The sequence below is a fragment of the Lontra canadensis genome, unplaced genomic scaffold, assembly GCF_010015895.1.
Source record: "Lontra canadensis isolate GAN:19392208 unplaced genomic scaffold, GSC_riverotter_1.0 scaffold35, whole genome shotgun sequence".
In the NCBI taxonomy this organism is placed as follows: Eukaryota; Metazoa; Chordata; class Mammalia; order Carnivora; family Mustelidae; genus Lontra; species Lontra canadensis.
This window is the reverse complement of record NW_022631029.1, coordinates 3,433,238-3,573,768: the sequence shown is the minus strand read 5'-3', so window position 1 is coordinate 3,573,768 and position 140,531 is coordinate 3,433,238. Positions and strand designations below refer to the sequence as shown.

Here is a 140,531-nt window from a genome sequence, read left to right as displayed (position 1 = left end):
GCCATTCCTGAACAGTTTCATTAAACACCTCAGTCTCGCTCTGTGGTGAAAGAATATGGACACACGGGCCAGAAAGCCTGGTCTGGCCTGAGGGAGTAAAGTTTAAGTTAGGGTAAGTAGGGGTCAGCCTGGTAAAGAGGAGGAGGAAGAGTGCTCCAGGCAGAGGGCAGCCTGTGCAAAGGTCCTGAGATGGGGAGGAGCTGAAAGGTAAGAGGCCCAGAGAGGCAGCCAGTGAAGCTGCAGTGAGGGCCTAACTATTCACCTCCCTTTGTCTCAGGCAGGGCAAAGGGGACAGAGAATGGGCAAAAAACAACCACCGTGTGCCTCAATTTCATTTTCTCATTGACTCCGTATAGTGATCTCTGAATGGGGTTCCCACCTCGCCAGAGAGGCTCCCAGGGGGTCCAACCAACCAGCCAGCCACCCACCCACCCACCTATCCACTCACTCATCCATTCATCTGCCCAACCACCCCACTGTCCATCCATCCACCTACCCAGCCATCCCATCTGTCTGCCTATCCATCATTTATCCATCCATCCACCCATCCATCCATCCGTGACCCATCCATCTAGCCATTCATCCCCAAACCATCCAAAACCATCCAGCAATACAAACATCCATCATCCACCTACCCATCCAGTCACCCATCCACTCATCATCCTTCCCATCTGTCCACCCAGCCAGCCAGCCATCCATCTACTCACCTGCGGAGCCCAAACACGGCTCATGGCTCTGTCCCTGCACAGGGCTCCTATCACCACACCCCGCTCTGGGTTCCGGCCCTCCTCCCTGCTCCAGTGCTCCCTCACCTCTCTGCTCCAGCCACACCTGCCTTCTCAGTGAACCCCCCAGTGTATCAGACACCTCCCACTTCTGGGCTCTTGCCTTTGTCATGCCCTCTGCCTGGGCTGCTCATCAGCCAGAACCCATTCACCTTCGCTGGTCTTGGCACCAATTTCCCCCCACAGTGGCCTCCCTGACCCCTGGGCTTCGTTTCCTACAGACCAGCCCGCTCCTCCTTCTGAGTGACAAGCACTCCATGCCACCGCGTGCACCTGCCCACCTTTGAGACCACCCACCTCGGGGCTGAGAAGCCAAGACCACCTCCTTCCTGTGGGCCACAAGGCAAGGGGTCTGTATGGTGGATGAAATGGTCTGATTTCATCCCACTGATCAATAATTGTTTCTTTGGCACCCATTGTATGCCAGTCCTCCTACATTGGGGCTGCGGTTCCTCCCTGCCCAGTACCCTCCCTCCCCTAACTGGCCCATGCCCTGGTCTGGGCCTCTGCCTGCCAGGCCGCCGGTGGGTAAACACACCCCGCCCTCGGCCTCCCGCGCCATCCATCCCTGGCCTGAACAAGGGCCTCCTGTTAATGAGCTGGGATGGGGACTGGAGAGGGGCAGGAGGAGGGAAGATGAGGAATCAGGGTTGGGGCCCTGGTTCCTGTGCTCTCTGCTGCCCACCCACCCATCCTCCGGACAGCTGCAGAAGTCTGGATGGGAGACCCTCTCCCTATGGCCCTCGTGGGGAGGGGAATGGGTGACTTCCTTCTCTGAGCGTCCAGTGCCAAAACCGAGGCAACAGGCTGAACCTGCCTCTCCAAGCCTCAGTTTTCCCATCTGTAGAGTGGGGATGTTCATGAGTGCCCCCATGGAAAAGTGCTCAGCGCACTTCTCATGGACTAACTTATTCCATTCTCCTGACACCCCTATGATGTGGGGGCTCTTGTCCCCATTTCATCTGTTAATGTGCCCCAAACTTTAGCCATTTCTGTGTTTCACTTTGTTTAACAGAGAGAGAACAAAACTTGTGTAGTTAGCCCCATAGACTGTCTGTCCCCCTGTAACACAGACACAGGCTGGTTTTCCTATTACCCCAAAAAACTCTCCTTCAGTGTGAGAGGCAAGGAGAGAGAACCAGGGTGCTCATTCGCCCTGCCACAGTAATCTCTGGAAAATTCTAACTTTTTTCTCCCAAATCAGTTCCTGCTGAATGTCACATAGGACTGGGTCAATTCCAGTACTTTCTCCCTGGCAGGACTCTTCAGTACAACTCACAAATGTTGGGAATTAGAAATTTCCATGATAATAAACTTTTGAAGGTGCCTCTGCTCCTCCCCCCAAAAAAGAAAAAAGAAGAAACCAAGGCACAGAGAAGTTAAGCAACCTGCCTCCAGCCCCACAGCAGAGCTGGGCTACGTGACCCAGGGCCCCCATGTTGGAAAACAAGACCTTCATCCTTGTGCCCTGCTCCCCCCGCCATGATAAGGGGTTCCTGCCTCCTGGGGCGGGGGTTGGGGGAGCAGAAAGGGGAAAGCCACACATGCGGTACGGCAAGGTTTTGAACACTTGGCACTTGCCCAATAAAATTGTAGCCACTATATTTATTGTTATCTTCTTTCTTTATCAGCACCTACCTAGGAGCGGACTGGGACAGGGTTGGGGCAGATGGAAAATGGGAGTGTGGGAGGGTCTTCCTGAAGTTCACAGTGTAAGTCACGGTGGGTGTGCCTGACTCCAGTATCTGGGTAGCACCCTGGCACCTGCTCCCATACCCTCAGCTACTTGGTCCTTCTGAAAGATGGGTCCAGTGGGGCCGTTTGAGGCAGGCTGGGTCGGGATCTCAGCTTCGGATGCAGCCATGGCCAAGTGGCCTCCCTCATGGCCCTGATGAATTCCCCAGACCCGGGGCCTGTGGCCGGGCCCGCCCAGGGCAGGGCAGCTGCCTTCCCGACATACTTTCCCTCTGGATTCACGAGGAGAGGCGGCTGGCTAAGCTGGGGGCGCCCACATGTCTCCTGGCCCGGCAAACCCCTGCCAGGAAGGGCCCCGGGGCCCCATCATCACACAGGCACCAGCCCCTCTGCCCCAGCCTGGCCGGGGTCCCAGAACCACTGGGTCTGGCGTGATGGGAAGGGGAGCTGGCTGGGGCGGCCAGCCAAAGGCTCAGGCCAGGCAGTCCTGGGCAGCAGAATCTTCACAGCTAATGAGGGGCTTGGGCCAGCATTTCTTCTGTCTGGATTCTGGGGCCAATGGCAATGAGGGGGAGTGTGAAGGCCTTAGGCGTCCCGCCTTCCCCAGTTCTAATTCCTGCTGTGTGACCTTGAGCTGTCTTGTCTCCTCTCTAAGGAAAATGTGAATAAGGACAATCGGAGGTATAAGTGACACAGTATATACGTTCCATATGGCAAAACAAGGCTAACACAGGAGCCAGACATCCAGTACAGGTTAGCTCCTTCAATTCTCTCCACCATGGTCTCTCAACCCCCATTTTACAAGTGAGGCAACTGAGGCACAGAGAGGTCATGCAACTTGCCCGAAGTCACACAGCAAGACTATGCCCCGCCAACATTTGAACCTAGACCATGTGGCCCCCAAGTCCGTTGTAAAGTACAGTGGGGGCAGGTATTACTATTAGTAATAATAATGATGTCCCAGCAATGATAAGGAATAAGAAGTGATCTGCTAATCCCAGTAGGTAACCTCACAGTTCACCAGCCTCCTCTCTCTGCACCGAGGGATCCCCAGGCTGTGAGAGACAGAACCAAACAAACAATCCCAGTTCCCTGAGTCAGGCCATCCCAACCTTTTCTGCCAAGAATATTCTGCCAGGGGTCCCAGAAGGCTGTCATACAGGCACCAGCCCCTGAGCCTGGCCCAGGATGAGCATGGAGGGCTTCATGGAAGAGGAGGCATCGGATCCTGGACTTGAAGGATGGAAGAAGGTGTTCGGGGTGATGGGGAACAGTATCTGCAAAGACCGGGGAGGACACTTATTCTGTAATGTGAGAGCAGTGTGGTATGCTTGAGAGAAGTCACTGGCTGGAAGGTCAGTGAGATCCAGGAGGCAGGATCCTGAAACCAGACTTCTCGTCTGGGCCTCTGTTGTCTGATCTGCAAACTGGGACATCCTCAGGAATTCTGTCTTTGCCATTCCCCCTGCTTGGAATGCACTTCCCTGCATCTCCCCATGGCCTGGCCTTGTACAAGGCCACGTGCATCCAAGTCCCAGCCTCGTGTCCAGCCTGTGGCAGAGGCTGGCTTCCATGCACCCTTGTTTCAGCTGCATGAGGCACACGCAAGCCCACAGGCCCTGCTGGAGTTTGTGGTTTTCCCAAGAATTCCAGTGCTAGCCGGGAGCGGCCCCCAGGTGTGCTGGACGCCAAGGAAAACAGGAGGTGAGCTCATGGCCCAGCCACAGGCAGCAGGCAAGGTGGGCACTGTCAGGGCACAGGCTTCACTAGAAATGCCCAGGTTGGGGCTGACTGCTCCCACTCAGTCTCCTTGCCAGACCCATCCCCTCCTACTTACCCTCTGTGGCTCCCTATTGCTCTAGAAGACAGCCCCAGCTCCACACCACTGGTACTGCATCTCCTGAGCCCCAACATCTTTCCACCCTAAGATCGTTCCTTCTAATGGACCATGCTCATTTCTGTCACAGGGCCTTTGCATATTCTGTTCCTCTACCTGAATGCCTACCACCATTTTTTAAATTTTTATTTATTTAATTTTTTTTGCCTGGCCATGTCCTCCTCACCTTCCTGCTCCTGGTTTCATGTTCCCTCCTCCTCTGAAAAGCCTACCCAGATCCCCCCCACCCCACCCCACCCCAGGCTACAGTCAGGCACCTCATCTGAGCTCCCACTGCTGCCTGTGTATTCCCATCACAGCTCCACCCTCTTTGGGGGATAATGCAGCTGCCTCCCTACCAACCTGGGCTCCCCCAGAGGGAGGGGCCCTATCTGTCTTGTTCAATCTGTGTCAAGAGTCCAGCCTAGGACATGACACATAGTAGGTGCTCAGTGTGTGTTTGTGGAAGAAATAAATGTGTCTGAAATTTCTTTACCTCCAAGCCATAGGTGCTTCCTCTGATGGAGCTGTCCTCACCTTCCCTCTGTTGATCTGAGTCCTTCTTTTCCTTCGGGTTTCCTTTCCACCTCCGGGAAGCCCTCAGTGACTTCTCTGAAGCCTTCCAGAAGAACTGATCTGGATATGACCCTACTTCATCCTTGCCCCTTGCAGGGGCCTTAGGCTAGCCGCTTCCCCTTCCCGGCCTCTGTTTCCTGATCTATACAATAGAGGCTTCGAGCAGTTGGAGGGTGGGGTGGAGAGGGTTAATCCAGAAAGTCGAAGTGTTTTGTAGCTCAGGAGCTGGGAGGGACGATTTTCCTGATTAGCAGTAATTCTTATTTTTATTACAGGCTGTTCCCACAGCAGCTGGAGCGGAGCTCGGAAGGTATGGCAAAGTCTCCACAAACAGAAGCCCTGGCCACCCCTCCACAGACCTCCTCCAGCTGGAGCCCTTGAATTTGTGCACTCCCCTGCTGAGGATGGACCTGCACACAGCCCATTACACAGATTGGGAAACAGAGTGGGCTCACCGCCAGGCTGTCTCCCAGTACTCACCAGCCAGAGAACCACAGACAGAGAAGACCATAAAGCTGATCGGGAACCCACTTGCAACTCTCTAGACCTGGGCAGGGAACCTAAGAGTCCCCACTCTCACTTGACCCCCCCCCATTTTCCTGTTATAATGATAATCATCAACAATGAAACTTATTACCTCCATCCTACAGGGGAGGAAACTGAAGCACAGAGAGACGTCATTGGCCGCATTTTGAAGCAAGTGAGGAAGGAGTGGAGGGCCAGTCAGCCTGACTTAAAGCAGAGTCGGGGGTGCAGGCCCTAGTCTTTAGCCTCTCTTGGCTCTGTTTCCCCAAGTGTGAGCTGAGGGGAGCAGCCATAGGAATCGCCTGGTACTCAGCAATGTCCCAATCTTAGCATACAGCAGGCACTCAGTAAATAAGTGAAAGAAGGCTGGAGGGTGGTCCCACCTGACGACCCGCGCCACTGATCTCTACATTCAGTTTCCCCCGTGACTCAGTTTCCCTGTCATGTCCAGGTTCAGTAACACCGGGCGGGGCCTTGAACGCTGAGACTAGCGCCATCTGTTTACCTTGCGGCTGGACGCTGGGCAGGGCCGCGGGTGGGCCGTCCCGGGAGCCGGTTGCGCCGCCGGGATAAATAGGCCCCGCGGGCCTCGTGGGCAGCAGAGAGCGAGCTGCAGTCCAGCTCCCCGCCACCGCCATGGTTCCTGCCGCCGCCTGCGTTCTCCTTCTCTCCCTGGCCGCCCTCGGCGCGTCGGGTCAGCGCCAGATACCACTAGGTAAGCCGCCCCCTCCCCCACGCGTGGCCTCGACCCCCAACCATACCGGAGGACCCAGGAGGCCTGGGGTCGCGGCTCCTAGGGGCTCGGGGACTGTTCATCGGGACGTGCAGGACGGAGAAAGCAGGCAGAAGAGCGGACTTCAAGGAATGAGGGCGTCCCGGGTCCCTGACGCGTTGCGGTGAGGATTGCTGGTGGGGGGTCCCCAAACCCCCATGCCCCATCAGCGCCTCCTGTCGGCGCAGGTGGAGATCTGGGCCCGCAGATGCTTCGGGAACTTCAGGAGACCAACGCGGCGTTGCAGGACGTGCGGGAGCTGTTGCGGCAGCAGGTGCGGGCCAGGGTGGGGACACAGGGAGCGCGGAGGAGGGGAGAGAGGCTTGAAAGAGGAGGGTGGGGAGGATGATAGGAGAAGCAGGTCCCGGTGGAGAGGGAGAGGGTTCTGGGTACCAAGATCGGGGAGGAAGTTGTAGAAAGGGGGGAAAGGGGAGTCCCAGGGGTAGAAGTTTCCCCGGGAGAAGACAGGGGTTCATGAGAGGTTAAAGGAAGTCCCTGGGAAAGAGGGGAGGAGCGGGGAGGATAGGGAGTACGGAGCGGGGGCGGGGGGATGCAGGGGAGAGGGAGGATCCGAGGGTAGTGAGTGGGCCTGTGGAAAGGGAGTCTGGGGGAGGGGGAGGGGAGACCCAAGGGAGGAAGAGAAGGATGGGGCCCCGCTGACTACACTCCATCCCCCTGCACCGCAGGTCAAGGAGATCACGTTTCTGAAAAACACAGTGATGGAGTGTGATGCGTGCGGTGAGCGCCGCTGGGGCGGCAGAGACGTGGCAGGCGGGAGATGGAGAAGAGATGGGGAGACAAAGGCAGAGACAGCGAAGGAAAGACCGGGAGGAAAAGAGACAGGAAGAGACAGAGATGGAGAGACTGGACGAGGGATGGAGAGAGGCGAACAAGGAGGGGAGACAGAGATTATGGGAAGGGACACACGAAAAGAAGCAGAGGCCGTGCGAGAGATGCAGGGAGATGCAGAGACGCTGAGGGAGAAGCCGAAAACGGACGGGCGCGGAGATACAGTGACTGAGAAAACCTGGCGGGCAGGGAGCGTGGTCCGGGGCGGGGTCGCAGAGGGCTTGGGATCTCGCCACGCCCCCAGGACGGGGCGTGGTCACATAGACTCCGCCCCGGGGCGTGGCCCTGACCTGCCCCGTCCTGCAGGGATGCAGCCCGCGCACACACCGGGTCTGAGCGTGCGGCCTCTATCCCAGTGCGCGCCCGGCTTCTGCTACCCCGGCGTGGTCTGCACTCAGACCTCAAGCGGCGCGCGCTGTGGACCTTGTCCCGCGGGATTCACTGGCAATGGCTCGCACTGCGTGGACGTCAACGAGGTGCGCTCGCTCCCCCCCCCACCGCCCGGACGATCCCCCTAACGCCTGCCTCCGCAACTACCCACCTCCCCAGCAATCTCCTCCCCAGCTGAGGGTTCTCACCCAGAGGACCCCTTCACCTCTGGGGGCGCACGTCCAGACGACCTTGCCGGCAGGGGGCCCTCACACCGACCAGTTCCCTCACCACCAGTGACGCCGGTCCCGCCAAACCCCTCTGTGGCCAGTGACGCCCGCCCCGAGCACTCTCCTACCCCCGAGAGTGGTCCGCCCCAACGACCCCCCTCACCTCCGGGGCTCACAAGCCCCAACGGCCCTTGCACCACCGCGAGGCCCCCGCCGGGACGACGCTTCCACCGCCGGGCACGCACGCCCCGACGACCACTTCCCCCTTCTGCTGGGGACGCCCGCCCTCGAAATTCCTTCCCCCACCCTTCAACACCCAGCTCATCGGCTCCCGGGAACAGCCCCCTCCAGGCACTCCCCTCTCCCTGCCAGGTCGCTCCCCTGGCCCCATCAAGGCAAAGTCGTGTCTGACCCCTGGGACGATGGCCTCTGCCCCACAGGGCACCCCCGTCACCAAGTGCTGGCTGATGGTCCCTGAATTTTCTAAGCTTAAGCCCAAAAGATCCTGAGGCTCCGCTCTCGAGGGGGCCCACCTCCTGCATCCTCTGACCCTCCGTGGTTCTTCCTCCCCCAGTGCAACGCCCATCCCTGCTTCCCCCGCGTCCGCTGCATCAACACGAGCCCGGGCTTCCGCTGCGAGGCTTGCCCGCCGGGGTACAGCGGCCCGGCTCACGAGGGCGTGGGTCTGGCCTTTGCCAAGGCCAACAAGCAGGTGAGGGCCATGGAGGGGTGGGCTCCAGGAGGGAATGGGGGATTCATTTTGTTTAATAAACTGGTCCTGCAATCTTGTGGCCATTTTCTTGCTTCCCTTCATCGGGAAGGGGTGGGGGACCGGGGCCTGGGGGACTGATGGGGGAAGGGTCCTCATCAGGATGGTTGAGGTTGGGGGAGGAATGAAGGGGAGACGTAGGATGCAGAGGAGACATGAACTGGAAGGGAGGTCTGGGTTTTGTGCGTGTGGGCCGTGACCTCTGCGCTCCCTGCCATCCAGGTTTGCACGGACATTAACGAGTGTGAGACCGGGCAGCATAACTGTGTCCCCAACTCCGTGTGCGTCAACACCCGGGTAAGGCCCGGGAGGAGTGGGATAGGATCGAGACACTGGGGGTGGGTGCGAAGTGGCAGGCAGCCCAAGCTCACTGCCCGCCGTCCGGGCCCAGGGCTCCTTCCAGTGCGGCCCTTGCCAGCCTGGCTTCGTGGGCGACCAGACATCTGGCTGCAAGCGGCGCTCAGAACGCTTCTGCCCCGACGGCACGCCCAGCCCGTGCCACGAGAAAGCCGACTGCATTCTGGAACGCGATGGCTCGCGATCGTGCGTGGTGAGTGCGGGGGGCGGGCAGGGAGGGGCGTGGCATGGGTATGCAGGGGTGAGGCGGGGTGGCCATCACGCCAGGGCACCTACTCATTATTCCACCCGCAGTGCGTCGTTGGCTGGGCGGGCAACGGGCTCCTCTGCGGCCGAGACACCGATTTGGACGGCTTCCCAGACGAGAAGCTTCGCTGCTCAGAACCCCAGTGCCGTAAGGTGGGCGGGGTCTGAAAGGAGTGAAATGGACGGTGGTGGGCGGGATTCCCCGACCACATCCCTCATGCCGGCTGTGCCCGCCCCTAGGACAACTGTGTGACGGTGCCCAACTCAGGGCAAGAGGACGTGGATCGCGACGGCATTGGAGACGCCTGCGATCCGGATGCCGATGGGGATGGGGTCCTCAACGAGCAGGTGGGGCCAACGTCGGGTCCTACGCAAGGCTGTGTGTGGGGGGAGTGTGTCTTGGGTGAGGGAAGCGGCCTCGGAAGATGTGGCCACGGGGGCCCGGGAGGGATGGGGCGTCTCTGCGGAGGAGGGGGGTCCTCGGAGATGGGCTGGACAGGGGAGTGACATTTGCCCCTCCAGGCCTATCCCCCCCTCCTTAACCGGTCCTGTCCCCCAGGACAACTGTAAGCTGGTGCGGAACCCAGACCAGCGCAATGCGGACGGCGACAAGTGGGGTGATGCGTGCGACAACTGCCGGTCCCAGAAGAACGACGACCAAAAAGACACAGATCAGGACGGCAAAGGCGACGCCTGCGACGACGACATCGACGGCGACCGTGAGCGCTGCAGCAGGGGGAGGGGAGAGGGAAGGGCTGGCACCGAGGGCGGGCAGGGTTTGCCTGAGGGCGGGGCTCGGCTACTTTTGGAAGCCGGGTGAGTCCTGGGGTCCAGGGGCGGTGGACTGTGCTCTGGTGGGCAGAGAAAATGCAACCCGGGACACGACGCAGAGGGTGAAAGGCAGGAACATTTGGAGGAGGGGGAGGTGGGCCCTTTGTCAGATGCTGCAAGGAATAAGTAGAAGAACAGAGACGCGAACTTGGGGTTTAGGGCCAGGGACATGCCAGTTTTACACCTGGTGCCCTGAGTGTCTCAGGGTGGTGCATTCACAGTACCAGCGGAGGGTGCCCCTGAGCTTCCCCTGTGAGAGCCTGTCCCCTCACCCGCTGTCCGTCATTAAGTCTCTGAGACGTGGGTCTGTGCAGGAGCACTTGATTTAACGTTGTATCTACTGGAGAGGCGTGGTTTGCATCTGCCTTCCTCGTCAGCCTGGCCCCGTCCCCATCTTGGGATCCTGTGCTGTACGGCCCCCCCCACACACACCCCGCTTCTCGCAGGGATCCGAAATACTGTGGACAACTGCCCAAGGGTGCCCAACTCAGACCAGAAGGACAGAGATGGTGATGGTGTAGGGGATGCCTGTGACAACTGTCCCCAGAAAAGCAACCCAGACCAGGTGAGCACAGGCCACACCCTGGAGGGGTCAGATCCCTGAGATGAGCTCCACACTAGTTAAGGAGACTGAACCCTAGTCTAAGCATGGTGGTGGTGGGGTGTTCCGTGGGGTCAGGATGACTTTGGCTCTGGAACTGGGGGTGGGTGGGAGGCTTCTGAATTTTCCTGCCCTGATTTTGGACTCCTGCATTCTTCCTCCCCAGAGGGATGTAGACCACGACTTTGTGGGAGACGCTTGTGACAGCGACCAAGACCAGTAAGGAGACCATCTGGGGGTGGGAGCGGGACCGACGGTGGGCGGCCCTGACCCAGCACTCTGGGAAATCTCACTTTGTGTCCCACTCACCAATTTTAGGGATGGGGATGGGCACCAGGACTCACGGGACAACTGCCCTACAGTACCAAATAGTGCCCAGCAGGACTCAGACCACGATGGCCAGGGTGACGCCTGTGACGAGGATGACGACAACGACGGAGTCCCTGACAGTCGGGACAACTGTCGCCTGGTGCCCAACCCAAACCAGGAAGACGTAGACCGTAAGGCAGAGGGCGGGGCCTGTGGTGGGATTGCGGCTGGTGTGGGGACCTTGGCATGTGTGGGCGTGGCTAGGTCTTGGGCGGGGCTGGCGCTGACCCCACCGCCCGGGTCTCTCAGGGGACGGAGTGGGCGACGCGTGCCAGGGCGACTTCGACGCGGACAAGGTGGTGGACAAGATCGATGTGTGTCCGGAGAACGCCGAGGTCACCCTCACCGACTTCCGGGCCTTCCAGACCGTCGTACTGGATCCCGAGGGCGACGCGCAGATAGATCCCAACTGGGTGGTGCTCAACCAGGTTGGGACCTGACCCTGGCAGAAGGCGATGGGAGAGGGTCCTAAGCTGGGGGCGGGGGAACCGAGGGCCCCCGCGGCCAGCCTAAGGCCCTTCTGCCTTTGACCCCTTCAGGGTATGGAGATCGTGCAGACGATGAACAGCGACCCTGGCCTGGCTGTGGGTGAGACACCGAGAAGGGCAAGGCGGTGCGGCCAGCGGAGTAGAGGGCGGGGTCAGAGGAGGGCGGTGCGGGGGCGGGGCTGAACTCAGGAAAGGCGGAGCCAGGTTGGGACTGGGCTCAGGTGACGGACAGCTCTGGACTCTGAACGACCATGGTCCTTGGTGGTTAGGGCAGGCTCAGGGGAGTGGTCATGGCTGGTCTTGGGGAGTGGGGACCCGGGCCTAGGAGGCAAGTGGGAATCCAGGGTCGGGGGTGGGGGTGGTCCAGGGTCCTCAGCTCCGGTAGAGGTAGGGCTAGGTGGGGGCAGGGCTAGCGTCCCGGAGGCCCACCGCTCCCCTCTCTTTGCCCAGGTTACACGGCCTTCAATGGCGTGGACTTTGAAGGCACGTTCCACGTGAACACGGTCACGGATGACGACTACGCAGGCTTCATCTTTGGCTACCAGGACAGCTCCAGCTTTTATGTGGTTATGTGGAAGCAGATGGAGCAGACATACTGGCAGGCCAATCCCTTCCGTGCGGTGGCTGAACCTGGCATTCAGCTTAAGGTCTCTGTGGCCCTACCTGACCTCTAGGTCCCTGTGGTCCTTCCTTAGGAGGCCCCAAGTCCTTCGCTGGACTCCCAAAGCCTTTACAGCCCCCCAGCATCATTCTATGGATCTCAGAGTCCTCCCAGACCTCCTCTGGATTCCCACAGGCTACTCACACACTCCCTCAGGTCCCCCAGTCTGCCTTTAGGCCCCCAAACCTACTCATGGAACCTAAACTTGCCCTCAGATTCCAAATCCTCCTGCAGAACCTCTAGACGCCAGTATATCACAAAACCCTGCAGTAAATCCCCCAAATCCTCCAGCTCCCAGTTTATCCCATGGACACCCAAGACTTTCTGTAGGTCACTAAATCCTCTTGCAGACCCTTCCAAATCCTCTCAGACTCCAAACCTGTCCATGGACTCCCACATCCTCTCATGAGATCCTGGACCATTCCTGCCCCCGTATCCCACCTATGAATCTCCATGTGACCCTCAAGAAAGCTTTCTTGCTGGTCTCCCATCCAGGAACCCTAAGCCCCCACCCCACTGCCAAGACTTGCAGCTCCCCACCTGTCCCGGCAGGCACGGTTCTGGGGGTCTCCAGTAGCCAGTGCAGTCTCTGACTCTGTCCCCCCGTCGCTGGGCTCCGCAGGCCGTGAAGTCCTCCACAGGCCCCGGGGAGCAGCTGCGGAATGCACTCTGGCACACTGGGGACACAGCATCCCAGGTGCGGCTGCTGTGGAAGGACCCCCGCAACGTGGGCTGGAAGGACAAGACATCCTACCGCTGGTTCCTGCAGCACCGGCCCCAAGTGGGCTACATCAGGTGGGGCCCCCATCCCTTGCTGGTGGACCAGGAGTCCCTTGCTCTGTCCTGGCTCCTGGAGGTTCAGGGGGCCTCAATCCCCTGATCTGTAAAATGGGAATGATACATGCCATTAGATTCACTGTGTCTGGCTCGGGGACATGGCACACCTCCTAAGACCCAGGGCACAGCAGGTCCTCAGACAGAAGATGGGGTCCCACTCACTCTGTTCTTGGTCCCCACTTGGTACGGCCAGCAAGTCCAGGTGTTCTGCTTTAGCAGGTGCTATATCCATCCTCTCACACCGAGAAACTGAGGCTCAGCTCAGCAGCCCCACCTGCCCTAAATGTGGCCCAGGCACGGGGGAGGCACAAGGCCCCCCACTCTGAGATAGGAGGGGACCCATCTTCCAAGGCAGATGCCAAGGCCTCAGAAGGGAGGGCCTAGCCCAGGGCCCTGACTCACCCACCCGTCCTCCTCACAGGGTGCGGTTCTACGAGGGCCCTGAGCTGGTGGCCGACAGCAACGTGGTCCTGGACACAACCATGAGGGGTGGCCGCCTGGGGGTCTTTTGCTTCTCCCAAGAGAACATCATCTGGGCCAATCTGCGCTACCGATGCAACGGTGAGGGGCGCATCCTGCCAGGGAGGGTGCGGTGCTCACCCTGCCCAAGCTCATCTCTTCTCACTTGCTTGCCCTTTCTCTGCAGACACCATCCCAGAGGACTACGAGACTCAGAGGCTGCTGCAGGCCTAGGGATGGGGGGTGGCAACCCACTGCTGGAAGATGGCCACCATCGTGGCTGCCCTCGCTGCGATAAGCAGGGAACTCGACACCCGGCTCCAAGGGGTGGCTGTCCTAGAGGGGCTCAGGGAGGACAGAATAAAGTGTGGGCGGTGGAGTGGCTGGCTGCTGTGTCAGCTGTGGGGAGATGGTGGGGTGGGGCCTCGGAGGGAGTGCTGGGACAGGGACCCCCAAACCCAGGCCTGTGGCTGACTCCCTTCCTGACTAGTTAGGGCCCGACGGCCCGACTAGGAGTGTCCAACCCTGACAGGGGAGGACACAGGCCTGCTGTGGCATCCCACCCACTTGAAGTCATGGGCTTCCATCTCCACCGTGGAGTGACTGCCCCAGGATGATGGGGTGGGGGTGGGGGTCCTTTCCCTTTCAGACATTAGCCCTGACTAGCTGGCTAGGGGTGGGGATGAGGCCCTCATGCCTGTGTGTCCATATTCATGTGTGTGTTTTGTGTGTGCGGGGGTACCTGTGTGTGGCTCCCAACCCGGCCTGTCTGATTGGGCCCAGGTTCTGTCCCTGGTGTGGGGAGGAAGAGCAGGAAAAAAGGGGAGGAGGCAGAGACGAAAACATTGGATTTTTATTATGTTTCATTACAAAGGATGCAAAGGTACAAAGACAAAAGCGTCCACGCCAGAAGGGATGGGCAGGGGCCGGCCGAGTGCGCCCTGAGCCGCCCGCCCCCACCCGCCGTGGGCACCCAACCCACGGCCCATGGGACATCCACAGCAGAGTGTACATGCTGGGGGCGGGGGAGAGCCAGCCTGCGGACAGAGGAACAGAGGCGGAGCAGGGCTCAGAGGGCGGTTTGCATATATCAGTGGGCCCGCCCGGCCCCCTGGGGGGCACTCTCCTAAAGTGGGGCACAGTGGGGCAGGTGGACCTTGGCTGCCAAAGCCCTCCTCTCAGGGCCTGGTGGCATAGGCCACGGCTATGTCCACCTGTCCCGAGTGGGCAAGAGGTCAGAAGTGGTGGGCTAGGATGGGCTGGGCATTGAGGGCCCCCGAGCTCCAGAACCCTGCTAAACAGGGGCGACGCCACTCCCCTACAAGTACCGCCTGTCACTGGCATCCTGGGGACAGGATGTGGAGGGCTGGCCAAGAGACGGAAGGCAGAGGGAACTGTCTGGAGCCAGCAATGCTCTCATGTCTAGCCCCTAATCCCTGACCCTGCCAGGGAGGAGCCAGAGGCCCTAAGACCCATGGGTCTGAGCCAGTGACAGGAGGGAAGCTGAGGCCTGGGTCACAAGGGTCTTTTTCCCATTACCCGTGGCCCACCCCAATACCTCTGAGGATACTCCAGTGCCCAGGCCTGGGGGTTCAGGTCACCCCACCTCCCTCCTGGGGAGTGGCCACTTCAGAGAGAATGGTTCTGTGGCCAGTTGCCTGCAGCACAGGAAGGGTAACGAGAGGTGCCTGGGCCCCACCCAACCAGGAATCCTGGAGGCCAAAGATCAAGAGAAACCAAGGACAGAGTCAGCTCCAGCCAGGCAGGGCCTGATGGGGGAGTGATTCAGGAACCCCCAGGAGGTGGGGTAGCAACAGACCCCGCTGCCTACTCACCCTAGGCAGGCCTCCGGCAGTGGGGGAAGCACACAGTACACCCCTCCCCCGCCCCGCAACAGCTCTTCAAGCCAAGTGGGACTGGCTCTGATGGCCAGAGCTCCCTTACCTGCAGTGGCACCTGCAGGAGCGATGGGCCAAGACCAGGGTACAAGGTACCCTTGACCTTGCAGCTCCCACACTCTACCCCCACACTGAGAACCTCTGTGGCCTCTGACCTAGGGCTCCATCAGATGCCAGGGAAGGTGATGGGTGCTGCTGCTGCTTTGTCAGGACCCGGGTAGGGGGTGGAAGGCCTCCCAATACCAACAGGCCTTACCACACCCAGCCTGTACCCAGGAGTGGGGATGCCTTCTTTGGAAATGCAGAAAACCCAGAATCCAGCTGGGGGTGGGAGTCTGGAAGGATGTTTGGTTATGAACCAGCTCAGGCTTGGCTGAGATGTGGAGGCCTGGGGAGGGGGGCACATTCCCATGTGTCCTCAGCTCCACTGAGGGCCCCTCTAAGGACAGTCCCTCACGGGGGCTCACCAGGCCCAGGATGCTGGATGGGGGTAGGCAACCCAGCTCCCCACAGCCCGGGCACTGGCTCCCATCCTGCATGACCAGGCCGCAGCTAGCACCTGGCACACAGCCCACAAACCAGACCGCCACTCCAGGACATCTGGATGGATGTGGAGCCTTCTCACCCTCCAGTTGGGGGTCTCCTCATGCTGGACACCCACCCTTGCCTGCCCCACTATGACACATGGGCCTCGCAACAGAGCCCACCCGGCTAGGCACTCTCTGGGGAGCTCAGCCACCCAAAGAAATCAGTCCAAACACAGACATCAGAACCCCTTTGCCCAGCCCCCCAAGCCCCAAAAGAGACAAGAAAAGGCCTGCAAAGGCAGGACTCCTGCCCTCAAGGCACAAGCCCGGGGCAGGCAGGTGGCTCAGAAGCCCAAAGGGAGATCTGCATGGAGGTGTGTCTGGGGAAAGGGCCAAAACACACATGGATGCCCTTCCCTTAGGCCTAGCTGCTCCCAGGGAGTCCTCTGGAGCGCAGTTGCAGAGGGGACTGGACTTACCCCATTTAGGGCACCTTCCGCTCTGGTTTGTCCCCCAGAGGAGAGCATACACAGTTCTTGAATCTGTCAGCTGGGGGGCCCCTAAATTTTGTGGAAGGGTCAACCTGCCTCCTGAGCTTTCCACTGAGGGTCTCAGGGCTCCTTGCCCCAAGGGGTTGGCACCCCCCAACCCTTCCTGCCCAAAAGAGCGTCGGGAAGAAGCTGGGGGGGGGGGATGAGGAGAACAAGGAGGGGGCCACAGTACGTCCTGAAGAGCACCGCCTGTCTTCCCCCGGAAAGGACTCAGTGGGGATGGAGGTTGGCATGGGTACCTGTCACAGGGAATATGGTCCCAACAAGACCCCTTCTCCTCCCCCACATGAGTCCTGGACACTGTGGGGGGTGACTCTGATGGGTGTTGAGGGGACAGGGGCAGAAACCCTCTTCTCTGGAGGACACAGAGGAGCTGATCCCGGGCTCTACTTTGGCCCACAAGCCTCCCTGGGGGTAAACAACTCACTGTCCTGCGGGCTTTGGGGACAGAGGGTAAACTGAGGCAGGTGGGAACACACTGTTCAGCTTGTTCCCAGGGCAGAAGGTCGCACAGCTGAAGGGACTGAAATTGGGAGCACTCAGGGCGCGGGGGGGGGGGGGCGGGCAGCAGCAGGGGGACAGACTGGCTTGGCCTCTGACTTCACGCGGGCTGAGCATCCAGGCCTGTCCCGAGCGCACGAGCGAGGACACAGGCGGCGGGTCTATGTACAATATTCAGGGGCCCCGGCCCACCCCTCACGGCGCAGCTCGCCTGAAATCACAGTATTTCACATCACAAGTCAAAGGGCTGGTTCCCTTAGGCTGTCCTGTTTCAGGAAATCTTGGCAATTCAAGAATACTTAGTAGAGAAGCAATATTTACGAAATAAGCAAAATCCCCCACTACGACCTCAGGAGGCCTGCCCAGGCCCAGGCAGGGGTGTGAACCCTTTTGAGGACACAGGGACGCCTGGCCACTGGCTCCTGGCTGGGACCCCCTCCCTCGGAAAACTGCACCTATGCCCCTCCTGGGCGAAAGTGGCCACGTAAATACAATGTCTCCTGTGCCCCCCCCCAAGCCAAGGGGCTGCCAGACACGGGCCGCAGGGGTGGACGTCCACCCTCTCCTGCCCACCTGCACTGAGAGCCAGGCGCCGAGCAGGCGGGAAGTACGGGCAGACGAGGCTCCCTCATGGGGGTCCCCAAAGCCTTGTTTTGAAAATTGCATCCAGGAAGGTTGCTTGTAGTTTTATTAAGGCCATTTTTTAAAAAGTTCTACACACAAGTCTAATGGTAATCAAACTCTTCTATGTACATGTAGTTTTTTCTTTAAAAAAAAGAAGAAGAAGAAGAAGAAGTCTCATTCTTTGCTCCCAGCCCCTGCCTTGGTAAGAGGCTGGGCCCCCGACCTGGACAGACTGACCCTGTGTCCCCCAGCCCAGACACGGGTAGCAGGGGTCAACTGACTGAGGACGGGGCCTTCTCACGCCTGGGGCTGCCCAGTCGCTTGGCCAGATGCTAATGGCCTGGTCCGGGGAAGAGAGGGAGGGATGTGACTAGGATGGAATCTGGCTCCCACGCGGACAGAGCCGAGGGCTTGAAAGACCTAGAGACAGTGGCTGGGACACCACAGAGAAACGCACCGAGCAGAGGGTGCCAGCCCGGCCTGCAGGCTGCAGAGCCAGCCAGCAATCAAGGTGCAGCTTTGGAGGGACTGAGACAGCAGTCCCAATCCCAGAGCAGCTGACAGAAAATAAAGACAGCCCTGTCACCCCCTCCCAGGCCCAGGGATAGCCCCCAGCACGGTGGCCGTGCCCCAAGGGTCACCTCAGCCTCCTGGAAGGCTGCCCCTACAACACACACTGCTCTTGGCCTCCGAAGCCAGACCTGATGGGAGGAGCCGTGACAGGGGCGGCTGGAGGGGAAGAATGTCAGCCAGTTCTCGGGGCAGGGCGGGGCGAGAGGGCAGCCTCATCCCTGGTGGTGGTGAGGGGAGGCAGAGGGGCTGCTGCTGCTGCCAGCCTCAGAGTCTGGGCCTAGTCCTTCGTGAGGAGCAGCAGGCACCTTGAGGACGACCAGGCAGGGGTGGGCCTTCGAGGGACCCTTAATAAAAGCCGTGGCTCCTTCCTGGAAGTCTGCCACGTGGCTGGAGGAGAGGTACCCCTCGGCCACCTGGAGCTTCTAACAGGGACCACAGCAGGCCCCAGCTGCCCTCACTCAGCCTTAGCTAAAGAGGCCAGAGACTCAGCTCAGGCCCGGCAGGCCGCAGGCCGTGTCCAGTTAGCTTAAAAAATATGTAACATGGGATTTCCGGAATAAAAACATGCTCTCAGGAAAGTACTGGATTGAAGGAGTCAGCTACTCGTCTACAACCAAAGTGTAAATACAAACCGAAAGAAACAAACAAAAACACAACAAAACCCGCCCTGGCAGTCCCCACCCCACCCCGCTCTTTAAACAACAGTAACAGTGACCACGGTACAGAGAAGAAAAGATGAGAACGAGTTGAGAGATGAAAACAACCCCCAGAAACACGCGCGGTCTCCACATGCACCTCCCAGCTTGCCCCTCCATCCCGGCCAGGGGCTTCATTTTTGGGGCAAAGGTGGCCGCAGAAGGACCTGGCTGGGGGAGGGCAAAGCGGGAGCGCGGGTCCCAGGAAGATTTAGCTGCTTGCCATGCTCTGTTCACACCTTTGATATTCTACCTCCGAGGGAGGGAGCATAGCATTCTCTGAATGTGCTCGGAAATATAAAAGACAGCAGTCAAAATAGTGTTTATTTCACTTTGTGTCTGCCCCTCTCTCTGGCACCTTCTCCCTTTGGCAGGGTGGGGCTGGCTCGCTACCTAACCTCGGGCTGGGGGTGGCGGGCGGGTTGGGATGGGGGGACCAGGAACGAAGGAAGGCAGTGAGAGCTGGACAAACAGTCGGAAAATGCACCTCAGCCCACCGCCGCCGTGGACCACAGCGCCCCCTCCAGGCCGGCGGCCCTGCCCAACACGTTTTCCGCATCTTACAGGGGGACGGCTCATGGCCCAGGGTGGGGGGCGAGAGAGCACGCGAAGGGAGGGCCCGCGGGGGTGACACGCGGCCTCCCGAGGGAGGTGGACAGCTGGGGGGGACGGGCGGGTGGGCAGGGGGCGCTTGGCGGCATTGCAAGCTCAGAATCACAAGCTCGGCCGTTTGCGAAGGGCGGAGCGCGGCCGTCCCTGGGCTCAGGGAGACGCCGTCGGGACCACTGACCGGCGGGGTGATGGAGCCGGGGGCTGGGCGGCGACGTGCCGGGTGTGCAGCTCACAGACGGTCCATCCGGAAGGTGTCCTCGGTGGCCGGGTCGGCCAGGACCATGTCGGGGTCATTGAGCATGTGCAGTCCGTCCAGGGTCAGGGGGTCAATCTTGAGTTCATCCAGGGGGAACTGGTTGTCGGAGTCGAAGCTGACGTCACCGACCCCAGCCAGTGTGCTGGTCAGTTCTTTAGACAGGCTGGGAGGGGACTCTCCCGTCACTGGGGGGTGGGTGGGTGGGGCACAGGACAAAAGTCTCAGCACAGCCCTGACTCTCTGTTCCCACACCCTGTGCCTCCATGGCCCCCTGTCAATGTTCAGGGAAGAGGGGCTTGGGCCACCCCAGGGTACTTACATGGGGGTTGGCCCTCTGGGGGTTATACTGGTGACAACTAGGGGCATTTTGTGTTGTCATGAGTGGGGAGGAGGGATGCTGCTCAGCACCTCGGAATGCACGGTGAGCCCCACCACCCCCAGAGAAAGATCCAGCCCCACATATTAGCAGTGCCAAGGCTGCGAAGCCCTGGGCTGGGACCTCTCCCACTCTGCCAGGCTCTGCCAGGACATCGCCTTCGCGTGTATCCCTGACAAGTAGGCTGGGGTGTGTGTGAATTCCCGCCCACTCCCCAAAGAGCCAGTCAACCCTGGGCTCTCTCCTTTACTTACAGTGCCACCTTAGGCCTTAGTTTCCCAATCTGAGACATGGGTATGAAAATCCTAGTCTTTCTGGGCCACTGGGGCAATCACAGGGGCCTATGCCTTCTCACGCATCGGAAGCTACTGTTCCCAGAGCACCTGCTGCGGACTGCTGCCCGCACCCCCGAGGTAGGCAGGAAGCACCATGGCGTGGGGTGGGGTGGGGGTGGCTCTGGCATGGACTCCTCCATCTTGGAGATGTCAGTGGGACCACCAGGGGGTGTCACTCTCAATCCTCAGACAGTGCTGGCTTATAAGAAAATGCTTCTTTCGGTAAAACCCAGAACCCACAGGGTGGGGCGGGGGCAGCAAAGGGTCTGGGTTCTCTGCTGCACGGAGCAGGGACCTGCTTACACATACTGTGCTCAGGCTGCTCGGGGATGCTCATCGCAGTGTCGGGGCGGTTGCATGTACGTTGGCTGCATGGCAAGAGCCCTGCCAGGCAGGGCCCACCCCCGTTATCTGTGACCCCAGTATACTCAGCTAATGGGGCGGAGGGACACGGGCAGAGGACGCAGGGCTGGGTGAGTGACTGGCTCTGTACTGTTCTTGCTCTGAGCACGGGACACAGGAAGCCTGGTCCAGGGTGCAGTGTGTTCCCCAGGGCCCATTCCACACAGCCCAGCAACAGGCCAAGGTCAGTGAGGTCTGACCTCCTTTGGCCTGGTCTTGGCATGGCTCATCCTGCAGGGCAGGGACATCTTTTCTGGGGATGAGGCCCTTTGCAGCTGCCAGGCCTAATTGAGGCACTGTGCCCAAGAGTAGCCCTCCCCAGCCCCAGGATGCCACGGCCAGGGGCGCCTCACCTGTGAGGATGATGTTGGGGATGCTGCTGTGGCTGGGGTAGCCAAGCTGCTGCGTGTCCGGCAGGCTCCCATGGCTGCCCGTGAGGCCCATCATGGCCGCCTGCGAGTAGTTGAGCGTCGAGCCCGGGCTGTACAGGCTGCTGGAGCTGATGGCATTTTCCATCATGTTGAACTGCTCCAGCTGGGGGGCGGAAGCACACAGGCATGAGGCCGGCCCTGCTGAGCCCCTGCCTGCTGCTGGCTGGCCCGTCCTGCAGCCGCTGGGACCAGCTCCTCAGGGGGATGCCCAGTGCCTATGCCCAGAGGGCTTGCTGACTAGGAGACCGTATCACCTAGGGTCTCCCCCTCCTCCATCTCTGACCCTCCCGGGGTCTGTCCACACACTGCCCCTTCAGGGCTTGCTGGATGGATGGATTGATGGAAGGATGGATGGGTGAGTGACCTGCTCCAGTTAGCGGCCAACCCTTCTCATGCCCACATGCCCTTGACCCTGACCTCTACGCAAAGCCAGCTCTGCCTCCCCGGCAAACCCACATGCACGGCCCATGCTGAGGCGCCGATGCTACAGCCGCTGCCTGTCCCTGTGTTTGCTGCCCACCCTCCACCCCCCTGCTGTTGGTCTCATCCTGTGGGCGCGGCACAAGCGCCCGGGGAGGCGAAGCCAAGCCACCCCCTCCAAGGCCTGGAGACAGGAGGGAGCCTTAGGAGCGAAGCTCACGCCCGAGGGGCGGGCGGGGTCCGGGTGAGCGTCTGCTGTGGGCGCTGTGACCCGGGCACCCGCTCACCTGGTGGGACAGAGCATTGGCCTGCCTGGCCGCCATCTGCTGCTCATAGTACGAGTCCCCAAACACGCCGCCCAAGGTGGAGGAATGCTGCAGACAGAAGAAAGGCCTGCTGTCATCATGGTCCCCAAGACCAGGTTGTGGGCTGCCGGGGCGGGGGACCTCCCACAGGCTGCTTGTGCCCATAGGGAAGCCCCTGGAACCTCCTGGAGGGTGCTCAGGAAAAAGGAGGCTGAGCACCTTAGGCCTCCTGGGAGAGAGCCCACACCTTCCAGGATGGAGAGGTGCCTCCCATCTCAGGATGCCTCTTTCCACCGCCTGCTCCTGGAGGGCCTCTCTACCCCAAGAGCCAAGACACCATCCCCATCTCCTCTGCTTGAGCCCAAGTACAGGTGACCCTGGTTCCATCGGATAGAAGACAGGGGGCCCACAGGGATCAGGAACCCCCCCCCCCAACAAGTTCCAGAGGAAAACACGTGGGGGGGCCAAGGAGGGAGGTGTTTTGAATTTCAGGATGGGCAGTGCACTTGGTGACCCCTGTCAGGCCCCCAGGGAGACATGGGACATGGTGGCAGGCCATATACACGTGGACAGGACGGGTGCACAGAGCCAGATGCCAGCTTAGCGAGCACAGGACAGTCACACGGAAAGCCCCCTGCCTGGCTATCTCCCCCTTACTGCCTGCCTGGGGGACCCCAGGACCCATAGGTGGGCAGGGAGCCCACCTCCTGCTCTTCCAAGGCCAGCCGGGGGCCAGGTCTGCTGCTGGGAGAAGAGCAGGGGACTGGGGACCCTCAGAGGCAGTAGAGACAACAGGACAGGAGCTTGGAGCCCCTGCCTACTCCCATGATGCCAGACAGAGATGGCAGGATAGAGCCTGGTGGAATGTGCAATGGAGGAGGGACAGTGTGGCCAGACCTCACCCGCGGCACCAGGCCTCAGGAAACACATCCGCAGCCCAGACCCAACTCTGCTTCCTCCTTGGTGAGTGAGCTGAGAGCAGAAAGAAAAACAGCCCATGTGGCCAAAAAGCCCCCCTTTGCCCTAAATACAGCCAGCGTCAGGTCTGGAAAAGGGAGCTGCAAGGTTGTGGATGGTTTCCCCGTAAAGGGGGGCTGCTTCCTGTCCTGGCTTATCTGGGTCTATGGGTTATCTCTGTGTATCTCCATGGCCTTGGACTCAAAGGGGCCGGTCACAAGCAGGGCACCCAGGCTAAGGTTTATTTTGTGAGGTTGCCATTAGACTTTGCCAGAAAGGTCCACTCAGAGTGGAAGGGAGGAACACAGTACCAAAGGCCAGCTGCCTAAGGGCCAGGGTATGGTCAGACAGATACAACGTGTACCCGAGAGGCTGGGGAAGTTGGGGATGGGAGGTCCTGGCCCATAGGGCCACCGAAGGCAACCTAGAGCCCCAGCTGCAGTGCGAAGCCAGGCCTGGCCTCCACCCAGCACAGTCTGCCCCCAAGCAAGCCTCTGGGCCATCTTAAACCCAGGTCTGGTTGAGACCGGACAACCTGAAAGCCCTCACAGCCTCTTAAGTGGCCCACCGCCCTCGCCAGCACCCAGTGAATGGATGGACAGACTGACGGACACACAGACGTGGGCTTGACGAGATGACAACACACTTCCTGCCTAGGATAGACGAACCCACTTTGGTCTATGCAAACCTCTCCCAAGAGATCGGCTCCACCCCTGAATTCCTGTCCTGCTTCCTATGTAAAAAGGGACATGAGTCAAGGTCCAGCCCCAGGAACAGGCGGCACCTGCCCCTTCCCCTGCCTGGACTTACTTCTCCCTTCCCTCAGCATCCTGTGACACCACGTGACCCGACTGGACACTTTTCAGGAGCCACAGAGCTGGGAGCCCACATGGATGGATCTAGAGCTGGCAGACACCAGGCTGACCTCCGGCTTCTCTGAGCTCACTAATACCCTGCCCAACTGCCTGTGGAGCAAGAAGCTGCACACGGATGCCCCAGCAGGACCCCTCCTACGGCAGATGGGACTATAAGGGCAGCCTTCCTGAACAGGACACCCACAATCTCAACACAGGGCCCAATTTGGGTGTACTTCTGGGAACTGGGGAGATGGGGACAGAAGGGCAAGTGCCCTGGGACACGGGAGCCCGATATTGTTCTTGCATGGTTCTGCCTGGCAGGACAGCTCCTCTCCCTTCTTTAGCAGGGAAGGAAAGTCCTATCGCCCTCTGGGCCAAGAATGAGGCTTCAGAGCCTGGGGCACTGCCCTATGGCAGCGGCTCTTGGGAGGCTCTCAGCTTGGTGACATTTTGCAGATGGAGTGGCGGGGTCCTGAGGAGGCTCTGCAGCATGGAAATTTCGAGCCCAGATGTAGTTCTGTGGGCACCTCTTCTCCTCTGGTGGAATGTTCCAGATGGAATTCGGCCATGGGTTGAGGGCGGCACCAAGGCAAACTCTGAGGAACCCGGAGGGGGGTATGTGTGTATGTACATGCATCAGAAACTGGGGTCCAATGGTGTTGGGGGGAAAGCCAAGTCTGATGGATGTGGTCAAGCCTTTCCACTGCCTGAGAAAGCCTCAGTCTCCTCATCTGTTGAGATGGGGACAGAGGGCCCTGAGAGGCTGCACTACCACTCAGAGAAGCTTCCTGTGAGGACCTGCCTTCCAGCGAGGCAGACGGGAGAAGAACCTGAGGAGTCGGGGCCCCAACCACAGGCCAGCTGTCACCTCAGCTATGCCCCCAAAGTGGGAGAACATCCCCCCGCACCCCGCTGAGAGCCTCGTGCGGGCAGGTGCGGGGGACGAGGACATGGGTGCACGGGCTGTGGAACACATGCTCTGAGCCACACGTGGAGGTGTCCCTGCCTGCCAGGCAAGGGACCGGGGTGGGGCCAATACTAACATCACTAATTTGAGTGAGGAGCCTGCCACCTCCAGGCAGGGGGCTCCGCAGAGGCCACAGAGACACAGTGGGAATGTGGCAGTTCCTGGGCTGGGCCGGGGAGGCGGGCAGGGCCTTCTGCTCCCCGCCGCACCGGAGTGGACGAGATGGGATGGAATGAGGCGCGCGCAGCACAGACGGCGGGGGGATCGGTGCTGGGGCTGGAGTGCAGGCTGCCGGGAGAGGGGAGGCGGCGTCCCTTACTTGCGGGGAGCTCCCCGGGGAGAAGCCTTGATTGGAGACAGGCGAGGTGGGAGACTGGTTGGCCGGGGAGCCGGCGCTAGCGCGGTACTGCTGCAGGGCCGGTGCCTGTGATGACAGACAGGTCAGGACGCGCGAGGGGCCCCAGGCCTGGCGTCCTAGGACTGGCCGCTCCCCACTGTCCACCTCCCAAAGACGCCCCCTCTCCACCTGGCAGGGGAGCACCTGCCAGAAGTGTGGGTCCCTGAACCCTGAGCCTGGCACCTTTTGGGGCTCCAGGGGTGTGGTGTCAAGAGAATCCAGCTTCCTGGAATCACACTGGAGGGCTATGGGAAGGGCACGGTGGGCTCCAGAGCACCCACATGAATGCAACCCACACCCACATACTTGTGCACACTGCCACACGTGTGCACAAACACACCCACACACAGCAGGGCACAGGAGGCCCAGGGCAGGGCAGGGAGGTGCTGCCTTCCCTGACGACTCCGGGCAGCACCCTCGGCTCTCTGAGCTCCAGCCCTGGGTGTGGGCACGTCCTGCCCACCTTGAGGGCTGGTGGAACCGACAGCAAAGGCCATCCGGGGCATGCTGCAGGACAGCCAGCACTGGGCAGTCTCGATCAGCAGCGTCACTGGAGACAAGCCTGATGGGTATGCTGTTCTGAGACCTCCACAGGGTAGCAACCTCCTCACCTGAAGGAGTGGGGGTGGTGGTGGGGGGGGTGGCTTGGCTTCTCCCCAGGGACAGGATGGGCTGCATCGGGAACCTGGATTTAGATCCTGCTCTGTTCCCAGTCCAGCCAGGACCTGCTGTGTGCCTTTGGACAGGCTGCCTGACTTCTCCGGGCCTGTTGTCCACTGAGGCCCAGAGGACCAGCCCAGGGCCCCATAAGCGCTAGGTCTCCCCCATTTCCTCAGTGGCCCATTCCAAGTAGTCCGGGACAGGGGTGGAGCCTGGGGGGGGGGTGCACGGGGGCTCAGTTAACAGGGTATCAGTGCTGGAAGCACTAGCATGGTCACTTGGCAATGACGGGCCCGGGCCTTCTCAGGGTTGAAAAGAGGAAAATGTCCAGAGGGACATTCTCCTTATTTGGCTGAGTCAGCACAAACCCAAGGAAGTGGCCACCAGAGCCCCTGCTCCAAGGAAGTCAGGAAGTCCCTGGTGAAGGTGCCTGGGTGCAGACGCGCTGGCCTGCAAGCCTGGGGTGGTGATGTCTGTGCCCCTGGCCTGGACTCCCATGCCTCCCTTGTCTGCCCAGCTCAGAAGTGAGGTACCACTCAGGGAATGAGGTGCCCCAGGCAGGCTCCACCATCAGGACTGCTCCCACACCAGCTGTGCGTCTGACAAGGAAAAGGCTCGCACACTTTCCTGGCCGGGGACCCCTGAGGGTCAGAGCAGCTTGGAAACAGGTCTCCATTCAACCAGGCTGCCCAGCCTAGGGGGGCGGGTCTAGTCTTTACAGAGCACAGGATATTCTGAAGACATTTATCTTGGGGTTGACAGCCAAGGGCCTGAGTGGAGAGGGCCTGCTGTACCCCAAACGGGGTCCCTGTTCCTTGGATATGGCCAAAGGTAGCTATGATCAGCCCCTTGCCACCAGGGCAAAAACCAGAACAAGAAGCTTTGGGGGTGCAGAGGTCAAAACCTAGCACCCATTTCCCTGAGCCCAGACCCAGGCCCAGGCCCGTGGGCTACCTTGCACCTCTGGGCCCCTGCACCATGCTGCCTGAACCACAGGGGAGCTTTATCCCTTCTCCTCCAAGTTCCCCCTGTGCCTCCGGCTCCCAGAATCTATCCCCAGGTCCCAAGAGCTCTGCGTCCTCCCCGCCTCCAAGAAACCATTTCAGGTGGGAAAGGTTGAAGCACTGGGCGTCAAGGACCATGGGGGAGCCTTGGCAGCCAGACACAGGTGGCCCATCTCGAGTGAAGTTTGGGTCAAATGTTCCCTGCTCATATCTCAGCCTCCCCATCTATACACATGAGATGATAACCTCAGCCCAGCAGTATTTGCTTCAGCCCTGACCTCTGGCCAAGCTGGTCTTGAAGTGGAACCTCAAGGAAGCTTCAGCCAGATGCCTGAGTGTCTCTGGGTCTTGGGAGCCCAGTGGGGGCCTCCCACAGCCTCTGGGACACTCCTGCATGAGCCCCCCCCACCGCCCCAGCCAGGCCCCTCAAAACCCCATCCTGGGCTTACCGAGGTAATGTCGATCCCCATTGGCGGCTGGCCTGGGTTCTCTGGGGGGGACTGGGGGAGAGAGGACGGTACCGTGACCGCAAGCGGGGGCAGCTGGGGCCCCCGTGTCAAGCTGGCACTTGGCATCAGGGGGCCACCTGGGGGGAGGCCCACGGGCACCTGCGGGGGTGGCGGGGGCGGCTGCTGCTGGGACGCGGGTGGCGGCGGTGGAGGGGGCTGGGGCTGCGGCGGTGGCGGCTGCTGGGAGCCTGCTTGGGTGAAGAAGGTGTAGGGCAGCTGCTGCTCCAGAGACAGGGCATCCATGGCCACAGCCTGGGGGAAGAGGAGGGCATCAGGGGGGAAGCCACGAGACAGGAGGGGCCAGGCTGGGAGTACCTGGTCCCTGGGAACACCCCATGTTTGACATGCTCACCAAAGATGTCACAGGTAAACAAAGGGACATCCAGAGCCTGGACTGGGAAAGCACAGGCCGAGAAAGGGAAGGCCTTGCCCAGGGCCACAGAGGGTTAGACTGCAGCTAGATGGGGCCTGGACTTCTAATCCAGCTGGAAGTGCTCTGCTCCCAACGAGTCTTTCCTCCTGCTGTGCCCCACACAGAGAGGTGGGCACCCCCTTCTGTACCTACTCAGGCTCAGAAGGTCCCTGGTGGGTGACCCTGTTGGGACCCCTCTCACTCTGGAGAGCTTTTTCTGTATCTTTGCTTAACAAACTTCTATCGCTTTACTCAATCAAAAAACAAAACAAAACAAAAACACCAAAAATATTATCTTTTAGGGATAAAAAAAATGGACAAATTCCTAGAAACACACAAACTATCAAACTGATTCAAGAAAAAATGGAAAATCTGAATAGACCTACACCAAGAAAGGAGACTGAATCAGTAATTGAAAACCTCCCAGGGGAAGATATTTGCAAATGACATATCTGATAAAGGGTTAGTTTCCAAAACACAGGAAGAATTTACAAAACTCAACACCCAAGAAATGAATAATCTCATTAAAAAATGGGCGGAAGACATGAATAGACATTTTTCCAAAAAAGACATAGAGATGACAACAGACACATTAAAAGACGCTCAACATCACTCACCATCAGGGAAATGCAAATCACGGCTACAGTGAGATATCACCTCACCCCTTACCCCTGTGACAATGGCTAAAGTCAACGACACAAGCAGCAACAGGTGTTGGTGAGGACGTGGAGAGGGGACCCTCCTGCACTGTTGGTGGGGATGCAAACTGGGGCAGCCACCATGGAAAACAGTATGGAGGTTTCTCAGGAAGTTCAAAACGGGGATACCCTACGATCCAGCAACTGCACTACTAGGGATTTACCCAAAGATACATAAAAATACTTATTCAAAGGGATACATGCACTCCAATGCTTATGGCAGCATTACCTACAAGAGCCGAATTATGGAAGCAGCTCGAGTGTCCACTGATTGATAAATGGGTAAAGGAGGTGTGGTATATAAACAATGAAATATTATTCGGCCATTAAAAAAAGATGAAATCTTGCCATTTGCAACAACACGGGTGGACCTAGAGACTGTAACGCTAAGTGAAATTAGTCAATCAGAGAAAGACAAATACCACATGATCTCACTCATATGTGTAATTTAAGAAACAGAACAAGCAAGCGAACGGGAAAAAGAGAGAGGCAGACAGACAAACCAAGAAAACAGACTCCACTACAGACAATAAACTACTGGTTACCAGAGGTGGGGGTAGGTGGGGGATGGGGGAAACAGGTGATAGGGATTAAGGAGGCACGTGTTGTGATGGGCACGGGGTGATGTGTGGAAGTGACAAATCACTATACTGCACACTTGAAACTACTACAACACAGTATGCTACCTAACTGGAATTTAAATGAAAACTTAAAAAAAAAAAAAAAACCCTCCCCATAAAGATAAGCTCAGACCAGTGGCTTTGCTGGCGAATTCTACCAAATATTTAAAGAGTTTACAACACCAGTGCTTCTCAAACACCTCCCCCCACCCCAAAAAGAAAACAACAGACGAAGAGGGAACACTTCCTAACTTGTTTTGTGGGCATAAACTAAGTAAAAAAGAATCAAATTGCTGAAATCAAAAATGAAAGTGGGAATATTACTATAGACTTAAGAAAAATGATTATGAGTGCTATGAATGATTGTATGCCAGCACAACGGCTCACCTAGATGAAAGAGAGCAATTCCTGAACACACATGACCTACCAAAAAAGCAAATGAAACAAAATTATGGTAAACTAAAACAAACAAAAAGCTCTCTAGGGGTGCCTGGGTGGCTCAGTTGGTTAAGCGTCTGCTTTCGGCTAGGGTCGTGATCCTGGAAGTTCTGGGATCAAGTCCTGCATCGAGCTCCTTCCTTGACAGGGAGCCTGCTTCTCCCTCTGCCTGCCGCTCCCCACCACTTGTGTGTGCTCCCTCTGACAAATACATAAATAAAATCTTTAAAAAAAATGTTTAACAAAATAACTCTAAACTTTTATTTCAGAGAATTTCAACTAGATCCTCAAGGGAAAGTAACACAACGAAGAATGCTCAGTCACACAAATCCGCCCATGACAGGTATGGGAGATTCCAGGCCAAGAAAACACACAGAAAATACACAGGCCAGAAAACACTCCATTTCCGTGTGTTTGAAAATTTGACAAACAGCCAAAAGCGTTGGGAACCTTTTTCTTCAGGAGTCTGTGACCCCCAGGGAGGAGGGGGAGGTCTCCCAGAGAGGTAGAGCTGGCCACACCTCCCCCACCCCACCAGGCCCTCACACCTGAGTGATGGGTGACAGCTGGGAGAGGGTGGATGACACCTGCTGGGCCTGCTGCCTCCTCGCTTCTGTGCTCAGGGACAACGGGCTGACGCCAGCCGGGCGGTGCTGTGGTGAGGAGCCTGGTGTGCTCATCCCTGAAAGGGAGGACAGGAGAGAAGGGTGGGCGTGACTCTAGCCTCCAGAGGGCCGCTCACACACCACGATCACTGCTGAGAACAGCCCAATCAATCAGACAGAATCCACTGTGTCCTGATCACCAAACCCAGGGTGCCCCCTCCAAGGCCCCAGTACTTACGTGGGCTCTGTTCTCCTTCCTGACCTATCCCCATGTTGGTCGACACTCTCCCACTGAACCTATCATCCCTCTAAGAGGGGTGTGACCCACAGGCCCTGCCAATCAGCACTTCCCTGCCTCTGGACCACCACATGATTGGCTCCCCGATGGACATGTTACCAGACTGGTCCAATGAGAGCCTGCCCTGGGAATTTTGATGAACTCCAAGGAGGGACATCTGGAGCTGTGTAGGAAGGGGCATCACATGGCTACAAGTGGAAGAACCAGCTGGAGAATCAGGGGCTGAGGGGTAGAGGAGGCACCTGAGCCCTGCATCCGGCCACACTGGAGCTTCCTGGTTTGGGGAGATAATCAGTGCCCTTTTTTGCCTACACCAGCTTGGGGATGGGTTAGCTTCAAGAAAGCTGCTCCTGGGTGCGCCTGGGTGGTTCGGTCATTTAAGCGTCTGCCTTTGGCTCAGGTCATGATCCCAGGATCCTAGGATCTGGCCCAAGTCATGCTCCCTGCCCGGCTGGGAGTCTGCTTCTCCCTCTGCCCCCGCTTCCCTCCCTGGCTAGTGTGTGCGTGCTTACTCTCAAATAAATAAATAAAATAAAATACTTAGAAAGAAAAAGAAAAAAGAAAGCTGGTCCTATCCAAAGGCTGCAGTTTCTCTAAAGCCTCATGCTCTCCTTATGCTCCTTCCTATAACTGTTCCTTTGGCCCCTCCCCCCCCACCTCTCCACCTCCTGTGCTCTCCATGCTGGACCACCAGTCCTGCTGGAAACTCAATTACTCTCTACCTTCTTACAATACCTATGTTCCTGATTGAGCTCCGTCAGGAAGGCTCCGTGTTGCCCTTTCCCTCACCCTGAGCCTCTCCCCCAGCAATCCTATCCCTGGATGTGTCTGTCATGAGGGAGCTGCGTGAGGTCAAGTTCAGTGTGGTAGCAGTTGGGGCCTGCCCCATCCTGGGGCGCTGTGCCAGGGAGGCAACAGGCCTCCCGATGATGCCTAGGAGAGCCCTGGGGGCTTGGCTTGATCTCCCAGACTTGGTGTCCTTATCCTTGAGATGGAGAGTAACAGCCACCCTCAAGAGTTCACTGTGAGGCCCCTGGTGAGGCTGGGAGCAGGCTCAGAAGACAGTCCGGCCTGCAGTTAAGGCCAATGCAGGAGCCTGACTCACCCAGGGGAGCTGGCCCATCCTGCCCAGGGCATCAGATCAACCTGGTTCCAGCAGGTGAGACAGCGGGCTCCCAGGTCAGTGGGAGCACACCCAGCACGCACCGAGGGGAGAGGATGGGCAGCCTTCTCTCTACTCCAGGCAGCTGCTCACCGTGCGAGGCAAGCCTGGTCACGCCTGCACTTCCCCTCAGTCGCCCTGGCAGCTCCACTCAGCCGTGCACTGCAGGAGGGCCTGGCACCGCGGAGGGCTCCCGAGGCAGAGCCCCAGTTTCCAGGTTATGCACAGACCTTGGGCCCCAGAACCATGCTGCTGCAAGCACAGCATGGACAGGAAGCCTGAGCAGGCAGAGTCCAGGAGATGCCTGGTAGGAGGACGCTCAGAGTCAGGCCCACGGGCTGCTCCCTCCCCTTCTCTGAGCACCCACGGCCTCTTATGTCCCCAGGCTGAGAACACACTACACCCAGGGAGCAGTGATGTCAGGTCTCAGTAGCAGCAAAGGCAAAGGCCAGGAGAGACAGGGTCAGGCGGGTAACAGGGGCTGGGGGCAAACCAGACCATCTCAAGGCACAGAACCTCGACCCACCACTGGTGGGCCTTTCAATTCTTCATGAGAAGCCAGAAATCCCGAGTCTTAACATGTACTTAGTCCTGATTTTTAAATGTTGATTCAGACATCACGCACGCAACCACGGGCCAGACAAAATACACCGGCAGGCTGCATCTGCGCTTGCACTGCCAGCCTCTGTCTATCCGGAATACAAGGGGGTTTTTAATCCTCTGCTGGACTGCAGGGTGAGCTCCTGGTCTCACACTGGGCGGGCCACCACCCCGGGAGAGGCCAGTTGGGCCAGGAGAGCGGACAGACGCCTTGCTGTTGAATTCCTTTTGGCAACCTGGATCACCTTTGGGAAAAGGAGTGAGGCCAGCTGGAAGGGAAGTCTGGGGCGGGCAGGGAGAGCTGCCAGGGGAGGGCAAGCCAGGTGGCAGGGGCCCAGCCTCAGGCACGCAAGCCTTGTGTGCGGGGCCGGCAGGCCTCGGAGCTGTGCCAGGAAGGAGGACCCGGGCCTGCCCTCCTCCGGGTTCTGGCTGACGACCAGGAAAACGACCTCAGCAAATATTCAAGAGGACGAGAGGGGCCGCTGTCTCCCTGGCGGCGGACGCCTCCCATTCTTCTTCGAGGGGGCTCACGTTCTGACTGGCGGGTGGGCTGGAGGGGGGAGTGGTGATCTCCATGTGTGCCAGGGGCCGGCGGCTCGGCCTGATTTAAAATGCGCCCAGAAAGCGAAGCCCCGGCCAGGCGAGCTGCTCGAGCGGCAGGTTCGCAAACAACCGAACACATGTCAGACATTACTGGGCTGACGCTCCCAGCCAGGCGGGCCAGGGTCTGGGCCCCACACTCGGGGTCTGCGCTTGTTCCCGCGTCTATGGCTTTCACATGTGTTGTGTTTTCCTGTGCTTGTTTAGACTCAGCGTGGGCCGGAGGTGCACAGCTCCCGGGCGGGTGCTGGGGGGCTGCCAAGGACCCTCTGGAGGAGGGGGTAGTGCTCTGGAGGCCACGGCGAGACGTGAGGAGAAAGACAGGGGGCCAGGAAACAGCAGTATCTGCACAAGGGGCCCCCCACCGGCATCCCCAGAGCCAACCTTCCGATTTCTTGCTTCATGCAGGCCCGTGTGGATGCTGCCTGCCCACCCACCTCTCAGGAGGCCGTCGGTCCCAGACAAAGACAAAATTTGCTCATTTTGTCTTCTAGGCCCTCCTGGGACTGGGGGGGAGTACAGCGGGGGCTGGCGCCCTGTGCCTGGTGGCTGAGCCTGGGTGGGCACGGGGCCAGGGGTGCACAAGCAGGAACAGAGCCTCAGTGTTAGGCCAGGGTCTTGCTCCCCTTTGTACTGTGCTGGCTTCTATGTCCTTGTCTAGAATCCTAGGAACACCTACATTATTCTCAGCACCCCTGCCCTGCCTCTCGCCCTGTCAGCACCAAAGCCAGGAACGACTCTGGGCTCCTCAAGTCCTCTGCTCCCCACACTGACCCAGCTCTCAAGCCAGCCAACTTCACCTGGAAGTCTCTCTAGAGTGTCTGATGGGGCCCTGCCCTGGCGCTGCCGCCCCTCCCGATAGCCCGCTCTCCCTGCGGAGCCAGAAAGGCTGTGGCAGATGTGAACTGGAGCACGTGGTTCTCCCTGACGAAACCCCGAATGGTGCTGCCCATCACACCTGGGGCAGAGGTGTGACACGAAGATGGATGGGATGAGCGCTGGCTCCCGGGCGGGACGGAGGGCACAGCAAGGTTGTGCTCGCACTGGCCGCCAAGTCCTGACATGTGCAGACTCACAGAGGGGTCCCCCCATAGCCCTCCCTGGATGCAAACCCACACATCCCACAGTCCACATGGGTGCAGAATGACAGCGGGGACTTGGGGACAGTGGGGTCGTAGTGGGGACACAGGAGAGCTCAGCCTGAACAAAGGAGTGACTCAAGAGCAGCAGGGTGAGTGCAGAAAAGCAGTGCAGAGTGAGACCGGGGATGAGGCTGTGTAGGCAGGAGACCAAGATGGCTCACCGAGAAGAGGAGGTATAAGTGGGGATGGAGTGGGTGAGGGGCCCTGCGGCCACCTGGAGGAAGAGGAGGACTGTGGGAGAGGGGCAGCATGTGCCAAGGCCCTGCTTGGCTGGACAGAAGATGGTGTAGGGAGCAGAGGTAGGGGTGGGGGCGGAGACCAAGTTGAAGGGTGAACTGGACCTCCCAGGCCCCAGGGGTCTCGGGTTTTCATTGGGAGGGAGATGAGGACCTGTGCAAGGTGCTGAGCAGACAAGAGTCACGAGGTGATTCTGGGTGAGAAGAGGCTAGGGGTCGGGTGGAGGGCAGACAGGTGGAGGCCATGCAAGGTGGAGGGGGTCCAGGTTGGGCTGGGTCCTAATGGTGGGGCTGAGGGGATGCATCCACGGGTCAGGGCAGGCAAGAGAAAAGGGTAAGCAACTGGGAAACAGAGCTGCTCACCCCCAGGGGAATAGGACTGGGGCAGCACCGGAAGGTATGAGGAAGGCGATGGGCCCATGGGATGTCCCCATGGACATGGCCTGGGCTGGAGTGTCCCAAGCAGGGGACACCATCAGCTACTGGGCATGAGGGAGTGTGGACGGAGCAGGTCAGGCCTGGTCCCATCCCTCCATGAAGAGCTGAGAACAAGGAGAGGCAGGGGAAAAGCCTGGTATACCCCACAAGTGAAACCCTTGGGGGCTCCCCTCCTAGAATGTTCTGGACTCACCCAGTTCCCCCTCAGAACCACTGTCTGATCCCTGGGGACACTGTGAGTTTTCCCACCTCCAGGCCTTTGCCTAGGCTGTGTGCCCTCCACCTGGGATGCCTTTCCAGGCAGTACTGGGAAATGCCCAGCCCCTGGGAAAGGTTCTGGCTCCCACTTGGTACCCGGCATTCTGGAGGGCACCTTGCCAAATCATCATTCAAAGCCATGTGTCGTCTTCGCTAGACGTTGCACTCTGCCGGGGAAGGCAGTTCTGCCCCCGCCTGGCCTGGCCTTACCCTGGCTGGCGCCGCCGATGCCCAGATGAGTCAGGTTGGCTGCGAGGTTGCCGGTGCTGCTGGAGCTGCTGAGCGCGGGGAAGGTGGGCTCCTCAGGGTCCAGCGGGGTCGGGAGGGGGGAGGGGAAGTGTATGTTGGTCAGGTCGGGCAGGGAGCCCCCTGTGTTGTGGGTGGCAGGGATCAGGGCTGTAGTGTTTTCCTGGTCAGCGGATGGAAAGATGCTGGGGGGAAGGCCAGACAGAGGGGGGGAGGTGAGCTCTCGCCCCGGCCCATTCTCCCCCAAGAGCTGTGGTGGGGGGTGAGGGGGTGGGGGGAGACTGGCCCAAAAACATCAGGAGGCAGAGAATGGTACCCTGGGATCAGGTGCTGCCATGTTCAGCCTGCACCTCCAGCGGGACCTTGGGAAACAGCCTATTTACACAGGAGAGGGGGCTGGGGTGAGGGTCCTCCTGGCCCCGGGACAGGCTGGGGCTGACGAGCGCGCCAGCTGGGGCTAAGTGGAGGCGAGAGGGGGCTCAGTCCCTGCATGCAGGGACGGGTAGGAGGGCTCCTTCTTCCCCCACCCGGTGAGGGTTGTTAGACAGCCGCCAGCACGGGGCAGCCCTCTTATCAGGACTTGTACCCTCCTGAGCGGACGGGAAGCCCGGGGGTCATCGGAGCAGCCCCACCAGCCCTGGGCATGCAGGGCGGGCCCTGCTGACACTTACTTGATCCCGGGGACCTCGCAGGACTTGGGCCTGGACCCCGTCTGAAAGAAAAGACAACAGAGGCTGAGCGGGCTTCCTCACGCATCGTGGCTCCTTGGGGCGCAGCTGACCATGCCAACAAGAGGGGAAGTTTATCAGGCCCCACGATATCTCACAAACCAGAACCAGGCATCCTCAAAGACCAAGGGGCCTGTCCTGGACGTGTGCAGGGGCAAAAGCAAGAGTCACACGCAGAGGAGTCTCTACCGCTCCCACCACCAGCACCTGCCCTTGGGGGCGACGGGCACATCCTAGCCTAGCTCTGCCTGCCCCTAAGGTGGGGGCGCAGCAGACAGGGGTGACGAGGTCCCTTGTCAGAACAGACATCTGAGGGAGAATGTGCCTTGTCTACTCTACACCTGAAAACCCCAGGGCCATGCCACAGGGGTCAGACACCGGCTCAGCGATGGCGCCACTGGCCCAGGCACCCAAGGCTGGTCCCCCATTCCATTCCTAGATCAGAGCGGTGGAGCTCCTGGGGAAGGAGCTCAGCATGCTTGTACCTCGTGCGGGACAGCGCAACAAACACACAGAGGGTGCTGCCCACGCCCCTGATGGACTCCCCTACCAGTGGTCCCCCAGCTCTGGCTCTCACAGGGACCCATGGAGCCCATGTCCCCACCACCTGAGGACGAAGGTCGAAGACTCTGGCTGCCCTGTGGGCTGGGGAGGGGTCCCAGGGAAAGCCCGCTGGCAGCAAGGCCCTGGTTTCCTCCCCTCGAGCTGGGGCCACTAGGTCACCTGAGAACTATAGGCTCTAGGCAGAGCCCCTAGACTCTCATTCAAGGACAAAGGAGAGAACTCTTCAGACAGCAGCAGACGTGACTGGACAGAGCCCCGCGTGCTGACGGGAGGGCTCCAGCTGTGTCACACTCCCTAATTCCCCATCCGCCTCACAGGCCCTCAGGCTGATGTGTTCTTTGGGGATTATCAGCTAGAAGAAGGTGGATGCACTGGTGGGGGGCTGGGCTGGCAGCCTCTAGGTGCAGGCCCAGTGTGTATGGGGTGGGGGGAGGCCGGGGGCAGGTGGCGGGGCTGTGCCAGCAGTGACTGTGGAACCTGAGGGGTGGTGTGCGACCAGCGGGGTTAAGCCTCTGCAGAGCATGCCAGAGGAACGGGTTTCTACTTGGCCATGGGCTCCTTAATTCTGTGAGTAAACACTAGCTTCATTACCGGATTTTTGCAAAGCATGAAGACAATGACTTTCTAAAGAATCTTTTCAAAAGCATTCCCATGAACATTATGGAGATAACAGCAGATTTCTAAACAGTATTAAAAACTCACCCATCATTGCCTGTCCCCCCAACGCCACCCCACTCCCAATGAATCCAACGGAATCCCTTTGCCAACATCCTTTAGAACGCATCTCGCGCGCACGGCAGTTACAAACTGAGCCATGATGTTGAGGTCTGCTACCCTTTCCTCGCTCCCAGGATGTCAAGTGTGTTTCCACTGACACTCGCCGCTTTCGCTTGAGGGCTCAGTGGCACACTGACCACTTGGAAGGATCCTGATGTCCGTCCTTACCCACCTTTCTGCAACCACAATTGTCGAGGTTGGTAGAATTCTTTTTGAGTTATTTTCTTCCCTGAACATGTCAAAAATCACAAGTGTTCTCTATCTAAAACTGGAAGATGTAGACAGGGATAAGGGCTGCCAGTGGCACCCACACCTGCCACTCGAGAGGACACCGCACCCCCCCTCCCCGCGCACATCTCCCCAGGCATCTGTGTGTAGATGGTGTATCTGGGAGATACGTTGGTTCTGTTCCAGACCCACCCCAATAAGATAAATATCACAGCGAAGTAAGTCAAGTGAATTTTTTGGTTTCCTGGTGCATATAAAAGTTATGTTTACCCTCTCCTGCAGTGGTTAAGTATGCGACAGCACTATGTCTGAAAAAACTTATGAAAAAAAAAAAAAACTTATGTACCTTAATTAAATATGCTGATCCTTTATCTGAGCTTTCAGCGAGTTGTAATCATGGATCAAACTTCACACAACAAATACAGTAATGAGAACAGGGGTACCCGGGGGGCTCAGTTGGTTAAAACGCACCTGCCTTTAGCTCAGATCCGGCATCCTGCTCAGCACAGAGTCTGCTTTTCTTTCTCCCTCTCCCTCTGCCCCTCCCCACCACTCATTCCCTCTCTCTCTCTCTCTAATAGATTAAAAAAAATCTGGGATGCCTGGGTGGCTCAGTCAGCTAAGCCGCCGCCTTTGGCTCAGGTCATGATCCCAGGGTCCTAGGATCCAGTCCTGCATCGGACTCCTTCCTCAGTGGGGAGCCTGCTTCTCTCTCTGCCTCTGCCTGCCACTCTGCCTGCTTGTGTTCTCCCTCTCTTTGACAAATAAATAAAATCTCTTTTTAAAACATCTTAAAAAAAAAAAATGAAAACATATGAACTACCATGAGAATTACCAGAATGTGACCCAGAGACACAAAGTGAGAAAATTGCTGTTGGAAAAATGGCACCGATGTTCTTGTTCGACACAGGGTTGCTGCAAACCTTCCACTGGTAAAAAAAACACAGCACAGTAAAGAAAAGTGCAATAAAATGAGGTGTGCCTGTCCATTTCTAAGTGTTGTATGCCTTTCTAAATAGCTTTATCCTGTTCTTTCCACACAACAGTATTTTAAGAAGCGTCACTCATGCCTTCAAAATTCCATCAGAAATCCTAACTCCAGGGGAGAATGGGTGGCTCAGTCGGTTAAACGTCCTATTCTTTCCTTTTTTAAGATTTATTTATTTATTTTTAAGAGATGGGGGGCCTGGGTTGCTCAGTGGGTTAAGCCTCTGCCTTCGGCTCAGGTCATAATCCCAAGGTCCTGGAATCAAGCCCCGCATCGGGCTCCCTGCTCAGTGGGAAGACTGATTCTCCCTCTCCCACTCACCCTGCTCTCACTGTCATTCTCTCTCTGTCAAATAAATAGATAAAATCTTTAAAAAAGAAAAAGAAAGAAAGAAAGAAAAAAAAAAAGAGAGAGAGAGAGAGAGAGGGAAAGAGAACATGAGCAGGGAGATGAGAGGGAGAAGCAGACTCCCCAGCTAAGCAGGGAGCCTGACACGGGGCTCAATCCCCGGACCCTGGTATCAAGACCTAAGCCAAAGGCAGTCACTTAACAGACTGAGCCACCCAGGCGTCCCTAAATGTCTGACTCCAGGTTTTGATCTCAGGGTCATGAGTTCAAGTCCTGCACTGGGCTCCATGCTGGGTGGGGAGCCTACTTAAAAAACAAAATCCCTACTCCACATATGTGGAACTTTCCACAAGGGACCAAGGATAATTTCATTATAAGTCCCCTACTGTTGAACATTCAGGTTGTTTCCAGTTTATTCCAAAAGCTCTAACACACACCTTTGAGGAATACATCGGTTTGCTCATTTGTCACCTCCCTAGGATTCCCTGAAGGGGATGAGCAATTCATGTTGCTGCCCCATTCACCACAACTTGACCAGCAATGCGTTTTAGTTCTTTTTTTTTTTTTAATATTCAAAATAGCTCTGGTTTTAAGTGTATCTTCTTCTATGCAAATTCTTTGAAATCTGTATTCATGGCACAAATTCTATCTTACCGCTAGACATTTTATAGGTTGAACTTCAGAAATTTGTTTCTGGACCTGGAAATAATACAGAAATCCCAACTTAATTGGAAATTCCAAGTAGATTTTGTAGTCTAATAAACGTTGTAGTTACTGTGCAGATGAATAAAAGTTTTAAGGATGACGATCAACATTTATAAACATTGACGATGACCCAATACTAGGGGTTAGTAGGAAGATCACAGGCTCAGAATTAGGAGGTACAGGTTCTAAACCCTGAGTATCTTCATAGCCTTGGACAAGTCATTTAACCTCCATAGCTTCGACTTCTTTTTTTTTTTTTTTTTTTGAGCTATAGCAGACCTATTACATTGTATTAGTTTCAGGTCACACAATGGTTCGCTATCTGTATGTACTGTGAAGTGGTCACCACAGTAAGTCTAGTTCACAGCCAATACCATACACAGAAATCCAGAATGCTTCATGAATTTGCACATCATTCTTGGGCACTCTGGGCATTCTTGGGGAGCGGCCACGCTGAGCTCTGAACCGCTGCACTTCTAGTATACGCACCGCCATGGCAAACATGGGTTTTCATTTTTTACCGCTTCTGCCCCCCTGACAGGTTTGCCGTTCATGTTAAAAAGGCCTATACGACTGGTCAAATCTGTGTGAAGGTTACACTTGAGGGAAGGCAAAACTCCCCCAATAAGCTAATTCTCCACCATGGGCCAGGCTACACTTAAAAAAAAGATCAAGAAGGAAAATCATTTCTAAAAGCCCTTAGGACTCTCTTACCTTCTTGGTGTCCCATGCTTGCTTAGAAAGATTCTTATCTGTCTCCGACGTGGTCTCCTCCATTCCTGGAACTGTTAATAGTAAGACTGGGGGTGGGGGAGAGAAGGATGATCACAACCTTTTCACTCTGAAGCTATGTGGTACCAAGGGGGGAGCTGCCCCGACATACAAGCGACACCAGTCTAACTGCCCCAACAGTAACTTCTGGGGACTGCACTCAAGTACAAAGAATGGTTTCATGTAAAGCAAGAGGAAGGACAGTTAAAAAAATAAATAAGTGGGGGCGCCTGGGTGGCTCAGTCAGGTGAGGGTCCGGCTCTTGGTTTCGGCTCAGGTCACGATCTCATGATCTCAGTCATGGGATCCAGCCCCACATCTGGCTCCGTACTCAGTGGGGAGTCTGCTTGGGATTCTCTATCCCCCTCTCCTTCTGCCCCGCCCCCTGCTTAAGCATGAGCATGCTCTCTCTCTCTCAAATAGGTAAATCTAATAAATAAATAAATAAATAAATAAACTAGAGACCCTGTGACTTAAAAAGAAATGAAAATAGGAGCTCTGGAGCTGAGGACATGTATTACTTCTGCCTCCCATGGGACCGATTCAGGCTTTGGAGGTCTCAGGCTGCAGAGAACAGCAGAGAAATTCTTCCAGACTCTTGCCCCACCTGCCACCTTGTGGTCACCTGCCTCCCAGCCCCTGATGCTCAGTGTCAGCCGGGGGTTGACTGATCTACTCATTGTAGCTGCGGCCTCACGAAGTAGTTGCAATGCCAGCCAACCCCACAGGAGGAGAGGAGGGGAGGAAAGGTCTGAGGGACTGGATGGGCATCATTTAAGGCCCTGGAACCAGCTATGCCTGAAGGCCCCTTTCTTTGGACCTTTTGGTTAAGGTGAGATTAAACATTTTCTTTATGAGACCCAGTTTCTTTATGCCTCTTGGAAGTTCAGTATTTCGCTTGCAATAGAGCTACACTGAACACAGCCAGATGGGTCACCTCCTCCTCCTTAAAACCCCGAGAGAGCAGCTGTGATGGGTGGGAGGGCAGCCAGGCTAACTCCTCACTCTGTCACTGCTTGGGTCCCTCCCAGAGAAAGGGGAGCAGGTGACATGTCTCCCCTCTCTCCACCCCAAGGACAGCTGGACTCTGCACTATCAAGGGCCCCTGCATTGCAGCTCCCTTCCATGGTCACAGAGTCCCAAGGGATAATGACATTTGCCTTGGAAAGCCTACCTTGAAAGTCTCACTTTCCTGGGGAGCCCACCAAGGAGACGGCCCCCTCAGAATGGCTCCTAACACTGGGAACAGGAGGGCAGCCTCTGGCGCCCTGTTCTCTTCACCCCCAGGGCACCTGGAATTCCTGCTTTTAGTATGGAGCCCATTCTTTCTGCAATCTCACCTTCACTGTCTGATGAGCAGGGATCTCGGGATGATGGCACATGCACAGCCCCCCGCCCCTCAAGGGGTGAAGATCTGCTTGATAATCCTCATTCTACCAGCAGAATCTCCCTGGTATGTTCACACATTCACACAGTGCAATGCTACTCAAAAAACTGGAAAGTGTTCGGACCTTAACTGCATGTGATTAACTCTCTGGCTTCTGTGTCTCTGGGCAGATCAAGCCTGAGTGGGGTTTCTTGCAGCCTCACAGCACTGTGCTCCCCTCTCTGGGCGACACTGCCCCAGTTTTTAAGATGGCATGCACCCTCCCAGAAGGTCCCAGGGATACTGTCCCTGCACCCAGCTCTGGGGAGAGGCTGAGGGCCTGGGTACAGATCTGCCCTAGCTACTGGTACGCAGAGCCCAGAAAGGAGAGTAGGGAAGAGGTGGGAAAGGACTGGCCCCATTTCCACCCACAGGAGGCAGAATGGGCCCAGAGACTGTGAACCAGGAGGGTTCTGAGCTGCAGAGCCAGGAAGTGGTACAGCATAAAGCCCTGATTTGAACTGCACCTAAAACAGACATCTAGGTCTAGACTGCTTGGTCATGAGCTGATAAATGCCTCCTTTTGGTGGGGCTGGCTGTCCTCTACAACCCAAAGAACTGGCAAGGCCCGCATACTGTGTGGCCATGCCCTGAATCCATGAATGGAAGCCAATGTGTCTTTGCAGGGGCGGTTTTCTCTGCCCAGAAAACTCCTATGCACTCCTCAAAACCCAACTCAAGCAGCACCATTTCTGAACATGTTCAAGCCTCTCTCCTTGTCCCATACCACCCACTGACTCTCCCCTGGCAGGTCTCTCCACCTATGAGCTTGTGACCTCTGGGAGCACAGGAGCCACCCACTGGCCTTGCCTCACCCGAGGAAAGAAGCCCACGTGCCCTGCCAATACCTCTTTTCTGGTGTGCATCCTGGGACCCGCCTGTGAAGGGCTCTGGTTGGGTGGGTGTCATTGTGCTCTGATGCAGGGCAGAGTCAGAATTGGTCCTGAGAAGGAGAGAGAGACAGTGAGGCTTGGCCCTAACGGGGATGAAGGGACAGTCCTGGTCCCACTCTATCCAGGATATATGCTCAATGGGACAGGGTGGGAATGGTGAGTGGTATTTGGGAGCTGTTAGACCTGCATAAAACCACAGGCACTCTTTTCTCAAAAGAACCACAGCAGTGACCCTGACTTTCATCTGCAAAGCCCGCTGAAGACAAAAAGCTTTAGTAGAAATGCCCTCTATTCCCACCAGCCCCTCCCCGCTACCACCCTGTCCGTGGGCTTCTCAGCTTTGAGGGAAAGAATGGTGCCTTCCTCCTGAAACTCTCTGGAGAAGGGGCCCCATGGTCCCACAGTGGCCCAGCCCTGGGAGTACAAGGCCCAGCCCATCACTGTGTCCCCTTCTGGTGACAAACACCAGTGGGCAACTGTGCCACCCCAGGATGCTCAGTTGCAAACCAGGTGTAATAAGCAAAAATGAGAGGCAGCGATAAGAGGCTCAGAGAACAACCCAGAAAGAATGCAGCCCTGGGGAGGGGGTGTGGCATGAGAGCTGCTAGGAGCTCTGCCTTCTGCACCAGGGATGGGGTAACTCAGTGTACTCCCAGCTGCACATGCCTGGAGGGATGGTCCCCAGAAGAGCCCCTTGTGTACCCAGAAAACTGTGGGCAACCAAGGGGAGCTGGGCAGGTCCAGCCACACGGCTGGCAATCTGGGGATGAAAGAGCAGCATGAATCCAAAAGGGACATCCTAGCTACGGAGAGTGACATGGAGGAAACTCAGTTCAAGGAGAAGAGCAGTTTACAAAGGATTGGGCCAGCTGACCTCTGACCGTGGGGCCATACAAGCAGTAAGAAGCTGGTCCGGATCCCAGCATCCCCCCCATCAGCTGTGTGTCCTTGAGTAAGTCTCCTGACCTCTCTGTGCTCACTTTCCTTATATCTAAAACGTGGAGAATAAAAGCGCCGACTCCACAAATCTCCACAAAGCTCCGTGCATTTTGTATCAGTTAATAACTATGATGGTTAAAACTGATATATGATACATGCCCAGGAGTTTAATTACATTACTGAATGATACATCATATACTTATATTTAATACATACATATGGTTTTTTTTAACAACTAACTTTCAGTCTTCAGTGAAATCACCTACATATTTTCTTTTTTTTATGTGTGGTAAAATAAATGTAACATAAAATTTACCATTTTAACCATTTTTAAGTATATACTTCCATGATATAAGCATATTCACACTGGTGCACAATCATCCCACTATTTGCTGTGGGCATTAACATTAACTGTATTATTGTTATTCTAAATCTTTGTAGATGATGGCACTATTGACTTTTTTCCCCTTCTAAGTACACTTATGTGTATTCCTAACCTTCTGCTAATAAATATATAATACTTGTATAATCACATTTTCAGTGACTGTTCAGCAATATGAGAAGGCAAGTTACAAGACTAAATATCCAACCTAATCCCAACTCTGTCTATAAAAGGAAAAAAAAAGTCATGGAAAGAGAAAAAAAATCCCTGGAAGGCTCCAAAGCTATGACCTTGGTGTTATAAGGATAGAGCTGATTTCTAGAAACTTCTGAAGACTTCTTAGCTTTGTCATTTTAAAGTGACTGCATATTGGTTTTCCAAGCACAAGCATGATGTAAGTTTGTTTTTGTTTCCAACAAGAGGGCTGAGGGCCGGTTCTGGGTCACTGACCTTCTCCAGCTGGTGTCCGCGGGCGGCGAGAGGTACACGGTGCCGTACGGGCAGCTGTCCGCTTGAGTGTGAGTTAAGGGGACAGCACTGTTGGTTCAGGCCCCACCCCGAGCCCCAGGAACCTCGTGGCCAGGCTGCTGGGAGCCTGAAAACAGCTGGGGCTGTAGGGCGGGGGCCTTTCCTGCCTGGCTGCAAGTAGCCCCCGGGGTTCGGCCCTGTCCACCTAGCACTCAGCACTCACCCCCTGCAAGCACACGTGCGGGCTGCGCCCCTTCCAAGAGGGGCCTCAGCTGAGAAACTGGGGCCCGTGGGGGGCAGTGGGGAGTTTCATTCAGCTGACCTGGGTCTTGACTCTTAATTCTAGGCTGACAGGGTGGCTCCCGGGGCCCGAGGGCTCTGTCTGGGGCCCAGCTGGTCGGGCTCCCCCAGCCACAGAAATGAGAAGCGGGAAATGACAGGCTTCTCTGTTCTCAAATGTTTGGGGTGGGGGGTGCGTGTCCCAAGAGCAGCCGCTCAGACTCTGGTGATGGGGGGGGGGGCGCATGCTGGCTGGCCAAGCACCAAGGGGCGGCCAAGTCTTGGGGGCGGGGGAGAAACTCTTGATGATCTCTGCTTGGCCAAAGTGCAGAGGAGAATTTTGTGTCTTCAGATGGAGCCTCCCTTGGATCTGTCTGGGTCTTGCTCAGACCCCCCCTCAGCCCGGCTGCCTTGGCTGGGCTGCCCTCTGCATAGCCCCAACATGTGGACACCCTGCTCACAGTCTTTCTGGGTTCCACTGCCCAGCCAGGCGTCCAACACAGTGTGGGTCTGACCTTAAACCTACCCAACCCTCCCTCTCCCTGCAGCCTACACGCCCCAGCAGCCTGGGGCCTCAGTCCCGTGGGCCCCGGCCCCAGCCCAAGGCCCTTCCACTAGCCACAACGCTTCTGCCAGGGTTGCCCCACAAGTGCACCCTCCCCAGGGCTGCCCGGGAGCCCCGGAGCACGGGGGGAGCCCTTATTCAGCTCAGTGAGCTAGACTCTGGGTCCTGCAGTCACCAGTAGCCCCCCTCCCGTCCTCAGGGTAAAAGATATCTGCCGTCCGTGTTTGTCCACTGACAAGGGCCGGCGATGTGGCGAGCCCAGCCGGCCACGCTCTCGGTATACTCTGTCCACCAGCCCGTGGTGCCGGGTGGTTCGGCTGGTGTCCAGGCCCGAGGACTGGAAGGGTGTCTGGGCAAGGCGGGGTGGGGAGGTGGGGAGAAGGAGACCAGAAAAGAGAGAGAAACCCAAACAGTTATCAGCCATGGCCTGAGACCCAACCCAGCTCTGCCCCCAGAATCTGACCACAGGGCCCCCCAGTCCTGAGATACCCTTTGTCACCATTCTGCAGCCCAGACAGGCTTCCTCCTACAGCCAGGGCCCTCAGCCTCTGAGTGCTGCTGGGTTGGGGGCGAGCCGGGGATCCTGGGCGCCGGGCGGCAGGCGTGCAGTGCGGCTGGCATGCACGGGCCAGGCAGGGCAGCGCAAGCTTGGGGCCCGGTGCCGGCTGGGGTGCCAGGGGTGCAGACGGCCCAAGCGCCCCCCAGCCTCGCCAGGTGCAGACAGGCCTCTGCCTTCTCTCTCTGGGCCTGGCTGGCCTCCTCTCCCCACCTACGTCATCCCTGGAGGGGCCTGCCAAAAGACAGCCCCCAGGGCTTCCAGCTGAGGACGTCAAGGGGCCCACCTGGCCAAGTGCTGACTCCCCAGAGGCTCCTTACTGAGCCCTGGCCGGTCTTGATTGAGATGAGCCCCCCACACCCTCCCCCACCACCTCATCCCTCCACCACGGGAACCAAGTGCAAGTGCTTTCCGGAGCCCTGGCCCGAGGTTGGGCCAGAAGGGGCTTCTTTCCAGCACCTGGGGCTGGCACGAGGCCTCCAGCCAGACCTTGCTCCCTCTCCTAGCTCCATGCCCCTGGGGCCCCTGGGAGTCTGCTCCCTGCCTGCCCTCGGGCTCTGGACCCCTCAGGCCCCTTGCCATCTGACTGGGGGTGAGACTGGCAACCTTAGCCAGCTCTGGAGGCAGCCAGTACCCCCACCCCGCCATCTGGCCCTCGGGCCCTTCTGCCTTCTCTGGGCAGCCAGGCAAAAGCAATTTCCTTCCGGAAGACTGTCACTGGCGGGAAACACTGCTCTTCCCTACCCGTCCGAACGCCTGGGCCAGTGTTCAGGGCTGACAGCTCTCCCTGGAGTCTGGGGCCCCCTGTTTCTCCCTGACCCAGAAAGAATCCTGCCAGCTTGGGTCTTTCTGCACTTTTGCCTCCGAAAGGCCTTAGGCCTGGAGACTTCAGAGACTGAGGGAAGGTGCGAACCTTGCCATCCAGGCACAAACAACGGAGGGCAGGGGCTGCTCATCTCCTTCCAGAGACGCCTAGAAGGCCGGGGGGAAAACCAAGGCAGCTGAAGCAGAGCCAGAGGCAGAGAGAAGCTCGGGCCCGGCCACAGCCCAGTTCACCAGGCCGCACCTGGGACCCACACACACACATGTGCATGTGTCACAGGGACGAACCATGCAGCATTGACGCCCATGCTCAGATCCTCCAGGCGGGGGCCTCGCCCTCGTGATGCAACCACGCACGCTCCCCCACACAGGACAGAGGAAGGTGCAGCGTGGGTCCACTTCTGTTTGGCAGACAAGACACTTCCCGCCAGGCCACTGGGGTGGCCACACAGGGATACCCAGCACCCGCACACGTGCCAGGGACGCCGAGGCCTCAGCCCAGGGGCTCATTTACCAGAGAGACAGGAGCCGCCGCCAGGGCCTCCCCCAGATATCCGCTGGGCTGAAAATGCAAAGAACCGAGACTTTGAGACACTCCTGCCTCGTCCGGCCCCCCAGCGGGATGCCCAACAGGCCCCAGTGCACCCTTGGCCCAAGGAGGCCCTATGCCAGCACTAGCCATGGCCATACTCGGGGGCTGCCCAGAGAGATGCTCCCCTTGAGGGAGAGGGAGATGGGGGAAACAGAGGAAGGGGAGAGGCAGGAAGAGGGGAGAAAAACGCAAACTAGGAAGGGCCTTGACAAAGAGGTCAGGCTCTTGGAGCACATCCAGGATCGGCACAACGGCCCCATGTTTCTGCTCCTGCAAGGGGGCCATCTGAGGAGGGCCATGCTCCGAGAAGCCCAGGGGACACAGGGCTGAGCCAGGTGTACCCTGAGCCAGCCTAGGGGACCCCAGGCCAGTGTCCTGCTGCATTCCAGCAGTAGTGTGGGAGGAGGAGAAACTGGGGAGTGACTCAGGTGGGTGGGGGACTGAGCTCCATGCAGGACAGGCTGGGCTCCACCTGGCCTGTCAACACATGGATAGACATGGCTATTTCTGAGGCCCTGTCCCAACAAAGGGGCAGGTGTGTGGCCGTCTGGTGGACCCGTCCCTACAGAGCCCAGAGAAGCTAGGGGTGGCCCCAGCTCCCGGCCCCGCTCCCAGGCCCACCTCACCCCTGCTTCCATCTGCAGACCAGGGTCAGGGCACAGTCTGGGGTAAGAGGCCAGCCCTGCACCCAGGCGGTGGGCCTTATCTCTCATTATTTATGATAAGGACGTGCACAGCGGCTGTGTGGCCTGCGGGAGCCGTGTTGTGTGCGTCCCTGCCAAGAAACGTTTGCAGACAAGTGGGGTCAGGCCACAGGGCCTCCTTCTGAGAATTGCTGGGCTTGCGGATTAGTGAGGCAGGATGGAGCCAAGCCCCAGAGGCCCCGAGCGGTTCCCGATGCCGCACAGCCGGCCAACAGGTGTAGCGGCTGCCGAAACGGTCTTGGCCAGACCACAGCCTCGCTGCGGGCTCTGCTGACAGAGGACAGGCAGAGGGATCCAGGCAAGGCCTGGCCAAGCTGTCCCAGGGACAGGAAAAGAGTAGGTGGGGGCAGGGGAGGCGAGCTGCGCCAATTATTTGGTGACCCCAGCTCTCCGAAGTGGCCGACACACAGGCTCGCTCGCTCCCTCTGTGGCCAGGGTGGGGCCCGGATACAACGTGCGCCAAGAGGGCGGGGGGTGGGGGGAGGGTGTAGGGGGGAGGGCGGGGGCTCACCTGGAAGGGCAGATCCACGGTGCCACTCCCGATCTGGTTCACGTTGGGCAAGGACCCACCGTAGTATTGGCCCCGGCTTGGGCCCAGCTGCAGGTACTGAGACTTCTGGAGCTGGAGCTGTAAGAGAAGCTGGCAGCTGCAACGCGGGCCCGATGCCTTCCTGAGCACATCATGAAGAGTGCCACCCCAGGGGGGCGCCCAGAAAGGTACCAAGCGATGGGGTTGATGGCACCAGTCACAGAGGGTGTGGGACCCTGTGACTCACATACTCAAAGGAGCCCCATGGCACTCCACCCGAAAGAGCAGAACCGGAAGCCCACGGTGCCCCTGGCAGCTCTCCCCAGGCAAGGCAGCGGGCCCTGAGGGGGCTGCCTCCATGAACTCGGGGGAGCCTTGCTGGTTCCCGTGCATCGTTTGTGAACGAGCAAGACAGTATCAGAAAGACCTGGAGCCCAGAGCCTGTAGAGAAGGCCCCGCACCCACGCAGGGGAGCCATTTCTTTTCACAGCTAAAGACTGTATTCCCGGGGCAGAGGCCAGACACCAGGAGCCGACACCAGGACACACGAGGAATTGTCTTTTCAATGGCCTGAAGCAGAGGGGCTGGCTCAGAAGCCCAGTGTTACCTTTCAAAGCACAGGGTGTATGATCCCGCCGGCCGTACACATGGGGCAAGCAGGGCGGCCAGATCCCGCCCGAGTGGTAAGGGGTCCTGCCCAAGTCCCCAGACTCATTCTGCCTCTCTTGCTGGCCTCCCTGGAGCTGGGCGCAGCGGAGGACCTTCATCTGGGATGGCTGGATGCCTGCATGGGCCTCCCCCTGTCACTCACATAGGGATCTGTCCCACTGGGCCACACCTCAGACCCAGGAGCCCAGCTCCCTGACTGGCCGTGGCTGCCTTGAGGTGAGGCTGGGACCTGGCCTCCTCTCCTTCCAATAGCAGATTCCACTTTCCTGGGTCCCCGGTGTGGTCAGCACCACTCGTGACCTGCAGGGCTGATGGTCCACGACACCTGTCCTGCTCCCTTGGGAGGCAGGCGTCGTGTCCAAGCACTCAGGGAGGGTGGGCGTCCGCTCTGGCCCTGGCCAGGGCGGTTGCTAGGGTCGATACTGTGTACACAACAAGGCCGGCTCACGTTCCCTCACAAACAGCTCCTGGCAGCGCTCCGTGAGCTGGCTGCCCGCGCCGCCCCACTCTCCCACGCCGGCCCCTGCTTCCTGGGGGGGCCCAGGATCCTGGAGGGGGAAGTGAGACTCGGGAACTGGCCGCCTGCCCAGGAGAGTACCTCACCCAGGTAAACAGCTGTTTCCTGTGAGCGACCCTGGAGTCAGGAAGGAGGCTGACCCCATTCCATCCTTCGCGGGTGGTTCTTGGGGTCTGCGGGGCCCAGCCCAGGATCCATCTCCGATGGCTGGAGACCTCACTGTAAATACCCCACTGTGTCCCTCCCACCCTACAGTCATGAGAGATGAAGTAGGCCAGCGTCCGGCCACAGGAAGGGGGAGACCAAGCAGGGTAGAGCCCCCACCCCTGCCTGGGCACAAGTCACCTCAGACCCAAGACACCCACAGGCTTGTGTCTGAGCCTTGTGACAGAAGCCTGCATTACAGCCAACCCTCAAGAACCATGTGCCCCCCCCCCACCGCCCTTCATGGCCTCCGTTTCCCCCTCCCATTAGTCCAGGAGTGGGTAAGGACGCCTGGCATGTGACACAGGAAGTGCTTAGAAAACAAGTATTTTTGTCAGAGGCTGAACTGCCAGCTCAGGGAGCCCCAGCATCCTGCCCAAGCACTCCACAGAGCCGCTGTGTTCCAGGCCAGAGAGAGCCTGGTGGTGGGGATGATCTACAGGACGGGGGACTGACAGGAAGCCCACGCTCGCATGCTGCTGAGACACCAGCCCTCCCAGGCCCCACCTCTGCGCCCTTCTTTCTAGAAACGGCTTCCCACCCGCCTCCCTGCTTTGCTACAGGACTGTCAGGCTTTGGAGCACAGTCTCTGGGTTTGGAGTGGGAGGTGTGTGGGGCCCTGCACTTCTTTGGGGCACCCTGTGCCTATCCCCGGGTGCATACTGGCAGCACAAGAAAGTATCCACCTGGCCTGGAGATGTCTGGCCTTTGTCCCCAGTGCCTGAGAGGTGGAAGCCCTTTGAACATCCTGCCTGACAAGACTATCTTTGTTTGCCTGCGCTCTCAGGCCACACTGAGTGGTCTATGCCAACAGTGTGATTTAGGGGAGGGGTATTGGGCCACATGGAATCAGCTCGCCCCCTGTAGGGCTAGAGAGGCAGTCAGCCAGGTCCGTGTAAGCCCCAGTAAAAAGCTGGGACCCTGAGGCTCAGGGAACATCCCTGGACGGCAATACACCATGTGTGTGGCCACACGGGGCACTGGGAGAAGTAAAAGCTGTCCACACGACTCCACAGACGGGGGACACCCGGAAGCTCATGCACAGAACTCTCCGGGATGCCACCCAGACACCCCTTCCCTTTGCCGTTGAAACCTGTGTCCTTTCGCTTATAATAAACCCTAACTGTGAGCATTTAACAGCTTCCGCGAATCCTGTGTCCCTCAAGTGACCTGCTGACCTGAGTGTGGTCTTGGGGCTCCCCTGCAATGTTGCAGGAGCTGACTGCCCTCCCAGGCCTGGCCAGGAACCCCCAGGAGCCGGGAAATGAGGTGAGAAGATGCCAGCCTGGGGCCCTGCCCAAGAACCTGCTGCCTGGGAAGGAAGGACAGCAGAGTGACATCACCAGGCAGGACCTGATGAGCTAAAGGTTGAAGCTCGAGCCTCTTGCTATTGCCAAGCCACAGCCCCTCGTGCATTCTTCCAGCCAGCAGTCCTCACTCTGTGACCCCCCCAAATGGCACTTGCTCCTAGCCTCGCCAACAGAGCTCCATAAACACAGCATCCAAGCCAGGGCATGTCACTCAGCAGCACCCGCTCGTGGAACGAATACACGTGTGGACACGTGAGTAAGGGAATGACTGAATACTGCTGTTCCTGCTCTCGAAGGCCAACATACACAAGCCAGGTGACAGGCCCATTTGGAGGCCGCACAAGCGCCTATCAGAAGGCCCACATCGCTCCCAAGACAATTAGAGGTTCAAGGTCAAACAGGGCTTGGATGCCTCCCCCGACACACAACCCCCGCACCCACATGGCTGTTGGAAAGGGCAGTGCAGATGGGGAAGTGAGGCCCACATGAGGCCATCACGTGCTGGAGGCCAGGTGCTAGAAGAGGAGACCAGCATCTCTCAGGGCTCCCCCTTGCTTGCGGCCTGTGGTCCGATAGCCTGGGGCAGGAGTCTGCGCCTCCCGACTATGAGAGTGGCCTCCACTCCAGATTCAGAGGGCCTGGGCTGAGGGTGGGTGGGCACCTCATTACCCATGCTTGTACCTAAACTTCCTGCCTTCTGCTCTCTCCACCCCTTGGCCCCAAAGCACCCTGAGTCTGTGCACCCCCAGGGCCTTGGCCTATGACAGCCCCCGCTTCCATGCCCATCCCACAGGGGCCTCCCTGACACCCCACCCAGGGAGCAGCCCCTCCAAGTCACTATCACATCAGCCTCCAGCTTGGTTTGTGTTTTTTTTTTTGTTTGTTTGTTTGTTTTTAAAGATTTTATTTATTTATTGGACAGAGAGAGAGATCACAAGTAGGCAGAGAGGCAGGCAGAGAGAGAGGAGGAAGCAGGCTCCCTGCCGAGCAGAGAGCCCGATGCGGGGCTCGATCCCAGCACCCTGGGATCATGACCTGAGCCGAAGGCAGAGGCTTAACCCACTGAGCCACACAGGCACCCCGGTTTGTGTTGTTTTTAATAAAGTTTTCATCGCAGAGGTTTTAGATTTACAGAAAAACTGCAAAGACAGTACACTGTTCTGCAACACCCCTCACTCAACTTCCCCTAAAGCCACCCTCCTGCCTTACTGGGACAAAATTAGGAAAGTGGAGGTGGGCTGGCATCCCTGGCTGACCCAGACCCACTTGCGTGAAGCCTCCAGTGGGTCTCATCAGGTTTGCTGCACTGAAAACTCCCTTGCTCCAGGACCCTGTCCACCATCCCCATCTGGGCCCCACCAAATAGTGGGGACTCAAGACTCACAGTTTGCTGGTCACACTGTGTCCAGCACCAGGACTGTGCGTGGTCACAGATCCCCCATAAGTAGTACCACACGACTGCCTTACCTCTCACAAGCCTGCCGCAGCCTCAGATCTTTCCAGAACAACATGCGCAGTCCCTGCCTCTCAGACCCCCTTGCTCTCAGGTCTGAACTGACTTGGCAAGCGGCAGTAGGCCCTGGGGTCAGAGGTATCTGATCCACAATGGATGGCCTAGAAGCACAGCGCAGACCCTGGCCACCCTGCGCTCAACGACTCCCCACCCCAAGCATTACAGATGGCACCCCGGGTGTCCCTGAGTCCCCGCCACGGGTCCTTCTCAGCAGATTTAAGGTATCACAATAGTCTTACCACCTTCAGCATCCCAGGGCTACCGTAACAAATGACCACAAACAGCATGGCTTAAAACAGTAAGAATTTACTCTCTCATGGTTCAGGAGATGGAAGTTCAAAATCAAGGTGTGGGCAGGGTTGGTTCCTTCTTGAAACTCTGAGAGAGAGACTGTCCCAGGCCTGTCCCAGCTCCTGGTGGCTCAAGGGTTCCTGGGGTTGTGGCCATATCCCTTTAGTCTCTGCTTCCATCCCCATGTGACCTTCCCCCCTTGTGTGCCTCAAATCTCCCTCTCCTTTCTCTTATAATACCTGTCACTAGATTCAGGACCGCCCCCCCGCCATCAAGAATGATCTCATCCTGAGCCGTCTACCTACATCTACAAAGACCCACCTGCCAATAAGGGCACATTCCCAGGTTCTGGGGTAAACACATGGACAGAGGTTTTGGAGGGATACAATTCAACCAAGACAGGCCTTTCTTTCTTTCTTTTTTTTTTTTTTCAAAGATTTTATTTATTTATTTGACAGAGAGAGAGAGAGATCACAAATAGGCAGAGAGGCAGGCAGAGAGAGCAGGGAAGCAGGCTCTCCGCCTAGCAGAGAGCCTGATGTGGGACTCGATCCCTGGACCCTGAGATCATGACCCGAGCTGAAGGCAGAGGCTCCAATCCTCTGAGCCACCCAGGCGCCCAAGACAGGCCTTTTGAGAGCAGCACCAGCACATGCCACTTTCCAGATGGGAAAAGCGAGACCTGCCGGGCAAGGGAACTGCGTAAGGCTGTTAGCCACCCAGCTTGGGAGTGGCTGAGCAGGGCACAGACTTCACTTCTGGAACTTGACCCCTGAGTGACCCCTGCGTGACCCCACAGACTAGGAGGCAGCTGGACCAGAGAGTGTCAGAGGCCATGTGGCATTAAGGATAAGAGCACACCTGCTCCCCGGGGAGCCTCCTGTCAGAGCATCGCTCTGATGACAAGTCTACCACGCTGACGCCATCAACACAAGTCTCTCCCTACAAAGCTACTTGGGTTCCTGCCTTAGCCCGAGGACCCTTGTTTCCGGACAGGGCATCCCCACTTCTTGACACAGCCCAGGCCTATTCCACCTCTCTCCACTACCCCACACAAAGTTCTCTCCCCTGTCCCAACCTGACACCAGCCTTACGTAAACGGCAGGTTCTCCAGCCTCTCCCAGCCCCACCTTGCTGATCCTCTAGCACAGTGCACATCCCCCACCTCTGTCCATGCCCACACCCTCTGCTGACCCACTGGACACATCCCCCACCCGCTGGTATCTCCAGCGAGGCAGAGGGGAAGCCACAAGGCTGGGGAATGGGGGCTGGTGGCCCTGGAAAGGCCTGGCATGACAAACACCCACACTTCACCAGGGCAGCCCTCCAGTCCTCCAGGACCCTGCACAGGGTGCAGCAACACCCCCGCCCAGTCCTCACTCTCCAGATGAAGCTGCCCTTGGCTCTCCCCATTCCCCCCCACCCCCGGCCCAGCAATCACCATGGCAACTGGCTGGCCTTCTAATGAGATTAAGGGGAACAGACCTGCTGAAGGCTGAGCTCTGTCCTCCGCAAAGCCAAGGCCAGCGTGGGGGCCATGCTGCAGAGGCCCGGGGAGGAGCTGTGTGCTCCAAATGGACCTTGATTCCACCCCCACCACCACCAAAAAAGGCATGTATGGTCTGGCCTTCTGCTCTCCACCACTAGAGCAAGTTGCTGCCTCAGGGTGCTCACACTGGCACCCCCTCCCCCACTGGGTCACCCCAATGCCATGCACCTACATGGGATCCCCTCCTCCACAGCTCAGTGTCCAAACCCACCGGACTGAGGTCCTTCTCCTCTCATTTGTCAGCCCCACAAGGACCCTGGCACAATGGAGGGGCTTGGCATCCACAGGGGGAACCTCTGTCAGGACAAACACGTGAGTGTAGGATGTACTGAGGTGTACTGTGAGTCCCAAGCAGGGACCACTTTTCTCCCACAACTACACAGGACTACCTGGACGCCCTCCCCACGACTGGTAAAATAAGGCCCAAGGGAGAAGGGCCATTGCCCAAGTGCAGAGGCAAAGATCCACCTGGGAGAGGGAGGCAGAGTAAACACTCTCTGGAGAGCATCGGGCACCTGGGGCTCTGAGGGAGACAGCTGGGCATGCACGGGTGCCCGACCAAGAAGGTCCATGATGGCTTTTTCTGTCCTTCTCAACTTACTCATCGAAGTAAGAGTCACATAACAGAAAAGTGCACCCTCCTTTCCACACGAACGGTTCAGTGGCACATAGTACACATGTAGTGTTAGTTGCAATCATCCCCTCCGTCCAGGTCCAAAACATTTCCAGCACCCCAAAAGGAGACCCCATTCCCATCAATAGCCACTCCCGATTCCCCTGTCCCTGGCGACCACCACCCTGCCTTCAGTCTCTACAGATCTGCCTGTTCTGGACGTGTCACCTAAATGGAATCACATGTGACCTTTTATGACAGGCTTCTCTCACTCAGCATGACTTTTTTTGTCTGTTTTCTTAAAGTAATCTCCACACCCAACATGGGGCTCGAACTCATTACCCCAAGATCAAGAGTCACGTGCTCTACCGCCTGAGCCAACCAGGTGCTCCTCTCTCAGATCCACGTTTTTAAGGTTAATCCACATTGTAACATGTGTCTGGGATCTGTTCCTTTTTGTGGCTGAGTAATACTCCATCATAGGGCTGGACCACATTTTACTTACCAGTTCAGCTGCTGATGGACATTTGGGCTGGTTCTGCCCTTTGGCAATTGTGACCAGTGCTGCTGCGACGGAACAGGCAAGTACCAGTATCCGTTTGAGTCCCTGCCCTCAAATCTCTGGGTAAACGGCTAGGAGTGAATGAGGGAATGAACTGCCCAGCACGGAGCCCAATGCAGGGCTCGAACTCACCACCCTAAGACCAACACCAGAACTGAGATCAAGAGTTGGATGCTTCACCAACTGAGCCACCCAGGCGCCCCTGTTATTGTTCTACCATCATATCTAAAAACCCATCACCTTGGGGAGCCTGGGAGGCTCAGTTGGTGAAGCCTCTGCCTTCTGCTCAGGTCATTAACCCCGGGGTCCTGGGATCGAGCCCCGCACTGGGCTCCCTGCTCAGCAGGGAGCCTGCTTCTCCCTCTGCCTGCTCCCGCTGCTTGTGCTCTCTCTCTCTCCGACAAGTAAGTAAAATCTTAAAAAAATAAAAACCCATCTCCTCAGCTAAGTCTGGGCTGATTCACACCTATGCTTCCTTCCAGGAGCTTTCTAGATCTCAGAGTCAGCTCTTTGGTACACTGTGAGTTAATTCTGAAGTCCCTCGCTGCCCCAGTCCCCCCTCGCTGCCCCAGTCCCCCCTCGCTGGCGGTCCCCCCTCGCTGGCGGCCCGCTGGCGGCCCGAGAGGGGTCTGCAGGGAGGAGCACCCAGCTGACCCCGCGGAAGCGTGCTGGTACGCTGGAGAGGTTCATCTAGCGTCCGCTGAGCGCGGGAGGGAATACTGAATGAATGAGGGAATGAATGAAAGCGTCACAGGCGTGTGGCCGAGCGTGGATTCCAGGCTGAGTCACCCCTGCCCCCGGCCCCCCGGCCGACTGAGACACTCCCCAGCTGCCTCCTCACTCATTCCCAAAGTGTAAATACAGAACCAGATACACAAACACCGAGTGCGCCTCGGAATGCCTTTAATCAGGCTCCGTTGCCGCTGCCAAACTCCCAGCCCCGGCTGAATCAGAGGGTCCTCTGTGAGCACGTTCTGCTTCCCTTGTTGGTGGCGGCTGTTGAGCACAGACGTTCCGGCTGGGATGTGTGAAGGGTCCCTCGGGGCCTGAGCATAGCACAGCTGGCTCACGGGGGCCTCTTTCCCTGTGAACGAGACCCCGGCCCCGCCAGCCGGCTGCGAGCCAAACCTGGGTGGGGACTTGCCGCAGCTCTGGGACGGGGAGACACAGCTTCACCTCCATTTTACAAGGGGGGAAACCGAAACACTGAGGGACAACAGGCTTGCCCTGAGGTCACTCGGTGACAGGAGGGAGCCTCAGTTACAATCCAGGGACTTTCTCCAGCAAGGCCCACAAGGTCCTTTCAAATGCTCTGCTTTCTGCCTCTGGGCCCCTGCACCCAACTCATTCTTTTCTGGAAACTTCCATGGAGCTCCTTCTCATGATTTAGGTTTCGGCTCAAACATCACCTCCTTAAGAAGCTCTCCTCAACCCCCTCCTTCTAAAATAACCCTCTGTATTCACTCCGGCCGCCCTAACTAAATGCCACAGACTGGGCAGCTTGAACGACACTTATTTCTCCAGTTCCGGAAGCTAGAAGTCCGAGAGCAGGGTGCCGTCCCTGTAAGAGCCCTCCTGCTGGCTTGCAGAAAGCCACCTTCTCCGTGTCCTCATGTGGCCTTTCTGGGTGGTGTGTGTGGGTGGAGAGGATGCTCTCTCCTCGCTCTCCCTCTTCTCATAAGGATGCCTGTCCTAGCAGATCAGGACCCCCCCCTTATGACCCCAATGCACCCTAGTCACCTCCTCCGCACAGACCCTGTCTCCACACACTGGCACGCTGGTGATTAAGGCTTCCACGTAGGAATCTGGGGGACATGCTTCAGTGCACGACACCCTCTCACAGATATGCTGCCTGCCAGTGTCTGTCTGGCAGGCCGGCTGGTCCTCACAGGCCCCTGTGATCACCTCAGGGACCAGAGCCTACCTCCAGGTAGTGACCCCTGGAATGGGAAATCTCAGGCTGAGTCCTCTGGGAACACCCCCTGCTAGCCAGTCCCAGACAAAGCCCGGGGACCCCAGAAGCGTCCCAGCAGGAGCCCCCAGGATGCAGGGTGCAGCGGCCTATGAGGTGCCCGGGGCCTGGCCCTGGAGAGCCCCAGGGTCAGTGAGGTGAGAGTGACAAACAGTGCATGCTCTCCTGGGGCTGCCGGGCTAGCGAGCCATGATGGTGGGAAATCAGGGGCACCACTGCCCCAGTATAAAATGACGCGGCTACTCGCCTGGGCTATGGGCTGGCGCAGGGGGGAGAGTACCCAGAGAGCAGCTCAGGCGGCTGCGAGGGTGTGTGACAGAGCAGAAACAGCTGAGGTGGATCAGCTCAGCCCCTGCACTGGGCTGACCAGTGCCCCCCAGATTCACACCCAACTGGAACCTCAGAATGGGACCTTGTCCGGAAAGAGAGTTTTTGCAAATGAAATTAGTTAAGACTCTTGAGATGAAATCATCCTGGTTTTAAAGAGGTTCCTAAACCCTAATTACCGCTGTCCTTATAAGAAGGGGACACAGAGGGGCACCAGGCTGGCTCAGTCAGTAGAGCACGCCACTCAGACTTGGGGTGGTAAGTTTGAGCCCCACATTGGGTGTGAAGATTACTTAGAAAAAACACTCTTTAAAAGATAAGAGGACACAGACACACGAAAAAGGCCACGTGAAGATGGAGGCAGAGATCAGGGTGATGTAGCCACAAGACAAGAAACCCCAAAGGTTACTGGAAGCCTCAAGAAACTGGGAGAGAGGCCTGGGACAGATCCCCCTGCAGGAACCCCAGAAGGATCCAATGCTGCCCACACGCCGATCTCTGACTTCTACTCTCTGGAACTGTGAGAGAACAGATTTCTGTCATTTTAGTCCTCCCAGCTGACGGTTCTTTGCTGTGGCAGCCCCAGGAAATGAACCGCTGCAGAGCAGAGTCCATGGAGGTCCAGGGGTAGGCAGGGCCACTCAGAGCCAAGCTTGGGGCAAGAGGGGACCCGAAAATTAAACAGTTGGGGAGAGCCGACCATGGGGACCCTCAAAGAATGAGCTAGGAAGGGACCAGGCAGAGGGAATAGCAGGGGGGAGAAGTGAAGGCCCAGGGAGAGAGGGAGGACGGACAAGGCCAGGCCAGCTCTGATGGGCATGCACTGCAGAGGGGCAGGCTGGGCAGTACTGGGGCCCAGACCAGGGCAGCATGAGGGATAGTGACTCGGGGGCTGGTAACACCACAGTGGGCTCACCAGCCAAGGGAGTCTCGGCACATCAGCAGCTGCAGGAGGGCCCATCCCTAAAACACACCTCCCTGTTAGGTCATAGGAGCCTCCATCCATGACCTCATGCCAACCCCAGCCCCAGGTCCTGGGGACTGCAAGAGGTGGAATGAGGAGAACGTGGGGTCTCATAGAAAACCCAGCTCAGCCCTGGCTCATGTGCCTCCCTCTGGCCTGCGTGAGGGAACCGCAGCCTACAGGCCTGGGGTGGGATCTGGTGAGCTGGGGCCTGGGCGGCACGACCCCTCCCATTCCCTCACCCACATACTGATTGCAGGGTCGAAGCACGTCGTTGTTGGACCCCCAGGGGGCTACGCACAGCAGGCCGGGGGGGTCTAGCATTCACTCACCCGCCTCTGCACTGTATAAGCCCAGGCAGGCCCGGAGGAGGAGTGAGGGCCCCAAGTGGGAGTCGGGGCAGTACTTGACAGGGTCCATACTCAAAAGCAAAGCCCAGCGCCACCAGCACAGCCAACAACAGACGGAGGCCGCCTTCTGCTGTCATCTGCTGGAGGCCACGGACAACCCACACTGCTCTGACGACTTTTTACATTCCCCAATCTGCTCCCCCTAGTTCCACGTCACGGTGGCCACGGAAGAGGAAGCCAACTGGCCCACAAGGGGACAGGATGACTGACACCCGAGAGGCACCCCACCCCCCATCCGTCTGAATGCCGGGTTCCCACAGCACAGCTGAGCATGTTTGCTGCTGGCCAGCGTCCCCTGAGACAGGCAGCCGGCCCCGGCACACATCAAGGTCCCGTCCAAAGGGCCAGGGGCAGCTGGCTTCACCTGTGACTTCTGGAAGCTCTCCCAGCCTCTGCGAGAGGCTCTGGGGAGGCCACAGGGCTGGAGGACTCATGGCCAGGGGGCCTCAAGAAGGAGGCAAATGGCATCAAGTCAACTTCTAAAGACCAGGTTTAAACAAGTCACTTGGAGCTGCTGGTTATGACTACGTCCTAGTGTGACGCGCTTTCGGGAGCCGATAAGATCTAGATCGCTGATATTTTTAAGTCCAAACCATTTGGACCCTGCAGCTCTTTCCGGGTTTTGCTCCCCCACCGCCCATTCTGCACAGCTAATCAAGCTGAAAAAGCCTGGGAATAAAGTGCGGGACAAAGTCAATAAAGTTCCTTGCCTCATAACAAAAACAAAGAGCCAGAAAGAGGGAGAGGGGTGAGGACAGGGTGGGCGGCAGGGCACTGGGAAAGGGCAGCTTCTCCAAGGGCAGGGATCCTGACCCCAGAGGCTCTCTGTCCACTCCCACTCTTGGGCACTCGACACGTTTTCTGGGGCTGCCGTGACAGAAGACCACACATCAGAGGGATTCGAACAACGGGAATGTATTCCCTCAGCAGGCCAGAGGCCAGACAACTGAAATCAAGGTGTGGCAGGGTTGGTCCCTTCCAGAGGCCTGTCAGAGAATCTATCCAGGCCTCTCTCCCGGCTTCTGGAGGCTCTCAGCAGTTCCGTAGTGTCCCTGGGCTTGTGGACGCCTCATTCTGACCTCCACCTCTACATTCACACAGCCTTCTGCCTGTGTCTCTGCTGTCTTCTTGTAAGGACACCAGTCTCTGGACTGAGGTCCCGCCCTACTCTAGGTCGACCTCCCGCTGACGTGATGACATCTGAAAGACCTTATTTCCAAAAAGGTCTCATTTGCAGGTTCTGGTTGGACATAAATTTGGGGGGCAGAGGACACTCTTCAACCCATCATAGTCACCCCATCCTGTGTCACCACGGACCCCCTGCCAAGAACCTTCCACGATGGCAGTACCCTCTTGCTCAAGCCCCCAGCTTTCTCCTGCAGCCAATCCTTGGGCCTCTCGAGCAGCGCCCACCCCTCCTGAGCCTCCGTTTCTTCCGCTGGTCAGCGGAGGGTAGAGGGGTAAAGATGGGTGGCATGTGGACCCACCCAGCACCCATCAGCCACCGCGGAAACAACTGGGACCCTGCCAGGCAGGTGGCCAGCAGCATCTGGACAGTCATTTGGCAGGGTCTGTAGGGAGCCTGAACAACGTTCCTGCCCTCTGACCCAGTAATTCCACTTCTGGGAAGCTCTCCTGAGGGAGATCATCCAAAATGTGGATTTATGCACAAAGATGTTCCTGCACCGTCAGTCCTCAGAGCAAGGAGCTAAACTGTGCTGCAGGACCAAGCCAGGCCAGGGCGGAGCCTCCACTCTGGAGAAGAGCAGACGACATGTGCCTCCGTGGAGGGAAGGCCCCCTCTGCAAAGATCCGTCCCTGCAGGCACAGGCAGCCCTAGGATAAGGCCAGGCCACTCCCTTTCTAGGGACATCCTCAAGTGGGGCTGGACACTGGAGTGAGGGGGGGGTTGAAGGTGGGGGAGCAGGGTGGCCAGCAGCCCCATAAATGCCTCTTGGGACAGGAGAGGAATTCCTCAGAATACAGGAAGGGCTGTGGAGAACCATATAACTGGAGTGACCAAGGCCACCTGAGCTCAAAGGAGGGCCCAACACTCCATGTTATCCCCTCCAGGCCAGAGGCTGACATGAACCCGAACACAGGCCAGTGCAATGATCTGGACAGTGAGGGGTTCTGTGAGAATGGGGAGGGCTCCCCGAAGACCCTGGGGAGGGCCACCCCACTTGGATGGTGCTGGGGAAGGGGGATGCTCAGGGTGCAGATGCCCCACAGAGTTGGTTTTTTGTTTTTTAAGATTTTATTTATTTATTTGACAGAGAGAGACACAGCAAGAGAGGGAACACAAGCAGGGAGAGTGGGAGAGGGAGAAGCAGACTTCCCACCGAGCAGGGTGCCTGATGGTGGGGCTCGAGCCCAGGACCCCGGGATCCTGACCTGAGCAGAAGGCAGATGCTTAATGACTGAGCCGCCCAGGTGCCCCATGAGGCCCCACAGAGTTTAGAGAGGAGATTCCCCCTACTCAGGCCAAGGGGTCAGGGGAGTGGCAGGTGTGTGATCCCACATATGGATAGCAGGTCACAGACATCACCCTGGAATACTCAAGACAGAGGGGCCTCCCCAGCTCCGGACAGGCCCCCCCAAAAAGGGCATGAGGATGGGAGGGGCAGGTAACCATGGTGAGGCGAACGGGGTGGGGGGTGGGCAGGCAACAGGGTTGGAAGCCCCTAAACTGACCAGGTCAAGAACACAGTACCAGCAAGATCCAGCTGGTGCCTCCCCGTCACGCGGGTGTCACTGAAGCACTCAAGGTGGGTCAGCTCAGGTACGTGCAGTGGGTTCACGCGAGTCCTGGAAAACTTATGTCCCCATCCTAACCCCTGGAACCTGTGACTGACCTTATTCAGAAACAAGGTCTTTGCAGATGTAAATTAAGATAAGTATATTAGAAAGAAGAAATCTTCCTGTGTTTTCCAGGTGGGCCCTCAATCCAAAGACAAGTGTCCTTATAAGGACGCACAGGGACAAGGCCATGTGGAGATGGAAGCAGAGACTGGGGTCACACGGTACAAGCCAGGAACTACCAGCACCCCCAGGAGCTGTAAGAGACCTGGAAGGATCCTCCTCCAGAGCCCTCGGAGACGGTGTGGCCCTGTGACACCCTGACCTCAGATTTCTGGCCTCTAGATGGTGGGATAACAAACTTCTGCTGTTGAAGCCCCCGGCGTGTCCCCCGTTATAGCAGCGCTGAGACACGCAGTTATGGTGCCCCTAAGACAGGACACGGGCTGTCATCTCCCCTGCCCAGGGGAAGCTGAGGCCAGGTGGGTAGGCCCTGAAGCCCAACCTCATACGAGGAAACCCAACCGCCCCCAAACACAGACAGCACCCCGTTACCTCTTCCTTTTAATATGAACATGAAATTGATATCCCGCAAGCACAAAAAACAACATAGCTCCACCCCAGCCCGAGACTTAACGGCTGTCACTGTCGCGTCGTCTTGGCCTCCACAAAGAGGGGGCCCCCGAGGAGGCCGCCGGCGACCTGTGTTCGCACCATGCTTCCCTCCACATGATGAGGGAGGTCACAACTGTTGACACACTGACTCATGTCTGGCCTTCCAAGGGCTCTAACGCAATGGCAGCCAGCGGGTGACCCTCTCCATCCATCTGGGCCCTGCAGCCCTCCTGCTTAGAAAACCCCCCCCCCCCCCCCCCCCGGCTTAGAAGGGCTCATGGCTCTTTAGGCATCCCCACCCCCAAAGGGCCCCAAGGCAGGAAACACCAAACAGATAAGCACATGCCCTAGAGTTCCCCACAGGGTCCACCAGCCAGCAGGCACCAAGCCCATTGCTGGGAACACCGCCCTGAAGTGGCCACAGCCACAAACGTCTGACATGTTAAACTGTGTCACGTTAAAACTGTCATGTTAAACTGGAGTGTGGTGGTGCTACATGTCCCGCGGCTGGGCAGCCCCACGGCCCCACAGTGCTCTGTACCTACTGGCCTTAGGAGGATGGACACTCACCCTTCCCAGGGCCTCTTGCATCCACACCTGGCTCCCAGGTACCGGCTTTGGGGGCAGGAACACCGGGGCAGACAGGGACAGACGTGGTGGGGAGGCTGGCCCCCAAAGCACCGGCTTTGGGGGCAGGAACACCGGGGCAGACAGGGACAGACGTGGTGGGGAGGCTGAAGGTCAGGGGTAAATAAATGTATAAACAGTAGATGGACCATCCACAACGGCCAAGGTGGGGAAACAACCCCACGATGAAGGCGTAACTAAAACGTGGCCCATCCGTACAGTGGAACATCATTCAGCCATAAAAAGGAGGAGACCTCGGACACATGCTGCAACATGGACAAACCTTGGGAACCTTATGCTGAGTGAGCGAAGTCAGACCCAAAAGGCCACATCATGTGTGATTCCACGTATACAAAACGTCCAGCACAGGAAAATCCACGGAGCCAGAAAGCAGATGCGTGCGTGCCAGGGGCTAAGAGCAAAGAGGTGGGGAGTGGACAGTGACTGCTCACCGAGACAGGTTTCTCTTCGGGGGGGATGAAAATGTTCTGAACGAGACAGACAGCCTGGCTGCAACTGTGAATACAGTCAATGCCGCTGAACTGTTCACTTAAAAACGGTGACTTTTAGGGCTCCTGCGGGGCTCAATCAGTTGAGCGTCTGACTCTTGGTTTCAGTTCAGGTCATGATCTCGGGCTCGTGGGATCAAGCCCCCATGTCAGGCTCCACGCTCGGCAGGGGGGAGGGGATGTGGGTGGCGGGCTGCTTGAGATTCTCTTGCCCTCCGCCCCTCCCCCACTACACGCCTGCCTTCTTCCTCTAAAATAAAGGAGATGAATCTCCCAAAAAATATATGGTAAATTTTATCTTAATTTAAAAATTGAGAAGGGGGTGCCTGGGTGGCTCAGTGGGTTGAGCCTCTGCCTTCAGCTCAGGTCATGATCTCAGGGTCCTGGGATCGAGCCCTGCCTCAGGCTCTCTGCTTGGCGGGGAGCCTGCTTCCCTTCCTCTCTCTCTGCCTGCCTCTCTGCCTACCTGTGATCTCTCTCCCTCTCTGTCAAATAGATAAATAAAATCTTAAAAAAATAATAAAATAAAATAAAATAAAATAAAATAAAAATAAACACTGGGGCCTCTTGGCAATCCTTGGTGCTTCTTGGCTTGTGGATGCCCTCACAGCAACCTCCACCTCTGTCCTCACGTGGCCGTAGAAGGACACAAGTCACCGGATCCAGAGCCCGCGCTACTCCAGATGATCTCATCTCCAGATATTTAACTTAGTCGCATCTCCAAAGACCCTTTTTCTAAAGTGGGTCTCAGCCACATATTCTGGGGTTTAGGACCCGGACACAGATGTCTGGGGGATACCATGCAACCCGCTCCACCAGGGTTGCTGTAAGGCTGACGGGGAGCAAGGGGTGTCTGGTGTGCACATGGCCTGTGTCCGTGCCCAGCCCTGGCCTGCCAGACCCTGGCCAAGGATCACAGACCAGTGTGTAATCATTTGGGCTCACTTTTCCCATCTGCAACACAGGGCTCTCCGGTAAGACGGAGTGCACAGATGATTCTCCCACAGGAAGCGTCACGTGGTGACCAGGATGCAGTGAGCCCGTGCACAGACATCAGGGGCCCACAGTGCTTGTCCACAAAACCCATGGATCTGGGCCCAGACAGCAGAGACCCCACCCACATTTGGCTGAGCCTCTGGCCTCAGTGTGACCCAGGTAAGCCCCACGTGCTTGAATGTAAGGCAGGTATGTCGCCGTACCTCTCTGCGGGCCTCACGGAGGGCCAGGGGACCCACCCGGATCTGTTGTGGGATCTGTTGTGGGATGAACTGCGTTGCCCCAAAATCTACATCCATGTTCCTGGGAATGTGACCTTATTTGGAAACTGAAGATAACATTAGTTAAGACAAAAGCATACTGGAGTAGGACATGCCCTGATCCCCTGACTGGTGTTTTATTGAGAAGGAGCAGACAGAGATGCACAGACATGGAGAGGACCACACGGAGATGGAACAGAGACTGGGTGACACAGCCATAAGCCGAGGAATGCCAGAGCCTCCAGAAGCTGCAAGGAACAAGGAAGGAATCTCTCCCGGGGAGCCTCTGGAGGGAACACAGCCCTGCCGACACCCTGATTTTGGATCTCTGGCCTCCAGAACTGTGAGAGACTCAGTTTCTGGTGTTTAAGCCCCCCCACTTTGTGGTTATTTATTACGGTGGCCCCAGGACACTAAGAATGGCCACGAGGCTCCACACGTACATGCGTGCGGTACATAGAAGAGAGCGAGAGAAAACTTAAAACCTGTCCTTTCTCCGCCTTGACTCTGAACACACCCCGAAGGTGCACGCAGCTTCTGAAGCGAGCGAGTACACGTCTCTATTTGTAGCCGAGGGAACAGATCCTTCGCAGTTTAATTTTAAATCTCGTCACCAATTGGATAACACATATCACCAGCCGGAACGCTGGCCACTAGAAACGGGGGCTGCCTCCCAGTGAGTGGCCCCCCCGGCCGGCCGAGGCAGGGAGCCAGACGGGGATGCTGCCGCGGGAGCGGGTCCCACACCTCCCCCCGCCCGGCCCACCTGGAAAACAGCAGGCTGTGTCTCTGACAGGTGCCCGACCGGCCTCAGGGAGGAAGGTCCCAGAGGCGACACGGATGTCAGCCTTTCCCCTGCCAGGCGGGCAGCGCCTACCGGCCTCCCCTATCTCAGGTACTGCAGGGCAGTCTGCCAGCAGCTGCCGCGGGCTGATACCAAACAAATGATTTTTGAAAACGGCACCCATATGCTGACACATAGCCTTGCTGGGGTTCTGGGAGGAAACCACCTCCTGCGAGCAGTTCCTTCAATGCTGCCTCCCCCCCCAGATGGCTGGCAGGGGCCACGGGAAGATAAGACAAAAGCGAGATGCCCTCATTACCACGGGCCCAAAATAGCTTTATGCTCCATTTTTTAGACATAGCACAACTATGGAGTTACATAATAACAACGAAAGCCATTTTGTGGTCTGGAAGGCAGGATCCTGGAGGCCACCCAGACCCGCTCTGTCCCCCCTGGATACCTGTCTTGCCCCAAGCCCCCCAAGACCCTACATACCCAGGGGCAGCACCCACTGCAGGTAAGGGGACAGAGCAGGGTCGGCCCTCCGGCTGCCTCACTGCCCTCAGACCACAAGCTCAGCCTGGTGAAACGGGCCCTATACAGAACCATGTGTGGCTCGGGTAGCTGGACAGGTGACATGGCAGAGAGACCATGAAGAGGTGAGGCCAGAGGGCTTGCCGGGATGGGCTGGGGCCAAGCCTGAGCACTGCCCTGAGGAGGTAAAGCGCTGGCAGGGGAACACCGAGGGGTCTACTCAGGCCCCCTTCTCCCAGCAACTCAACCTCCAGGGCCACGTGCGACTCGCCCCTGGTCCCAGCCCGTGTCCTCTCATACCGGGACACCCACACCACCTCCTCCCCAGTTCTCCTGCCTGAAGCCTTCTTCCCTGCACACCGCTGCCAGGAACGCTTCCTCTCCTTTTCTTGATTAATGAAGTTCAAACCAGGGGCGCCTGGATGCTCAGTGGGTTAAAACCTCTGCCTTCGGCTCCGGTCATGATCCCAGGGTCCTGGGATCGAGGCCCCCATCAGGCTCTTTGCTCAGCAGGGAGCCTGCTTCCCTTCCTCTCTCTGCCTGCCTCTCTGCCTACTTGTGATCTCCGTCAAATAAATAAATAAAATCTTAAAAAAAAAAATGAAGTACAAACCACCTCACACTGCTGTTTTAAACACACCAGTAGGTTGCTACCCTACTTAAAATAAAATCCGACCCCGGTTTCGCAGCTCCTGAACACGTTAAACAGAGTTACCACACAACGCAGCAACTCCACTCCTCAGCACACACCCCAACAAAACGAAGACTAACAGCTACACCCACACTTGCACACCCAGGTTCCCAGCGGCCAGAAAGGTGGGAAGAGCCCAAGGGTCTGGCGCCGGATGAATGGATAAACAGAACACAGGGCATCCACACGATGGAATTATTCAGCCATAAACAGGAACGAAGCCCGGACACATGCTACAACCCAGAAGAACCTCAAAAACCCCATGCCCAGTGAAAAAAGCCAGTCACAAAAGACCACATGGTTCATAATTCCATGCATGTGAAACGTCCAGAACAGACACATCCGCAGACACAGAAAGCAGATCAGCAGGTGCCAGGGGCTGAGCGAGCGGGGCAGGGAGTGACTGCTCGTGGGGACGGGGTTTCCTTTCGAGGGTCACGGAAATATTTCAGAGCGAGATGACGGTGTCAGCTGCACAACTCTGTGAATGTCCTACATGGCATTTGGATGTTCATTTGAAAGGGCTAATTTTATGTTCTCTCAAAGTCACCTCAGTAATAAATAGATGACCGGTGAAAATCAAACCAGACCCCATTACCACGCTGGCCGAGCCTTGCCATCTTGGCTCTTGCTCCCTGTTCCACCTCCCGGGTCTTCCTCCTGCTCCAGGAGATGGTCAAGTCCCTCGCCCTCGGGGCCTCTGTCTGTGCCGGCCCCTCCACCTGCCCAGCCTGGGGCTGGCACACCAAACCCCCTCCTCCAAGAAGCCTTGCCTCATCCCCAAGCCTCATCAGCTCCTTACCTCCTTCCCCGGGTCCAGGAGGACAGGAGCAGTGTCACAGCTGCCTGGGGTAGCATGGGGGTTGCCCCTGAGGACAGGAAGGCCTGGCCCCTTGGCTCTGCCAGCGCACAGTGGTTCTGCCCCTGCATGCCAGGTACGGTGGCAACCCTGATCCTCTTCACGGACCCCTGAGAGGACTGAAGCTGAGCTTGACCCTGAGGACTGCCATCTGGAAGCTATTAATGCACCCAGGACAGAGAACCTGGAAGAGACAGACCTTGTCCTGAGCTCCACACACCCTGGACCCCCAGTAAACTAGAAGACCCCCTGGGAGCGGCTGCCGGGTCGGGGGACCCCCTCCTTGGCCCTTGACTGAAGCCCACTTGGATGCCCACTCCCTAATCCAGCAGCCCTCTTTCCTGCCCCACCTCACGTTTATCAGGATCCTCCTGGAGCCCCCAAATTCACGCCTCCCACCCAGCGCCTGCCATGCTCCTGAGGAGGCTGTACAGACAGCCCAGGCGAGCGTATGCACACACTCTCGCTCACATGTGTATGCACAGAAGCACGCATGCACACCCAGGCATACACACCAACACAAACGTGTTCATACACACCCAGCTGCCAAAGGCATACACGCAGACACAAGTGCACACTACTTATCCACACACTCCTGTGTGCACACCTGTTCACAAATGCGCATGCTCACTCACTTATGCACGCTTACCTGTGCACACCTTCACGTTGTCCCCTGGGACACAGTCCCCCGACTAGTTCCCACACCTGCTCTAGTGCCAGGCCCTGCCACCCCCAGCCATCACCTGCTCCCATTGCTACCCACCAGGTCTGAGCCCCAGCACCTCTGGCCCCCAAAATGCAGAAGTCTCCTGCCTGGGCACCTGAATCAACTCCGCAGCCCCCAACCCCCTCTGCAGGTGGCAGCCAGAGTCTCACCCAACTGCCTACCTAAGCAGAGGGCCTCTCCTCACTGGGCCCTCTGGCCCCCACTTCCTCAGGAGCCTCTACCAGCACAGGCCCTGCACCCCCCCACCACACTTACCCCGGGCTCCACAGAAGCTGCGTGCCAGCACTACCTCCAACAAGGATCCTCGGACCAAGGTCCCCTCCTTGGGCTGCAGGATGGGGGGGGCCACGGCTGTTGCGCCCCCCCGTGGAATCCTCAGAGCCCCCAAGGCTTCTCCCCGCCTGCAACCAGCGTGGGGCCTGGCCAGAGTATCGAGCCCTCTCTGTGGCCCCCCACATCTCACAGGGGCATGCATGCCCTGGGCTAGGACTGCAGGGATGCACGGGGCAGCCCCGCACCACAGCAAAGCGGGAGCCACGCCGGGCAGGAGCACCAACCACGGCAAACCGGACTAAGGTACACGAGCCGGCGCCAAGCAGGGCAGGCATGCTAACTCCTCGGCCAAGACGAACCACAAGACCCAGGCCAACTCAGAAAGATGCCAGACCTGGGGTTCCACCTGCACACAGGCAAACAGCACTCCATTCTGGGCTCTGAAAGTTCCGTGACAAAGGCAGAATGTGAGGCCAGTGCACCGAGGAGTGTGGTGGAGTGGGAAGACGGGGGTGTCCGTGGAGGGTGTCAGGCGGTCAACGGGGATGCTCTACCCAGAGCTGGGCTCAGAGGCTTCACCGTGCTGTTGCCTCATTCACAGAGCTCCCGTTGCTGGTTAAATTATGTCCCCCCAAAAAGAGATGTCCAAGTCCTAACCACTGGACAGGGGGATGTGACTTTGAAAATGGGGTTATCTTCAGATGTGATCACTCTGGAGCGGGGTGGGCACTAACCCGATGATGGGTGTCCTTCTGAGATGATGGGACAGAGACACACCAGGGAAGGCAGACACCACAGTGATGCGGCCACAGGCTGAGGACGATGGGAACCACGAGAAGCTGCAAGAGGTCAAGGAAGGCTCCTCCCTCAGGGGTCCCGGAAGGAACGAGGGAGCCTGGCGACACCTTAATTTCAGACTGCTTGCCTCCAGAATATGAGACAATAAATTCTTGTCGTTTTAAGTTACCCAGTTTGTGGTCATTTGCTGCGGCAGCCCCTAGGCACTAAAACACACAATACCAGAACCCTAGGAACATTCCCAGGAGAACCTCCCCAAGACTGCCCTCAGGCCATGCGCCCCAGAGCCCAGCAGGGGCCCTAAGAGGCACTGAAGGAAGGCAAGGAAGGTGCAGGCAACAGGATGTGGCTGGGGGATGGAGGCCCCTTGAGGTCATCACCAGCCCTTGGGGGCGGCAGATGGGGGGTAACAATGCCCCAATCCGGCCATCCTGCAATACTGAAAACTCCGCAGAAACCCTTCTGGTGAGCATGGCACAGGCCCACCAGGAGACACATCTGATCAGTGGACAGGAGGCTGCCCCGATCTGTTCTCAGAGCATCGCTTTGGTGCAAATATATCCCCAGGTCCACAATGGGAGGCTGCCCAGACTCCACTGAAGGGGCTCCCTCATGTCGGCATACTATGCCACCTTCCTGGAAATGGAACCGATATGATTTCTGGGGCCCCCGTGACCCCCTGCTTCAGACGGGCTGCCTGGCATCGTGGCATAGGCTGCAAGCCGATGGAGGGGCTGTGTGGGCCCTGGCCAGCACCCTCACTCCGAGGCCCCTGGGCAGGCCCCCGTGCACAGGGAGGAGGCCAGCACAGGCTGCTCACGGGGGCCACATGGCTGCTATTTTCAAGGTGGGTCTCCACACTCGCAGGCCCTCCCGCTAGGGCAGAGAATGGACTGCATGGGTCTGGGGCACAGCTGGGTTGGGGACTCACGGGCAGCCATGGCATAAGAACCCAGGAGTGACCCCTGGGCACACAAAGGGTTTCCCCACTCCGATCCATGCCCTGGGTGTACTGCGTCACATCCCTAGGCCTTCACTTCCTAGCACACAAATGGAATATTCCAAATGCAACAGGGCAGGAATCCCAGCCTTCATCGATTCCTTGGATGCTGAGCTAAGACCAACCAGCAGGGAGCTTTACAATTACAGGGCCATGAGCAAATGCCACAAACCTCAACAATGTAAAGTAGTAACAAACCCAATAAAATCAGGAGCATGCGGGGAGGGCAGGTGGAAGACCCAGAAGTGGGCCGAGAGCCCCAGCTCCCAAGCAGGGGTGCAGCCAGGGGCATGGAAGAAGTGGTTTGCAGATGTGTACCCTGGGGCAAATTACACATTTTATGTTAATTTTAAAAAATAATAAAGATAAAACAAAACAAAATTTAAAAAAATTAAAAAAAAATAAGGTGTTTACACATCTGCTCTTGGGAGATGGTCTGGTAGGTTCTCAAAAAGTGAAACACAGAATTACCATAAGACCCAGCAATTCCACTTCTGGGTATAGACCCCAAAGAACTCAGGTGTTCAGACAAAAACTTATACACACACATTCACAGCAGCACTCGTCACAATCACCAAGCAGTGGAAACAACCCCAATGCCCACCGATGGGTGAACGGACAGGTAAGATATGGTTCAACCTGACAGTGGAATATTACTCAGCCATAAAAAGGAGGGATGAAGCACGGACTCATCTACAATGTGGGGGAGCCTCAGAAATATCACACTGAAAGAAGCCAGATGCAAAAGGCCACAGATCGTACAATCCCGTTTACGTGAAATGTCCAGAACACACGAACCCATAGTAACGGCCAGTGGTGCCAAGGGGCTGCGGGAGGGGCCGTGACTCCTAAGGGGGTGGGGGCTTCCTGCAGGGGTGATGGAATTGCTCTGGGAGCACACAGAGGTGGTGCTGGCACAACACTGTGAATGTACTAAATGCCACTAAACTGCTTGCTAAAAAATGGTGACTTTTTGTTTAGTGAATTTTGCCACACACAAAAAAAATACGAAGAAGAGATGAACAGCATTCCCAACATTCCGGCCAAGGGCAAAGTGCATGTCAGCATGAGGGTGAGCAGCAGGCAGGGCCCAGAGTGTCTCATCCCCAGCCTGTGCCTTTGGGACAGCAGCATGGGTAGGAGACTGTCACCAAGGACAGCGTCCCTGCCCTCAGAGTGGTGTCATCTAACTGGGAAGCCACTGTGGCCCCGTGTGTGTACCCAGAGGAAGGCCATGGCCTGCAAGAGGGCCTGGGCCACGTGGCTCCTTGTCCACAGTACACTCCCTCTGTGGGCAGCCCAGGAATGGGGGGACCCACAAGGCACTCAACCCTGGAGTCACACAGCTGCCCGTCCATTGCAACCCAGACACCCTCAGGGTCCACTGGCCCACATCAGAGCCTACCACCTGGCAGGCAGGAGCACGGTGACTGCAGCTGCGGCCTTCCTGAGGTCTGAGAAGCATTTTAGAGAATGCGAACTGGTGGCCAACTTTAAAAGAAAAAAAAAAAAATTCTTTTTAAATTAACTTAAACACCAGAATTGCTGGCTTCTCCTGAAGCACCAGAAATGCCAACAACTCAGGGCCTGGATTCCCAGCTGGTGAATTTTCATCGGTCAGCGCAGGGCCAGGCATAAAGGCATCATGGGTCCCCTTGCACCCCACACCCACCCCCAGGCTCCAAGAGGGTCGGCACAGCCTGAGGTCACCCAGCTGGCTGCAGACCCGGGGCCTCCGAGCCCAGCTCATCCCTGCTGCCCTCACTCCAGCTCGGCAGCTGCAAGGCCTGACCCAAGGCCTGGAGGGAGGAAGCCCCCACCCCACCCCAAGAAGCAGGCCAACTGGGACGGGAAGGTGCAGAGCTAGGATGCTGCATGTGGGCCAAGCAAGGCCCGGAATGCAGGTCTCACCCTGAGCCAAAACCCCAAAGAAATCCACTGCTGCCTGCTCAGCATTTAACCATCAGCAGCCCAGGCCTGAGTGAATGCTGGGAGGCCTGTAGAGCGAGCACTGGGGCGGGGCACGGCAGTGATAAAAGCAGAGGGGTCGGCAGCCAGGCCCCTACCTTAGGCTTGCTCAAGAGCTGGAGGTTCCAGAAGGGCAGCCCACACTACATCCCTATCCAAAGCACCCACCTGAGGGAACACCCCAACACAGCCCAGAAGCCCAGCTGCTCACACTGACTCCTGGGTTTGCCCTCCAGCAGTCCCTGAAAATCCTGCATGTCTGGCCCAGCAGGCAGGGCCAGTCCCTTCCAGGGAGGGTCCAAACGGCACTGCCTAGGGTCAGCAGGACGGGAGGCCTGGGCAGGCAGCTGGAAACAGAGGGAATCTGTCACCCAAAGGTGCTGGAAAGGAGGCTGGCAGAGGAAGCCAGCAGGCCTGTAGTGTCTGAGGACAAGCTCTACCAGCTCACAAGTTTGCCCCCAAGCACAAAGCACAAACAGGTCCTGCTGTGCTCTAGGCAGAGAGACTAGAGAAAAAGGAAGGAGCCTGAGGATTTCCAAGTAAGACGGCCTGTGCTGAAAACAAGCAGGAAATGGGAGGGGGAAGCAGGGGGGACCAGGCAGGTGGCCAAGGAGGTGACACTGGAGCTGGGAAGAGGACTCTAGGCAGGAGGCCCAGAGAGTGCAAAGGCCCTGGGGTCAGAATGAGCACGATGGGGGGAGGACCAGCATGGAGGGGACAAGGGGAACAGGCCGCCCACCAGTAAACAAGGAGGCTGGGGCAGGGGGAGGCTCAGAGCCACATGGGACCTCACTCTGAATAAGATGAGAATCTACTGGAAAGATTTAAGGCAAAGTGACCTGAGCCACCTTCCCTTGCACAGGGTCTTCCGCACCAGGAGGAGCTGGACTGAGGGGCCAGGGTGAGGTAGGCAATGTGGGAGAGGGTGGTTCATTCTTGGTAAATGGACACAGGGCAGATGGGGATGGGACCCCTGACTCTAGTACCTTCCAGGATAGGGCCAAAGGGACATCTGGTTGATTAGCTTCTGTCCGGATACAAGGAAGACTGCCCAGGGCAGGAAGAACCTGAAGACACCTGTCCCAGGGGCTAAGTGCTCCTAGGATGCACCGTGGATGGACTTATAGCTTCCCAAAGGGTCCCAGGAGGGTGTCCACAGGCAGGTCGGCTCACCCAATTCCTGTCCACAGCTACTTGTGGACACAGCCCCTGGCCAGACACTCTGTCTGTCCCTTTCTCACCCCCATGCAGGCGCGGGACAGCCTTCCTCCTGATATCTCTCTCCTTCATGTCCAGTGTGGCTACTTGAGAATCACGAAAGGTGCCACAGCTGTCCTTGCTTCCCATCACCCTACTGCTCCCTGCACCAGCACCTGTGCCCCCCACCACAGGGTTCCCGCCGCCACCCTCGGGATGAAGTCCATCGTGCCTGCGGGAACATGGGACCAAGCTGGGGAACTCCCAGGACCATCCCCTTGGGCCCCGCCTTCCAACGCACATGCCCCCCATGCCAAGCCTCCGCAGCTCCTGTGCCCCTACCAGGTGCACCTTCCCCCTACCCACTACGCACACCTCACTCAGGAACCACTGTGCTCGATGTGGCTGTCCCCATGTGCCACCCGGCACCAAGTGCTCCAGGAGCAGCTGCAGCCCCGCACCTCCCAGCACTAGCAGGCTCCAAGCAGGTACTGTTCACACATCCGTTCACCGGTGAAGCCTCTCTAGCCTGGCACCCATGGCCGTCCCCACAAGAGGATCCCCTCCCACCCCTCACCCCACGGGTCCTCCTCTGGCCTGTCCCTTGTGGTCCCCCCCAACCCCTTCAAATGTGACTCTACAAGGGCTCAAGCCTCTGTGTCCCTCATGTGCCACCCCTCCTACGGAGGCCCTGAATGCCAAGTTGGCCAGCAGCTCCCGAGTGGGACCTGGCCCTGCCCTCGGAATGCCCCCCGACGCTCAGAGGAACCTCTTCTATCCCAGCAGCCCACTGACCAGGCCCGTCTCCTCCTGAATCCTCCCACTCCACCCTTCTGTTCCTCCCAGCCCTGGCAGGTGGCACCACGACCTACCTGTGCTGCACCCCGTACCCCCGTCAGGCCTCACACCCTCCCTGGCCTGGCAGGCACCTCTCACAGCTCCTGAGCTCCCGAGGACCCCGTGCCTCCCACACCTGGTCTCTTGTTCCTCCCCAACCAATCTTTTCTCAAGCTCTCCCTAAAACCCAAAGCTAATCCTGAGTCTCCCCTTCCGTACCACATCAGCTAGCTTCTGGATAGTGCCCAAGCTCCCCACCTTGGCTCTTAGGGCTCTTCCAGATCTGACTCCCACCCCTCACTCTCCTCTCTCACCACTCGCCCCCTCCAGAGGTTCATCTTATGCCACAGTCAGGTCCCAGACAGCCCCTTTCAAGCATCTGTGCCTCCATACACATCATTCCTCCTCTTCCCAATGAACCTTCCCCTCCTTACCCCCCTTGTGTCCCACCACAGAGCTCTCCTCTTCCAGGCAGCCCTCCCAGCTCGGCCCCACCCTCCCATAGCCTGTTCTTGCCTCTAAGTCGGTGGCTCCCTGAGCTAGTCCGCAGACACCACCTCCTCCTCAGAGCACCAACCCGTGCAGGTCCAGTCCTAAAGACTCTTCATGTGCTGACAGAGCTGACCCCGTCCACAAGCACATCTGAGGAGTGGCGATGGGCAACCTGACAGGACCCAGATATATGCTTGCCAGGGTCACATAGCTGGATGGAGGAGAACAGGGCTTCATAGTGTTAAGATAGCAACACAGCCCAAAGCAATCTACAGTCAGTGCGGTCCCTATCAAAATCCCAGCAATGATTTTTGCAGAAACAGAAAAGGCTACCATAAAACTCATATGAAATCTCAAAGGACCCTGAACAGCCAAGACAATCTTTACAAAAGAAGAAAGTTGGCGGACTCACACTTCCTGATTTCTAAACTTACTACAAAGCTACAGTAACAAAGACAGTGTGGTATTGGCATAAAAACAGACCTAGAAACCAATGGAAGAGAAAGCCCAGAAATAAACCCTTGCATGCATGGTCAAATGATTTTTGACAAGGGTGCCAAGATCATTCAAGAGAGAAAGGACAGTCTTTTCAACGAGGTGCTGGGAAAACTGGATCTCCACATGTGATGAATAAAGTTGGACCCACACTTTATTCCATATATAAAAATCAACATGGATCAAAGACTGAGAGCTAAAACTATAAAACTCAGAAGAAAAAAAGAGGAAAAGCTTAATAATATTAGATTTGGCAGTGACTTCTTGGCTATAAAACCAAAAGCACACTCAACAATAGAAAAAATATATAAATTGGACTTTACCAAAATTAAAACCATTTGTGCGACGAAGGACACAACGGACACAGCGTAAAGGCCCTGTTCTCAAGGAACGCGAGAAAACATTTGCAGATCATACACTGGATAAGGGATTGATATCCAGCATGTGTCCAGAACTCGACAACAAAAAACAAATTCAAAAACGGGCCAAAGACTTGAATAGACATTTCTCCAAATAAGATCTACAAATGGCCAACATGCACACAAAAAGATGCTCAACGTCACTCATCATTAGGGAAATGTACACCAAAACACAATGGGAACCACCTCACAGCCACAGGGATTTGATACCAAAAACAAAACAAAACAAAACAAAAACCACCATAGGGGCGCCTGGCTGGCTCAGTGGGTTAAAGCCTCCGCCTTCGGCTCAGGTCATGATCCCAGGGTCCTGGGATCGAGCCCCGCATGGGGTGGGGGGGGGTCTCTGCTCAGCAGGGAGCCTGCTTCCCCCTCTCTCTCTGCCTGCCTCTCTGCCTACTTGTGATCTCTCTCTGTCAAATAAATAAATAAAATCTAAAAAAACCCAAAAAACAAAAAAAAAACAAAAAAACCCACCATAAAAGGACAAGCGTTGGTGAGGCTGTGGAGAGACTGAAACCTTTGTGCATTGCTGGTGGGAATGTGAAACGGCACAACCACTGTGGAAACCGGTCCAGCAATTCCTCAAAAGGTTAACCAGCAATCCCGCCTCTGCGTATACACCCCCAAAATGGAAGCAGGGATCGTACCCCCATGTTCACAGCACCATTATTCGAAAGAGCCAAAAAAGTGCCCAGATGAATGAGGAACGGATGAATCAAATGTGATGCATACATGTGATGGAGTATTATTCAACCCTGAAAGGAAATTCTGACACACGTTACAACATAGACACGTACTGCAAAATTGAGGACATTATGCTGACTGAAATACGCCAGTCACAAAAAGACAAATCCCAGGAGTCCATTTCTAGGAGTGGTCAAAGTCATAGAGCCAGAAAAGTGGAATAGCAGGCACCAGGTGCAGGGCGAAAAGGGATGGGGAGTTAGCGTTTAACGGCAAAGAGTTCCCTCCGAAGATCTAGAGGTGGACGGTGGGGATTGTACCACCACAGTAAGAATGTGTTTAATGCCCAAGAGCCACACACGTACTTTCTTCTTTTTTTTTTTTTTTTTTATTAGTGCGAGGGAGAGAGAGAGAGAGTGCACGTGCATGAGTGGGGATGGGGGGGGTGGGACAAAGGGAGAGGGAGAGCGAGAATCCCAAGCAGACTCCGCACGGAGCACAGAGCCCAACGCAGGGCTCGATCTCATAACCCTAAGATCATGACCTGAGCCAAAATCAAGAGCTGGATGCTTAACCAATTGAGCCACCCAGCTGCCCCAAACCACACATTTAAAAATGAGTAAGGGGCGCCTGGGTGGCTTAGTCGTTAAGTTTCTGCCTTCAGCTCAGGTCATGATCCCAGGGTCCTGAGATCGAGCCCCCCATCAGTCTCCTTGCTCAGCGGGAAGTCTGCTTCTCCCTCTGCCACTCCCCCTTGTGTTCCCTCTCTCGCTGTCTGTCAAATAAATAAATAAAATCGTTTTTAAAAAAATGAGTAAGATGGTAAATTTTATGTACATTTTTTACCACAATTTGAGGAAAGGAAAAATAGAAAATTAGCACTGTGGGATTCCTGCCCAAAACACACCACCTCAGCTCAATTGCAAGAAAACATCAGACAAACCACCCTGAACAACAAAGAGATTGAGCAGTTCTCATCCAGGGACCGAAGGTCACAGGTGATGCGGAAACCCTGAGCAATGGTCATGGGTTGGAGACCGAGGAGACATGATGACCAAACGTGACACGGGAGCCTGGATGGGATCCTGGGCCAGAGAAAAGTCACTGGGGGACGTCTGGGGGAAATCCAAACGCAGTCCAGAGCCTAGTCAATAGAAGTGTGCCGCCACTGCTGTCCTCGTTTGACCAGCCCATGCTGGTCACGTGACATGTTCAAGGGTGGGAGTGAGGAGGTATGGACGCAGTCTGTACTCCTCGCTGAAATCTAAAACTATCTCAAAAGAAAAAGTGAATGGCGTGCCTGGGTCGCTCAGTCAGTTGAGCGTCTGCCTTCAGCTCAGGTCATGATCCCAGGGTCCTCAGATGGAGCCCCACATCGGGGGGGGGGGGTCCTTGCTCTGCAGGGAGTCTGCTTTTCCCTCTGCCCCTCCCCCAACTCGTGTGCGTGCACGCTCTCTCTAATAAATAAATAAAAATCTTTAAAAAAAGAAAAGGAAAAAAGAAATAAATGAAGAGAAATGAATACACTCACTGCCCAGACCCCAAATGAAACCAAGCAAATGGTCCCTAAGCCACGTCGTGGAATCTGTCACATGTCAAGCCACAGCATATGGGTCCAAAGGGTAAGACCCTACCCTCACAGCTGCCCCACAGGGCACCCTGATTCCAGCTAGGCAAGGAGCCAAGCACTTGGTGTAGGCATGTCCTAAGCTGTGCAACTCTACGGATGGGAAACTGAGGCACTGAGAAGTGGAGTCATTTGAGGGAAGTCAGCAGAGGCAGGGCTGGAGCCAGAGGGAGCCACTTAGCCAGCCGCTGGGGTGACAGGGCAGGGACATGGGCAGGCTCTTTGGGCACAAGTGGCCCCCAGCAGGGCCCGGCTGTGGACTCCCAGGGCTACCCCCTCTGCATGTGCTGAGCCAGCGGTGAGGGAATTAGCATCTCCTCGCCACCTGCAGGCGAAGACTGAGGCTGCTGGGCCTACAAATCACTCCCTGGGCTCCGCATTGATTCTGTGATGATTTAATGAGCCACTCCTGTCCTAATTACAGCTATCAAACCCCGCCTGCCTGGGAGGACGGAAGGGACTGAGGAAGCACGCTGCTCACAGGTGCACAAGGACCCACGGAAGAGGGCCGCAGGAGCCTGCTCCTTCAGTTCCTTGAGAACCACTGAACTTACCGAGAGAGGCTTTTTAAAAGCCAGGCAGGGACGAGCTCTGCCTCCCCCTGTCCCTGGCTATCCAGGCCCCCAGCCCGAGGACTGGCTGGCCCTGCAGAGCCAGCCCCGGGCACCGTGCCTGGCTGGGCCGACACCTCCTCCCTGAGATTTCCAGGCAGATGACCAGCTGGCACGCACCCACCCACCCTCTGCGCCCAGGTGAGCTGTGTCAGATGCACAGAAGAAAGGGGAAGTGCTTTGGGTTTTGTTTTCAACTTTCATCGAAGTTTTGAAACATAATTTCTTTTTTTTTTAATTAAAAAAAAAAAAAAGGTGTGGCAGAGAGCTCCCCTGCAAGCCCAGCAGGCAGGGAAGGCCTTGTGGGAGTTCTCAGGGGACTCCACCGCTTGACAGTGGAGTCCTGGGCAGTCAGGGAGGGACCACAGAGCTCTGAGGCTGTGGCTGGAAATGGGTACTGGTCCACTGAACAGCTGACAGGAATCTGTCCTTCAAAGCAGAGACTCACTCCTCTGGACAGATGCCACACCCCACCTTTTGGGGGAAAACACTGTGACCAGTGGGGTGTCAGGTTGGGACCACAAGACAAAGAGGAATTTCACGTATGAAATTCGGACTCCAGGTCTCGACTGCAAAAATGCCTTTCCTCAGCCCAGGAGCCACCAAAGCACAAAAGCGAAACTATGTAATATAAACCGCCCCCATCACCTTCCTGGAGAATCAGATTCCTGATTCTAGGATGAAAGAACATCTCCCAGGTCAGCAAGTCCTGGTCTGTAATGAATTCAACGCCCATGATCTTGGGGTGGAGGGGGGGAGACCCCTACCCCAGCCCCCTCTTGGTCCCTTCAACCCCCCATATGGCAGCCAGAAGGATCTTTGGTAAACCGACATCCTGTATCAGAGCCCTGCTTAAAACCTTCCCAGAGCAGCCCACTACCAGACCCTGAGCACTGACCGGGGCCCAGGAGCTATCCATTCACTGAGCTCGGTCAGGTCAGGCTCTCCCCCATGACAAGCTTCACACTCTTAATCTCCATGGCTCATCCTCATCCCCTGGGTTCAGCCCAAACATCACTTCCCCCAAAGGGTCCCCACCCCATTTCACTCTCTTAGATCCATGACTTCAGGGCTAAGGACCAGCTGGCCACTGTTTCCTTTGACTTGTTCTGCAAGGCCTCCCCAGGACAAAGCACCAGGTAGGTGCTCAATAAATACTGAACGATGATCTCAGGGTCCTGGGATCAAGCCCCACATCAGGCTCCCTGCTTGGCAGGAAGTCTGCTTCTCCTTCTGCCTGTCCCTCTGCCTCTCACTCATGTGCGTGCTCTCTCTCTCTCAAATAAATAAAATCTCTAAAAATAAGTACATTCTGACTGAACGAATGGACTTTCCAGTCCAAATTCTGGTCACCGCAGGGAGACCTCACTGGGCAATGCTGATGCTTCTTACTCTCCGTCCCAGGGCACCACGCTGCCCCAGACCCACTGGCCCCAAGCCCATACGGGTCTGCAGTCCATGCCATAACACACCATGCCTGGTCAACACTCAGACTTTCTCCCTTAAGTTGTTCAGCCAAACTGAAGCTCCAGTAAGACCACCATGCACTCCGCCAGGCTCCATGGCCCCTCAGCACCTTGGATGTGTTCCCAGACTGTGAAGAGGAACACACATCACACTCCTGCTACATAAGGGGGAAAAGCCTGACTGTGTGATGGGAAACTGGCCCTTTTAAAGGACACTTGCACCTGAGCAATTCCAGAATGAACTGGAGATGGGCTGGTCCTCAGGTAGGTCACAGTTCAGTGTCTGCTTAGCACCTGCTGAATGCCCACTATGCGCCTACTGTGTGTTTGCTGAGTATATCCTGTGTGCCTGCCAAATGTCTGCCAAATGCTTGCCGAGTACACGCTGTGCGCCTGCCGGACGCTTGCGGAGTACACACCGCGCACCGGCCGGACGCTTGCCTAGCACACGCTGTGCCTGCTGGATGCCGAGTATACTCTGCGGGCCTGCGGATTGCTTGCCGAGTACACGCTGCACACCTGCCAAACGCTTGCCCAGTACGCGCTGCGCGCCTGCCGACGCTTGCCGAGTACGCGCTGCGCGCCTGCCGACGCTTGCCGAGTACGCGCTGCGCGCCTGCCGACGCTTGCCGAGTACGCGCTGCACCTGCCGAATGCTGAGCATACTTTGTGCGCCTGCCGATTGCTTTCCAAGTACACTCTGCACGCCTGTTGAATGCTTGCCGAGTACACTCTGCGTGCCCGCCGAATGCCGAGTACACGCCGCGCGCCTGCCCAACGCTTGCCAAGTACACGCTGCGCTCCCGCCGGACACTTGCCGAGTACACTCTGCGTGCCCGCCGAATGCCGAGTACACGCTGCGCTCCCGCCGAACGCTTGCCGAGTCCACGCTGCGCCTGCCAAGTGTTTGTGAGTACACTCTGCGCGCCTGCCGAACGCCTGCTGAATAGGCTCTGCGCACCTGCCGGACGCCTGCCGAGTACACTCTGCACGCCTGCCGGGCGCCTGCGGAGTACATGCTGCGCCTGCCGAACACCTGCCGAATGCAATCTGAGCACCTGCCGGACGCCTGCCGAGTACACACTGTGTGCCTGCTGAATGCTTGCCGAGTACACACTGTGTGCCTGCTGAATGCTTGCCGAGTACACACTGTGTGCGGGCTGACTGCCTGCTGACTGTAAGCTGTGTGCTCACCCGCAGTGCACCGTGTGCCTGCTGCCAAGAGCTGCGGAGCACCCGCTAAGCACACGCACAGTGTGCCTGCTATGGAGGAGTGCCCACTGAGCGCCACCATGTGTTCACTGTGCACACACCTCCAGAATCTCAGCAGCAGCAGCGACCACGCAGTGAGCATCTCCCCGCTGGCCCCATTCTGGATGTGCCACCTGCATTAACCTAAATCTGCCCACAGTCCGACCAGACCAAGACCACTGGGACCCCTGCTTCACAGAGAGGGAGCGGAGCACAGAGAAAGCTCAGCCAGGTCTAAACTCACCCAGGAGGAAGCAAGGAGAAGCCCAGCAGCCGTGGCCCTGGGCGGGGCACAGGTGCTACAGAATCCCCCCAGACTTTCTGCACTTCGTTTCCATTTGGCAAATATTGACTCTGTGTCCTTGGCCCATAAGGCAGGCCGTGGCTTCCTTGTTTGCGCACCTGGACCCCCATCCAGCTAGCAGCACCGTGGCCACACCCAGCCAGGGCAAGCCACCCACCTCTGCCCCAGGATGGGGCTGGATGTGGTAGCAGGAGGCAGGGCAGGGAGTCAGAAACAGCCCAGCCAGAACCAGGGGCCATTCCATCCCACAGGCTCCAAGGTGAAGTGGGACTCTCCCCTCCCCCACCCCTTTCTCTCTGGTTCTCCCACCACAGCCAGGGAGCCTCCACCCTGCTCTCCTTCCTCTCACCGCCGGATTAACTCTGTCATCATTAACCGATAAGTATCCCAAATCAGCCCTCTCTTTGCCCCACTGCCCACCCCAAGCTGCTATATGCCCCCTCCCCACCGTGGGGCAAAAGGACACACAGGTGGGGCCATGCTGGGTGCATGCACCCATGGGGACAAATGTTAACAATTGTCTGGTTTGCAAAAAACCAGGGATAACCTCTATGATCCTGAACAGATGGATATGAATGGAAGTTCAGCATACAACAGGGTCCTCTGTACCTACATGAAGAGAAACATGAGCCCCGGATTCAGACATGGGTTCAAAGGGAGCCCCTCCGCACAGGGAGCCAATCACCCCTCCCACTCGTTTCTCATCTGTGCAACAGGAGAAGCAGCAGGCTTCCTCGTGGGTTACTACAACAACCCACTGGGCATATGCACATGGGCTTTAGCAAGTCTGGCTCCTGCCTCTCCCTGCATCTTTGTGTCACTCATGCTGCCATCCTGCTAGAACATTCCATGGCTCCCCATGGCCCACACACAGGGTCTGGCCCAGGGTCCTCCACCACCTGCCCCGCCTCCCTCCCAGCTGCTCTGCCCATGCTGTCTATGCTCCTCGAGCACAGGGTTTCAGGAGCCTGGCAGGCTCTGCTCCACCCTGACCAGCTGACAAACTCCCAGAGCAGCATGAGAAGAGAGAAAACACACAGGAGACTCAGGTCAAATCCCAGTTCACCTGTCTTTAATGCTGTGACATTCTCCAAGCCTTAGTGTCCCCCTCTATAAACCAAGGAGAAGACCATCAGCTGCCCAGGGGTGTTATTACCTATCACTAGGCTTCACGCTTGTCGTTTCTGGACTTGGGGCCTCGCCCCGGCCCCTCTGCACCTGCACAATACCAGCACATTGGGGGCTGCGAGAGCAGGGCTGCCCAGCCTGGGCACCACAGATGCCTGGGGCTGCATCTTTCTCTGGGTTGGGGCTGTCCAAGGCACTGCAGAGTGCTGAGCAGCATCTCCAGACTCCACCCATCGCATGCCAACAGCATCCTCCCAGCCCAAGTCAGGACAACCTCAAATGTCCCCAGTGTTGCCAAATGCCCTTAGAGGCAGAACAGGCCGGGGTGAGCCCCCCCCCCCGCCGGCACCACTTGTCTCTGATGATTTCCTGGCACTGCGCTCAGGCCAGTCTCTCCCCAGAGCGGATCCCACCCGACATCAGCATGGCATTTTCCAGAGGGTCCCATTTAAAAAGAAATCACTAGCACCACGGTCTCTTAATCCTGACCACTGAGGTACCTTTGCCTCGTCTCATGGAACAGCACCAGAAGGAGCTCCAGACCCCTGAGCTAAGACCAGAAAGCCCCCAGCACAGAAAAGCAGCAGAAAAAGGGCTGGTGTGGGAACACCTGGGTGGCTCAGTTGGTTAAGCAGTTGCCTTCAGCTCAGGTCATGATCCTAGGGTCCTAGGATCGAGTCCCACATCGGGCTCCTCGCTCAGGAGGGAGCCTGCTTCTCCCTCTGTGTGCTCTGCCTGCTGTTCCCCCTGCTTGTGCACATGCTCTCTCGCTCTCTGTTTAAATAAATAAATGAAATCTTTAAAAGAAAGAAAGAAGAAAGAAAAGCACTGATGTGCACCCTTCCACAGTGCCTGCAATGGCCCAGCTCTAACCCAGAGAAATCTAATTAATCCCAGCTAGGACCAGAAGGTCCAAGCCAAAAACAAGAGTCACCTTGCACTGTCCCCCGGGCCAGCTTTAGGACCAGTGACAGTGGAACACCTTCCTCGGCTCTACTGACTGACAAATACCACTGTGCCACCAAGCAAGGGCCAGGCAGCTGGTTCACACCCCCAACCAAGGCTGACGCTCTCCCTCTGCGTGGCACAGCCCTGGTGACCACAGGGCACAGGACTGCCAGCGAGGCCTGTGCGGCTGGCTCTTCGGGTCCCCACTCAGAATTCAGTCTCCCATCTGGATCTGCAGAAGCAGAATCTTGGGCGAGCCCAGGAGTTTGCATCCTTTATCTCACAGGTGGTTTAGAGGCCCCCAAAGTGACAGAACCACCGCCCACCATCTTCCCAACCTTCCCTGTTGCTCTAAGTCAGCAGGTCTCAAGCTGCAGGCCAGACCCATTGTCCTGGTGCCCGCAAACCTTCCACAAATCTCCAGATGGGAAATATTTTCACCTCTGCAGGCCATGCGGTCTCTGTCAAAATGACTCAACTCTGCCATAGATAAGGCATAAACGAACGGGCATGGCCACATTCTAATAAAGCTTTATTTACAAAAACAAGAATAGTCACTCAACTCCGGATTAGTGGGGTTAGAAATCAATTCAGTGAGTTCCCACTAGCATTCTGTGTTACACAGAAGGGAATGGATTTTATCAAATTTCCCCCCATGGATGGGGAGGCAGGACTCCTTGGAGAAAGTTATTTCGATTTTATGTTTGTTGCTGGGTGCTTGGATGCCACGAAATAATAATTTCTAACCCTGTCACCTGGGTCACAGTCAAGAAAGTGAGAAGGCATCTTCAGGACTAAGCCCTCTGTTCCCATGCCTGTCTCTCAGCCCCCCGCCCCCGAACCTCGCCCAGCAAGTGTTTGCTTGAGCCCCTGTTTTCACATCGTGGGGACATGCTCAGGAGAGGAACTGCCCTGAATATGGTTTCACTAGGCGGTGCGCAGAGGTGGGGCCCACCTGCTCTGAGGAATCCAGGAGGCCTTCCTGGACCTGTAGTGTGCATGGAACCAGGGGTGTCTGGGGCTAGGTGTGAGCTGTGGGAGAGGTTCTCTGCATAGGACCTCAGGCTGGTGGGGGACACTCAAAAGTCACCTGTGGGAAGCATGCATGGAAAGGCTGGGAAAGTGCTGGGATTCCCATGCAAAGCCTCCTTCCAAACAACACCTTAGGAGCTTGTCTCTTGTGGGCTGTGGGGAGCTGGAGCACCCAGCCTGATCTAGGCAGTGACTTTCAGAGGGAGAAGAGCCATGGGTCACACACGAAGGGGCATGTGATGCACTCCAGAGCTACCACCTCCTCTATGACAATAGTCAATGGCAAGAAATATGTATGACCGGGTCATAGCAGGAACATGTGCTTAGCGGCAGAAACAACCACATCTCAGAAAAATCAAGGCCCAAGTGAGACCACATGTGCTCTGGCAAGCAACAGAAGGTTCCAGTCTGTGGTTTTAAGTCCTTGTTTCAGACACGTTGTGTGTGATGGTCTTGGGGCTGAGCACCAACTCTACCTCTTCCCAGCTAGGATACCACTCTGGGCCTCAGTTTCCCCATCTGTATGGTGAGGAAGACAACACTTCCTCTCTGAGGGAAGCTGGGCATCAAGAATCAGGGGACTTAGTGAAGGGCACATGGTGCCAGGCAGGGATCAGGAACCAAGAGGGCTAACTTGACCCACTGCCTTAGGATATACCTTCATCTCGCCCCTGGGCCTTGCTCCTAGTATCATCCCTCTGGCTTAATCACCCTTGGCTCGGGGCCAGCAATGGGGTGAGGGTCCCCAGTTCCTGACAATGGATGAATGAAGGGTCCCCTCTAGGCCTCAATGGTAAAGGCCCCACGACCTGTATGACCAGCCCAGAGAAGGACAGATGGGTGCATCTGCAGACAAGCCCGAGGCCCACTGTCCAGAGGTGGTTTCAACAAGGCACCCAGACTCTGCCTTAGCCTGGCGGGAGAGTGACCTGGGGCCACCGTCACAAAGGACCACAAACTGAGCGATGTAAAACAAAAGGACTTTATTCTGTCACAGTTCTGGAGACCAGACTTCTCAAATCCAGGTGTGGGCAGGGCCGCATTCCTCCCAAGGCTCTAGGGGAGGATCTTTCTTGGTCTCTTCCAGCTTCTGGGGGCTCCTGGCATCCTTGGCTCATGGGAGCATCACGTTGGTCTCTGCCTCCATCATCACCATCACGTGGCCTTCTCCTGCGCGTGGCTATGTGTCCTCTTTTTACGAGAACGCCAGTCACAAGATTCAGGACCACCATAAATCCAGGATGAACTCATCCCAAGATCCTTACCCTAATTTCATCTACAGAGACATCTTTTCTAAATAAGGTCACGGCCACAGTTTCTGGGGGTCTGGACACGGACAAATCTCTTGAGAGGCCCCCATCCTATTCAACCCGATCCTCGGCTTGCAGCTCACAACCTGGAGAGCACTGAGCCTGCTGGGGCTTTCTGGGGGCGGGAGATGGCTCACTCGAGCCTCTCAAACAGAGCAGCTCGGGGAGCCCTGCGTGCGTGTGTGTTGAGGCTGCAGATGGCACCAGACACTTGAAGCAGCCGGCACAGAGGCAAACAGTGCCAAAGCCAGGAGTGGGGCCAGGACTGGGGGCGGCCTTCACGCTCAGCGAACCCGAGCCACCGCTGCGCTCTGCCTGCCGCCCAGGGACCCGTTTTCCTCCAGCCTGTGCAGAGCCACCCCCGTAGCAGGGTAGGGCCGGGAGAACACCCTCCTTCAGTGCAGCCATAACTGGCAGCCCCAGCGGGGCCACCACGGACTGCTTTGCTCTGCGTGTGGGATTTTTCTGGCCCAGGGGCCACTCCCTGTAATGTTTAGTGATGTGTCCTGAGCCCCCACCAGGCAGGTGACACACCCCATACTCCTTCCCCTCACTCTCCTACAGGAGATCTACCTGCACATCCGGGCAGCTCTGCTGCTGAAATGTCACCCAAAGCCACTGACCCTCATCTCCGCCACAAACACCTCCCTGTTCAAGCCTGCTCCCCGATCCCAAACCTGGGTGCCACAGCAGCCTCTCGCTGTCTGTCTGCTTTCCCTCTCACCCCCTGTCCCGTTCAGCCCATAGCCACCTTCGTGAGACATGAAGAGTCCTCAGATGGTTAAACGGACAGTGACCCTATGACCTGGCACCTGTCATGTGACCTCCACTCCCTGGTCCACACTCAAGGGAGAAGAAGGGCTGCAGCCACACAAGCTCCCGGGCGCGGAAGCCTGTGGCAGGGATAGTCACAATCACAATGGCTCAAAGGTGGAAACAACCCAAATGTCCACCAGTGGATGAACGGGTATACGGAACGTGGCAGGGCCACAAAAAGCAGTAATATGCAGCCTTAAACAGGAAATGACGCACGTGCCCAGCACCGTGAATGTACTCATTGCCACGGAACTGTCCACTTAAAAATGGTGAAGGTGGTGAATTTTACAATCTATACATTTTACCACAATTTAACTTTTACAAAGAATGAAGGCCTGACACATCCTACAGTGTGGATGGACCTCGAAGACCCCGTGCTGAGTGAGAAGCCAGCCATAAGAGGCCGCGTGGTTCACGATTCCACATATTTAAAATGCCTGGAATGCACAAATCCACAGAGACAGAAAGCAGATGAGTGGGTGCCCGGGGCTGGGGGAGAGGGCATGGGGCCTCCTTTTGGAGTGATGGAAGCACTTCAAAGTTGACTGGTGATGGTTACACGCCTATGTGGACATGCTAAAAACCACTGAATGGGGGGCGCCTGGGTGGCTCAGTGGGTTAAGCCGCTGCCTTCGGCTCAGGTCATGATCCCAGGGTCCTGGGATCGAGCCCCACATCGGGCTCTCTGCTCAGCGGGGAGCCTGCTTCCTCCTCTCTCTCTGTCCGCCTCTCTGCCTACTTGTGATCTCTGTCTGTCAGATAAATAAATAAAATCTTTAAAAAAAAAAAAAAAACACTGAATGGTACACTTTCGGTGCACAAACTGACCGTATGGGGAACTATATCTCAATAAAACAAATGATCAAGCCATTCGCCATCACAAACCTTCCCAGGGCCCCTCCCTCGGTGAAATCCAGGGCTCGCCAAGCCACGCCAACCTCACCTTGACTCTCACTCTCTCTACGTGCCAGCCTCACTGTCTTCTGATCTGTCCTCAATCTCGCCAAGCCTTTCCCACTTTAGGGCCTCTGTGCCTGCCTGTCCCTCACCTAGGACACTTTTCCCCCATGTTGGGTGGCTGCATCTCACTGTCAGGGTGTCAACCTTCCACCCCGGCCAGTCCCCACATGTCACTCTGTCGCTTCTGAGAACATCCGTTTTATTCATTTGCAGCAATTCTCTCCTGTCCCCCCTAAAACCACACTGGCTCCCCAAGACCAAGGCCTCTGATGCTGCTGTTTCCCCAGCACCCAACATGGTCCCTGGCCAGTCCCTGATATGTGCTGCCCCAACCTTGCTTGTCAAGATGCTAAAGCCCAGAGAGCTTGAGAGACCTGCCCAAAGTCACACAGCAGAGCACCACAGCCCTCCCTGCACCTCGGGCCGCCCCCCCCAAGTCTGAGGACAAGAATGGTATACTCCTGCACTGACCCTTCTACCCTGCAACCTCAAAGTGGTCTCGCTGACATCACAACTCATTCACACACCCGACCTGGTCCTTAGGGTCCCTGCCCCTGGGTAAGGTCACAGCACGGATTTTCGCATCAGGCTGCACTACCGCTGGCTTTCACGTGGTAATGGCACGCCTATCACCACCCAGGACTACAGACTGACACTCAGGCATGCTGTCCTAAAGAATTCAGGGGAAGGAGGAGGTATGGAACCAGCCGCATCCCACCTGTTCTCAGGTATGGGCAACACTCTGGCGTCTATCACAGGGGAAGACTGCACCCACAGGAGGGTGGGAGGGGAGCCCGCATCCCGTGGATTCTCTCCCCCGCACCAGGCACTGCGGATGTGCCACTCATCACAAGCAACAGCCCAACGGGCCTGGAGAGAGCTTGCCCATCCTGCTACCAGGCGTGGGAAAAGCCACCAACCAATCCAAGACGGCCCAGCCAACCAGGTGGGTGCAGAACTTTGAACTCTAGCTGCCCAGGTGCAAAGCTTGTATCCCCGCCCCCCCAACATTTCCTCCAACTGAAGGGTTTTTAGCCTCAGCATTGCTGACATTCGGGCCCGCATCCCTCTCTGCGGTGGGGGCCACCCGGGAATCGTGGGGTGTTGAGCGGCATCCCTGTTCTCTACCCACCAGATGCCACGAGCGCCCCCCTCCCCCAGACAAGACAACCAAAATGTCTCCAGACATTGCCTAATGTCCCTGCGGGACAGAATCACCCCCTAGTACAGAATACTGCTCTGTCTCACAAGATCCCGTGTTAGCTCACCTCCGCCCATGGCTCACGCCCAACTCCCAGCGTAAAGGAAGGTGACAAGGAGGAAAGAGACAGAAAATGGTTACCAGGACCAAGAGAATGGCTGTCCACATATCTTACAAATCTTTTCTAACACCATCAATAGATGACACGTAAGCAAATGTGCTCCCTGCGTTCAAGGGAGTATTACTTGGCCATTAAAAGCAATGAAGTTCTCTGATACCCCCTCCAATGTGGATGAACCTGAAAAATATTATGCTGAGTGAAGAGAAGCCAGACAGAAAAGGCCACATGTTGTAGGATCCCATGTATATGAAATGTCCAGAATAGGTAAATCCATAGAGACAGAAAGCAGATTGGTGGTTGCCAGGGGCTGAGGAAAGGAGGAATGGGAATGACTGCACATGAGGATGGGATTTCTTTCAAGGGTGATGAAAGTGTTCTGGAATTAGACACCGGTGGTAGTTTCACAAGTCTGTAAAATACACTAAAAACCACTAATTTTTACACTTTCAACAGGTGAATTTTACAGTACACAAACTAGATCTCAATAAAGCTGTTATTTTAATGAAAACTTTTTAAAAAACCAGTAATACATTTCCAACCCCAATGCAGAAACCAGACCTCCAGTCATGAAAACAGCCATCAACCTAGTATGACCCTCTTCTTCCTGTCACACTACATACACTGACTGCATGAGGTAAGATAAAGTGGACATTCTGCAGCCCTGACTTATGGGGACACTCAAGGTGCTTGCTTGCTTTCATTGATTCATTCACTGGCCATCTCTTCCTCTACAAACTAAACAAGAACATAAGCTGCTGGGGCAGGTACCTGGTCAATGGTGAGCACCCCATCAATATGAACCAAACAAATCCATAGAAATGAAGATACGCATTCTAGCCTATGTGGTCATGATCTCACAGAGAAACTGGGAGCTAATTAGAAAAGAGTATGATTGAAAATTCCACCTAAAGAATCAGAGACTGAGGCTCGTGTCACAGAGGTACATCGGCCTGGGAAAGTCAGATCAGAGGCCAAATCCAGAAACCAGCCATATGGTGTCTGCAGCTCCCATTCAAACCCTTCCCAAGACCTCAGGATGCAGGACAGCAAGGAGGGTCTCACCACTCTGCAGGAATGTAGCAGAGACTTACTGTTACCTGTGCAAAGCGTGCTCTCCTCTTTGACCCACAAGGAAGGACCTGCTAGACAGACTTGACAAAAGAGAGTACTAAGGAGCTTGGGACCTCAGTGGACTCATGTGGCCAGAGAGCTGGGCCCAGGAGAAGAGCCAAGCCTCCAACTCCTCTCAGGGCCCACAGTAGCTTCCCAGGTGAGATGAGCAGGTAACCGGGCCTGCCCCTGCACGCCAAAAACAGCAAGCAACTTGAGGAAGAACTGTCCCTCCACCCTGGTCCTGAGCGGCCAGGAGCCATCCGTGGCCAGCTGTCCCTTGTCTCAGTGGGAGGAACACAACCTGGTCCCCACCATATGGGCTACATGGGGAAGGGGTAGCTGTCTCCACTCCAAGCTCCAGGATGAGCACAATCTGTCTTCCTGACCACCCTCAGGTCCCCACAGAAGAGGGCACCAAAACTTTCCTTCAGATAATCCAAAAGGGAGAAATACCTACCCTACCTCAAGTCTACAAATTACAAATGAAGATATCTATCCTTCCTCCAATACCCAGGGAGTGAAGATACAGGTGATAAAGATGTAGAGACACCCATCCCTTCAGGTAGCAATGATGTGAGGACAGCTGTTCCCTTCAGGTCGCAATGATGTGGGGACACTTTTCCCGCATCAGGTACCAACGATGTGGGAACATCTATCGCCCCCTGCCCAGGTAAAAATGATGCTTGCAAGCAGCGCCCAGTTCATACACCTCACGGTGTCATCCTGTCTCCCCTAGTAGCGCTGATATGGAGGCATCTGACCCGCTCAGGTAGCAAGGATGTAGGGACACCTGTCCCTCCTCAGGTAACAAGGATGTGGTGGCACCTACTCCCTCCAGATAGTAATGAGGAAGAGGCCACTGTCCCCTCCAAATAATAATGATATAGTGACACCTATCCCAACCTCCAGGTATCAATGATGTGGGGGCACCAGAACCCTTTCAGATATCGGTGATGTGGGGGGCACCTGTCCCGCCCACGATGCCCGGGGCGGAGTAACACCTGTACCCTCAGGCTGTGCCAAGCCCCGCCCCGCCGCGCGCGCCCCGCCCCCGCCGCGCGCCCCCCGCCCCGTGCACACGCCGGACACGCGCCCCCTCCCTCCCTTCCTTCCCGGCCCCGAAGGGTCGGGGCAGACAGCCCCCTTACCCGCGCGGCCCGCGTCAGGCTCAGGTCCTTCATGACCTCCTCGAAGGCCGCTGTCTCCTCTGCCTGCTTCTGGTTGTGCAGCGCGATCTTCTCGCTGAATTTCCGCGGATTGTTCGAAGTCGCCATCTTCTCGCCGCCACCTCCTCCTCCTCCTCCTCCTCCTCCACCACCTCCTCACCCCCCCCCCACTCGCCAGTGCCACCGCGCAAGCGCCGGCCGGGCCCGCGGGCGGCGGGCAGTGCGCAGGCGCCTTGGTGGTCGTGAGTGCGGCGCAGGCGTACGGGAGCGGCGCGCGGCGCGGGGGCGACAGCGCATGCGCACGCCCTAGCGGCGCGCTCGGGTACAACAGAAGAGGCGGGGGGTGAGGAGAGGCTGGAAAAAAAAGACTAGGGTTTGAGCACATGCGTAGTGAGTAGACTCCTGGCCCGCTGGACAGCGGCCGCCTGGCTATTGGGCAAGCGTGGTTCGCGGGCGGGCTGGGGCGCTGGAGCCCCCAAGGAGACCGCCGGACCCAAAACCTTCCAATTTACAAGGATGGGGCCAGCAACCCACAAGGACAGGTAGCACCCCGATGCTGAGCTGGGGCTCGGACTAGCTTAGCTTTGAGACCAATTCACGGAGATGCTCATTCATGCATTCATTCATTCAACAATATTGAGCGCCTGTATGTGCCAGGCACAGTGGGGGAAAGGCGTGAGCAAGCGGACGTGCTCCCTGACCTGACGGGGTGCGCAGTTAGGGAGGGGGACAAACACAACCAACCAAAAAATGACCCAAGAACATTTCTGATGGAAATAATTGTGATGTGGAAAATAAAATTATGGGCACCTGGGTGGCTCAGTAGGTTAAGCCTCTGCCTTCGGCTCAGGTCATGATCCCAGGGTCCTCTGATCAAGGCCCACATCAGGCTCCCTAGAGCCGGGAGACTGCTTCTCCCTCCTCTTCTGCCTGCTTCCCCCGCTGCTTGTGCTTTGTGTGTGTCTGTGTCAAATTAATAAAATATTTTTAAAAAAGAAAACTAGTAATGGACTGGCAGGATTTATTTTTTTAAGATTTTATTTATTTGACAGAGTACAAGCAGGAGGAGCAGCAGAGGGAGAGGGAGAAGCAGGCTCCCTGCTTAGCAAGGAGCCTGATGTGGGGCTTGATCCCAGGATCATGACCTGAGCCAAAGGCAGATGCTTAACCAACTGAGCCACCCAGATGCCCCAGGACTGGCAGGACATCGATGATAGGGAGGGAGGCTCAGGGCCACTACTGTCAGGGAAGTGGGGGGGGGGCGGTATTTGAGCTGAGGCCTGAACCTTGTCTGCAGCCCCCACGGTCCCAATCCCAGGCATCATCTTTAACACCTTGCTTTCCCTATCACCTTACATTTGACCAGTTTCTATTTTCTGGATCCTTAAGGCGGAAGGACCACAGGTTTGCCGTGGGGTGCTATAGGAAAGGTCCAGAAACCCCACCTAGACTAGATCCAGCACTGAAAAGGGTTACAGGGTCTTCCCAGTGGCAGGAGGGTGACCCAGGGAAATAAAAAACTTCTGACATCTAACTGTTCCTTCCAAGCGGAGGAACCATGACCACCAATATCAAAGGTTTATTTTCAGAAGGCTCCAGGGATTTCCAGGCACAAACAGGGTGGGAGCCAAGAGGGGCAGCTAGGGAATAGTGGGAAAACTCTAATTAAACAAAAAGCACACTGGAAGGAAGGAAAGAAAGATTCATTTTTTAAAAACATACTTCTTACTAGGGTAAGGGATGGCTGGAGGGGTTGCTGGTGGTGATCACAGAGGGATCACCAGTATTTTCTGAACATGCTTTTATTCACACTTTACAACTATTTGCTGAAATGTCCATATTAATTATATATATACATAGATTTTAATTTGGATTGTCCTGGGCACTACCATTACTTTATTTTATCCTTTTTGTTCTAATGCTTTTGAGTACTTTTGTGGTCTTCTAACCTTTTTGACTAACAAGCATCTGCCCTCCTCTTTTGGGTGCCAACAATCAATTGCCCTTCAGGGAACATTCTGCAATTTTCAGTCCATGATATGTAGATGGCATGGGCTTCATTACCCTCTCTCCCCACAAACACGCCTTCCCAAGTTGAAAGTCTTTACCAATCATCAGAGCCCATTGCTTTGCTTTCACGATTGGCTAGGGCAGGCGTGTGGTTCTGTTTGCCCAGTGAGATGCAATTCTGGAGTTTTTGCTTAAACCACTGGAAAGAGAAGCACCTTTTTGCTTGGATGGCTGGTTTGAAGGATAACACAAATTTGCAGTGCCAGATGTCACTACTTAAGAGAGATGTCCCAAGAGTGTGACCCTACACAGAGATAAAGAAGCAAAGTTAGAGAGACACTGAGCTCCTGGATCCAGCCATACCTGAAGCTGAACCCTCCTGGATTTTCAGTTATACGAGCCAATAATTTATTCTTTCTTTTGCTGGAGTTGGCTTGAGGTCTATTTTCTGTCTCTGGCGCTGACTAAGACCACAGCTTCTGGGAGTCAGGTGCAGAGCTGGGCATTCTACAAATACGACTTCCAGTTCCAGCCACCATCCTATAAGATTAGAGAGGAAATAGAGACAGAGCAGGAATGGCAGCTGCCTGTACCCAGTTAAGTGCCAGAGCCAGGACTAGACCTCAAGTCTGACAGCAGAGCTTGGCTTCTTTCTCCACACTGGGTTTTGTAAGGTTTAAATGCTGCTAATACATGTCAGGTGCCTGGCTCACAAGTGCTCAGAAATTTCTGGTTACCCTGATCACTTACATATGCCTGCACTAAGCCAGTTTCTGGGCAGAGAAAACAAAAAAGATTTGGTAGTAGCAGGGGTTATCAGGTCACCGAACCGGGCCATGCCCGCAGAGCAGAGGTGAAGAGCCGGTGTTCACCCTACTCACCCCCATTCACCCCACACCCAAGCAGTAACTCAATCTGTCCTAAACCCTGGTGATGAGTCAGAGGAAGCTGTGAGCCTGCTTATTGTGCAATGGCCGGACAGTGACCCAAGCCCTCCTCCCGCTCCATTGACCCCCAGTCCGGAGGAAGGCGAGGCTCAAGTGTCTGGTGACCGGGGCAGAACCCAACCCTGGCTGTTTTTGCTTTCTTCACTCATCAAAGAAAGCTGCTAACGCTCGTGTGTCCTGGGCGGGCTTCTCGGAGCAGCCCATGGTCTCTGTAAATCAGGGTGGATCTCGTGCTCCCCATCACACTTAGGAAAAAATCCACCTTTCTCCTGTCGACTCAGGAGGCCCTCATCCCCCTTCCGCCTCCCTGGCCTCTCATTCCAGCCAGTCCAACGTCCTTGCTGTACCACTTCCAGATCTCGGCATGCACTGCTGCCTCTGCTGACTGCTTCTGCATCATGGCACCCTCCACCTTCTCATCTTTCAGGTCTTTCCTCTGAGAGACCCTCCCTGAGGGCTTATTGGAAATCTGTCCCTGTGTGTGTCTCATGACCTGGGAACATCCCACTCTCTGAAGGCAGCTGTTTCCAGGGTCCTGTCTGCACCCTGCTAGACCAACTGAGACCAGAAGCTGAAAGTATGTTCACCCTACCCAAACATTCCTGGGCTTAAGTTCCCTGTCTGATGCACAAAGGACAGAAACATACCAATTCCTTAGTCTTAAGGCTTATTCTTTATCCCTTGAAGGTTCGTGTACTTTAAGCCTCATTTAAAAAAATAGATTTATTTATTTGAGAGAGAGAGAGAGAGAGCGCGCGCACAAACAGACTCCCTGCTAAGCTTGGAGCCTGACACAGGAGCTCGATCTCACAACCCATGAGATCATGACCTGAGCCAAAGTTATGAGTTGGACGCTCAACCCGACTGCGCCACACAGGCGCCCCTAAGCCTCATTTTATACTTGCTTATTCATTCTGTTTTCCTGGGTCCCCAGAGCTAACAGAAAACTAGGCACAGAGGGAGAATTAGGAAGTGTTTGTTAAGTGAATAATTTTCTGCCTGGGAAACTCCTATTCATCCCTCAAAACCCACCTCAAATACCCCCACGTCCAGAAAGTCCATCGCAATCCCTAAGGGGAGCTGTGTTCCTCCCTCTAGGGTCACCCAGCCCTGGGTCCTTCTTCAGCCAATCCCAACCCAAAGGAGCTGAGAGGGTCCAATTGTTGACTAGTTCCACTTTAATTACACAGCACATCCAAGTGTGAGCTAAGAAGTGAGTCCTTCTAAGCCACTTCCCGCTGCATGCAGAATACGGTTTTCTCTCCTCTGCTTCATAGTTCTGCCTAGCTTCCCTTGTTCCTGGCCAGCTTCCCCAGCATCAGCTCCCACTCTTCCCTTTCTCGCGTCCACCACTCCAGCCTGGCTGCGTTCTGCCACGGGCTCTCTCCCTGCCTAGAAGGCCTTTCCTCTGCATCCAGACCATCGCACTCCTCAGCATAAAGCTTCTAAATACATCCTAAATTAAAACCTAAACTCCTGGGCCACCTGGCTGGCTCTGTCAGAGGAGCACACGACTCTTGGTCTTGGGGTCGTGGATGTTACTTGAATAAATCTTTAAAAATAATAATAATAAAATAAACCTAGGGACGCCTGTGTGGCTCATTCAGCTGGGCGTCTGCCTTCACTTCAGGTCATGATCCCAGAGTCCTGGGATTGAGTCCCGTGTTGGGTTCCCTACTCGTTGGGGAGCCTGCTTCTCCCTCTGTCTGCTGCTCCCCCTGCTTGTGCGCATGCTCTCTCTCTCTCTTTGACAAATAAATCTTTAAAATAAATAAATAAAATCTTTTTTAAAATTTTATTTATTTATTTGATAGACAGAGATCACAAGCAGGTAGAGAAGCAGGCAGAGAGAGAGGGAAGCAGGCTCCCTGCTGAGCAGAGAGCCCGATGTGAGGCTTGATCCCAGGACCCTGAGATCATGACCTGAGCCGAAGGCAGAGGCTTAACCCACTGAGCCACCCAGACGCCCCAATAAATAAAATCTTCTAAAAAATAAAATAAAATAAACCTAAACTCCTGAGCATTCCTTTGTGGTCCCGCCCTTACCAATTCTCCAGCTGTGTGACAACAGAAAAGTGACTTCACCTCTCTGAGCCAGGCTGTCTGGTATTAAATGAGAACAGTGGTACTCCTTCTTGCAGGCTCTTGGGAAGATTAAATAGATAATGCATGTAAAGCACTTAGCTCAGCGCCTGCTTCCTTGCAAGCATTCAATAACTGTTAGGGAAGAAAACCCTACCTCGAGATGTTAGTTTTCGTGCCTTGCTTTTCTGCACTACCTTATATGGAATCTTAGTCAATCCGGGGTACCCACATTGCATAGAGGTGAATTCGGGCCATTGGAGCGGGAAGGCAAAGAGGAAAACCATCCAGGGCCCGTCTTTGACTTCCAAACCAGGCCCTCATCAAAGTTTTGAAAAAGCGAAGCAAGAGCCAGGTTTGATTACGAAGCAAAAGGGGAGAACCTGAAGGAAGCCAGAAATGGCCAGGCATGGAATGCACCCTTTACTATAGAATAGGAAGGGGTTTGCTGAGGACCTAGTCCCCTTGTCCCTCCATCCCAGGCTGAGTGTAGGTTAAAGGGGGAACAGGGTGGGGCTGCCAAAGAGGGTAACAAGAAGCTGGAACTAAGGGGACAGGGAACCAGGGAACAGCTTTATGGGATGGCGGACAGGGGCAGCACCAATAGTCCTTTGGCTCCCTGGAAACCACCCATGCTGAGGGGATGTCTGGGGTAGGCATTCCAATGACACCATGTTGCCCTGAGACTTGGACACGCTCCAGCTGAACTCCCCACACAGACCCCTTCCCTGCAGCCCAAAAGCCCAGGACACTTAGAGCCCCAACCTACATTATAGAAAAGGGGTTGGCCACCAGGGGGTAGACTGGCTGCAGGAGTCATGGAGCTGGCTTTTCTTTTTGGTGGCCCAGTATTTGAGTCCCCTTCCAAGTCTGGGGAGTCCCCACAGTGTCAAGTAGGCCCCACTAACAACAGAAGCCTCAAAGCCACTGGTATGACTGATCAAATGATGGGCCTCTGTCCCCCTTTGTTCCTGTGTCCCGGCCTTTGCAACACTCCTATGTAGGTCTACCTTCTTAAGTTTGAAGATACGTCCCCAGCCCTGATTCTGGATTTGACCCTGTCATCTGCTTCGGCCAAAGGCATACGGGAAGAAGAGACAGCACACGGTTTCCCAATCAGGACCTTGGAAGACTCACGTGATTCCACTTGTCCTCTGGTAGCACTGTAGAGCATGCTGGCCAGCTGCTAGTCTGAGGCTGTGGGGCAGGTGGGTCTGAGACTCCTGGCTACTCCACCCGGAGTAGAGAACACGCCCAGCCGAGGGCAGCCCAGAATAAGCCCCCTCCAGCTCAGTCACAGACACATGAGAAACAAACATCTGTTTTTGCATGCCATTGAGACATGGGGCTGTTTGTTACCCAGCAGTGGCAGCTAACACACTGAGGTCGTCCTTTTCCCCACTCTCTGGGCAGCTACAGCATTGACACAGGATGTGGGCCAGGCCAACAGGATGTTTGCGCTCAGAGCAAGTGGTGCAAAGAAGCAGCATCGAGATGGGCATCTGGTTTTTAGGGGCAGCTGTGGCTAAGTGCCAAGGGCAGGTGGCAGTGCCAATTGAGGCATCTGGAGTCCATGGTGATGGCAAAAGTGTCCTCGCCAACCAGTTCCTTGGCATGATTTCAGCTGATCACCCTGGCTGCCTCGCCCCCTAGGTTTCTGTTTTCTGAGCCTGGTTTTCCAGCCTTTCTGCCTCTTTTGTAAGGAAATGAACAGCCTTCCAATGCATATTTTTGCCATTTAAATCAGCCTGAGGCAGTTTCTGTTGCTTGCAATAAAAACCATGATTTATATAAGATGGGCAATCCCCAGCATGTTACATTTATAATTTTGAAACTGGTTGAGTTACAAGTATCAGAATATCTGACCACTAGTATCTTCAGCAACACAGGCGTTGTGATTCCTCATAAAAAGGAGTCTGGCAGTCAGAGGTTTCCATGGTGGGACAGGTGGCCCTGTGATTTTGGGGCTTTGGGAGGCGGCATCTCTACACCTCACTTAACTTGCTCCTCATGGCCACAAGATGGCTGCAGAAGCTCCTGGCATCGTGTCCTCACAGGAAGCAGTAAGGGAGAGAAGGGGGCAATAAGGCCTCTCTCTTGTCCAGAAACCCCCACCCCAGACCTCCCCTTAAAGCTTGCTGGCCAGATCTGGGAAACACGCCCAAATCAAAAACAACCCCGGCAAAAGGCGTTGCCAAGAATGGCTCAGCCAAATCCTAAATTAACCCCCGAGGCTGGGCACGCTGCTGCTGGCACCAAATCAGGGCTCTGTTGGCGAGGGAGGAGAAATGGCTGCCGGGATGGCAATAACCAGGGTCAGCCACAAGATGTAAGCTGGGGCCTTGCTGTAGGCAGGAGTGCGGCTTCATGGCCCTTTTGCTCTTGGGGTCCACAGGCAGATGGTACCCACAGACCATGGATTGGATGAAGCTCTGTTCCCACCTCCCCAGCCCAGGACCTCTCGCTTGTGTGGTAAACATTCGGACCGTGCCTCCAAGGCCAGGTGCCCCTAATAAAACCCATGCACCGAGTCTGCACCATGAGAAGCGAAATCTCCAGGGCCTGTGAGAACACAAGAGAAGGAGCTACGTTCTCGGAGACAAAGCCAGGGGCAGGTTTCCAAGCTGGCCAGGTCCGGGGCAGATTCCCACCTCACACAGCTCCCCGGAGGCCCCCTTGGCCTCTCTTGCTGCGAGGCCCCAGAAGTCACATTTGGCCTGCCTCTAGCGGGCCTGAATCCCACCGTCCCCGGAGACAGTGTTTTCCCACAGCCCGAGCCCAGGTGTGGAGGGAGGCTCCTGCCGGCTGCATCCAGGGCCTTGGTGGGGAAGCAGGCCATCTGGAAGCAGACGGGCTTTCCCCAAGCTCAGTCCCTACATGCAGTGGCTGGGCCATTCATGGCCCCAGAGCCCAGGATGAATGGTAAAGGGAAGAGATGAGGTGACAGGCTCTAGACCCCTTCAGGGTGCTCTGCAGAGAGGCCCAGGCTGGTCCAAGGGTGAGTGTGAGTGTGTTTGTGTGAGCAAGCACGTGAGCATGTCATTGGGCATATGAGCAAGGCTCCGTGTGAGCACCACTTGTGACCATGTGAGTGTGCATGTCACAGTGCATGAGTGCAGGTGTGCATGTGAGCTTACGCCTGTGCGTGCATTTGTGTAAGCGTGTGTGTGCAAAGGCATGTTCCGCCTTTCTCTGAAGGACACAAACGTTCACAAACTGAAGATTCAAGCCAGTTTCTGCTAAATTAAAAACAGCTTTTTCGTGTTTAAAGTTTACAATACGAAAAATAATTTTCCTTTCTTCCGGCGGGGGGGTGGGTGGGTGAAGAGGGAGGGGCAGGGGGCCCCTGAGAACATTCCATGAACCAGCCCAGACAGTTATGCACAATCGACCCGGTTAGATACGGCAGAGCCCCCCGAACCCCACCCCCCGCACCGGCACCCCTGCCAGCTCATTGGGGACAAGATGTTCTGAGGTGTGAGCTGATCTGGGGGGACTTGCAGCTGGCAAAAGATTCTCACTGCCCCCCTGAAGGGGCCATGCCTCTAGCAGGGAAGGGTTCTCTTTGGGGGAGCTCAGGTTGGTGAGGGGGGGTGGATGAAAAGGGACTGGAATGTTCTGGTAAGTCCCCAAGGGCTGCTGCTTTCGTTTCAATGCCCCTGGCAGCATGGGCTCCTTCCTGGTTCCCAACCAAGTTTTTATTTCAATGCCGCCCCCCACCCACACATCCAGCCTTCCTCTGGGGCCCCAATGGCCACTGCACAGGAGCACCAGGCCTGAGGGTGCATTTTGAGGGTGATCCTGGACACCTCCCCTCTCAGAAAGCCGTCCATGAACAGGAGGCTTTCTCTACCAACATATAGCCCAGTTCGCGGCGAGGCCAGCCACGGGAGCAGGGGTTGGGGGCAATTCACAGAGCTCTTACGCCCATATGGAATGGTGATGACTTCGTGTTTCTTTTAGGACCTGCCCTGCGTCTCCCCCACCATGCCCTCCAGGGAGAGGGGCTCCCCAGCTCCCCCATCTCACACCCCAGGACTGAGTAGATGGAGACAACCTGCCAGGAGCTGGGGGCTGTCTGGTGGCAAGGGGCCAAGCCACCAGGCCCATGGAACAACCTGGAGAGAGTCTCTCCAAAGGCCACCCAGCCCAGGGCAGATTTGCCCTCTGTCTTCCAGGCACCCAGTAGGAGTTCTGGCCATACATCTCACTGCCCCACACCCCTGAGCCGAAGGCCAGCCCCCCTTCCAGCTCCCCCACAATGCTAGAAAAGGGCAAACCACATAGAGGACATGAGGAATCTGTGACCCATCAGGCCCCACAAGCTCAGCGCTGGGCCTGCTCCATCTTTTCACCAAAACATTTTTATTCAATGAAGGAAAATACTAGGAGACGACATCTGCTAAGATAGGAGGTTAATTCTTTACACGGTGAGTGGGTCACAGAGACTCGACATCAATCGTGCATTAGCAGCAAGAGACACTTTAAGTTGCCCCGAGGGTAAAAATCCCATTTATAAGACAGTAATGACGGTGCCTTAAAAAAAGCAAAACAGAACCCCCCCACCCAAAAAAGTAATAAAAATGAACAGCTTTAGAGCTTTGACACCGAAACAAATGTGGCCAGAGATGTCGCGAAGCCCTTAAAAGAACAGGCCACACCACTCGCCTGACTTCCCTTGCTGAGGGGGCCCAGGCAGGCCTAGAGGCATGACCACCAGCACACAGAACAAGGCAGGCGTGGAGGGCTGGAGAAAGTGAGGGAAATAAAAAGTAAGAGACCTTTAGGAATGCAGACACACTGTGAGTTCTAAAGCAGGTGTCCCCCTTGAACCAGGGGGCGAGGACGGGAACGGGGCCATCTCAGCCCGCTCCTCCTCAAGGCCCCACGAGACGCCCAGCACCAAATGGAAGGCTGGGCGATTGTGATGACTGTCTCTGAGAGCTGGGTATGTTTTTTCCTTCTGAAAGTGGACAACCGCACATACTGAAGGTATTGGGACTGAGAACAGGCATGGAGACAAATGCGAAACTCTCCTCCAAGGCCACCCTCCCACCCACCCCAGCAGCCTGGGCTTGCTGGAGGCAGAAACATGCCCACCCTTGAGGTCAACCCTGAGCTGGGTGCTTCCCTGCCACTTCACCAGCTCCTAGAGGTCCATATGTTAGAGTTTGGGGGTGGTGTTTATTTTAAAAAATAGATGGTGCAAGAAACTTGGGAGGGGGGGCAGGGCGCAAACCAGGGATTTGGGGATCGATGTTAAGGAGCTCATATCCAAATGTCTGAGGCCCCCAAGCTGGGAGAGGAGAGAAGTGGGGCAAAGCCACACAACCACATCTCAAAGGAGACCCCGATTCCCTCCATGAGCGGGGTCATGGGGCAGGTAAAGAAACCTCCTCAGGTGTGACTCTGCTGCCACGACACGTCAGCCTCATCGCTGGCAGCCTCCCTCAGTGGGCACAAAGCCAGGATCTGCTCCGGGAAAGAAGGAGGGACCCCAGGAGGGGGCCTTATCAATGCAGCAGGCCCCAAGGCGTCAGCCCCCACCACATCAGCCACGGGCCAGGGGTGGTTCTGTGGCTCTCCGCCCCAGTGTGCGCTCAGCACACCCCTCACAGAGACAGCCTGAGGCTGGCCCAGCTCCCGGGGTGCCGTGAGCTACCTCCTGGTCCCTGACTGGGGCAGCAGGACAGGGGCACAAGCGATGCCCGCGAAGGACTCTGGGAAGTGCAGGTCGCGCTCCCACTCATCCGTCTCCGTGTTATACACCTGTACGATGCCCGTGACGTTGTTGAGGCGCCAGTTGTAGCCCCCCACGATATAGATCTTCCTATCCAGAAGGCAACAGCCAGCCTCCGACTGGCCAGCCCGCATGGGGCTCACACTGGTCCACTGGTCTGTCTCAGGCACGTAGTACTCCACCGCCAGCACGTCAAAGCAGCGGTCAACGTGGTCCATGCGGCCCCCAAGGGCATAGATGCGGCCGCCGGCCCCCACCATGGCATGGAGCACGCGGGGCTCGCTCATGGGGGCCTTGAACTCCCACTGGTCGGTGGCAGGGTCGTAGCAGTGCAGCGCCTTCTTGTCCTCCACGGAGATGCCGTAGCCGCCAGAGATGTAGAGGCGGCCCCCTGCTGAGGCACCCGCGTGGCCCCAGGTACGGCGCTTCAGAGAGCAAGCGTAGCCCCACTCATTGCGCCGCGGGCAGTACCGCTCGACCGAGGCCAGGCTGCCCGCCCGGTTGCGGCCACCCGTGGCGTACACCATGCCGCAAAGCACGTTCAGCTGGAACTGGATGCGGCTCTCCTGCATGGCCTGAAGGCGCAGCCAGCGGTTCCGGTGCGGGTCGTAGCGGTAGCAGGCGTCCACCGCGCCCTCGCCGCTGCGGTACTGCAGGTGCTGGCCCCCGGCCACGTACACAAAGTTGTCGAGGACGGCCACACACGTGTGGCTGCAGCCCACCTCCATCTCGGTGAGTTCCCGGAAGTGGCGGGCGCCCGGCTCAGGCAGCTGGTACACCTTGCTGCTCACAGAGCGGTCGCTGTCGGTATAGGGCGTGCCCCCAAAGGCCACCAGGGAGGGCACGTCGGAGCGCACAACCGTGCGTGGGGACTGCATCTCGTGCTGCCGGAAGGGTAGCACCTGGTAGTTGAAGGCCTCCAGCAGGTACTGCCGGCACAGCACGTCCTCCACCATGATGTCCAGCGTCTGCACGCTGTCCACCAGGTCCGACGAGCGCATGAGCGGGAAACGGATGTGGCAGAGCACGTGGCTGGCGCGCGGCCGCCGGGCCGGGTCATGTTGCAGCCAGCGGACTGCCGCACGGAACAGGTCGATCTCCGCACAGCTCTGCAGCCGATTGCTCTGCAGGAAGAAGACGAGGCGCTCCAGCGGGAGGTGCAGGAAGTCCTCCTCCTCCGCGATCTGCAGGAAGTGCTGGAAGGTGAAGGCATCCACAGACTCCTTGAGCGAGGCCAGGCTGAAGGTGGTGGCCATGTGGCCGATGTTCAGGCAGGTCTCTACACTCATGGCGGCCTTAAGGAACTCCTCGCACAGTTCCACCACGGGCAGCATCTGCAGGAAGACCGCCGCGCCCAGCACGTCCTGCACGCAGTCCAGGTCTAGAGTCACCTCAGCACTATAGGCAAAGTCGATGATGTGCCGTAGGCCACGGGCAGACACACCCTTCAGCTCGATGACGTCCTGGCTCGCCTCCCTCATGCCACCCGTGAACATGGCCCTGAAGTTCAGAAACACAGCATGTGGGCTTGGGGTTGCCAAGGGGGCCTCATGGCCACCCAGGAATAGACTGGCCCCTGGACACCACAAGCAGGGCACAGCCAACCAGGGGAAAGAGTCCAGATGCTCATTAAAGACACGTAGAAGAGAAAAGAAGGATTTTTAATCCACCCAAGCCATGTGTCTTCCTACAAACAGCAGCTCCCCCCTCAGCCCCTCTGTGTGGGGGTACGTCCAGCCTACCCAGAGGTGTGGAGCACTGGCTCAGAGAGAGGGGACCGGGGGGACCACTCATGGCGGGGCAGGTACAGGAGGGCAGGAAAAGGCCAAACGTTGATTTTGGCCATGAGGCAAGTGCCAGCCCCACCTTGGCACCCAGCCCTGTTAAGACCACACACACAGCAGGCTCAGGAGAGGGTGGGGACCCCAAGAACACTGGGCACCATGGTTCTCAGAGGCCAGCCCCTCACCAGCACCAGCAGACACATGTGGGCATGTGGCTCCACCACCCCGAGCCCAAGTCTCAGTCCCATCACCCACAGAAGGGGAAGGGGTGAGGGTCCCCAGCTCAGAGCACCCACTAGGAGGCCTCACCAAGGTCACTGTCATCTCTAAAGAGAGGCCCAGACAGGAAAGCCCTCCGAGAATGGCCTACAGGAGCCCTAGTTCACTGTGAGACATCCCCCACCCCCAGTGAGTGAGTGACACTAGCTGTCAGCCTTTCTGTCCTGCTCTGGCAAGTGGTGTTAATGATGTGAGCACCAGTTCGAGAAACAGGACCTGGGTCACAGCACCCTCCAGCCTTTGGGGGAGCCCCCATCAGGAAGAGGGGCAAGAACCCCAACACCCTCTGGGAGTGCATAAGAGGTTCCTCTCATGGGGCAAGCACATATTGTGATGGCCGACCCAGGAGAAGGAACCTCCTTCATCCATTCATCCAACAGATGCCTGTCCCCCAGTCACACACCCAGTGTGGCCTGGGCTCAGGTCCCAGAGTGGGGACAGCTGAGCTGGATGCTGCTGTGGGGCCGCCAACTAACAACTGCCCAACACTCTGAGCAAGGGCACCATGGAGCCTTCTAGGAGCAGCACTTGGGCAGCCCCTCGGACCCTGCCCCTTCTTGTCCCCATGAGTCCCATCAGCCCATCGAAGGCAGAGGCAGCCACGGCGACGGGAGGGAGCTTTGCCTTTTAAGGCCTCGCCGGCTGCAGTGCCAGCGCAGAGGAGCCTTTAAAGGGCATTTCTGGCTGGGCCGGCCCACCCGTCCCCAAATCCAGAATAAAAATAGACACGGCGCCCCAGATGGCTTGGCTGCTCCGGCTCCCCAGAACAGCCTTGTTGAGCCTGGGGGGTGGGAGGCTGGGGGGCGCACCAGGCAAGCCGTCCCAGCCTTGCCACCCTAGCCTCGAGGACCATGCAGCCCTCGGAATGCACCTAAGCTGGGGCTCTGTGAGACAATCTGAAGGGGCACCCCAGCCACCACTGGCAAAGCAGGGTCAGAAAGCCACCCCTAGGACAGCACCCCAGCTCTCTCTGGCAGGGTCACAGCCTGGCAGGAGGAACTGGCCAGCTGGTCACTGAGGAAACGAGGGAGACTGTCCTTAGCCCATGACAGTCCCCAGCTGGTGAGAACGGCCCTAGTCCTGCTCTAAGGGGCCCTCACTCCCCCACACAGCCCAGCACAGGGAAGGGGATTTTAGGAAAGGGCTCTCGCAGCAGACTGACCAGTACACCCAGGAAGGCCTCACCTGTTGTGAAGGGACTACAACACAGCCTGGCATGCATGGGGACCCCCATCTGGGCGTCCTTCCTATTCCTCAGCCTGAGTACAGGAACCTATGGAGGCAGAGACTTGTGTCTGTCTTATCTCTATTGGATCCCCACGGCCAAGCACAGGGTCTGGTACACACAGGTGTCAAGTAAAGACAGAATGAAAACAAGGCCAAGCCCTGCTACTCCCCCAGGGCAGAAGCAGCTAATTGGGTGCCAGGGGCCACCTCTAGCCCCCAGGCATGTTCCGCTTGCCTACACCATGTCCCCCAAAAGTCGGAGAAAGTTATAAACCTAGAAAAAGCTTCAGATTTACTGAATATGTGGCCAACACCAGCCACATTCCCTCACAGCCATCCTGCCTGGTGCTGAGGTCACTCCCTCTTAGCTGGGGGGGTCGGGGGGGCACTCTCCAGCCTGCCCCCCGAGACCTGGGCTCACCTGAAGTAGTCGCTGCAGGCGGCCAGGACCACCTTGTGTGCGTGGAAGGTCTCTCTGTTGATGGTGAGTACAACGTCCAGCAGCTGGCCCTGGGCACGGAGGGCAGCAAGGCCCTGCAGGAGGCTGGTGCTATGGCTGGGCGCTGAGAAGGTGCACTTGAGAGCTCCATTTTTGTCAGCCATGCTGCAGGAGAGCAGAGGTGGGGGCTGAGCTCAGAGGCCTGAGTTCTGTCTAATCTCTGCCCAGTGACATTGGGCTGGTTCACCTGGGCTCTGAAGCTGCCCCAGGCACAGGCAAAATCACCAGAACTGGCCCTGGAGAAGCAGACACAAAACCAGGGTCCCCATCTCATTAGCCACCTGCCTGGCAACTGGCCTTGGCAAGGGACATCACCTCTCCAGCTTCCATTTGCCACCTGTGAAAGGGCCAGGGTTTCTCCTAGGATCTGAGGAGGCTCTAATGCCCATTTTGGTTTTTAATTGAGCTAGGATTCACATCACGTGGAATTCATAGTTGTTGTTGTTTTTTTTTTTAATTTTATTTATCTGACAGAGATCACAAGTAGGCAGAGAGGCAGGCAGAGAGAGAGAGGAGGAAGCAGGCTCCTCGCTGAGCAGAGAGCCCGATGTGGGGCTCGATCCCAGGACCCTGGGATCATGACCTGAGCCCAAGGCAGAAGCTTTAGCCCACGGAGCCACCCAGGCGCCCCATGAATTCATCGTTTTAAAGTGAACAATTCAGTGACATTTAGTACATACACAACATTGCACAACCACCGCCTCTAGCTAGTTCCAGAAAATCTCCATCCCCTCAGAATAAGACCCCATCAGCAGTCTCTCCTCACCCCCCTCTACCAGACCCCACACCAGCCCCTCGCAACCACCAATCTATCTTCTGTCTCTGGATTTGCTTCTTCTGGACACTTTGCATAAATGGAGTCAGGTACTGTGTGGCCTTTCGCATGGGGCTTCTCTCGCTCAGCATGTCACGAGGCTCACCCAGGTTGTGTCGTCCTTCTCGTGGCTGAGTAATATTCCATAATGTGGATAGACCAAGTCTCCGTGTCACACCACTGCCCCCCCATGCCCTAGCAGGCCGCCCCCAAGGGCAAAGCCCTTGTCTGTCCCCTGCAGGGGGTGAGGGTGGGATTAAGGGGCTGGCACGGAGCCCCAGCGTGGCTGTTGAGGAGGAACCTACAGCTTCGAGGGCAGCTCTGGTCCCCAGGGTCGGGGGGCGGGTCACAGGCCAAGAGAGGCTCACCGTCTTGGAGGCCCAGCTACTTGGACACCTGCCCAATGAGCCCCTTGTGCTCAGCACCCCAGGGGAGGGCAGCCACACAACCACAAAGTCATTTTCCAAAGACTTTGGCTCTGGGGTCTACTTGACTGTCTAATGGAAGCTAAAAGCCCATTGGTCCTACCTCCCAAGGATGAGGACACAATAAGTAGCTTGTAAGACCAGAGCTATAAGACCACACAGCAGGATTTGAACCCAGGCTCAGGATGGGACAGAGTGGGTGGGATCTCCCTGTCATGGCCAATGAAGCGGGCAGGGGGTGAGTCTCAGCAAATTGTGGGGAAGCCACAAAACCAAGAATATCTACCCTAAGAGGATGGGTTTGCCTATCAGGGTAGTTCAATGGGGGGATGGAGACACGTTAAACAGAGATTGCTGCACCTCAAAATAACCGTTCAGGAGGCAAAGGTCTTCTTAGAACAAACAATGAACTTTAAAAAAAGAGAAGAGGTGGAAACAGCCCAAGTGTCCACCGAAGGGTAAGTGGGTAAACACAGTGTGGTCATCCACACAACGGAATAGTCCTCAGTCATAAAAAGGAATGAAGCTGATTCACACTACAACGTGAATGAACCTCAAAAACATCACACTGAGTGAACGAAGCCAGTCACGCGAGGGCATAAACTGTACGATTCCTTTTATATGAAATGTCCCAAACAAGCAAATCCACAGAGACAGAAAGCAGATTCGTGGTTGCTGGGCTGCAGGAGGCGGGTGGGGGAGTGACAGCTAATGGGCACAGGGTCTCGTCTGGGGGTGAGGGAAATGTTTTGGAACTAGATAGAGATGATGTATGCACAACACTGTAAATGCACGAAATGCCACTGAATTGTTCACTTTAAAATGGTAGATTTTATGTTATGTGAATTTCACATCAGATTAAATAAATAAGACTAAACCAAAGGATATCTGAGCTTTCTCAGGTCTGCATAAAACCCTGCCATGGCCACCTGCCATGGCCCTCACCTCCTCACAGTATATGAGGACTTCTATTCCCCCCTTGCCCTGCTCACCCCCACATCCCCTCCCCTCCAGCACCACTATCCCCTCTGCTGTTTTGTCTTGAAAAACTGGTTGACTATATTATATTAAAGAATGAATGGTTTAGGAGGCCCTATTACATCACTTCAACCCCCGAACACAACAGGAGGGAACAATGCCATCACCTCTAGGGTCAGGCCACTGTGGAGTCAAGAACCCCCACCAGGACTCTCCCAGCCCATCCCTCACCCACTCCAGGCCAAGGCCAAGTACTCTGCTCTCTCCCCACGGCCTCCAGCTCTCTGGAACTTGCTTTCCCATTCCTGGGACTGACGCCTGCCCACAAATGAGGGCCAGGAATGTGGGCACTGGTCTTTCCAAGAAAGCAGGAGAAAGAAGGCTCCTCAGCCCTCACTGTCCAGCAGCTCCCAAAACAATATTAGGGACAGAAGAGCTGATGCCAAACACAGGGCATACTGTCGGCGCTCAGTCAATGCAGCTGCTGCCGGCTGACGGTCTCTGCCCTGCGTAGACCACCAGCTCAGTGGCTCCTCCACAAGAGCCTCAGGAAAAGGGGGCAAACCAACCAAGGGCCAGAGGAGCTGCAGGGTCCTGGGGTGCTGACCACAGGCCTGCAAGGTACTCAGGGTCCTGGTGTGGGAGGAGAAGGGGACATGGGACATGGCATGGGGGACACGGGACACGGCAGGGGGACATGGTTGCACTTGGCAGACCTCCCACCCATGGGAGGCTGTAGCGCATGCTTCAGAACTCAGCACCGCGCTCCCCTGGGCCAGTAATGCTGGGATGCTGGTGGTGCCGGTGGCCAGAGCCCGGGTTTGCCCAGAAGATTTGGCATACAGCCCTCCTGAAGGCCACAGAGGCCCAGAAGGCCCAAGTCGCTAGTTTGGTCTGGTTGCCTCTCCCTGCCAGGTGGAGGGGATGCCCACCTCACATGCCCCCGTTCCCCTCCCATATTGTTACGTCCAGACCGCCGTGCCTGACCCGGCTGCTGCTGGAAATTCAAGTCTCTGTTCTTCCAGTTTCCCACAATCCACCCACAAAGGGAATGTTGCTGGTTCACAGACCCTCGGGCTTCAAAGTGCACCCGTCCTCTGGTCAGGGCTGTCCTGCAGCATACAGCTCTGACTGGGATGTCTCCAGAAGGGCTTCCACTGGGTCTTCTCACCAACCCCCCCAACAGGCCTCCAGACCGCCTGAAATAAGCCCACATGCCATAGGAACCTCTAAGGACCCTTGAGGTGCTCAGGTCTGAGCCCCCACCCCCTGCCCTCCTCTCACTTCACTGGCATTGTCAGCCCCTTGCCCCATGGGTGGGAACACACAGAGTGAACGAGATGGAGAGGCCTTGCCCTCACTGGCTGCACAGTCTGGGGAATGGAGACCCAGAGAGGTCAAATCATCCAGAAGAGGCTTCACATCGCAGCTCTGAGCGTCCCACAGCTGGGGAGGGGAGAGGAGCCTAGAGCAGAAATGTGCAGAGGCCAGAAAGTTGGGGTGTCCCCAGCCCTGCCACCCCCACTGTTAGACAGTGACACCCAGCCTCTCCCTTGGAGCAGAGGGCTTGGCTGCATCCTGGGTGTTGGCCCCAAAGGCCTGGCTTCCACAAAAGGCCTACCCTGAGAAGCCCACCCTCTTCCTATAGCCCCACCTGGGGCCAGGCCAACACCAAGACAGCACCGGGAACCACCTTCCCCCGTGCCACAGGGCCCTACTGCCAAACGCCGGCACTCGACCCCTTTGTGAAGCACAGTGGCCTGGAGGCCAGGGACAGCTGGTGCGACCTCTTGGGGCCTCCCCAGCAGGCCCAGGGAGTGGAGAAGAGGCATATCTCAACCTTCACCATGCGTGTGAATAACCAGGGACCACATCAAGACCCAGACAGGATTCAGCAGGTGTGGGCACCCTGGGGATGGCAGTACCATTCTCCATAGACCCCACTCCACATTGCAGAGGCTGGGGGGTGTGAGAAGGTGACACTTAGACAGCATCAACATCCCACCTTCCTAACCAGGATCCCTCAGAATCCCAGACATCCAGAGCCTGGCCCTAAGCAGAGTGTTTCAAGGTTGGTCCAGGACGCAAAGGTGGGGAGATGCAGCTAAGTGAGTGAGACACACTCCTCCAGGAAGCCTGCCAGGGCCACACCACAGCCCTTGCTCCATCAGGCTACTGGTGTGAGAGGCAGAGGGCAGGATTCCAACCCCTGCTCTGCCATCTGTCAGCTCTGTGACTTCAGCACATACCCTAGTCCTCTGGATCTTCACTTTCTTGTCTGTCAAATGGGGCACGCAGAAGCACGGATGTCACAGGGTTGCAGTGAGGTTCCCCCTTGTCCCCATCACCTCCTGGTAAATGAGGGGCCGCAGATATTTCCCTTGGCTTCCCTTTGGGCTGAGAAGGTGGCATGGCCCAGTGAGGGGCTGCATCCCGCCGCCACCCATACAAGCCACCCACATGCCCCTGAATGGTGCCAAGTGCTTAGAAACTTGAAGCTTGGAACCACCCACAGAGCACTGGCACATGGCAGGTCCTCTCTGTGGACACCTTGCCTCATAGATTTTGTACATGTGTCCCCCCACACACACTCCAGTCTTCGCCATTTTGCTTTCAGCTAGCTTCATTTTTTTTCTTAGAAGTTTCTGATTGATTATGAGGCAAGGCCAAAAGACTTTATGTGCTTTCCTCCAAGCTCCAGGGACTGGCATGCACACACATGCTTCCACCAGAAGAAAGATTTCATACCAGGGGCAACTTCATTCTGGAGCCAGTTGGTTCCTGGACATATGTCTGCCATGGTCCTCCATATATAAAGAGCACCAAAAAATCAATATAAAACCAGCAATCTCACAGAAAGATACACAAAGGATGTGGGCTGATGGTTCATAGGAAAGGAAGCACACCTGACTGAAGAGACCTAAGAGTCAGCATGGCTCAATATAAGGGAAGCCCACTCAGCAAGGGAGTGGCTTCACCCCAGGTGAGCAGAAGCTTTGGCTGTGTGGCAATAGACACTCAACATCAGTTCCCAGTGGGAGTGTGAAGTGGAAGAATCCCCAGGAAGGCAGTTCAACAGAGCTAGCAAAATTCTAAAGCCTCACATCTTTGATCCAGCAAGTCTGGTGAGATTTATCTCAGGGATACTTACATATGCAAGATGATGGATCCAGGAGGATATTCACCAAATACCGTTTCTGGGGGCCAAAGATGAGAAACAAGCTAAACACCTTCCAAAGGGGTATAAAGAATTATCGTACCTTCTGACAAAGGGCTGACCTTCAGCTGAGCACAGAGGCCATGCACACTCCAAGCATGAAAATGCTCCCACCCAGGAGTTAGGACATACCTCACCCGGAGCCCCCAACCAAGTCCACTCCACTTACAAGGTATGAGGCCTGAGATACACTGTGGGGAGGAAATGGTCCCTTTCTGTACATACCTCATCCTCCTCCAGGCCCTTCTCCTCATGCCCCTGGCAAGGCTCACAGTACCCAAGAGGTTGTTTTTCCCCTCTCATCTCACAGATGGCACAGTTGTCCCTGAAGCCCCCATCAAAACCCCACACACACCTCACAGCCTCTGGGGAGCTCAGGGAAGGAGGAAGGAAGCCAGCAGGGGCTGGAGTCCCCAGGACAGACAGGCTTGGCTAGGCGGAGGTGGGCAGGAGGAGGAGGGAGGGCTGAGGCCTGGGACCGATGACTAAGGGAAGGACCCATTACTCAGGCCAGCCCAGACAGGGGGCGGCCGGCACGGCGGGGCCACGGGCCCCCAGGAAGGCGGCGGCGGCAGCCCTGAGCCTGTCCGAGTCTCCAGACGGCCACCCGAGCCACGGTCACCCGCACTGAGTCATCGGAGCCAATGCGTCAGCAGCCGGGTCAAGACGTCTCTGGAGGCCGCTTACTGCCGCCCCAGCTGCACCCTTGGCCTGGATCTGGCCTCTGAGGGGCTATGTGTGCCCCCTCAGGCCTGGCCTGGGCTCAAGGCTGTCCTGACCCCCTACTCCCATAGTGCATCCCCTACCACTGTCATTAGGCACCCCTGGCCAGGTCCAGGCCTGTGCTGGACGTGGGGACACAGCCACTGCATCCCTTGGAGTTTCCCCTACACCAGGGCTAATGTAAAGTGGGACTGGGTAGGGTAAAGACCCCTGAGTGGACCACCCATGGCAAGACGTCCACAATCCCCTGGGGGTCCTCAGATGGCCAAGCCCTTTGCCCATGTTGTCTCCAGCTCCTGGTTGGCACCCAGTGTGGGCTCCTTCCCCCCAAAACACCAGTCCTTCGTGGGGTCACCCCCAAAACACCATGGGCTGGAATCTTTGTTTGATGGTCTGCTTTAGGGGGACCCAGCCCAAGAGAAGATGTCCAAGTGGGGGAGGCCACAGGAAGGGCAGGGCCACACCAACTGCGGTTCCCGTACCCCAGTGACAGGGCCCCACAGTGGAAGTGGGGGCTGCCCTGGAAGCAACACCTGGTGGGGTGGGTGCTCCCCAACTCCTGCCCTCCTCTGGCTGCTGGCCCTGGTCTCCATGCTTGGTTTCCCAACCCTACAGGAAAGATCTGAAGCCCCGGAACAGCTCTTTTCATTGGAATGTCGAAAAAAAAAAAAAAAAAAAAAGGCAAGGCAAGAACAAGAAAGAATTTCATGGAAACATTTCTTTGGGGTTTTGTAAAATCCTTTCCCACCCCCACATGGAGCCCAAAGCTCGGGCCAGAACAGAGTCTGACGGTATTGCCCCTTTAACATACTGTTCTGACATGCAAATTCCCTCACTTCCCCTCAAAACGGAGAGCACTTCCACTTTCAAAGCCAATTTTGGTTTTATTGTCCATGTGGCTCGATGGAGCACAGCAGCGCAGCACAGCTGGTTGGCTCACACCCCGGCCGAAGTCGTACCAGGGAGCTCCAAGCCGCTCCACCCGAGGGTCCCGGCTTCATCAGCAGGGAAGATGCTGCAATTCATGGGAGAGAGAGGGGACAGAGACCCAGAATGAAACGGGGAGGGAGACCGGAGAAAGGGGGGGGGCGGCAAACAGAAAACCAGAAAAAGGGGGATAGAGACCCAGAGAGGGAGACAGAACCCAGAGGCGGGGTGGGTGGAGAAGCTCTGGCGGCCAGCTGGTCCACCCCTCTGCCCTATTTCACACAACACCCTCCCCCTACCCCCTGTCCTCCAGCCATACTGGAAACTTCTCTGCCTTCTCCCTCCCATCCACCTCTGACTCTTAACAAGGCAGGCCCACTGACTGAGCGTGTGCCAGGTGGCCAGGCGTGGTTCTTCACATGCAACTTCATGAATCCCACTCCAAGACAGGGAAACTGAGGCCCAGGACAGCCCCTCCAGTCGCAAGCAGCTCCAGCACTGGCTTCTACTTCTTGCTCTACCACAACCTGCTGACTGCTGAGCCCCAGGCGCTGGCTCCTAGGCACGCAGTTCCGTGGGTAAAAGTGCATCTGAGCTGGAGTCCCATATGCCCCACAAAGGCAGACACCCCCAGCTACTGTTGCCACGGTTACCACAATATTTCACAGCTCTGGGTACTGTGCTCCCAGCCCAAAGGATAGAATCACCATGTTCTGGCACCTTGCACGGGCCCTCAAATGTTCAGGCTGGCCGGCAGCCCCCATGCTCACGTCAGTGTGCTTTCTCTTGGGACTGCTCACCAGAGGCAGGCCCGCCCTCCTCACCCCTCGAAGGGCAACAGGCCCAGGCCTGGGGCTGTCCCTCCTGATAAGGGCTTGATCCCTGGGCTCCCAGGAGAACAGACAAAAGACCAGGGCTTCTGAGTGGACAAGCATGGAGCCCAGCAGCAGATGAAGGTCCTCACTGCAGTGGCCCCACAGGCCAGGACACCAAAGCACTAGCAGAGATCCAGGGGGACAAAGACTCAGAGAGCAAGGGACTGAGACCCAGACAGACGAAGACAGACAGCCTGGGGGGAAGGAGACAAAGACCTAGAAAGGGAGAGAAGAAATCCAGCCAGGGCCCCTGGATCCCAGGTGCCCCACCAAGCCTGGGCCCCTTCTATGCCATCAGTGGTTGTTTATTTCTCATTCCTGCTCATCATGCTATTTTTCCCCCCACATCTTCTGAGATAATTTTCAACAGGAGGCCCAGAGCCAAAGCTTATCTGTGCACCCGTGACTGGATCTATGCCAGGAGGGCAGGTGCACCAGGCCGATGGACAGGGGCAGAGTCTCATCCGCTCCCTCCCACCCAACTGCCTCCAAGCGCCAGAGGCGTGGGCACAGCCACAGCCCTCTGAGTCCGTCCTGGAAACACGCTGCCTATGGAGACGCCCTCCCAGGGTCCTGCAAAGAGCCCCAGGCCACACTTGCTCACTTCACCTTCTTCATGGCATCACCACTGCAGCCATCTCCCTATATGTATATCCTTGGCTTCTGCCTGTCTGGGCTCACCAAACAGTGACAGGGTGACAGAAGAGAGGGGGTGTCAAAGAGTTCCCAGTAGGAAGTAACCATGCCCCCTGCAGGGCCCGGGGGCTGGCAACTCAGAGAGCCCCCACGTGACAGCCAGGGAGCCTAAGGGTGGAAAGGTCATCAAGACAGGCAGGCAGAGGTTCTGGAACCCCCATCCACCTTGAAAGAACCATCCCGAACCCTCCCAAGGACTAAGAACCCAGCATGGTGAGAGAAGTAAAGCTTCGCGGGGCTTGAACTCATGACCCTGAGATTAAGACCTGAGCTGAGGGCAAGACCCTAGCCAACTGAGCCACCCAGGGGTCCCGAGAAGTGAACTCTTCAGGGCTGGGAGTAGTGGCTGGGGTCTGCCCCCGCATAGCACAAGCCTCACAACGAGGCCCCGTCAAGCCCACCCAGGAGCCCGCCCAAGATTCCATGTCCACAGAACCTGGACTAGTCTAGGTGCCAGCTCCACTCAAGGCAAGCCCTGCCAGCTCGGTTGTCCCGCTCTTCTATGACAGGGACAAACCACATGGAGCCTTGCATTCCCCAAATATTCAGTGGGTCACAATCAGAACTCTGCAGACACTGCCCATCTCCCACCTGCGCAAGCCAATAACGTTGAATCCCATCACTCTCCCACCTCAGTGCCCCGTGATCCTCCACAGCCTCCTTCTTCATGGGCCACTGTCAGCCCAGTGTCCCACAAGCTGGGCTGTGACCTCCTGCCTGGGCCCTGTGCCATCACTCCAGCCTCTGACTAAGCCTAGGGCATACAGGGACCTGACCACTGCTGGTGGACAGGAAGACACAGGGGCAGCACTCCTCCAATCCCCAACCTGCCCCACTCTGGCCATTTCTCAAGCCGAGAAAGAAAAGTGGACTTCCAGAGCCTACCTCCCTCACCAGCAGCAAGCTCTCTGCCTTCACAATACCTCCACCCCTCCCTGCCCTGCAGAATGAGCACCTACTCCATGCAGTGCTGTGGGCCAGGGTTGTACAGATGTGGCTCCCAGCTCACCTCCTGGTGGGCAATATGGAAAGGAGGATACCACTATTATCAAGATGGGGACACTGAAGCACAGAGAGGTTCGGGCACCCACCCAAGGCCACACAGCACACAAGAGGCCCTGGCTAGTGCCGGCCTTTCTGTAGCCTCAGATGGATAGGCCCCATATCACTTCTGTGATACAGATGGGGAGACCAAAGCTGGCCTGAGACCACTCTCCAAGGGCACTGAGCCATGACTGCATATAAAGCTGGCCAGCGGGAAGGGCAGGATGTGGCTCCTCGATGTGGGCAGGGCAAGGATGTGGACTATCCCACCAACCCTCCAGCCACTAGGAGGGACACAATCCCACTCTGCCAGGTCACCCTGCAAGAGCCTCACCCAGGCCCCTGTGTCTCTCTGACCCCAGCCCAGCTCTATTTGCCTTCCCTCTCAGTGCTCCATCTGGTGCACCATCCGTTTCCAGCCTAGCTCTCCAAGGCTGAAACAGGAGCCTCACCAGGAAAGGACAGGGCAGGTTCCGTCTCCTGCTGTGTCCCAGCACCTGGCACCACGTGCTCAGAGCTGTCATGCCCACTGACTGGTGGGCTGAATGGCTGAGTGGGTAGGTGAGTAGACGGAGGGATGGATGGATGGACGGATGGATAGGTGGGTGGAAAGGGAGGTAGATGGATGGGTGAGGTGCCAGGTGGATGGTTGATGGTTACCAGGTGGCAGTATGGGCTGGCTGGAGCCTGATTCATATCTCTGCTCGCTGCAGATATACACTGCAAAGATCTGCTCTCTTCATCCCCTCCATGCAACCTTCTGGTCCAAGTTCTGGGACTGGGTATGTTATCCTTTGGGCTCAATCCGGGAAGCACTCAGCAGGATTTTTTTCTAGAATGTCCTACCTCCACACTTTGTTCATACTGTTCCCCATATTGAAGGGCTGACTCCTCCTGTCCCCCGACCCAACCTTCCTCCTTATGCCACACTTCCAAGTCCGCCAGCTCTTCCATGCACCTCTGCCACGTTACCCTCCAAGCCTTCGGAAAGGAGAAGGTCTCCCCTATGGCCATGCTTGTCCTCCTGACCCAGCCAGGGTTCTCCACAGCCTCTCTTTCCCCTCAAAGCCCAGTCAGGGCCTCCATGTGAGGCGGGGGCAGGGACAAGCTAGTGAACCAGGCTCAGGCTCAGGCTATGCCTATTTTGTTCCCACCCACTGACACAAGGCTGATCCCGGGCAGAGCCCATCCCCTCACATTACCTCCACGGCACTGGGCTTGGAAATGGAGCCACTCGAATAAGCAAAACCCCTTCACTCTACAGGTCAGGCAAGTAGGGGCATGACTACGTGGCCCAAAGCACCACTCGATCAATAACTCAGTGAGATTCCAGCACTGCCAAATTCCAGCATCTCAGTGTCCAGCCCGGCTACCTCACCTGGAAGGACGGGGCTGAGGCCCAAAAGAGTCAGTTCTGCCAAACGGCACATGCTCATGACCAGTGGTGCTGGGCCAGGCACAGGCAGATGCAGACACGGAGATGGCTCAGCCTGGCCCTTCCAACAGCAGCACAGACTGAGGCATGGGAAGAGGCCTGTCATGAATACTGTCATTTTAGGGGTGCCAACATCCTTCCCCTCTTCTGATAAAGGCCTCCTGTTTTCCTCAGGGAACCTCCTATTCCCCAGGGGTAGGAATCAGGAGATCCCATCGCTGGGCTGAAAAGAGAGACTCATGACCAATCAGAGCCTCCCAGATCCCTGGCCACAGGATCGGGGTGTGACCCATGTGATCCAATCAGAGCCTTCCCTGGGACTTTTGCTGGGGGGACCAGAATGGAGATTAGTGTTCCCCCTGGCATTGCAAGGCCAGGTCACCTTGAAGAGCCAGGAGGGAAGGCAGAGCCGAGAGAAAGGAGTCACAGAGTCCAAGAGAATCATCTCAGCCTTGAATCTCAATGTACCTAAAACTAGAACTTTCCCTGAACTTTTTTTTTTTAATGTGAACAGTGAACTTTTATTTTCTAACTAAAGGCAGAGAATTGAATTTCTGGCACTCATAACCAAAGGGGACCTTCAATGTCAGAAGACTCTGGTCCAGGGCTCCTGTCCACCACTTTCCAGATGAGCCTCTGAAAAAACCACCAGGGAGTTACCGCTTCTCCAGCTGCCGCCTCTCCCTGCGCTGCACACAGGCTTTCTACTCTGGGGATGGGAGGGGGTGCGGGGGGGGCAGGGCGGAAGTCCAAGCTGGGCGATCTGCAGCAAGTGGGTAGTGGCGGTACCCAGCCTGAGTCCTGCCCGCCTGTGACAAGACAGCCGGCTCCCCACGAAAGGTCAGCAAGCTCCCTGTGTCCCCCACTGCGAAAGTTCAGCAACTCTAAATGCTAAAATGCTGGAAGCAGGCCCAAGGCTGGGGCTGCAGGGCCGTGCGATGCCATCAGCCTCAGCAAGAAAAACACCACATCTTGCTTCCGTAAGTGACTCACGTGGAGCGTAAACATTTGCGTGCTCCCAACTGCCCTGCCTCACCACCTTGCATGACAGAGAGGGGGAGAAAAGAGCAAGAGACACCGTCCCAGGACCCACTAGATTTCACCGAGGCAAGCACACAGTTACAACTTTCAAACGCAGTCCTGTCAGTTTTCTATGTGGGGGCTGCCTCGGGGGGCTTCGGGGGGCTCCTTCATGTGCCTGCCGCCTCCAGGACACAGCCCCACCTCCTCAACCCCACCTCGGGAGACCGCCCTACTCGCAGCTCCAGTCTCTCGGTAGATTCTGGAGATCGGGTCTCTCTGCTCCCGCTCCCTCCAGCAGGCTGCTTCAAATTCGAACATCCCATGGAGAGGACAGCTCTCCGGATATGCAGCCCAGCCAGCTCCCACCCGATCCGTCTCTGACCCCTGTGGAATTCTGCAGTTGTGGCGTCAGAAAACATCTTCAGCCTCGATCTCGATCTCGGGTGACCCCCCTTGAGGCCTTTAAAACCCCAAAGGTCCGCCCCTCAAAATTTCCTCTAGGCTGAGCTGTTCAATTCCGGAAGCTGCTTCCCTCACAGGAAAGGTCTGGGATTCCCCAAAGGTGCCGGTTACTTCCTCCCGAATCACAATATTTTCAGTGTGCGGTGAGGTGGTGTGTGCGAAGGAATCAGCCACTCACCGGGTCGGCCGGGGCTCTGAAACCGCGCTGGCGGCGCCCCAACACCCGCTCCTGCTCCGCAGAAGAGGAATGCCGGGGAAGCGCTCTCCTAGCCGTGGGGGACGAGTTCTGTGAATCCTGAGCAGCCCTCCCTGGAGGGAAATGGGGAAGGGGAGGGGGCAGGAGGAAGAGACTGGAGACTCGGGGTTAACAAGTGTTAAGAGCTCGGCTGCACAGCTGCGGAGCGGCTACCACCGGAGGGAGGCGGCTCTGCCGGCAGTGGGGACCCCGTGGCCCCCACTCCCCACTGCAGGCAGCTGGACAGGGAGAGTGGCTGGCCGTTTCCCGTCCTCAGCACACAGGGCTGAGATCCTGTTCATTAACTACACAAAGCACACGCAAAAGGGCACTGCTCACTGGCTTCTAATGGGCTGATTCACTGCCAACATGCCTGCCTCTGTTTCTCTACCCAGACCATGCCATTAAATACAATGAGGAAAAGGGGGATCCCCACCCAGCAGAGTGCAGCAGGCTCTTCCAGAAGCCTCTAGGTCAGGCCAGGTCCCCTCAAAATCCTGTCACAGACTATGTGTGGGGTATTTGCTGGAGCAAATCAGGGCTACCACGGCAAAGCTCTGCCCCGGGGAGCAGACATTCGAGGGGATGTGAGTCTCTAAGCCTACAGAATGTACTGTGAGCACAGGGCAGCGGATGCAGAAAGGCAGGTGGACAGAGCCACCAGGCCCCGAGGAGGCAAAGGTGGAGCTGTGCAAAGCACTGGGACAGAGGACACTCCAGCCAAGGAAGAGCCAGGTCAGACGTCCAGGAGGGGTGCCGAAGGAGTGCTGCTGGGAGAATAGCAGGGCTGTGGAAACACGGAGGGCCCCACAGGTGGGCAGGGTCTTACTATGAGGGTGGGAGCGGGGGTCACATGGAGAAGTAAAATTTGTTCTGAGAGTGAAGAACCACCCCACCCCCTGGCAGGTGGCAGGCAGAGCGACATGGTCTGATACCTATCTTGGGAAGGACCCGCTCACTGGCCAGAGTGTGGGGAAGCAGTCAGAGGGCAAGAGCCAATGGTGGCTCAGAGCAAGGATGAGGAAGAGATGGAAGAAGGGACCAGACAGGGACGTGGCTCAAAGGTGGAACCAGCACGATGCGCCAGCAGGTGAGGGGAGGAGATAGTAGTGTGGTGAGTGCTCTCCAGGCAAAGCTCAGAGCAGGGCGGCAAAACTGAAACTGGGGAGACCTCCCAGGCTGGCTCAGGCTAGGCCAAAGCCTCTTCTCAGGAGAAGGGATGTTCCGGGGACCAGGAGCTGCTCGCTGGAAGACCTGACGCCTTTGAGCAAGGAGAGGCAGAAGGGCTTTCCAGAGTAGAGACAAGCTCTCAAGCCTTCCAGGCCGGAAGTCCAGCTCTGCCTCCCAATCTCTGCTGGGTGCTCACAGGCAACACAGCCGCAGGCAAGTGGGGCCTCATCCTACCTCCTGCCTGCCTCCCTGCTGGATGAGTTCTTCCCTAGCACTCACTCCTCCATCCCTGGAGGAAACCTGAAAGCCAGTGACCCTGTGCCTGGCTTCCACCAGTGATCAGCACATGGCATGAGTTCAGTTTTGAATCTTCCCCAAAACCCATGCCTATCTTACCATCTCTACAACTCCCACCTAGGCCTGGGCCCCCTTGTCTCTTGAAAGAGGGAGTCTTCCCAAACACAATTTGACCCAGGTCCCTGCCCTCATTCAAATTTTACACCCCCCACTCCAGCTCCCAGCCTCCTCCTTCCCACCTCTTCCAGCTCCTCTTTGCCCTCATGACCCCTGAAAAGCCAGGCTGCTCCTCCTTCAGTACCTACACATGCCACTTGCCTATACTCAGGAAATAATCTACTTCCCATGACCCACTTCCCCCCAAGCTGATGACACGAACCCTCAGACTCAGTTCAACCTCATTCATGAGGAGGCTCTCAGAACCTCCCAGAAAAGGTAGGAACCTCCCACCTGGCCTCAGGATCATTTATGGCAAGCATGGAGAAATGATTGCACAACTGTCTTGCTAACCCTGCTGGCATGTCCCACGTGGGCAAGGCCTAACTGTCCTGGGGGCCCACATGCCCAGCACCAAGCACAGCAGCAGGCATACAGGAACTATGCAATGATCACCAGAGGAAGAGAAAGGTGTCAAGTGAGTCCTGACCACAAGAGAAAGGAGCCAGGGATGCCAGAAGTCACCTCCGTTGATGAATTGTTTCTATCTGGGTCCTTCCTCCCCGTCCCCTTACTCCTCCCACCCTTCTCTGGGGCCTTCAAGTCCAAGTCTGCAACATGCCCTAAGACCAAAGGGCAGGAATGCAGAGAAAGCCCCACTTTTAAAGCATCTGGGGCGTGGGGGTATGTGAGCACAAACCTCCGACCTGGTCTCACTAAGTTCTCCCATGCGGATCAGCAATAAAAAATAACTGGCGTGAAGAAAAGCGGGATGACACACGGCGCGGGCTCCCTGGAGATGGCACTATGATAGCAGAGGCTAATAAAACCTTTCCACCCCAATGGCCGACGACAAGAAGGCCGTCCCCCAGGGGAGTCGCAGCTACCAGGTGGAAGCGGTCCAGCTGTGAGACAAATGCTCCACAATCGGGGCGAAGTGAGCAGTCTGCAGAGCAACTGCGCATCATGAGCTCGCAGGGCCCTGCTGGCGAGAAGGTGAGGAAAGGGGCGCCTCTCTCCCTGAGGAGGAGCTGAGCTTCCTGGCCCAGCCCTCTAACACCTCCAGCCCAGCGCTCCCCACAGCTTGCCTCAGACTCAGCTGCCCCCATCCCGATACTCTGCAGAGACCCACAGAGCTGCGCTCTGCACTGCTGCCAGGTGCCAGGCCTGCACAGAGCCATCCGTTGCAGAAGCAGCCTGGACCGGAATGTTCCATTCTCCTCCTGCCCCTGCCACTGACCCTCTCTCATGACCACCCAGTAACGGAGCCACCATCCTCCCAACTGCATGAAATTCACATGTTAAAATCGAACCCCCAAAGTGATGGTATTAAGATGGCCAAGGGGGGTGCTTTGGGAGTGATTGGGTCATGACAGTGGAGTCATCAATGGGATCAGTGCCCTTATAATAGGGACCCCAGGGTGCCTGCTGGCTCAGTTGATAGAGCATGTGACTCTTTTTTTTTTTTTTAAGATTTTATTTATTTGACAGAGAAAGACACAGAGAGAGAGGGAACACAAGCGAGGGGAGTGGGAAAGGGAGAAGCAGGCTTCCCAAGGAGCAGGGAGCCCGATGCGGGACTTGATCCCAGGACCCTGGGATCATGACCTGAGCCAAAGGCAAATGCTTAATGGCTGAGCCACCCAGGTGCCCCGAGAATGTGACTCTTAATCTCAGGCTTATAAGCTCGAGCCTCACATTGAGTGTAGAGATTACTAAAAAAAAAAAATAATCTTTAAAATCTTTTTTAAAAGGTGGGGGGAACTCGCAGAGTGCCCCCTTATCTCTTCAACCAGGTGAGGATACACTAAAGAAATAGAAATCTCTGAACCGGAAAGTGGCTTCACCAGACACCAAACCTGCCAGCGCCTCAATCTCGGAATTCCTAGCCTCCAGAACTTCGAGAAACATGTTTCTGTTGTTTATACGCCACCTTGTCTTGGGTATTCCACAGCCAGAATGGACTAACACACCAACTTTCTCTCTCTCCCCACCTGCCACACTGACTCGAAGGCAAGACCTGCCAACAACAGCCCGCAGCCCCGTCAGGCCCCGTGCGGGCGCGGCACACAGGACTGCCGGCTAACTCGGCCACTTCTGCATTAACATTTACACCCTGGCCCCAGCTTCCTTTATCCCAGCTACCCTGCCCAGTGGGCCTGTGGTCCCACTTCCCAGATGAGCAGTCTGAGGTGCAGAGAGTTGCAGACATGCCCAAGGTGCACAGTGAGTATGTGGGGCGGCCCTGCTCGCCAGAGGAGGGGCCAGACACAGGTGGGTCTGATAAGGCACCTGCTACCACCAAATCTCCCAGAATTCTCAAGAGGATGAGCTGAGGCCCCATCTCTGCAGGGTCAAATCCCTATACCTCCCACCTGGCTGAAAAGAGGACAAAGCCAAAGGAACAAGAACCTTCTCAGAAGGCCAAAAGGTCCCTCAATCTTTCACACAAGGTTTGGGGGACTGGACTCTTCCAGGGCCTCAGGGCTGAGTGGCGACAATCTAGGACACAGCCAGAGAGGGCTTGTTAAGAAAGTTTAAACAAGCAAAGGTCACCAAGCCAGAAGCAAATAGATGCCTCACTGAACTGTGCCGAACCCACTCACACCGTGGGCCCTAACTGCCCATGAAAACACCTGTGGCAAGCACATCGCTCACCCGATGCCTTCGTCTCAGCCCCCGGGAGCCGCACGAGTCAGCGAGACTGTGCCCCCTCCAGACACATTTCTGGAAGATGGGCTGAGGAGTGAGAATGCCAACAACCCAACATCTGAAAAGCCTCTTGGCAAGAAGGTCCCTCCGGAACTCAGCCAGCCAGGTACCTCACAGTGACGGAATTTAGCCAGAGACGTCCAACTCCCAGGAGAGTTCCTCCATTATCCCCCGCCACTCAACCCCCAATGTGGCCATAAACTTGTCTTCCCTCCTGAGCCTGGACCCTTGTGGAAGGCCTGAGGTGGAGCTGGGTGGGAGGCGGGGGGCCACTAGAGAACAAGTGTCTTTCTGGTGAGTGAGCCTACAGCTAGGACCCCGCCTCCCCTCCCCTAGGACCCCGAAGCCCTCGGCTGAGACAGCCACACTCCCACCATCCCGGAGCTTCGGCCTGGTTATTAACAACCATCTCTACTAGGCAACGAGCTTTTTGTTGATCCCTCGAGATGGGAAGGAAGGAGAATAAGCTTTTCTCTTTCTTTTTTTCCCCCTTGGTTGCAGAAAAGTGAAGTTGGAACAAACAAGTTATATAACGCTGGGGGCGGTGGGGGATGGAGGAACTCAGTCCCTCCTGAGGACAGTTTCTTGAGTTGTGGGACCGTTGGAAAGGCCAAGGGGAAGACAGGAACCGCCCCCATCCCTGGCCAAATGACAAAGCCCTTTATGGGACAAAAAGGCAGATGCACGCGCTTCCTGGCAGACTGCAAAACCAACCTCATGGACAAGGCCAGCCTCCCCCAGTCTTCGGCAACCCCCCAAGTCTCCCTGAAAAGGCGAAGGACTGACCCAATCCCATAGAAGGGACATCCTACCCGCCAGGCTGCAAGCCCTAGAGAGCTTTTCCACACCCCTTTCATCTATCCCTTTCTCTCTCCCTCCCCACCTCCAGCCATGTTTCTTGAACATTTACTTCGTCTGTGCAACCCTTGCTCCAGGCACACGACAGCATGAGGCAGATTAGCATTTCCACTAATAAACACACCAAGGAGCACTGGGTTGAGATAGCATGATCAAGGACACACAACAGCCATATGACCCAGTGACTCCACTCCTAATACACACCCCAAGGAACTGAACACAAGTGTTCCGACAAAAGGGGCGCCCGGGTGGCTCAGTGGGTTAAGCCTCTGCCTTTGGCTCAGGTCATGATCCCAGGGTCCTGGGATCGAGCCCCGCATCAGGCTTTCTGCTCAGCAGGGAGCCTGCTTCTCCTTCCCCCACTCCCCCGGCTTGTGTTTTCTCTCTCTCTGTCAAATAAATAAATAAAATCTTTAAAAAAAAAAAAAGTGTTCCGACAAAAACTGGAACATGCGTGGTCACAGGAGCACTATCCAAATAGCCAACCTAAAAGTCCATCTGCTGGTCAAACGGTTAAACAAAATGTGGTCTGTCCACACAGTGAGGTATCACACAGTCCTAAAGAGGAATGGAGTACTGATGAGCACTCCAGTGTAGGTGAACCCTGAAAACATACAAAGTGAAGAAGCCAGACAAGAAGGTCACACATTATATGATTCCATTTATGAAACAGGTACATTTATGGAGACAGAAATGAGATGAATGGTTGTAGGGCACTGGGGTAGGAGGAATGGGGAATGATTGCCAATAGGTACAGAATTTTCTTTTGGAGTGGTGGAAATGTTCTGGAACTAGACAGATGGGATAGTTGCTCAACATCGTGAACATACTAAATGTCACAGAATTGTTGTTTTAGTAGGTGAGTTTTATGCTATATAAATTTTACCAAATAATCAAGGTGACCAGGAAAAAGCATTCTGGGAGGTAACTGATCTCGGTGGTCAGTCAGATGGCTCTGAGACGCCATGACCCGGGAGTGTGGAAGGATGAAGAGGAGTGAGGCATGGGCAAGTGATACACCGGGCCTTGCTGGCCCCTCTGGAATAAATGAAGGAAGGAATCAAAGAACGTTACAAGGGCCTCTATATCTCAAGGGATCCTTGGCAAAATATTGTGTGCCACAATCCCCCTCAAAACCTGATCCTCTTGGGGTGCCTCGGTGGCTCAGTGGGTTGAGCATCTGCCTTCAGCTCAGGTCATGGTCTCGGGGTCCTGGGATCAAGGCCCACATTGGGCTCTCTGCTCAGTGGGGAGCCTGCCTCCCCCTCTCTCTCTGCCTGCCTCTCTGCCTTCTTGTGTTCTCTCTTTCAAATAAATAAATAAAATCTTAAAAAGCAAACAAACAACAACAACAAAAGAAACTGCTCCTCTTCCCACATGATCCATCTCACCATTTAAGGGATTCTTGCCCTTCGCCCCACTCAAGCACCACAGGGATAAGAGCCCCTCTCCTATCAGTTACTCTGGACAACTGTAATTTTTCACTAGGATGGATGGAGGGGGGCAAATGGGAAGCTCAGAAGTGGGGGAAATGTCTTTTTAAAAAAGTGCCTCCAGGTCACCTGGGTGGCTCGGTTGGTTAAGTAAGTGTCTGCCTTTGGCTCAGGTCATGATCCCAGGGTCCTGGGATCGAGCCCCGCATCGAGCTCTTTGCTCAGCAGGGAGCCTGCTTCCCTTCTTCTCTCTGCCTGCCTCTCTGCCTATTTGTGATCTCTGTCTGTCAAATAAATAAAATCTTAAAAATAAATAAATAAATAAATAAATGAAATATATTTTTTAAAGTGCCTCCATTTAGAAAAGATTTCTTAGGGGATGCCTGGGTGGCTCAGTCAGTTAGGCATCCAACTTTTTTTTTTAAATTTTATTTATTTATTTGACAGAGAGATCACAAGCAGGCAGAGAGGCAGGCAGAGAGAGAGGAGGAAGCAGGCTCCCTGCCGAGCAGAGAGCCCGATGCGGGGCTCGATCCCAGGCTTCTGAGATCATGACCCGAGCCGAAGGCAGCGGCTTAACCCACTGAGCCACCCAGGCGCCCCTAGGCATCCAACTCTTGATCTCAGCACAGGTCTTGATTTCAGGGTCATGAGTTCAAGCCTTATGCTGGGCTCCATGCCAGGCACAGAGCCTGCTTAAAATAAAATTTAAAAAAAGAAACTATTTCTTAGATATCACACTAAAAGTATAATCCATAAGGGAAGAACACTGATAAACTTGCCCTTCATCAAAATGACAAAATTTTGCCCTGTGAAAGATATCACTGAGAAAATGAGTGAAAATGAATGAGGGGCACCTGGGTGGCTCCGTTGGTTGAGCAACTGCCTTCAGCTCAGGTCATGATCCTGGAGTCCTGGGATGGAGTCCCGCATCAGGCTCCCTGCTTCTCCCTCTGACCCTCCCCTTCTCATGCTCTCTCTCTCCCTCTCTCATTCTCTGTCTCTCTCACAAAAAAATAAATAAAATCTTAAAAAAAGAAAGAAAATGAATGAATGAATGAAAGAAAGAAAGATAGATGTGCCACAGACTGGGAGAAAATGTTTGTGAATCATATATCTGATAAAGGACTTGTAGCCAGAATATATAAAGAATTCTTAAAAGTCAATAATAAGAAGACAACTCAATCAGAAAATGGGCAAAAGCTTTAAAAAGACACTTTACCAAAGATATGAATACACAATGAGCCCATGAAAAAGTGTCTAACATCATTATTTATTAGGGAGATAGAAACTGAAACCAAAATAAGATACCAGTATATACTTAAAATGGCTAAAATTAAAGACTGGCTACATCAAGTGTAGATGAGAACGCAGTGCAACTGGAACTCCTATACATTTGCTGGTAGAAGTCCAAATAGTACAGTCACTCTGGAAAACAGCTTGGCAGTTTCTTAAAAAGCTAAACCTAATCTACCATAGGACCCAGTCAGTCCACTCCTACATATTTACCCAAGAGAATATAAAAACGCATATCTGGATGTTCACAGGGACTTTATTTGTAATTGTCAAAATGGAAACCCAAATGTCCACTAACCAGTAAATGAATAAGCAAACTGTCCACCCGTACAATGGAATACTCTGCAGCAATGAAAAAGAACACACTTCTGATACTTGAGACAACCTAGATGCACTTCCAAAACCATTCAGTTAAGGGAAAGAAGCCAGACATAAGAACCCACATATTGTAGGGTTGCCGGCATATAAAATTTTTAAAAAGGCAAAACTAGAGAGCAAAAGCAGATCAGGGTGTGTCTGAGGCTGGAGGTTGACTGCAAGGGGCTTGAGGGAACTCTTTGGGGTGATGGAAACCTTCTCAAAAAACTGGATTGTTTTTAAGGGGTACATAATGCCATAAATTAATTAAAACTCTATCAACTGCTAAAATGAGTGAATTATATGGTATGTAATAAGTTATACCCTGCTGTTGCCCCCAGACTATCCCATCCCAGGGCCCAAGGTAGGGACCTGGGGTTAGCTGTCCCCTTCTATCTGTTCATTACATGTCACCTCAGGCCTGGTCAGCAAGCCCTGCCAACTCTACCCCCTGAATGTCTTAAAATCTTCTGATCTCTCCTTACTCCCCACTGTAGGCCTCTAAAGCCCAACTCATGCCTCAAGCCATCAGGTCTCTCAGGTCTGCACCAGCCCAAGTCTCCACAATGAGAACTGCCTCCACAGCACAAAAGTAGTAAACTTCATCGCTTTTCACACTGGAATTATTTGTTCCCATAAGCTCACCTTCAAGGAAGAGCCCAGATTTCCTCCTTGGCCGATCGAGGGTGGCAGGCTTTCCTGGGAGGCCAGGATGGGAGGATTTGGGCCATGCTGGCCCTGTGAGAAGAGGGAGATTGTGCTACCTAAGGGAGATGTTCCTCCCCTCTGAAAAGTCATAACAATGCATATCAACACCTTCAATTTTTACACCAATTCTGGGGTTCAAGCAACCCGTCTCCGGACTTGGGCAAAGGAAAAGGGAGCTTCCCTTTGACCAAAGGGGGTGAATTCTGCCCTCTTGGTCTGTGGGCAAGACCTTGCTTCAAGTCCTTTAGCTTGAACCCCATGGGAATGGGAGACAGGAGCACCAAGGATGGACTCTCCTTAGACTTTCAGGGTTTTCTCATCAGCCTCATGCTCTCCAAGACCCACCCTAGGCATTTAGGACCCCTGGGAAGTCCAGACCCTTCCCTGACCAAAAGGACTCATTGGGACCCCTGGGCGGCAACCTCAGCCTCCCCTTTCAGGTCTTCCTAGACCCTTTAGGCCTCTTTCAGGCCCTCAGATTCACTTGAGGCCCTACCTCCAGCCTTCCACAGAACCCCTCTGCATGCCCACAGGACCACCTTTAGACACTTCAGGGCAGGATCCTACAGCACCCTCCAGGAAGCCTTAGGCCTCAGCCCCTCAAGCTTCCATCAATACCCTCCTTTAGAGTCCTCAAGACAGCCTCAACAAGCTCAAGACAGCCCATGGCCCCCTCCTCAGGGCCTCTCTGCCTCCCAGGTCCCTTGGCATCCCCAGTTCCCCTATGGTCCCATCAGTCAGGAGTCCATGGCTTTCCCTTCAGACTTCCATGCTCCTCAATGCCTCCTCGGACCCCTAGGGCCGCATGCAGATACCTCGAGGTCCTGGGGTCCCCAGCCCGCCTTCAGCTGCCCCTCAGCAGCCCTCGGTCCCCCCAGTACTCCATGACACCCTAAAGCCCGCAATCCCCCGTAAAGACCCTCGAGCTGGCCCAGATGGCTCCTCAGTACTCACGACCCCCAGGATTCCCCACACGTCACCCTGGCCCCGGGGCAGGTGCCGGCCCACCCTGCCGACGGGTCTCACCTGCTCGGGCGCTCGGGGCCCGGGCCCGTGCCGAAGCCGCCGCCACCAGCGCCACCGCCGCCACCGGACTCCGCCATCTTCCCGCCGCCACCGCTGCCGCCGCCGCCGCCGCCGCCGCCACCGCCGCGCGTTCAAGTGACGGGAGCCGCGCGCGCCGGCCCGGGAGACAGAGACGCGGAGGGGGCGGGGCGGCACCGGGTCGGCTCTGCAGGGGGCGGGGCCCTGGGCGCGGGATGGGGCTTGGCCTAACGAGGGTGGAGCTGGGCGGAGAAGGGTGGAGTCTGCGGATGGGCGGGAGCTGTGAAGGCAGGGGCCCGCTCAATTGAGGGAGAGGGTGGGGCCTGGATGGAGGGCGGAGTCTGTGATGAGGGGCGGGGCGTTATCTAGGTGGCGGGGCCCACTCCGGGCAGGGGCGGGGCAAAGGCGAGTTGTAAGGGGTTGATGGGACCTGGGACGGGGCTCAGAAAGTAAGGGCCGGCTCGAAGGTGAAGTGCCGCAGGTCTGGGGAGGAGTCTGTTCTACGAAGGGGGAGGGGCAAGGCCGAGATGGGAGGAACAAGAAGAAACGGATCCGAGAGCTCTGATAACTTTCCCTTCCCCTCCACGACCATTCACTCCCCAAAACCTCCCTCAGATGTGGGAATTCATTCCTTGCTCAGGCCTCAGACTTCCAATCAGGCTTTGGGTCCCAACCCTCCCCTGACCCACCCTCCCAGAACCTCCACCCTCAAACCCAAAAACCTCCACCTTCAGACCCTAGTCATCTGCCCTCAGATCCCCAAGCCTCCTGCTTCACCTACAATTCTGGTTTTCACACCCCCAAACCCCTCCCCTCAGATTATCTCCCCCATCCTCTACTCCAACCATAACTCCCACTCCCCCAAATTCTTGCCCACAGGCCCTTCATACCCATACTTACACCCCCAAAGCCCACTCCACCAGACCCAACGGCCTTGAACCCCCCAAATTCCAGTTCCCCAATTACCCAATCTTCAGCCAATGCTTAAGTTTGTGCATCTATATCCTTCCTTTTTCTCTTTGTTCTCCCTCCTTCTTTTTTCCTCCCCTCCCTTCTTTCATTGCTCCCCACTCTGGACCCCATGGAGCCCAGGGCAAGCAAGTGCTTTGTAAAGTTTCCAGAGCCTTTCAAGGACATTTCCCAACCCCCACCCCAGGATCCTCTCTCCAGCCTTGTGCCCATTTATACTTACACCTTCTGAGTTGGAAAACCCTCCCTTCGTACAGCCTCGAGCAGGGTCCAGGTGTCCAAATGAAGCTCAGAGTTTTCCCTGCAATCAGTGCTAGGAGAGAGGAGTAGACATGCATGGGGCAAGGAGGAAGCAAGGAGGCTGCCTGGGTGGGCTCCTGCAGCTAGAACCAGACTCAACTGATCCATCTGCCTCCAAGGATCAGGTGGGTACACAGTAGATACTCAGTTGCTTGCGTTAAATGCTCAGGAGTTGACATCGTGCAAGTTGACAGATATCAGGTGCTGAGGGGTCCCGCTGACTTCTCCAGCACACAATAAGCACTCTATAAATGCTGAATTGTGCATGCATGAGCAGCTCAAGTTCTGGCAAGCTCTGCACACACACCCTTGCCCACCCGAGGTTGGCACTTGAGCCTTTGTTCCAAATGAACCATATGCAGGCATCAAACTCCGCTCAGCAGAGACCTACAGCTCACATGCCTGCCACACATACAGCTGCAGTCAATGGCATCCATATGCACTCACACTTCATAAACACCAAGATTCGCCCCACATGTCAGACACACAGACATACGGCTGAAGATAAGCAAGGAGAGGTTCTCTGGGCCCCTGGCTGTGTGCTTACATGTAGCATGCTGCAGACGCATGGTTCAGGGGACCTACTAGGTATTCCAAGATCACGTGGCACGGGACAGCCTGTGCGAAGGCCCTGAGGCAGGATCATGCCTGGAGTGTTGCCTAGCAGGGGAAAATTGAGGGAGAGGGAAAGGGGAGAAGATGGGGTGGGTAGGGATGAGTGGTGTGCTCCAGGTCACAGAGGACCTTGTGGGCCACCATGGAAGCATTTCCCCTGCATGAAATGAGGAGTGTGGGGGAGCTTGTGAGCAGAGGGGTGTAACCAACACCAACAGTCAGGGGTAATATCTTGAATTAGGGATGTTACTTAGGAGGCAAATATTCAGGCCAAGTGATGGGGCTCATCCCAAGGTAGTGGCCAGGGAGAGGTGGGGGGGTGGTCTTAGCTGGGATGTACTTTGCAGGTGAAGCCAACAGGAGATGCAGCAGATGGGATGTGAGGGTGAGGCAGAGCGAGGCAGGGGACCTCCCCCAGGGTTTTAGACTGAAGCCTGATTGGCGGCTGTCATATCTGGGATGGGACACAGGAAGGTTAGGGGACCAGGAGGGCCCACGAAGGTTACTGCATACCCTCCTCCAATAATGCTGACCCGTGGTCTGGCAGAGCTTGGAAGCGGGACACAGCAGACAGCGTCCACAGGTCTGGCCGCCATCTGGCCCACAGCTGGCATTGTTCTCTCAGAGGCGGGGGCCTCGCCACCTGCTTCCCCGCTCCACACCAGCTGTGGGCCTTGCAGCCCCAGGTCAGAGCTCAGAGGCCTCCTTGTAACCCCCAGGTGTTACAGAGGAGGAAATGGAGGCTTGGAAGTTGGGGGATGCCTTGTTTTCCTTTAACCCTGCGCTGGGGCCAGCATGTGCCCCGTCTGCCCTTCCCCACTGAGAGGCCTCACAAAAGGCTGCTGATGCTTCCAGCACCTCCTTTTGCTTCTCTGTCAACGAGACAGTCAACAAGACAAACTCCCGCTATCTTTTTTTTTTTTAAGATTTTATTTATTTATTTGACAGACAGAGATCACAAGTAGGCAGAGAGGTAGGCAGAGAGAGAACAAGGGGGAAGCAGGCTCCTACCTGAGCAGAGAGCCCAATGTGGGACTTGATCCTAGGACCCTGAGATCATGACCTGAGCTGAAGGCAGAGGCTTAACCCACTGAGCCACCCAGGCGCCCCAAACGCCCGCTATCTTTGCTATTACCCTTTGTTCTGCACGCGCTTCGTGCAAGCCTCAAGTCCTTGGGCAGGATGCTTTTTATACCTTATAAAATATACCTTATACCTTTTTATACCTCAGTTTCCACATGTTGAAAGTATCCCTGCAGGACAGAGCAAGGCCAGGATGAAGTAAACATACGGCACTCAGGACAGCTCAGGTGGTAAGCCCCAAGTCCATGGCGGCTCTCGGCACTTTTCCTCTCCCACACCCACTCTCTGTCTCCAACCACTGCTTGATTTTTTTCCACATAACTGCATGGTATTTCAGTTTTCTTTTGTTTAAAATTGAAAAATATGGGGCTCCTGGGTGGCTCAGTGGGTTAAAGCCTCTGTCTTCGGCTCAGGTCATGATCTCGGGGTCCTGGGATTGAGCCCCACTCTGCGGAGCAAAGAACCTGCTTCCTCCTCTCTCTCTGCTGCCTCTCCACCTACTTGTGATCTCTGTCTGTCAAATAAATAAATAAATAAATAAATAAATATAAAATTGAAAAATAAGAGGATCTCAGTCAGTTAAGACTCTTGATTACAACTCAAGTCAAGATCTCAGGGTGTGGGATCGGGCCCCACTTTGGGCTCTGCACTCGGTACACAGTCTGCTTGAGATTCTTTCCCTCTGCCCCCCACTGTTCTCTCTCTCTCTCAAATAAATAAATAAATCTTTTAAAAAATTAAACTAAATTAAAATGAAATAAAATTGAGGGGTGCCTGGTGGCTCAGTCGGCTAAGCATCTGTCTTCAGCTCAGATCATGATCCTGGGGTCCTGGGATCGACCCCCACATCGGGCTCCCTCCTCAGTGGGAAACCTACTTCTCCCTCTCCTATTACCTGCCACTCCCCCTGCTTGTAGTCTCTCTCTCTGTCAAATAAATAAATACAATCTTTTTTTTTAAAGATTGTATTTGTTTATTTTACAGACAGAGATCCCAAGTAAGCAGAGAGGCCGGCAGAGAGGGGGTGGGGAAGCAGGAGCCCTATGTGATGAGGGACTAGATCCCAGGACCCTGTGATCATGACCTGAACCAAAGGCAGAGGCTTAATGCACTGAGCCACCCAGGTGCCCCAACAAATAAAATCTTAAAAAAAAAAATTTATTGTCCCGTTGTCCCCAGGGGCAGTCAATCCCCACCCACCACCCCCAGCCCCTGACAACCAGTTTGCTTTCTGTCTCTATGCATTTTTAAAAATCTATTTTTTTAAGATTTTATTTATTTATTTATTTATTTATTTATTTATTTATTTAACAGAGAGATTGAGATCACATGTAGACAGAGAGGCAGGCAGAGAGAGGGGGGAGCAGGCTCCCTGCTGAGCAGAGAGCTGGATATGGGGCTCTAGCCTAGGACCGTGAGATCATGACCTGAGCTGAAGGCAGAGGCTTAACCCACTGAGACACCCAGGTGCCCCATGTCTCTATGGATTTGCCTATTCTGGACATTTCATACATGCGGGATTCTACCGCACATGACCTTCTCAATGTAGCGTTTTCAAAGTTCCTCCACGTCGTAGCATGTTATCAGGGCTTCCTTCCATTTTATGACTGAGTAATATCCTGTAGTGCGGATGGACCACATGTCATTTCTTCATTTGTCCATTGATGAGCATTTGGGGTGTTCGCTTTTTGGTGACTGTGACTAGCACTGCTGTGAATGTGTGGGTACAGATAGCCCAGTTGTGCTTTCACTTCTCCTGGGTGCCTCTGTAGGAATGGAATTGCTAGATCACAGGGTAGCTCTTGGAGGAACTTTCTGAAGAATTGTCGTGTATTTCCTTTCCTTTTTTTTTTTAAGATTTTATTTTTTTATTTGACAGAGAGACACAGCAAGAGAGGGAACACAAGCAGGGTGGGAGAGTGGGAGAGGGAGAAGCAGGCTTCCTTCCCACCAAGCAGGGAGCCCGATGCGGGGCTCGATCCCAGGACCCTGGGATCATGACCTAATCCGAAAGCAGAGGCTTAATGACTGAGCCACCCAGGCGCCCCTGTATTTCCTTTTCTTGTTTACCATCCATCCTCCCCCTGGAATGTCAGTTCCCCAAGCAGCGAGGACTCTCTTTTCTTCTTGGCCATGGTAATCGCACAACATTGTGAATGCACTAAATGCCATGACAGTGTTCACTTTAAAATGGTGAATTTTACATTATGTGAATCTCGCTTCAATGGGGAAAAAAAGGAGGGGCATATAGACCACTTCCTTCCAGGATTATGCGTGGGCTCAGTGAAGAATAAACACAGTTGCCTTTGATCTTGGGCTCTCTGTCACTTCAGCTGGCAGCACCTCCAGTGCCTCCTTCAAGGCAGGTCTGAGCTAGGTCCACCTTCTCTAACTTACCTGCAGTCTAGAAGGTTACCTGCCTGTGTCCCTTCCTACCACAACCACAGCTACATCTCCTAGGGGCCTATTGGGGCCTGGTGACCCCCAGACTTTTCCTCTGGTCCTCATGATGACCTTGCAAAACAGGGAAAGCAAGACTCAGAGAGTGGAAGAAGGCTGCCAAGGCTCGGGAGCAAGAAATGGGACCCTTACTCTCTGACTCTGAGGCTCAAGGCCTCTCCAGGGCCCCATGTTGGGGCTCCGTTTTCTCCTTTCTTTTAATCAGTCATTCAGCAAGAGTTTGCTGATGGCCTCCTGTTCACCAGACCCCGTGGTGGACGTGGGACGCACATACCAGACAAAACGAAGAAAGCCCCGCCCTCGAGGAAACAGTCTCGCTGAAAAGACATTGAACAAACACTCTCAGTATACTGGGTATATTTTGGGTGTCCCCCCAAAAGACGTATCTTCCTGGAGGCTCAAAAAGACTTTTTTTGAAATAAGAGTCTTGGCAGATACAATTAATGTGAGGATCTCAGGATGAGATCTTCCTGGAGTAGGGTGGGCCCTAAACCCAGTAACTCGGTATCCTCATCAAAAGAAGGAAAGACAGAGCGGTGGGGGGAGAGGGTGGTATTTGGGTGGCTCAGTCGGTGGAGTGGGAGCCTGTGACTCTGGATCTCGGAGTTGGGAGTTTGAGGCCCACGTTGGGTGTAGAGATTACTTAAAAATAAAATCTTTGGGGTGCCTGGGTGGCTCAGTGGGTTAAGGCCTCTGCCTTCAGCTCAGGTCATGATCCCAGGGTCCTGGGATAGAGCCCCGCATCGGGCTCTCTGCTTGGCGGGGAGCCTGCATCCGCCTCTCTCTCTGCCTGCTTGTGATCTCTGTCTGTCAAATAAATAAATAAAATCTTTTTAAAAAATTAAAATAAAAAAAATCTTTTTTTAAAAGATTTTATTCATTTATTTGACACAGAGAGAGAGCAAAAGAGGGAACACAAGCAGGGGGAGTGGGAGAGGAAGAAGCAGGCTCCCCATTGAGCAGAGAGCCCATGTGGGGCTCAGTCCCAGGACCCTGGGATCATGACCTGAGTTGAAGGCAGATGCTTAGTAACTGAGCCACCCAGGCACCCCTTAAAAATAAAATCTTAAAAAAAAAAAGAGGGAAATTCAAACAGAGAGAAGGCCATGTGAAGAGAGAGGCAGAGACTGAGGTGGTGCTGTCACAAGCCAGAAAACACCTGGGTCCACCAGAGCTGCAAGAGGCAAAGAAACATTCTCCCCGAGAGCCTACAGAGGCAGCATGCCTGCCAACACTTTGTTTTCAGACTACTGGCCTCCAGGGAGGTGAGGGACACAGAGGTCTCTGGATATCTTCCCACATTTTTCACACCCACCACAGGTCTCCTCCTCCAGGGAGCTTCCTGGCTGCCCAGCAGAGGAGGGTTATTTTTTCCTTCTGCGCAGCCTGGCTGCCTAGCCTGTGTCTAGGTTGGGACCTCGCCAGGATCCTAGACTCCTGCATCCTACATCAACTGGCAGCAAATCTGTTGGTGAATGAATGAATGTGTGAATGAAGAAATGAATGGGGTTCTCCTGTGTTGATTATGTTTGGCTTCACCTTAGTCACTTTCAGCCCTGTGGCCTTTCTCAGGCCTCCCAGTATCCCCACCATCACCCCAGAACCCAGCCTCTACTGGCTCTTCCTACGGAGGTGATGGTCCCCATCTGTGTGTGACTCCAGCTGGGGACAAGCAGAAAAACTCGACTTTAAATATAGAAGGAGGAGCGCCTGGATGGCTCAGTGGGTTAAAGCCTCTGCCATCGGCTCTGGTCATAATCCCAGGGCCCTGGGATTAAGCCCCACATTGGGCTCTCTGCTCCTCGAGGAGCTTGCTTCCTCCTCTCTCTCTCTGCCTACTTGTGATCTTTATCTGTCAAATAAATAAATAAAATCATAAAGATAGATGGAGACAGGTTGCATCTTGGCTGTCACTTTTTTTTTTTATCAGTTACATTTACAGAGTATTTTCAATGCCCCAAACTGTGTATTCTCACCATAACCCCAAAGGGAAGGAAGCAGTTATTACTATCTCCTCTGGATCCTTAGCTAAATTACATCTGCAAGGGTTCTATTCCCAAATAAGGTCACGTTCTAATGTTCTAGGTGGACATGAGTTAAGTGGGGATACCACTACAGGTATTTATCCAACAGAAAGGAAGGTATGGTTTTACCAAAGACATGAACTCAAGTGGTCATAGGAGCCCCAAATGGAAATATCCCAGAGGTCTGTCAACAGGTCAGTGGGTAAGCAAGCAGTGACACAATCACACAATGAAATACTATACAGCAAGGAAGAAGAACAAAGCACCACCATGTACATCCCACAGGTGGATCTCACCAATGCTGAGTTAAAGAAGCAGGCACAAAGAGGACACACAATATGACTCTGTTTATGTACAGTTCACACATAGGCCATGTTAACCTGTGACAGGTTGGGGCCACGGGGGACAGGTCATCACGGATGAAAGGCTATTACCACAAAGAGGCACAAGCACTTAGGGTGATAGAAACATTCTGTATCTTGGCGATGGAGGAACAGGGAGGTTTACATTTGTCAAAACTCGTTGAACTGGGCATTTAAAAATGGTTGTGTCATTGGATGTAAATTACGTCTCATTAAAGCCGACTTATTAAAAAGCAAACAAAAAATGAAACTGGTCAGATGGAGCCAAGGTGATAGAGGTCAGACCCAGGGCTACCAACTGGAAGAGGACCGGGGCTGGGGGAATGATCTGTATTTGGGTCACAGAAGTATAAACATTCATGGAACTGTGAAATGGGCACACCTTGCCATTTGCAGATGACACCTTGATTAAAAAGAAAGACCCTGAGGTTCAGAGAGGTAAGTAACTCTCCCAAGGCCCCAGCAGGAGAGCATCAGAGTTGTCCCAACTCCTGGTCTCATTCCTGACTCCTCCATTCAATAGCATAGGGGTCATAACAGAAGACTCTGTTGTATATATTACAAGGAAAAAGACAAACCTGAGACACGCAAATGGGCCAGGGATGAGGGCCTTTCTAAATGGTGGTAACTGTCATAAAGGCAATGGGCTGAGAGTGACCAGGTAGACAAGGGACTGCTTTAACTAAGGAGGTTGGGGAGACCCTCTTTGAGAAGGTGATGTCCCAGCTTTCATAAAAGCAGGAGACAGAATGGTCTAAGATGTTCTGGGACATTCCAGAACATTGTAGAAGGGCCCAGAATGTTTCAGAACATTCCAGGTAGAAGTAATGTGTAGGGTCTGAGCCTGATGCCAGAAAGAGCCTGAGGGACAGAGATGAGACCACATTGTCTGGGGTGTTGTGGGCAAGGCTTGGAGTGAGAAGGGAGAGTGTCGACAATGACGTATTGAAAGCAGCTTCCTTGGTGTGTGGGACACAGCTGTGACCGAGACTGCTAGTGTGTCACATCTGGCAGGGGGAACATCTATTAAACCAATCATCACACAAGCAAAGAAGCAATAACTTAATTGTCGACATGATAGAGGCTTGATTTGGGGCGTAGTGACTTAGAGTGCCAGGCTGAGCCCGGAGGTCAGAGGGGGATATTTGGGCTGAAGAGCTGGCCAGGAAGAGAGCAGAAACTTTTAGGCAGAGAGAACACCCTGTGAGGGGATCCTGAGGAGGGAGAGTGCCAGGAGCCACGGGGAGCCTGGCAGCACTGGGTGGGAAGGCGGTGGTAGGCAGTGTTACATGACAAAGGACCCTCCCCCCCAAGCTTCAGCTTCCCTGTTAGGCTCATTCCTGGCCCTGAGAAGGAACTGGGGCAACCCCCAGCTGGGATCCAGCCTGAACTGCCCCTCCACCTCTGCCCCAAGGGAAGGACATGAGTCCCCATCTTTTCTTTTTCTTTTTTTTAAAGATTTTTATTTATTTATTTGACAGAGGGAGCGAGAGGGAGCACAGGCAGGGGGAGCGACAGAGGGAGCAGAGGAAGCAGGCTCCTCGCTGAGCAGGGAGCCCCATAAGAAGCTAAATCCCAGGACCCTCGGATCATGACCTGAAGGGGAGGCAGACGCTTACATGACTGAGCCACCTGGGCACCCCTAGTCCCTATCCTTTCCTCCGTGTGTTTATGAGTGTCGCCAGGCACACCTTGCTCCCTCCCTCCCTTCCTGGACAGATTACCACCTCTGGGCCCAGAACTCGGGCCTGTCACCAGGGAACCAGGACCGCCAGTTGCCATAGCAACACTACACTTCAGGGACACATGGGCGCTCCTGCCTTATGCCATGACGCCAGCCACCCACCCACCTTCCATGAGGCCTGTATCAGTGCAGGAGGAAGGCACAGGAAGGGGTGGAGGGGACAACTTCCCAGATGATTCACGGAGCAGGGGGACAGACAGGGAAACTAAGGCTCAGAGGGCTCTGGAGGGAGCTCTTTCACAAGGTCCTTTCGGCTGGTGCTTCCCCCTGGGAAGAGCCCTGGACAGAGGCAGAGGGCCCTCTCATTCCTGAGACTCCAGAAGGGGCCAAGAGCTACTCAGCAGAGGAGACTGAGGGCGTTGGCTTGGCACTTGAAGTGTCTCCCCAGAGCTCCCAGGTGGTCCTGCTGGGGGATTCCTCAAAAGTCTGGGTGCTGAGGTCACATCAGATCCAATCACGCCCTTCAGAGCATCCAGTGTGAGGTAGCAAAGAAGATGATCCTAGAGCCATAAACAAGTCAATGGAGGAGAAAGACCCAGCCAATGATGAGCTGATACAAATCAGATTAAAAAAAAAAAAATGAATCCAGGGCCAGGGCCAGATTATCCAGGGAAAAGGAATTCTAGGTGGAGGGCATACCCATGCAAAGGCCCTGAGGTGCATGCTATATCAAGAAGAGAGGAAAAGAGGGAGAAGCAGACAGGAGGTGGCAGGGGCCAGGCCATGCGGGCCTTGTGGGCAGTAAGCAAAGCCCTCAGAAGGGTAGATGATATGAGTGAACATTGCTTTTCTCTGCACACACACACACACACACACACACACATACCTGGGACACCTCTAACACAGCCCCATATCTGGACACCCTGCCTTCTCAGATTCTATCCATCCCTCAAAGCCCAACCAAGTCAGCTGCTGACTCTTTGGGCAACCCTCACTCACCACATATTTGGAATGGACTCTTCGCCCCACACCACGCACCCACAGCGCTCATAGTTTCTACCCTACACCACCTGGCATTATTCATTCCACATCCATGAGCCACCCGCTCTGGCCCCAGCCTGGGGCTGGTCACCAGAGCTTCCAAAATTCATACACTAGACACACAGCAGCAAAACATACAAACAAACAAATAACAAACAAAACAAACAAACTAATTAATCTACCCTTCGGGGCTCCATCCCGAGAGAGAGGAGGGAGATGAAAAGACTGGGACCAGTCACACGTTTTTAGTTCCAAGAAGCTCGACATGAACTGGCTTAAGGCAAGAAGGGGACAGGGTGGACTTCGAGCATGTTCAATCCAGGACTTACAGCAATGGCATGAAGATGTGGTCTCTCTCCATCCCTCTGGTGGACTCTGTTGCGGTGGTAACCAATCCTCCCAGCTCAGCAACCCCAGCTAACTGCGCGGGCCTCTGTCCCAGTAAATCCCACCGGTGCCTGAGAAGGCTCGGGTCAGGCTGCTGGGCCTCCCCTAAGCCACGCAAGCTTGGTCACACCAAACCAGAGCTCAGTTAGGAAGGAAGAAAAGAGGGGCGCCTGGGTGGCTCAGTTGGTTAAGCGTCTGCCTTCAGCTCAGGTCAGAATCCCAGGGTCCTGAAATGGAGCCCAGCATTGGGCTCCTTGCTCAGCAGGGGGTCTGCTTCTCTCCGTCCTCTCCCCCTACTTCTCCCTCTCCACTGCCCCTGCTTGTGTTCCCTCTCTTGCTGTTTATCTGTCAAATAAATAAAAGAAAAAAAAAAAGAAAGGAAGGAAGAAAGAAGAGAGCAACAAGTGCCAGGTAGATTCCTATCAAATCCATGACAGTTTTCCAAGCAGAAGGAGCAGCTAC

General features: G+C 55.9%; 3 protein-coding genes across 14 annotated transcripts; 1 reads left to right on the top strand and 2 right to left on the bottom strand.

Annotated features, from left to right (window-relative positions):
• The first annotated feature begins 6,073 nt into the window (after nt 1-6,073).
• Nucleotides 6,074-13,674, top strand: COMP (cartilage oligomeric matrix protein). Its single transcript, XM_032867728.1, has 19 exons — nt 6,074-6,172; nt 6,418-6,503; nt 6,916-6,967; nt 7,385-7,554; nt 8,252-8,389; nt 8,669-8,743; nt 8,838-8,996; nt 9,098-9,202; nt 9,290-9,397; nt 9,609-9,768; nt 10,327-10,445; nt 10,648-10,700; nt 10,800-10,981; nt 11,100-11,278; nt 11,390-11,438; nt 11,789-11,985; nt 12,622-12,794; nt 13,258-13,397; nt 13,483-13,674. The coding sequence occupies exons 1-19, from the start codon at nt 6,094-6,096 to the stop codon at nt 13,527-13,529; spliced, it is 2,271 nt and encodes a 756-aa protein (XP_032723619.1). The 5' UTR covers nt 6,074-6,093; the 3' UTR covers nt 13,530-13,674.
• Nucleotides 13,675-18,962: 5,288 nt separating this feature from the next.
• Nucleotides 18,963-91,854, bottom strand: CRTC1 (CREB regulated transcription coactivator 1). Of its 10 annotated transcripts, XM_032867718.1 has the most exons (16): nt 91,674-91,854; nt 48,152-48,268; nt 46,859-46,906; nt 45,178-45,315; nt 44,105-44,166; nt 42,289-42,383; nt 39,958-40,043; nt 35,577-35,617; nt 34,870-35,090; nt 29,869-30,002; nt 27,093-27,404; nt 24,902-25,006; nt 22,699-22,773; nt 21,784-21,870; nt 20,999-21,179; nt 18,963-19,717 (listed from the first exon to the last, which is right to left on the bottom strand). In XM_032867718.1, the coding sequence occupies exons 1-16, from the start codon at nt 91,797-91,799 to the stop codon at nt 19,506-19,508; spliced, it is 2,040 nt and encodes a 679-aa protein (XP_032723609.1). In that variant the 5' UTR covers nt 91,800-91,854; the 3' UTR covers nt 18,963-19,505. The 10 variants fall into 10 exon arrangements, with proteins under 10 accessions (XP_032723609.1, XP_032723610.1, XP_032723611.1 ...); XM_032867719.1 differs by lacking the exon at nt 46,859-46,906; XM_032867720.1 differs by lacking the exon at nt 46,859-46,906 and having other exon boundaries at nt 45,178-45,303.
• A 9,785-nt stretch (nt 91,855-101,639) lies between these two features.
• On the bottom strand, nt 101,640-129,227 carry KLHL26 (kelch like family member 26). 3 transcript variants are annotated; one of them, XM_032867717.1, is made up of 4 exons: nt 129,127-129,220; nt 111,628-111,673; nt 106,182-106,364; nt 101,640-103,970 (listed from the first exon to the last, which is right to left on the bottom strand). In XM_032867717.1, exons 3-4 carry the CDS (start codon nt 106,361-106,363, stop codon nt 102,389-102,391), a joined length of 1,764 nt encoding a protein of 587 aa, XP_032723608.1. In that variant the 5' UTR covers nt 106,364; nt 111,628-111,673; nt 129,127-129,220; the 3' UTR covers nt 101,640-102,388. The 3 variants fall into 3 exon arrangements, with proteins under 3 accessions (XP_032723608.1, XP_032723605.1, XP_032723607.1); XM_032867714.1 differs by lacking the exon at nt 111,628-111,673 and having other exon boundaries at nt 129,127-129,227; XM_032867716.1 differs by lacking the exons at nt 111,628-111,673; nt 129,127-129,220 and adding an exon at nt 109,838-110,147.
• Nucleotides 129,228-140,531: the final 11,304 nt, after the last annotated feature.

Coding starts and splice junctions, on each gene's coding strand:
- COMP (XM_032867728.1), top strand. CDS start 6,094: ATGGTTCCTGCCGCCGCCTGCGTTCTCCTTCTCTCCCTGGCCGCCCTC. Junction 8,997..9,097: donor ATGGCTCGCGATCGTGCGTG/GTGAGTGCGGGG, acceptor TTCCACCCGCAG/TGCGTCGTTGGCTGGGCGGG. Junction 10,446..10,647: donor AGAAAAGCAACCCAGACCAG/GTGAGCACAGGC, acceptor CTTCCTCCCCAG/AGGGATGTAGACCACGACTT.
- CRTC1 (XM_032867718.1), bottom strand. CDS start 91,799: ATGGCGACTTCGAACAATCCGCGGAAATTCAGCGAGAAGATCGCGCTG. Junction 46,907..48,151: donor CCGTGGATCTGCCCTTCCAG/GTGAGCCCCCGC, acceptor TTGCATTTTCAG/CCCAGCGGATATCTGGGGGA. Junction 35,618..39,957: donor AAGCATGGGACACCAAGAAG/GTAAGAGAGTCC, acceptor CTTTTCTTTCAG/ACGGGGTCCAGGCCCAAGTC.
- KLHL26 (XM_032867714.1), bottom strand. CDS start 129,203: ATGGCGGAGTCCGGTGGCGGCGGTGGCGCTGGTGGCGGCGGCTTCGGC. Junction 106,365..129,126: donor GGCCCCGAGCGCCCGAGCAG/GTGAGACCCGTC, acceptor GCTCTCCTGCAG/CATGGCTGACAAAAATGGAG. Junction 103,971..106,181: donor GCCTGCAGCGACTACTTCAG/GTGAGCCCAGGT, acceptor TCTGAACTTCAG/GGCCATGTTCACGGGTGGCA.